This window comes from Desmodus rotundus, chromosome 8 (genome assembly GCF_022682495.2).
Source record: "Desmodus rotundus isolate HL8 chromosome 8, HLdesRot8A.1, whole genome shotgun sequence".
Lineage (NCBI taxonomy): Eukaryota > Metazoa > Chordata > Mammalia > Chiroptera > Phyllostomidae > Desmodus > Desmodus rotundus.
The window spans coordinates 42,611,600-42,755,778 of record NC_071394.1 but is presented as its reverse complement, the minus strand read 5'-3'; the positions used below and the strand labels follow the sequence as shown (position 1 = coordinate 42,755,778).

Genomic DNA, 144,179 nt, shown 5'->3' with positions numbered 1-144,179 from the left:
GATGCCCTTTATTTCTGCTTCTTGTCTGATTGCTATGGCTAGGACTTCTAGTACTATGTTGAATAGGAGTGGTGAAAGTGGACACCCCTGTCTTGCTCCTGATCTTAAGGGAAATGCTTGTAGTTTTTTTCCCATTGAGTATGATGTTGGCTGTGGGTTTATCATATATGGTCTCTATTAGGTTGAGGTATGTTCCCTCAATTTCTACTTTGCTGAGAGGTTTTTTATTTAATCATAAATGGGTGCTGTATTTTATCCAAATGCTTTTTCTTCATCTACTAATATGATTATGTGGTTTTATCCTTCATTTTGTTTATGTGATATATCATGTTCATTGATTTGGGTATATTGTACCAACCTTACATCCCCAGAATAAATCCTACTTGATTATGGCATACGATCTTTTTAATGTATTGCTGGAGCAGGGTCGCTAATATTTTGTTGAGGATTTTAGCCTCTATGTTCATCAGAGCTATTGACCTATAATTTTCTTTCTTTGGGGTGTCTTTATCTGGTGTTGGATTAGAATAATGCTGGTCTTATAAAATGAACTTGTGAGTGTTTCTTCCTCTTGAAATTTTGGAATAGTTTAGGAAGGAGAGGTATTGGCTACTCCTTGAATGTCTGGTAAAATTCACTTGTGGAGTCATCAGGCCCCACACTTTTGTTTGTTGGAAGTTACTGCTTCATTTTCACTAGTTGTAATCTGTCTATTCATATTCTCCAATTCTTTCTGATTCATTTTTAGAAGACTGTATGTTTCTAGGAATTTATCAGTTTTATCCAGATTGTCCAATTTGTTGGCATATAGTTGTTCATAATATTTTCTTACAATCCTTTGTATTTCTTTGGTGTCGGTTGTTACTTATCCTCTTTCATTTCTGATATCATTTGGTGTTAACAAATTCCTTAGCCTTTTCTTGTCTGGGAAGCTCTTTATGTCTCCTTCAATTCTAAATGATAGCCATACTGGGTAAAGTAGTCTTAACTTTAGGTCATTGCTTTTCATCACTTTGAATATTTCATGCCAATCCTTTATTTCCTGAAAAGTTTCTGTTGAGAGATCAGCTGACAGTCTTATGGGAGCTTTCTTATAAGTAATTATCTGCTTTTTTCTTGCTGATTTTAAGATTCTCTCTTTGTCTTTAATATTTGCCATTTTAATTATGATGTGTCTTGGTGTGGGCCTCTTTGGGTTTATGTTGATTCCTGGGTTTATCTTGTGTGTCTTTTTCCTTCACCAAGCTAGGGAAGTTTTTGGTCATTATTTCTTCAAAAAGGTTCTCATTTCTTGTTCTCTCTCCTCCTCCTCCTGCTACTCCTATTTTGCAGATGTTGTTACACTCCATGTTGTCCCAAAGTTCCTTTAAACTATCTATATTACTTTTAATTCTTTTTTCATTTTGCTGCTCTGATTTGGTGGAGGGTTTTTTCTGTCTCATCTTCCAAATTGCTGATTCAATCCTCCCCTTCATCCAACCCACTTTTTATTCTTTCCAATGTATTCTTGATGTCAGATATGGAAATCTTCATTTCCAACTGGTTCTTTCTCATTGTTTCTATGCCCTCTTTCATGCTGTTGTAGTTCCCAGTAAGGTCCTCGAGGCATCCTTATAACAATTACTTTGAACTCAATATGTGACAGATTGCTTACCTCCATTTCATTTAGCACTTTTTCTCAAGAGTCCTCCTGTTCTTTCATTTGGGGCTTGCTTTTTTTGTCTCCTCATTTTGACTGTCTCTTTGTATTTGTTTCCATGTATTAAAAAAAATAGATCTTCTATGATTCCCATTCTTCTTCTTGGGGTGGTCTTATGTAGTAGGTGTCCTATGGGACCCAGTGGCGTAGTCTCTCTGACCTCCTGAGCTGGGTGCTCTAGGAGTGCCCTTTGTGTGGGTTATGTGGGCCCTCCTGTTGTCATTGAGTCTTGATTGCTCTTGGCCTGTTTGTGCAGGGAATAGACCCTCAGGCTGTCTGACTGTGAAACTCAACCCCAACCGTGGTGTGCGAGTTGCTGTGCAGGTATAGTCTCGGCATGGTTTCTGCAGCAAATCCTTGGTTATAAGACCCCTCTTTAGCTAGTCTTTAGTTGGTCATTCATGGTAGCTGTTGCTCAATTTAGGTGTATTTCTAGTTTGGTCCTGGGAGGAGGGAAGTGCAAGATTCACCTATTCCACCATCATCTTGAAAAGTCCCCGTTTTTGCACTTTTACTTGCACATCATGTTGACTCTCTCAAGGTTTGCTGCTAAGCTGCATTAGAAAGGGCCCAAGCAGATTACTCTCAGGCTAATTTTGTGCCAAAAAAAAAAAAAATGGTGTGACCCCTCTGAGAATTCTGTCCAATATCCTATTCAGATTTCTTCACTCTGGCTGCTGAGAATCCTCACATGTCCCCAGTCCCATGAGAGCTCTGGAAATCCTTTGACTCACTATTTTCAAGTAGTTCCTTTCTTGGCTTATGAAGATTCACTCCCAACATGTGCAGATTGGTGTGTAGTTGAAGACTCAAAGGGAACCCCCTGCATCTCTGGAGCTCTCTGATACTCTGCCTAGAAACCGTGACTGCTTTGGTCTCCCCAAATGGCAATCTTTGTCTCAAGTCAGCAAACCACAAGCTTCATTTATTATATGTTCTCCCACTGTGTGCCGCTGCCTGTAAACTGTCTCTAAGCTGTAAACTGGGGCAACTGTAGGGCTATTCTATTGTTTTCCTTCTTTAGTGGGACAGAGGGGTCGCAATTCAGTTTTCTAGGTTATATGGAAGAAAAGCAATTTCCAAAGCATTTAATTCTTCATGAGCAGAAGTAGAATCCCTGCAATAGCTATATTACGCTTCGTTAGTCATTAATAGAACAAACACCATCTACATTTAAACCTATTTGAATAGTACACACCAACTTGTATTTATTTCCAAAATTATAATAATAATCACCAATTATTTTTCCATCCAACAAAGCATCTCTAAAAGAGATATTAACAGAACTCTATTTGTGTAAATGTATTCTTTGCAATGAATACATCTGAATTTCTTTTGAACTATCCTATAAATGGCTTTCCGTGCATTCACCCAACCACAGCTTTTCTAAATAACACTAATTTTATATCTGAAATGTCAATGAGTACATCTGCTACTTGTTGGAGTTTTGAAAGGAAAAAAGCTAGAAAAAAAAAGGAAACTGATGCTTGACAGTGGTGAAATCCGGGGATTTCATATATGTGTAATAATAGCTCACTTTACTGATAGGGACAGAGGGGCACTTGCCCAAACAAGGTCACCAGCTAACGAGAGGCCATTGTGATCCTGACTGCAAGTTCAGGCACCTTCCAAACCATTACTCCTCCACATTGAACGGTCCAGTTTATCACAATGACATTTAGCACTTAAAACATGAGTAGAAAAGTGAAATATTTATTTCTGACACAAATGCTTTATTTTTGAGCCGTGACCCTCATAATCATACAATGGAGAGAGCAGTGAACTTGAAGCAGCTGGCGTACATTCAAATGCCATTGCTACTGGTAAGTTCTATGAGGCCTTACCCAGGATTCTATTTCCTTTTTGTGAACTACATATGAACAGAGTAGTGAAATGTAAAAGTTCTTTGTATGTAAAAATATAGTACCTTGTCTATTTGTGTCTGAGAGTTTTTAATCCAGTCAAATTCTAAGACAAAAACTGTTAGCATCTAAGGTTTCCTTCTCTTCTTCCTTATCCTGTCACTTGAGTCTATTATCCCCTTTAGCTCCTTCAAATATTTGCTTAATCACCTGGTTACCATCATAAAATATTTGGTGATGAGGTCTGGCATATGGAGAAATGACATGCATTGGATCAGTGAGGCTGCCTGCTGCCCTCATTTAGGGAATAACATGGAAATCTTCTCTGTGACAATCTGGGTGGTGAATGGTTAAAGGTTAGCAATGCCTGTTTCAAAAACGACATTACATTACTTGTTACTTCCTGAATCTGAGTCACTCACATTGGCCTGACAGCAGGCATTTTAAAGAAGAGATCTTTCTCTGTTACTTTTTCCATCAGATTTATTTTCCCTGTTTCTGAGGAAAGTACACAGGAAGCACTGTGTATGTACATCCTCTGAGTAACCACACTGAGTAAAGCATTAACAGAATGGGATGCTGATGTCTGAGGACCTGGAGGAGAGTCAGGGTCAGGCGGTAGATGCAATAACCAAGAGGAAGATAAAAGAAATTAAGAAAACCTGGCTAAACAAAAGATGACTGTCGATGCTGGAAAAGTGAAAAGAACTTTAGCATTGATAAGTCTACACCACAGGAGGATTCCTAAGGTTTTAACACTGTATCATAATCTTTCCTGTACTGCAAAATATATAAGTGCTATTTGTTAGAAAGTTCTCATGCAGGTTCAAAGATGGATATTTATGACATCTTTGAATGGAAGTAATCTAAATAACCACCAAGCTCAGAACAAATGAACAAAATACAGACTTAAAATAATACTACAACATGGAGATGCAGTAAAAGCATAATGTAGGGTGAAACAAAGCAAGATACTTAGATAAAAATAAATAAATAAATAAATAAAATATGCAAAAGCAGCATCATGCAGTCACATACATATGCATTTAGATGTACTGGAAAGCTACACACTAATTATCGTGACTGTCTCTGAAAAGTGGGTGAGGGTGGAACTGGTAATAGTGGTTGAAGGACACTTTTGCTTAATGTCATGTTTCATACCTTTAACAACCAGAATACGGAAATATGACAGGTTTTTTACAGTTACCTCTTGGAGGTGAGAAAATAGGTATTTTTTAATTGTTCTATTACAGTTGTCCCAACTTTCCTCCATTGCTCTCCTCTGCCCCACCCATCCCAACTCCCACAGTGAATCCCCACCATGTTTATTTTTATTTCACCTTTCTGTAAATTTTAAATTTACAAATTTATTGTTAACAATAAAAATAAAGTAAAAAGATGCTCAAAGTCCGAGAATTTAGCAACAATTCTCAGTAGCTTGGAGTGGTGACGGACAGAAGACATTGGGATCATGGGTAGACTTGAGCTGAGTAAGTATGACTTCATACGATCTCCTTCTCAAGCTGTGGAGGGAGGAATTTCGGTGTGTTGTGTACCCTAAAGTCTGCAGAGGCCAACCTGTTATACGTCTAGATGTATATACAACAAAACTAGTATACTGAGGTGTGTACTGTGAGAGAGAGGAGAACCATAGCTCAAGAGATAAGAAGCCATTTGCACAGTGAAGGAAATCATCAACAAAATAAAAATACAACCCACAGAATTGGAGAACATATTCACCAATACATCTGATAAGAAATTGATATCCAAAGAATATCAATTGATTATTATAAAGAATTTACAATAATCAACACCAAAAAACAAACAACCCAATTAAAAAATGGGCAGAGGGCCTGAATGGACACTTCTCCAAAGAGGACATATAGATGGACAATGGATATATGAAAGGATGCTTAACATCACTAATCATCAGATAAATGCAAATTAAAACCACTCTGAGATATCACCTCATACCTGTCAGAATGGCCACCATCAATAAATCAGCAAACAACAAGTGCTGGCAAGGATGTGGAGAAATGGGAACACTTTTGAACTGTTGGTGGGAATGCAGACTGGTGCAACCACCGTGGAAAGCAGTATGGAGATACCACAAAAAATTAAAAGTGGATCTGCCTTTTGACCCAGTGATCCCACTTTTGATAATATATCCAAAGGAACCCAAAACACTAATTTGAAAGAACATAAGCACCCCTATGTTCATTGCAGCATTATTTATAATCACCAAGATATGGAAGCAGCCCAAGTGTCCATCAGTGGATGAGTGGATAAAACCACTATGGGACATTTACACAATGGAATACTACTCTGCAATAAAAAAGAAAATTTTACCCTTTTGTGACATAGATGGACCTGGAGAACACTATGCTAAGTGAAATAAGCCAGTCAGAGAAAGACAAGCACCATATGATTTCACTCATGAGTGGAATCTAATTAACAAACTGAATTAAGGAAAATGGGGACAGACTCATAGAGGGAGAGCAGGATGACAGCTGGTTGTGGGGGGCAGGTAGTGGGTGAAGGAATTGATCAAAAAGGAAAAAGGACTCGTGGACATGGACAACTGTGTGGTGATTGCTGGGGGAAGGGGAGTATAAGGGGACAGAATGGTAATAAAAAAATACACTGATTTTTTAAAAATCAGTAGCATAGGATGGAAGTGCTCATACAATTTATATACTTTAGCAGGGCTGTTTGGAAGAAATGCCAAAGGAAGAAGCAATGGCCACCTTTTTTTTTTTTCAGGCTATTTTTATAGTATTAACCAATAGTGGTTGTGGACAAAGAAATTAGTGAACCTTAGTTGGAGAAAAGAAGAAAGATGGGAAGAGAAAGTATGGAACTAGAAGTAGTAAATAGAGGGAAAAAATCTTTTTAAAATAGTCATAACTCTTTAGAAGTTTCCTTTTGAAATTTAAAAATCCAATGTCATATATTATTTATGCAGTTATCATCCACAAATTGAAAAAATTAATTTCAAAAAGCTATTTTGGATTAGGTAATATTTTAAAATATGATTTATTTAATTCTAATTCAAGAATATCTCTACATACTTGCAAAGTAGTAGCATTCAGAAGAGATTAGATAGACAGACAGATAGATGATAGACAGACAGATAAGATAGATACGTAAGTATAGATATATGGCATTATTCATTTGGTTAAAGATAATATATGAAGTATTTCTCATTCTGCATATCTTTTATAATAATTTTACAGGCCCCTCACCCCTTTCCACCCAGCTGTAGCAATGGTAATCTAAAGAGAACATTTGCATTTTTTAATTTTTCAATTACAGCTGACATTCAACATTATTTTATATTAGTTGCATGTGTACAGCATAGTGGTCAGACAGTTATGTACTTTACAAAGTGATTCCCCCAATAATCCTAGTACCCACCTGGCACCATACAGTTATTACAATATTATCTACTACATTCTCTATGTTGTACTTTACATACCTGTGACCATTTTGTAACTACCAATTTATACTCCTGAGTCCCTTCACCTTTAGAGAGTAGTTTTGGCTTTTGGTGGAGGATGATTACAATAAACAGAAAAACAATAACCACAGCATGAGTTCAGTCAAGTCTTCCATGGATTTAGAAGTGGATTAAGAAAGCCTATTTGCCGAATGCTAAGTGACAGAGCAAGGACTCAATTAATCTGTTTGGTTCCAAAGCTTGCGTTTCTTCCACTAAACACAGGACATTGCTCGTTGAACACTGCACCCTGTACACAATTCTAGAATGAGTAAAACACAGTGAAAGCCAAACTCAACACAAGCCCTAAAGTGAAGGATTAAACCTGAGATAAATTGGTGGATGCATTATACTGGTAGAGGGTTACTTTTCATTATTCCAAATGAGATTCTTCCAGGTAGTGTGCGCATGAGTGAATAAACCTGGTACACTGCAGGAGGCAGCCTGGCAGTGTGGGTGGGCCACAGCTGAGTGGGCAGCGCTATAGCTGTCTCACCACCTCTGGCCAGTGGGTATCTCGTTCATGGATCCTGAGACGACCTGCGAATACACCTTGCCGTTTTGCCAATTTTAATGAAAGGAAAATGAGGGCAGACCTGGATCAAACATACGAGTAGGTGAGTGAAGAAAGGAATTAAATAAACTGATGCTCAAACTCCTGGTGTTCCTGACCAGGAACACAAGCAGCTAAGCAATGAAACCAGAATTTTTATTCATATTTTCAGGACCAAAATGCTGGCCCAAATCTCATTTGGAATACGTTTCTGTACAGTCCTGCTTTATACTGAAATGTAAGCACCATGGGGCAGAAGCTGAGTCATCATGCCCTCGCTACTATCTCCCCAGCACCTAGAACGGTGCCTCGTAAGTAGAGGCCCTCATAAATTTTGTTGAATTAATGTATGCTAGTGGCGGTGGGGGTATTTTTTTTCTGTTAGTATAAATTATAAATATAATTCACTTGGAATAATGATACTTTCAAGCAGAAGAGCACGATTCATCTTAAGAACAGATCATCTTCCTGTAATACATGAGAGCTAAGCATAGGGCTCACTGTCTTACCTCCCTTGCCCCAAGGGTAGTGGGGCTGCTTCAAGTCCTTCACCTACGGTCACTGATGCACGCCATGGGTAATGCACACCACAGGTAGTGTATTTCATTCTCACCTGTCGGATGTCATCCAAGCATCACAACAAATCTTTAAAGTGACCAGCATTATTATTCCAATTTTACCAATGAAGAAACCAAATGGTCTTGTCGCATCTCAAACTAAACAAAATGAAACTAATAAAGGTAAAAGAAAAAAAAGTTTGATTCCATATAATTCAAATGTCTACAATTGGACCCAGTTAAGTTCAGGTGCAATGACTCGAAACATATGCTCAGAGCCCTCCTATGAGGATTCTTTCCAGCTCTGTGGGTTGAAATGTATTCTCAGGTAAGCTCCTACCTGGAAACTAAGTTAATATCACTCTTATAGCTTGTGATCCTGGAGAATGGCTGACTTACTCCTCTTTCTAGGAAGCTGCAGCAAAATTTCCAGATTGGCCCAGTTTTGGCCATGTGTCCCCCCCACACTAATCACTGTGGCCATTAGGGCTGAGAGTTTGGACTGCCCAACCGGAGTCATATTAAGGAGGAGGTAAGGTATCCGCAACCCAGTTAGACAGAAAGCAGTAAGTCCTAAAAGAAAATCGCCGAACAGACTATATGTGATACATCTCCAAAATACTAAATCTCATAAAAACTACATTCCATAAACAAAATTCCACACCCACTGAGAGGCTGTGCACTTGAGTGCATAACATAAATATTTACCAACTAAATAAACCTGAGCCTGTGTTCTAACCCCCGACCTATGCCCTTTTCACCACCCTTAGAGCCATCTAGTGAGCCAAATACTGAACTGCCTCGAAATTTGCAAAGGGAATAGGGTTCGCTGTGAGGACTGACATTTGAAACATACAGTGGTAATTCATAGAAGAACATAAAATGGTAATTCATAGAAGAATAACAGTGCATGAGACTTCCCTATTGCCGAAGGCTTTCTATTCCTCGTGGATGTGAGGGTTTGCTAATTGATCTTGCCAATACTTTGAAAATGAAGCATTTTCAGTGCGCTCAGCCCACCAACATCAGAGGTAGTTTAGCTCAATAAGAATGATAGACTACACTCCCTTAGGAGAGGAGGAACAGGACCGTTATGCTGCTACGGTTGCTGCCTGGGCTTTCATCTATTGTGCTTTGTGTCCCCTCTTTTTCTCAGGTTCTATCAGTAAGAATGCTTTATTTGAATTAGTGAGAAAATGAGTGGCCAGGGTCTGTAATGTGTTTTCAAAAGCTGTTTTATCTTTTAAAAATCAAAATGATTTTCATTTTTCCTTCAAAGTGAAAAAGAAACAAATCTGAAAAGTATCAAGCATGAAGGGAAGACATTTGCATTTATGTTCCGACACTGAAGTATTTTTCTGGTGTCAACAAACGGAAAGCTTTATTTTAAAAGTTGCCAGATTCTGCCTAAGCTTCATTATTCCATTGTGTTCCACTACAAAACAAGAAGAACAGATACTCTTTCTTTATAATCTAGGACTCCTGGGGAAAGATTGAGACATCTTGTCTGGCTTTGAGGTAAATGTGTGACTTTCATTAACATTAGCGGCTGTGCTTCGCACTGAAAGAACACTCGGTGTTTTTAAATGCTTGAATGATGATTCACACGAGCTGGAAAAAGCCTTTTTGTCTTACACCCACTGTTGCAGCACTAGGATTACGAATCACGGGAGACTGTCCTTTTAAGACAGTTCATCCATCCACAGTCACTTCAGAATGCTTGAGTAGAGAAAGATGTTATGGCAAAGCGACGTGATGTGCCAGGCCTGGCTCGTCACTCCAGCATTAAGGGAGAAGGCTTTCAGGCAACACTCTTGTGAGGCCATTTAAAAAAGAAAGACTGAGCTAATTGAAAAGACTAAGCTTCTTGGGGCTGTATATTTCCTCTGGTAGGTCTAAAGGAAAAGAAAAATAACAGTGTTGCTCCTGTGTTTGCAAAGGTTGAAGAAAACCCAATGAAATAGGTGAAAACAACAGCTAATGCTATTTTTTCATCCTGCATTTACCACATAAACAGAGTGACACTATTCTTTTTTTATGTTCACTCCTAAGTAAGAAAAATATATAACTTTATAACCTTTTAAGTAAAATAATTATAGACTAGAAAGAGATATGAGTGGTTTTTAAAAGAGCCAATAAATCATAAAAAACTAGTCTTTCCAAGTAATGTTTGTGAGTTGCTGAAGAGATGAAGAGAAGAAGTCACTGAAATTAATTCTAAAGACAAATCCCCATCAAAATGAGAAATAGTGCAGTAGCTCACATTAAATGAAAAATCACTCATGTGGCATAAAGTAGATAGAATAAATCAATCCTTTAAAAGGAATACAAATAATCAAAGGAGTTCTGTTTAAAAACAAAAAGCGTTAGAAGACTGGATCCGACAAGGTAAGGGATGGGCAAGGCCAGAGCACCCCCGTGGGTTTGCCAACTCTCTTGGGCTTGCTCTGAGTCTCCAGAGACTGATCACCTCTCGGCCTGTGGACCTCCCTGAACAAACAGCTGGTACCCTGAGTTCTCCATGGGCAGGCAGAGGAACATCCAGCGCCCAACTTGTCAACTTTGCCTTGTAGATGCCCATCTCCAAAGCCCCTTTAGATGGTCCTACATTGCTCAGGTCTGGAGAAAACAGAGATCTATGAGCTTACAGGATTCTGAGGAAGAGCTGAGGGCCCTGGGTGAGTCACAGCTGGCCCACGCATCCTCTTAAAGAACACTTTCAGAAAATAAAACAAGAGCAAAAGCTAATAGGACAACCACATGTCCGTTAGTTTTTACCAAGAAAACACACCCATCCTGAGTGTATGACCCCACACAAGTGTGTTGTCAACACATCGAAAAGAAAAGGGGTGATACAGCTTTAGGTTAATATTAAAAGGCTAGAGGCTGCTGGGTGCTGTCCAGATGGCAAAGATTTTTACCATGAATGCAGCAATGATTGCTAAGAAAAGATGGGGTAAAATACACACACACACACAGGCTTTATTTTTACATTTCCAAAACGATAACTAAATTAGTAATTAGTTGTTACTGAGGTTTGTTCGTGTTTGCCAGTAAATGCAGAATCTTTGATCTCTTTGGGAAATCTGGCAGGCGTCAAAGGCCTATGGGAGAACGCTATGCTGTGGGAGCCTGTCAAAGAGATTGAAAACACAGTCCTTACCTCTAAGGTGTTCCAATGCTACCTGGGAGGATTGCTCACAAGCACAATAAAGTTTTTTAAGGACAATTTATAAGCAAGACTTTTAAAGAGAGATCACTAGGTAATACTTCTTAGAGGCTAAGGAGCAATGTAAAAAATTTGCAAATGACTCCCCCCAAAAAAGAAAACGGAAGGTCAGCAGCTTAACTTGCATCTGGACTCACCTGTTTGTTAGATGAGTGGCTCATGGAGGGAAGAAGAGCTTGGGATGAGGCAGAGGAGGCAGCCTCAGACACCCGCTCTCAGGCCAGGAGGTAGCCATCCTACCTCGTCTGCGTTTTGGCCCTGGACTCTCTCCACCTGCCGGTACTTCTGGGTGAAAGGCTTATCTCCCTCCATTCTGATCCAGCAGGAATAACGTGGGGGCTAATCTCCAGAAAACATCAGCCCCATGCCTAAAACTCTTCTGGGCCCTGTTGTTGTCTCTGGTTGAGGGAAGAGGCTGCAAGAGTTCCAGGCAAACCAGTGGAGCAGGAACGTGCCTTTCTCCGCCCCTCCAATGACTGCATCAAAATTACAACTAAATTACTGAACGGTCAACCTGGAGAACCATCTGCAGACTAGCTGAACAGAACTCTTATAACTGAGAATGTAAAGAGGGAGCCAGGAGGAGACTGGTAGGAGGGGCCGGTCCCATGCTCACTTGTGGTGGTTCAGAACCACGGAGAGATATCTGGGCTGCAGAGGTAGGAGTCTCAGCCCCACCCTGGGCTCCCCCGCCCACAGCACTAGTGCCAGGAAGAGGAGTCCTCTCAACACCAGGCTGTGAAAAGCAGTGGTGATGCCCTCCAGGGGAAACAGATAGTAGCTGGAAACCCAGGCATCCTCTTAAAGGGTCTGCGCGCAGACTCAGTCACTCACAAATACTCACCCTAAGCGCCAGTGAAGGGACCGCAGCTTGAAAGAGGCCAGAGCCAAAGGAGAGAAACTGCAGTGTGTGGCTCCAGGGCTGGGGCTGGAGGGACAGCCACCGTGTTTCCTGTGTTGAGCCCTTCCCCTATGCAGCCTGCACACACAGGCATTTCCAGGCAGGCGCCCAATCTGACTCTGTATTGACCAGGTGAATGAACACTGCCCGCCCCACCCCGGTGACTCCCTGGGAGAGAAACGGCTGTGTGTTCTTCACCCCTCGATAGACATCTCCATGTCTATGCCAGTGCCTCCTACTTAAGTGCTCAATAATTAACTTGCATAACGGATCCATTCTTTCCTATAAATAAAGGTCGAATTTCGTATTTTAGCTCTCAAAGTACTCCATCCGATTCCTTTGCCCTGCCTTTTATCTTAACATCTCTCCACTGTCTCATACATATTTAAAAACAGGTGGTATCAGACCACCTGTTTCACCCTCCTCACACCTGTCCCCTGCTGGTCTACACAACTGGACGATCCCTCCTCCTCACCTGCCTCTCCAACTTTCCTCTCCAACTTTCAAGTCTTATGCCCACCTTCTCCATGAAGCGTTCCTTGTTCAGCTCAGGATGGTTTTGTTTTTTAATCTTCTCTGACCATATAATTTCTGCCATCCATACAGCTTGTAGAAGATGCTCTGAATTACACTGAGATTTCCTTACCACCAGCACACGAATGGACACAGAGTAAGAACTCAAAAAGTATTTGTTGAATACACAAATGACACACCCTGTCCCCCTCACTGCCAAGGGAGAAATGTCAGACATTAGTAATCATGTTTAATTAGCAGCAATAGAGGAGGGAGAAGAGAAACAAGTCAGAGGCAGGAGCTTCGTTACTGCTCTTGGCCTTGCCCACCTTTCCCAGGCCATCTTCAGACGCCCTCCGCATACCCCTTCTGCTGTCCACCAGCCACCGCATCTGTGGCTACAGATGCCCGCTCCCCAAAACACAGCGCGTGCGTTGTGTGACAGGCCACTGCAGACTATCGGACAAGCATTCCGTAAAATCACCATTTGGGTTTTTGCAACTTCAGCAACACGTGAAGCTGATTTTAATTCTATTTTCTGCTTCAGAGTGAGCCTGGCTGCCTAGGATCCCAGGAGGTATCTCAGTGAGCAGCAGCACCTATCCCCCCAGTTACTTAGGGACCCCTGTCGGCTGGACTGCTCCCCAGAATTCTCCACACCTCTAAAAACAGATAATACGTCAATCAGACACATCCATGGGAACACTTTGCTGCAGGAATAATTTCATAACAATACGGGGGGACATTTGTTAAGCATTTCTGATGAATGGAAGTTGAAACACATGTATAATAACATGTCACTACATAAGATTCACTGGCCCTACTACTATAAAGGACACATGGACAAAACCAAGGGGGAGGGTGGAGGTGGGGGAGGGAGGTGGGTTCACCTGGGGTGGGGTGGAGGGATGGGGAGAAAAGGCATACATCTGTAATTGAATAACAATAAAAAAAAAAAAACAAGATGTCACTAACACACAAGAGCATGCAAGAATACGATTTCCATGAGCCCTTCCATAGAAACCTGTTAAGGAACTAGTTTCAGGCTACCAAGATGGTTGGAGAGATATCAGTATAAGAGCCGATGGTGACCATTAAATATGTATTACTTATAGAGCTAAGATTAAATGAGGATTGAGATGAAAAAAAAAAAACATTCCATGAAACTGGTAAAAATACAGCTGGGGTAGGAATACTTATATTAGACAAAACAGACTTCAAAACAAAGGCCATAACAAGAGACAAGGAAGGGATCAATCCAGCAGATGATACAATCTTGTAAACATACATGCACCCAACAGAGGAGCACTTAAATTTGTAAAGAAAATCTTGGTGGATACTAAGGGAGAGATGAATGGCAACACAGTCATAATAGGGGATTTAAACACCCCACTGTCACCACTGCATATATCTCCAGGCAAAAAATCAACATGGTAACAGAGAAATTAAGCAACACACTGAAAAAAAAAAAAAAAAAAAAAGATTCACTGGCCCTGACTAGAAATTGCGCATGTAAATAAATAAAATGTGTATGTTGAAAAAACTTACCAATGCTCATTCAATAAATAGGAGTTTTGTGATATAAATTTGTAAAGGAATAAAACAAAGTAGTGGTTCAGCTGGGTAGGATTAATTAATGATGTGGGGGGACAGAATTAAAGGGACTACTGTTGACACACACTTTTCCTCTGGGTCACTTCCCACAGTCTGACATCCTGTCCAAGAAGGGACTTGTCCTTTGTGTAAGTGCTGAGAGTTCTAGTCCCAGAGTGGCCCTCAAGCCTGTCAGTCACCTAATTCTGTACTCACTGTGCCGCTGCGAAGAGCCCTGCCCGTTTCCTAACAACGCAATTCAGTAATTCAGTAATTGCTGATTTTTTAGAACCTGGTCTAAAATCCAGTTAAAACAAAGCTATTAAAATTTTAATGTACTAGGTCTAGATCAAATTCAGTAGCTTGTGATTCCTACGAATCAAATGACCATCTAGTTTATCTGCTTCTGAGTAGCTTGCTAGAGTGTTTTCAGGTAGCAACTTTGGAAAGTTCTGTTAGTGCTTTATATATAGTGTTCTGGTGGCTGAAGACCACTGAAAATCTACCTCTGTGTATACACCAAAATAAAGCAAATAGTCCACGTGCTGCATTTGTTTGCCTTTGATGCTCTAACGTTACGAAACAGTCTGCTTTATCAATGGAGATGGGCAATCGAAGAGCTTACTTTCATCTACCCGTCTGGCCCTAAGAGATGCCACGTTAATGTGGGCAATGAACAGTCCACACACGAGGTCCAAATGCTGCCTCTCCATTAGAAGCAAAAGTGATGAGTGTTAAAAAAAGCAAAAAGTGTTGCTATTTAGTGGCCATAGGAAGTTCTCCAGACAGCAACAATTCCATTTACTTTCACAGTGTTTTCAACTCTTTCTTATCTAAGTGACTCTTGAAAACTAAACATTCTTTCAAATTCCATTTGAGGTAAGAAAAGGTCGTAGTGCTTAACCTAATAATTATCTATCACACATAAAGCTGGAAATGAATGGATTAAATAATTACACCCCGTGTTACCCAGATTTCATGTTACTACATAGGGGGCCTGGTATGTTGTGAGGGATTGTGGGAGTTTTTTTCCAGTCATATTACAAGCAAAAAGTGACCTTTTACAACCAGAATGGCGATAAGTGTGACAATATCATTACATTTTGGAGAATGCTGATGTCACTGGAGGGAAAGAAGTTTCTTTAGAGGACACTAATGCAGCCTACAGGACAGAGAAAAGCAGAGAGCTGTGGCTTCATGTGGCCAATTTCATCAACAAGCCAGTGTGGCCGCCATCATTGCACAGAACTCTGGGGAGGGAGGGCAGGCTTCCGAAGGAATCCACTGAAAAAGTGTCAGGACTCCCAGACTGCACTCAGAACAAGTACATCAGCTGAAAACTAAGGATCAGTACTGAGGGGAAAAATTATGAGGAAAAAAGCTTGGCTTGGAAGAGAACAACCAGCAACTCAAGGGAAGGATCCAGAGAGAACCATGTTTGTTCACTTTCCCACAACACATCAGGACTAGTAACACTTAGTGAAGAGGAACTGTGGGTTTGTACCTGAACCCACTGTATCTTCTTTATAGTTTGCTGTGTGTAAGTAATGGGTAAGACTCCTTTTATCAGCTTGGGCATCGAAAATGGTCCCATTGCTCTTATTTTGTCTAATGAAGCACTTGTCCCTCCACATATCCTCATTAGCAGGAAGTCTAAGAACCATCTCGGGGGTGCCTCTCTCCCTGAAGCTGACCAGGCACCTAGCATTTCCAGTGGGGGCCAGTCTAGCCACTGCAGCATTATTGCCCCCAGTGCCCTCGGGGTGCTCATGCTTGGCTGGTGATCTGAAGCTAAGAGGGATAGGGAGATCCTGACAAGATTCCGGCCTCAGCCCCCAGAATGCTGGGACCATTCCTAACCCATAACCCTTAGGCTTTAGCATTCATCGGGTGTCTCAGGATCGGCCTGCCCCTCCACATGTGGTGCACCACATTGGCTGGGTTTTGGGGAGCCCTTCCTAAGCAGTGAACCCACACAGGTTTCCCAAACTTCAAAACTCATTCAAGATTCTTGGCTCCTTCCCTCCAGTTAGGACTCCTATCTCCTTATGGAAACAGCTTCAACTCCCCAGAGCTCTCCTTACCCAGGAGAGATCCCCTTTGTCAAAGTCAAAACTCATCCCTGTGCCCTTCATCCAAGCAAGGAGTGCCTAGTTGCCTATATTTGCATCTCTGAGAGGGAAGTTGTAGCCTAAGTATAGAAGAGTCAGGCATAGTTAACTTTTTAATTATTTGTCTGGACCAACAGGCAATAGCATACAAAATTCCACACGGTTAGCATATTTACTCCTCATTTCAGAGTATGGCTTCACTCATCTTCACAAATCATTTCATCATCTTCCTTCAAGTGTTCTGACATTCAGGCCGTTGAAGTTGTTCCTTCCTAAGGAACACAGCTACTTTTGGTGCCTAGATTGTGGAAAGGAAGAAAGGATGAGAAGCACCTGAGGAGAATTGCCTCGGGGAGTGATACTCCTCTCCCGAAACTTGAGCACGTGCTAAGTTAGTCACATCCTGCAGAGGGAGGTCCGTGGTTGTCTGCACAGAGAGCTTATGGTGGAGCCAATGGCCACAGGAGTGACTGTCTTTGATAAAAGGGAAAAGGGCCTTGGCTGGTGTGGCTCAGTGGATTGAGTGCTGGCCTGCTAACCAAAGGGTCACAGGTCTGATCCCCAGTCAGGGCACATGCCTGCCTGGATTGTGAGCCAGGTGCCCAGTAGGGGGCGCATGAGACACAACCACACACTGATGCTTCTCTCCCTGTTTTTCTCCTTCCCTTCCCCTCTGTCTAAAAATAAATAAATAAAATCTTTAAAAAAAAGAGGGGGGGGAAAGGGAGTGAGAAAGAAGCCAGGTGACTGGGTTGGGCAGTCCCAGAGCTCTTGGCCACTGGCAGTGTAAAGTCCCTCCTTCACTCATCAGCACACAGACCTGCCTGTCATCACGAAGGGAACACAGAACCACAAGGATGGCCTATTCCATTTTAATGACGGAGCTCATCAATCCATGTCACAAGGTGAGGCAATAAAAGCACGAGACTGTTCTAGTTCTTTAGTCTTTATATCTTTCTCAGTGTCGTGAGAGATTTTAATGTTTGCTCTTTCGTCATATTGCTATTAGACTTAGGAAAAACCCACTTCTAGTTCTGAGTGAGGAATCAAAAGCTATGATTGGATGTCATCACTATCAATCTTCTTGGATATGAAATGAGATCTGGGGAGAACAGTGTAACCCTGGGATGCTGGAAGGTGGAACACAGAGGGTGTCCATTGCAACGTCTCCAGGAAGAGTGGAGAATGGATTGGCAAGCGGAGGTCATCAGGCAGCCTACCCACTCACTGCTCATCGACAGCACAAGGGCAGGGATGGCTCCTGCCCCTTCATCACTATTGCTATCCCCCAGCACAGTGCCTGGAACTGTTTAAAGTGCCCAACAAACAGTTGTTGGATGACTGAATGAATACTTTTATGGACTATGAGTATATGGTAAAAGGAACTTTCTAATGATTTAGACATCCCTACCGATGATGGAGTACCAAGAGCACTTATTCGGATGTTCCCATGAGTGCTAAAAGAATGAAAACAAACACCTCAAGATTTAAATATTGAGATTACAGTTGAAGAAACTGAGGCTCGATGAGATTAAATACATTGATCAAGGCCACACATTGCTGGCAGCACTGAGATCCAGGATTCAAATCAAGGAGTCTGGCTTCCATCTACGCCTTGACCCTCTATAATTCCCACCATCTGGCCACATGACATGATGTAAGCACAGAGTCTACTGCCCAGAGTTAATCACACTGATGTTATGAATCATCTCACGAGGGTGTCCAACTTTTCGGCATCTCTGGGACAGGAAGAGGAAGAGTTGTCTTGGGTCACACATTAAATACACTAATGAAAACTAATGAGCAACAAAGAAAAAAGGTTTTAAATAAATTTACGATTTTGTGTTGGGCCACATTCATAGCCATCCTGGGCTGCACGCGGCCTGCAGGCCACAGGTTGGACACGCCTGAAAGGAATTGCCCTGTATCAACTACACTCATTGCTCCACTACAGGTCTGGCGTCATTGAAATTCTCTGCTCCTTTTGCGAAGTCTTCAGGGCTTCTTCCACTTCTGCACTTACAGTTACATTCTCTTATTACTTTCTGCTCGGAGGCGCTTCCGCCCTCCAGGTGGCCGTATGGCTGCTCTTTTTTCACATTGCAGCTGGAGGAGATGCGCCACAGGGTCCCGCTGCTTAGTTTCCGTGACTCATAAGGAGACGATGGAAACTAATACTATTGGGGAAACTGTTTTGATAAGAGTATTGTGCAACCCGTTGAAATATCTTAATGAAATTCAGAATAAAAATAATTCTTGGTTGAATGCATAGGTTTGACCACACATAATACTGGACACATTTTTTCTTTCTGTTCCAAAAAAGGAAAGAAGGTTTCCTTTGGCTGATCAGATGACAGAATTAAGAAATACCAGAAATCAATAATGTCCTCCTAACTGGCCTGTTTTGTAAAGGTAATTTAGAAAAAAAAGAAGGAAGAAGTTTCTTCTGTCTTAAATGCTTAAAATTAATAGAGTGATTTTGATAATTAAAATTTATTTAATACAAATACATGAGATGGTAAAAATATAGGCCAATTGTCAGTAATCCAGAAGTAAGAAAAGGCCTCCGAGGCTGGTACTGACAGAGTATCCTCGTGCCAAAGCTGTGCGAGTTAGCACAACGGATCTCACCAAGGCAAGGCCAGGGCCCAGGGGTCAGAACTGCATTGAGGGATAATGGCCCAGTCAATGCCCATAAAATGTTTCGAGTATGTACTTTTGTGCAAGGACTGACAGTAATAACGGTCCTGAGCTATGTGGGATGGCCTGTCCCCTGGAGTTAACTGCCCACCTGCTACTTGCCTCTTACAACACAGCACCACTCAGGACATTTTCTCACACTTTCATAAATGAGGAAATCACCTCTTTGGTGCTCTAGAAGTATGAATTCCTCTTCCTGGGAAGATCAATTTACCCACAAGAAGAACTGTATTCACGTTTCCTTTCTGTGGATTTAGAAAATAAAGAAAGTATAGAATTATAGGCTTTTCTTAACCTGGTCCCTGTTTTTCCCAAACTGCTTCACATTGCTGGTTACGTGTGAAGGCTTGTGCAGTGGGGAGCTGTGCAGAAGACCAGGGGCCGCTCCCTTTCTGCAAACCCACTGCAAGAGTCTTTACTAGATTTGCCCGTGAATTTTTTTTAATTCAAATACATTTATTGAATATTTGGAACTATTTCGCATAAATATAATTTCTCAATATGAGTAGAAAAAAGGGAAAGGGAACCATGTATGTTATAGGGATTTTTGTATTAAGATTATTTCATTGAAATGAGATTCGCTCAAAAAAATATTTGCAAGGAAATTTATTTAATATGACTGAAAATTGCAAGAGGTCAATTTCCATTCCAGTCTTGTGCTATAATAATACTGTAGATTTCCATTTTGCCATAAAGAAGCATCTTGATGTTATAAAAGATAAAATGTTTTTTGTGCAATGTATAACTTTGATCCGCATTTTATAAAAAAAAAAAAAACCTTTGAGCCAGATTCTAATATAATTTCACAGGAAAATTCCTATTGAGGCTGTCTGATTCCAATATAATTTGAAAGCAATTAAAGTTTAACAAAGGAATTGTGCAGTAGAGTTATTCTGGAAACGAATCAGGCCCAAAGGAAATAAAACAAGCATATTCAGGTCTTTGGAACAGCTCTAAGAAAGTTCTTAAGTTCTAGCGACTCACTAAAACTACAGCGTTCCAGTTGGGGAGTAAAAGCATTACAACAAGGCAGTTGTTGATGCAGTATCGCCTAAGTTTCAGAAATTGAAAAGTTTCTCAATAGCATCATTTCCAAATGGGTATTCCTGTACAGCTCAAAGTATAAAACTTCTAGTATGCCTTATTAAAATGTAATCTAAGTCTGATACGACACACAATTTCCAATTTCAAGTCCTTTCTTCTGTATTGTTTCTATCTTTCTTTAAAAATGCCTGTCGGGTGTCATCACCTCATTATCTCAGTGAGAGCCAGTTAAGAGTTTCATACCAGGAGGAGTGCAGGAAACAACTCTCAACAAAGGAAAGCAACATAGAAAAAAAAAAAAAGGAAAGAATGTTTCCTGTGTGCATATCTTTAAGGGCTGCATTACATCGTCAGTATAGAATGCCTCTTCTTTTTCATTATTCTCTGTGCCATGACCCAAGATAATATTCTGCATTAAATGAATAGAGGTTGCTTTAGTCAATGTTTGCTATCTTAGTATTTTCCAATAGAAGTGGGTAGATGGGAAGGAAAATGAGGTTTTCTGGATGTCTATTTGAGCACTTGCCATCTTGGAGTTAACATAGTTAAGATATGAAAAGCATTAATCAGCACATACTAATTAATTGTTTTCATTAATTGGAGAAATAAAATAATGAAATTGAAGTGCAAAGTAACTCAGTAAGTTAATGACTGACATGTCAACTTCATTTTCATTACAAGAAACTTTCAATTATAAAAAAGCATGAGTCTACCCTTAATTAAAATGTCGATATTTGAAACAAAATTTTGAAAAATGTGCTTATTCAAGTGAAAATTCCAGAAGAGAATTGATAGCCTCAAATTTTGAGTAATGTTCTCCCTAAATGATAAAGTTACATCCAGAATGGCACTGTGAAGAGCCCCACAGACCTGCTGCCCCCAGCAAAACAACCATAACTGGTGAAATAAAAAGAAATATAAAGTGTCTGGAAATTCTCCCAAGGACATACAGCAAGTGGAGAAACAATTACTGAAGAAAATCTCCTGAATCTCAGTAAGAATAGTGTATTTGGATTTTGAGCCTGAAACCCAAACTTCCCTCCCCCTCCCCCAACTTGGCATGATTAAATCTCCCCTCTAGGTGGGTACAGCCAAAAAAATGGGGCTTCTTTTCCCCTGAGCCTCCAATCAAGGAATATTAAAAAGGCTGCAGAGGCTAAATCCTGGGGACGACTAAGAGGCCATGGGCCTCTTCTTCCACCCAGCCCCACTCACAGAGCAGAGGTTCTGCCAAGTGCACGCTCCCAGATAAACCGTATTGTCGGCCATAAAACAAGACTCAACAGATTGAAAAGGATTGAAATCATGCAAAGTATGCCCTCTGACCACAATGCAGGGAAATTCTAAATCAATAATAGAAATCTGGGAATTCATAAATATGTGGAAATTAAGCAACACATGCCTAAAGGACCATTAGGTCAAAGAAAGTATTTTGAGTTGAATGAAAACAAGACTATAACATAACAAAATTTATAGGATGCAGCTAGAGAAAAAATTGTAACAGTAAATGGCTGTATTAAAAATGACCTCAAATCAAAAACCTCTCGCCTTCAGATACTCTAAAAAGGACAAACTAACCCCAAGCAAGCAAAAGGAAGTAAAAAAGGTTAGAGCAGAACTTAATGAAACAGAGAATAGAAACACAATAGAGAAAACAAACAAAACCAGATGTTGGCTCTCTGAAAGGACAAACAATATTGGCAAGCTTTCAGCAAAAAAATAGAAGATAAATTATCTTAACTGACAATGCTTCTGAGAACAATACTTCACACACAATCAGAAACATTAATTACCATGAATCACAGGTGATTTCAGATGTGTAAGGTCTGTGGGAAAGCACCTCCAGTTGTCACTTTTCCTTTGTTGGTGTGGAGAAGCCATGTTTGGAGCATGCGCATTACGATGTGGTCAACACGTGCTTACCTGAAGGGTAACACCGCCTCTCAGAGCATGCGCAGTAGAGCAACATAAACCACATGTGCCTATCAAAGCTCACAAAACAATATTTGTTAATCAGAAGCTGATACGACATTGCATCATACGAGAGTATATAAGCAGAGGACTTCAGACTTGGACGACACATCCAGAGAGCGAATCACCTTGAGACGTCCTGCATGTTCTTCCTCGGGGGAGAGAGCTCTCCGCCAGAGTCCGGTAGCTCTGAGGCTGCCTTTGAAGACGTGGACCACCCAGTTGCTTCCCAAATGAGACCTTATCTGGACTCTCGGGACTCGGGTTTATCTCCCAATTCTCTCCTGTGATATTGTTACTGACTGTTTCTGTTATTGCGTTTGATTGATTGATAGTGATTGAGATTGAACCTGCATCAATAAAAGCTGACTAAATAGCATAGTCACCTTTGTTGACTCATTGTTATTCCTTGGCCTGGTGTTGTCTATAGGGCTGGTGGCCTCACAGGTGGCCGGGCGACTCCAGTCCATGAGGAAAGGCGGGAGGCTGACTTATGGGAAAGACTACAGCACGAATACACATAAGGTTAGAGTATCTCTCACAACAGCTCGGGAAACAAAATCTACCCTAAGTTAAATTTCAAGATCTTTGAAAACCTGGGATAAAGGTATCCTTAGTTGACTCCCACCCACGCCCTGGCGCACACACACGCACACTTCTACTTTAGGAGACTCCTTCCCCCATTTCAGGGTCTGTTCCACACCTCTTACCTTTCTTTCCCAGGCCACCATCAAAACAGAATAGATTTGATATGCTATTTGTACTTTTGCTAATTGACAGGTTACATTTTCAAATTCATTCCTACAAAAGCATCACTACAAACAGCATTCATAGTCTGAGCCTGAGGCACCTATCTGTGGGAAGAAGGGGTTTAGGGGTTTTCCATATGAAAGAATATTAAGCTTCCACAAGATCACACCAATGGATACCAAACACTTAACCAGGTAGTTCATTTCACTCTTTTGACTCAGAAAATATATAGCAAATAAGTGTGATTCCTCAATTTAAAATAAATATATACACATATATACATATTGGAGAGGAAAAAGGAAAATATGGGAAACTCAATATCACCTTGAAAGTCATGTGAATTCATGTTTCTTATGTTTATTTTGTGTTTTTAAGGGAAAGATGGTTGGGGACTACAAGACGCATCAGAAGTCAGGTCCAGGAACAGCCCCTGGCTGCTCAGGAGCAGAGAAGCCGGGCGCCTGTGAGCCGTTTGGGTCCGGGCCTGAACACAGAGTCAGCCCAAGGAGTAGGGCAGCACTGTTTGGCCTCTCCTTCATGGAAAACTTCAGTTTGTCTTTTGATGTGGATGAGGCCACACCCGCAGTTAGTGCTAAATGAGTGGCTTATCAGTTTTGTCTGTAAGATACAAATGTTTACATGCGCCAGTTTTTGTAACCACGTTTTGTCATTTCTTCATGTCTGCATACATACAAGGAACAGTGGAAGGAAGAATGCAGGGCTTGCCTCTGCCTCAGAGCTCTGCCCTGACGTGGTCCAGGCAACCAGGGACCCGGCCCTTCACAAGACTCTGCTTTCCCTCACTCTGCGGCAGCCCTCCCGCTTTCTCTCCCCGCCCCGGGCTCCACCATGAACCTGCCACACTTCCGATTTCAAGGACACTTGGTGTGATTTTTATCTGAATTTAATGTTGTCATTTTTACAACTTCTACCCAGCACCTCTAAAATCTCTCAGTACATGCCTGTTCCACCTTTATTATTTCTATTTGTAACTTAGATATTTTGCATCACACAAATCCCTCCAAATTGGGACTATGTTATTGAAGTTATTAGTTTTACAACAGTAGTTATAACAACAAATATTTATTAAGTACTTGTTTTGCACCAGGCGCTCTACTGTTTTACATAAATTATCTCATTCTGTCACACTTAACTATATATAAGCGTATGCTTGAATTTGTCAGTACCACTTAAAATTAATTAAAATAAAGATATTGTTGGTCATCTTGGAAAGAAACATCTCAATCTTCTGAAAACATGAAATCCACAGAATAAAATATTTTGAAGTTTTACAAAATGTACAATACTAAATTATTACAGGGATACTATTAAATTTATGTTGCTATCGTGTCCTAGAAACCACAGCTTCTAATATATCAAATAAATGATTAGATTCCTATCTTCAAATAAATCCTTTACTAAGAAAGTAATACATAAAGCGAGTATTATGTTTTTGCATTAACTTCCCAACTGTTTTCCATAATAACAAACCAGCCTGGCATCAACTGTGGTATGGGGGCTGAAAAATAACATGAGATATGGTTTTTACTAACCCTTTACATTCCACTTTGCAGCTGTACGCTGTTCTTGATCAAAACTCTTATTTTATTATCAGGAATTACATTATTCTCCAAAGGAGTGGATTTTCTGTTGGAGACAGGAAATGAAGGACTGCTAATGCTAGAAATGTATTTTTCCAGTCTCGACATTACTACATGATATAGATTCATATTAATAACAACTCTGAAAACTAGTTCATTTCCTTTACATGCAAGCAATAAACAGTATGTGCAAAAATATGAATACTACCAGCAGTGATGTGGATATAGAATTCGGAGTTTCTCCTGAATGTACAGCCATTTCTAATATCTCACTGGAGCAGTGTGCAGGCGGCTGCCACAGATGTCCATCGGAGCTGGATTAGATGAAGACAAACAAGGCAGGCTTTCAGGGAAAACCGAAGCTGCAGCTCGAACGTATCCATTTCTCATCCAAGGGCACTATACCACCACTGTCTTCCTCCTCTATGCAAAAAGAATGAGTTGATTATGTTACTGACATTCCTCCACGGCAGACTGAAACGTCTTTTTACAGTTCAATGAGAGAGTAAAAACAAAAACTTCATAAAAAAATGGAGAAATTTCAAAGTATCTTCATGCTCAAGCTTGCCACCTCTGCGATTTTTCTCCAGTCTACCGTAATTTTATTGGTATGGCAGAATCTATTTATGCCAAATTTCATAGCAACAAATATTTGACGCCAAAATAAATAACATATGAACTGTTTTCTAAACAAAAATTTACATACAATGTTTAATAATAAAATAAAGCTTTCAGCTACTGCCATTAATTTTATGTGTAATAATCACTGATAGTAACAACTCGGGCACAAAGTTGTCCCCCTCTTCCTAGTCTCCAAATACCTTTACAATTCTATTAAAGAAATGGATAAATAACAAACGGAGAATAATACATGTAAAAAAGAGTACTTTGTGAGACCATGAGTTTCCCATTGAGGAAAAGGACAGCAGCTTTTGGTTTCATAGCAGCCCCTCCTGTGGCCCGAGATGGGGGTGCTGAAACTGACACCTCCACACAGTGGCTAGAGGCAAACTGCTCCGATCTTTCAAACAACAGAAGACCTATTAAAATTGAGAATGTACATACTTTTGACCTGGAATCATCCTGCCAGGAGCTTATCACACAGATATAACCATGCAATCACACAAGGACTCTGTGTGTGAGGTATTTCCTGCTGCACACGAACTGGAGACAAATGACTTCCTTCCTTAATAAATCATGGTGCATTGGAGTACACTTTAAATTTGTCCATGTATGGTGTGTGTGTGTGTGGATGCGCCTATACATATGTACACACAACATCTACTACACATGTATGCATATGTGCATGTTAATATATATCATTTCTGAAACAATTTATTAGAAAATATTTATAATGCTGGGGTACATATATCCAGATTACATGTCAAAGAAGATAGTGGGTCACGACCAAAGCTTTGAGAGTATGCCTCAAAGATATGATTTCAAAGGGAAAACAGGACATTGTTTACGTATATATTTGACAATGAGAACCCATGTGATGAGAAAACAGCCCTTCTGAGTTGCTGCTTAAGCATTTCACAGCATGAAAACCCTGCCCACTCCTGCTTCTGGACTTTTAGACAAAGACCAAAGCTTAGGATTTCTACCACCAGTTTCTGCCTTGCTTTCCTGGGTCAGCTTGTAAAATGACCACTCAGAGCTGAGCCTGTGAAAAAATTAGTGACTGCCACCCCAACCTCCTTATAAGTAAGAGATGCTTGCTACCCTGTTCTCTCCTGCTCGCAGGGGACCAGGGATGGAGGACTGCCTTTCCCAAGGCTCATTGCACCCCCATTCTGGGACCTATAAATATAAATCTTGTGACTTTGTTTCCTTTGTTTGTGTGTGTATTGAAACTATGCCTTCAATCAAAACAGCCCCCAGGTTTTCACTTCCCCGAAGTGGGAGCTCAGATGCTATGGGCGATACCTGCCCAGCCACGTGGTTTGTGCCTCCTCCTTCAGCAGGTCATAATCTGCAGAGTCGTAACTAAACACAGCCCAACAAATTACAAATCAAAGTGACTGACATGAAACTGACTGACAATCAAAATTAAAGTCGCACCACTGCAGAGCTAAAATGAGCCTAAAGGTCATGATGCACGAATTTTCTGCAAAAGGACTATACCCTTGAGCCCTATTTCCTCAAATGTGTTCCACATAACTCTAGAAGTAATGAATGAATCCATGTTCAGAAAAACTGTGGAAATGCTGATTAAATGTAGTAAAATACGGTTCTTTCATATAAAGCCATCTCAGAGTCTCTAACATGTTAACCTGCATTGTAAACCTCCAAAAGGAGAATATAATATACAGGATTTTTCAAATTTATGTGGACAGTCACCTCTTGACTTAGCATCTTGGTGGCCAAATGCTCTGCAGAACACACTTGGGAAAGGCTAGTCTAGAGGCAAATATTCCAAATTTATAAAAGTAATAACATTTCATCTTAAGAATATACCCAACTATTCTAAAATTAAAGTACCATGGTCCAAAACATCAACTGAGAAAATATAGGGAAGTAAATATACAACCACTCTAATCATACAAGGTCAGGTCTTAACCCAGAGCATTGAGCATTGGACACACTCCATGGGCACCAATGCTCGTGCTTGTGGGTGTTTCATTCATCTCTGAAGCTCTACGGGTTTGATTTAGAGGGTTCTCCACAAATGCCGAATGAATTCCAATTTCCCTGACAGTGGACTCTGCTGGTGAACTTAGGTGCTTACCATGCTAAAATCTCTCTCACAGAAGAAACTAAAGATAATACCCCACGCTTGCTGAGCACCTCCTTCTCTAGAGTTTTCAAACAAAGAAAATGTCACCTCTGCGAATGATCTTGGTATTAGTTCCCCCTGAAGACAGACACTCAATCTTGTTCACTGCAGATACCAGATTACCTGGGAAAATGTTTCAATCTATCACAACCTGGGGAATGGATTTGGAATCGGTAAGACCCGAGTTCAAATCCAAACTGTCACCAACTTGCTGTAAAATTTTAGATAATCTACCTGCTCCTTCTAAGCCCCACCTAACAGTTCCTACCTTGTGGGGATTGTGTGAGAATGTAGTATGACGACAGATACAATGTCACAGCAGTGCCTCCAAGGCATATAACTGAACTCCTAGGGACCATTTCAGTTGACGTATGGGCATCTCACTCACTGAAACCGGAAGTGCACTGCTGGACGGCCTGTTGTGTTCCATAGCAGGTGTTGGAAACTTACTTTCCACCACTCCAGAGAAAGTGTTAATGGGGTGAACACTTGTTCTCACGCGCAGTGTTCCCAAGGCCCAGCACAGGATCTGGCCCACAGCCAACACGCCCCCAAAATGTTTCTGTGCATGTACATGTATGTGTACACACATGTTATAAAGTACCATGATGGTAGCAATTGCTGCTTTTGTATTTATTAACCTCAAAATTATTCTTGCACATAGTTTAAAGTGTTAAGTGACGCTGAAAGTTTTGTTGCTAAAACTATAAGTCCCATCCCATATGCCACCAATTTCCTCCCCTCAACTCTTTTAGCTGATTATTTTATTAACACCATAGAACTAAGTAGTGTAATTGTATCGCTCCTTTTCAATTTTCTGTTTTGGTATCGTCTGCTGACTTTTCCTGTGGAGAATGAAGATGTGACCTGCTTTTCCCCCATCAGCCCCACCCCCACACACATCACCCATACCCACATACACCCTTCCCTTCACCCCATTTCCTCAATATGGTTATATAATAATTTTGGCTAGATCAGTATTCAGCTTTTTTTACTGTGGTGATATAAATATTATTCAGAGCTGAGCTATGTTTATTAATATAGCATTAATTCTCCTTTCCTACACAACTTTTTGTTTTCTCTGAAGTTAATAATTATCTTGGGTTTTTTCCAACTTAGCTTCCTACATACTCAATTCAAAACTACCTACCAACTGCTTGACTCTACTCTCAGGAAGTGAAGACATCATGCAGTCTACCAAGTTCATCTTCCTAAGAAAACTCTTCTACATCCTTCTCATCTGCTCACAGCTGGACTGACACCCTCTCTGCCCACAACCCCCCGTCACCTCCACTCTGGCAATCTCCCTGGTCTGACCTCCTGTTTCCGGAAGCCCCTTCTCCTGGCTTACTCCATTTTGGTGAAGCAAACCTTCCAGCGGTTTCCGGAGAGTAAATTTTCAGTGACTCTGATACCTAAAAGTGACTTTGAGAAGTCATTTCAAATTAGCAAAATTTTGCCTGGGTAAGGAATTCAAAGTGGGTTGTGACACTCCCCAGAATTCTGAAGGCCTTCCTTCGTTGACTTTTAGCTTCCAGTATACTGTTGCGTGCGATGTCTCATACTCGAATTCCAGGTTCTTTGATTTCTAACTTGTTTTTTTCTCACTTTAACTTTCCTTCATTGTCCAAAAATTTCACAACACCAGTGCATGGGTATGTATATTGTGATCTACCGTGCTGGAAATTCACTGAGTCCTTTACAATTTGTAAATTTACATCTATGAGTTCTGAGGAAATTTTTTTAATTTTTTTTATATTTTATTTACTCATTTCTAGAGAGAGGGGAAGGGAGGGAGAACGAGAGGGAGAAAAACATAGATGTGACATCAACTGTTTGCCTCTCCCATGCCCCCTACTGGGTACCTGGCCCACACACCAGGCATGTGACCTGACTGCAATCGAACCAGCGACCTTTGGGTTTGCAGGCCAGCACTCATCCCACTGAGCCACACCAGCCAGGGCGAGAAAATGTTTTCAATAATTTTGCTGGTGGTTCCTCCCTTCCATCTTCTCCATTTTCTCCATTTCCTATTATTTGGATAATGGAGCTCCTAGCTTGGTTTTGCAATTTTCCTGTTCTATTCTCCCCTAATTTTGCTCTACTTTCCAAGAAATTTCTTCAATTCTGCCTTCTGATTCTACTATAAAATTTTTCATTTTTTTATTGATTATACTATTACAGTTGTCCTGATTTTTCCCTCTTTGCCCCCCTCCAACAAGTGCCCCCTACTCCCCCAGGCAATCCCCATTGATTCACATCCATGGGTCATGTGTACAAGTTCTTCGGCTACTCCATTTCCTATACTGTACTTTACATCCCCATGGCTATTCTGTAACCACCCATTCATACTTCTTAATCCCCTCACCTCTTCACCCATTCTCCCCCTCCCCACTCCATCAACCATCTGTTAACTTTTCTCTTGCTGCTTTTAAAAGTTTCTCTTTATCTTTAACTTTGGTCTTTTAATTATTATGTGTCTTGTAGTGAGCCTCTTTGCATCCATCTTGTTTAGGACTCTCTGTGCTTCCTGGACTTGCATATCTATTTCCTTTACCAAAAAAGGAAGTTTTCTGTCACTATTTTTCCAGATAGATTTCCAATTTCTTGCTCTTTCTCTTCTCCTTCTGGCATCCCTATGATGGGAATGTGGGACCTCTTCAAGTTGTTTCACAGGTTGTTTATACTATCTTCATTTGTTTGGATTCCTTTTTCCCCTTGTTTTTCTAATACATTGCTTTTTGCTTCCTTATGCTCCAAATCATTGATTTGATTCTTGGCTTCATCCACTCTAGTTATTTCCCTGTAAATTGTTCTTTATTTCAATTAGTGTATCCTTTGTTTCTGACTGGGTCTTTTTTACGCTGCTGAGGTCCTTGCTAAGTTCCTTGAGCATCCTTAAAACCAGCATTTTGAACTCTGCATCTGATAGATTGCTTATCTCCATTTCACTTAGCTGTTTTTCTGGCGATTTGATCTGTTCTTTCATTTGAGCCATGTTTCGTTGTCTCCTCATGTCTCCCTGTGTCTGTTTCTACATATCAGGTAGAGCTTCTTTGACTCAATGTCTTGGTAGTGTTGCCTAATATAGTAGGTGTCCTGTAGGGTCCAAGCTGGGTACTCAAGGCACACCCTTCATTTGGGCTGAATACACCCTCCTCATATTGTTGAGACTTAATTGCTGTTGGCAGGTCAATGGGAGGAATTTACCCAGGCCAGTCAGCTTCAAGGACTGGCTGGGAACACTGAGAACCAACCTCTGTCCTCTATGGAGGATCAGCTGTGCAGGAGCAGGGTATTGGTGCTCCAGTGTGATCTATAGCTATATACTGGGTGCACAGGCCCTGGGGTTTCCCAGGTGGTTTAGGTCAAGAGTAACCCACACTGGTGTTTTGTCTGGGGCCACCCTGCCTGAGCTATAAAGCAATCTGAGATAGTTGCTACTTGTGCTGGGCTCAGAGATTCCCAGGCCAGGCCCAGCAGTGAATCTAGGCTGGCTACATCTAGGACTCAGTGAAACCAGTTGTTGCTTATTTGATAGGATTTAGGAGCCAAGACCAGCCATTCTTATGGAAAAGCAGCTTGGATGGGCCTGTGAGTTGGGTGGGGCAAAGCCTCTGGGGATCTCCAAGACAAGTCAAACAGTGTTAGCCAGGTTGATGGAGTCTCAGATATGGCACCAGCTTGCCAGCTCTGTGGGGGTAGAGTTTAGCAAAGGGACAATGGCCTCTGCTTGCCCTGATGCCAGACATTTCACTTTCTCCCTGTATACCACTAGTGTCTTTCAAGCTGCTACCCTGGCGCTGGACCTCAGAGGGAGTGAGTCTGAGTAGGTGATTCCGAGTGTGGGTTCTTTAAGAGGAATTGCTTGGGGCTCCAGAAGTTTCTTCCACCAATTCAACACCCACTGGTTTTTGCAACGAGAAGTTTGTGTATTTATCTTCCTGGCACTGAAATCCTGGGTTGAGGGGCCTCAGACTCCTCGCTCCTGAATTTTTATCCACTGCCTGTGGATATGGGACCAGCCCATTCTGTGTCTGCACCCCTCCTACCAGTCTGGATGGATGTGGTTTATTTAATTCTGCAGTCATCAGACTTCCATTCAACTCAGTTTCTGATGGTTCTGAGTAATGGTTGTTCTATGTCTTCGTTGTAATTTGATGTGGTTGTGCAAAGAGGTGAGTTGTCTGCCAACGCCACCATCTTGACCAGAAGTCCTCATCTCTGCTTTCATGTTTTCAGTTTCTTAGTAGCATCCTATTCCTATGCAACGGTTGCAACTTTTTTCCTTACCTCCCTGAAGATCTGAATGCTAACCTTTTTGAACTTTTTCTCTTTCTAGGTATTTGTTTCCTAGACCTTACCTTCTTCTGTTTGTTTTAGACTCTTACATGTGATAGTCCTTCTTCAAACATCCTTAACTGCTCATACCTAAGAAAGAACAACCACTACAAGAAATGAGGTTGGAGGTTCCACACACACAGGGGCCTTATGTTATACCCTCACCACAGGATGAGCTGACTGGTAGATTCCAACAGAGAAGGCCCTGGGTATAATATTCTCCAGAAAGATCCTTCCAGCCACCTGTCTGGGGAGGGGCCTTGCTACCAATACATTGGAGGCCAAGGCAGGGGCGGAGGAGGGGAACACAAGGTACGAGGATGTTACTTAATGCGTGGTACGCTGATCCATTGTGCCTATGACCCCTAACGAGAGCCTCTCTTCACCATCTCCAGAGGGTATCTCCAGGCATCCTCCAAAGACTGGGAGTGGGTGGATCTGGGGATGTATGTGCTTCTTAAACAGCTGCTCACCAATACAGACGATTTGAGCCTCCTTGCACTCCAACTTCTAGAGATGTCTGTTGCCACCAATTCCTAGGACTTTTGAGAAATTCTGTCCTGTAAACAGGCTTGCTCCTCACAGCTGCTAAATCCATTACCACACAACCATCTGCTTCCAGTTTCCAAATACTGTTGCTGTTGGTTCCTCTTTTGTTTTCGCTATCCTTGTAGGTTTGTGCATTTAAAAAAATCTATTTCCTGTTATTTTACTGCAATTTGTGGTGGAAACAAAATTAATTGCCTGTGCTTAATGAATTATCAGTATTTAAAATAAAAGTTCCTTTTTATATATTTGTGTATTTTCTAAAGTTTTCATAAAAACTGTATTCCTTGGTAATCAGAATACAAATTTATTTGGTACATCAATCTAAAGAAATGACACATTGAATATGCAAAGGTAATCTGGCTGACTTTCTCTCCTTTGGGACTTGCTCCAAATACCCATTTATCTATATATAAATAATATGAAAGCTTAACTATGAAAGGGAATTTTCTATTATACAGTGATCACTGCCCATAATGAGGCCTTGAAGTATGGCCATAGCGTAAGAAGTCTTCTAAATTATCAGATATTTCAATATCATGATAACAGATGCTATCTTTCATGTGACTATTTCTGAACCCTAAATTATCTTCTACCAGGATACCCTTGGGAATGAGGGCAAATCAAATCACTATTAGACAATTCCCTGAACAGCTATCAAAAATAAAGAAGTACATGTGCAAACATGTCCTAATTCTCAGAAACCAGTGCAGGTCACAGGTGACCTAAGTTTCAGTGAGTCTGGCTCAGCTCACTGATAACCCACTAAAAGCATCCTTCTTTAAGTAAGATAGTTCAATGTAAAATCTCCAAAATAAGTCATCTAAGAAATAGCTGAATGCTAGAAGTAGGGATTCGATCTTTCAGAATAGTCTCTTTCTCCTGTTCACTAGTAGAACCCTCTCTCCGGGCAGTTTCCACATGCTGCTGTGATCGGAAGTTAGCTGTGTACCTGATTCACTCCCAACAGTGGGCTGCAAACTTCTTCACGGAGAGTCTACGTCTATGTTTCTATTTTCACACAGCCCCTTGAATACTGCCATACACAGAACAGAAGGCTAAAAGTTAATGTCCTTCCATTATAGCACACCCACCAGTAACAAGATGAGGTCATGAGGAGGAAAAATAAATACAGAAAGAAAGAGGTCAAAAGCATCAATGCTTTTGAATATTTAAAGGAAAGAGAGTGGACAATGCCTCTGCATTTGGAAATAAAAACCAAGCGTATCAGAAATAAAAAAGGAGTACTAGACATCATTGTTAACTTATTTAACATTATTCTGAAAGTACTAGATGGTGCAATAAAATAGTAAGTACTAAAATTAGAATGGAGGAGATAGAATTGTCATTTACAGATGTGATCGTGGTCTACTTAGAAAATTCAAAACAATCAGCTGAAGTGTTATTGGAAACTATAGAAAAGATTAGTAAGAAAGCCAAGGACAGACTTAAGCAATTATTTTTCCAATGAAATAATATTAATCAATATATAATTTTAATGGAAAATGACACTAATCAAAATTGCTGATTATAACAATATTTGTAATAGCTCCCATTTGTTGAATGCTATCCCTTTGCAAAGCTCTGCCCTGTGCATTTTACCATATTTCACTGAATCCTCAGAACATCTCTAAGCGGTATGACTCTCAGCGCCTCCACTTCATTTATGAGGAAACTGAGGCTGAAAGAATATCAGTAATTTACCCAAGCTGTGGAGCAGAAAGTGGAGATAATGGTTCCTCATCAAGCTACATACCTCAGGCTGACTCCAGAGCCCAAATGTACATGCCGGAGTAAATTTAGTGAGAAGAGAGAACTATGCAACATATAAAGAACATAAAAACTTAAATAAACATAGACCTGTTTATATTTATTTAACCGAGATTTAATATGGTAAAATATCAATTATCTTCAAATTACTATATATACTGTATTTTTCAGACTATAAGATGCACTTTTTTCCACAAATTTGGAAGGAACATGGGGGTGCATCTTATAGTCCGAATGTAGTTTACATTTACATTGGTGAAATATTATTTATGTTATTAGATATTTTACCACATTTTTTGCTTCAAAACTTTTTTCGCTATTTTCCTCCTCCAAAACGTAGGTGCATCTTATGGTCCAAAAAATACGGTATAGTCAATGCAATCTAAATGAAAATTTCCAGCAAGATTCTTTTTCCTTTCTTTTTCTCTCACTTTTTCTCACCCTCTTTTTCTTTTATTCTTTATTTCAATCTTTGTGATAAAATAATCCTATATTTTCTCTGGGAGAATTAAGCATGTGAAAATAGCCAGGAAAATTCTGCCAAAAAGATTAGTAAGGGATGCTGTCAGGCCAAACTCTAAAACACACACCCTGACACATACATTGCGGTCGGCGCTCATGACCAGGCAGATTAATGGGACAGAACGGGAAATTCAGGAATAAAATCAGGTATTCACAGGAATACTTAATATAATGTAACAGAGTCCCTTTTACCCAGATTGGCAAGAATAAAAAATGAAAATACTCAATGTTGATAAAGGTAAAAAGAAATAAATGTGTAGTTAGACACATGGTTAGTGGAAACATAAACTGATGTAATTCTTGGGGAGAGTCATATGCTAATACAGTATATTACAGTATATATGCATATATACATATATATTACAATTCATTTTCTGATCCAATAATCTTATTACTAAAAAAGTTTAAGGAAATAAATGCATAAATTAACCATCTATTATTGATTAAAGCAAAATACTGGGAATGATCTAAATGTACAATAATAGAAGAATAGCTCAGTAAATTTTGTAACATACTTAAAGGCAACTTATGTACAATCATTTAAAAGTATGCCATCTCTTCAATGGCATGAAAACATATTTCATCAAATAGATAGAAAAACAGCCTGCATAATTTCATTGCATAAGGGACACCATATGTCCACATATCCATGTGAAATACATATGTGCACAAGGAAAGATCAAATGGACAAAACTATGTTGAAGGTCACATTTATTGAACACTTAATTGTGGACCAAAATTAAGCTCTTTGATTACATTATCTCATCATATCTTCACAACCACTTTATGAGGTAGACACTATTATGGCCTTCATTTAAGTGATTGAAAAAAGGAGATTTAGAGATATTAATAACTTTCTCAAGGTCACACAGCTAATTAGTGTGGAGTCAGGATGAACCTGAGCCATCTCTCCCTGTGCTACAGATCCCCCACGCTCACCAGAATGTCCCAGCGCTGGGGACAGCTATCACCGAGGGGAGGGTTTGAGAAATGTTTGCTTCTGTGTTTTTTTAATTTTCTTCCATGAACGTGTATTTGGAAATATGGGAACAAAGAACAAAAAAAGAAATAAATCAAAGGTGAATTTTGCCACAGCCAGTTCAGTAGGTAGATGGAAATCAGCACATTTCAAGAAAGTGAAGAGTAAAAAGATGAGAGAGAAGGTGAAAGTTATACAAAATGACTGGTAAAAATAAATGGCCAAAAACTCCTTCTATAAAATAATCAGTGGTGTAAGCAAAAATCAGCATACCACTCCTTAGAGGGTAATTTAGCAATGTTACCAAAAATGAAAATATGCATGTCCTTTTTCCCCAGAAATCTCCTTCCCAGGAAGTTTTCTGAAAAAAGATAAGGAGGCAAAGACAAAGGACTTCCTAATTCTCTGCCCTTTGTTATGTGAAACGTGGTGTAGTGAGAGAGCTCAGGATTTGCAGGTAAACCTGCCTGGGCTTGAATCCTTGCTTTGCACTTTAATGGCTATGACCTTGAGCAAGTTAATCAACCTCGCTCAGCCTCAGTTTCTTTATCTCTATAATGAAAATAAAAACACATGCCTCACAGAATTGAGGATTAAATTAGATAAAATATAACAGAACATCTGAACTACAAAGAGTATATGTTTTTACTTTCCATCACTCACGAATGTGTATAACTTAGAATGAATGTATAAACTTAATCAAAACTCTAGGATAAAGCATAAAGCGTGGTCATTTCTACATTTCTTTGCATCAAAGTATCATAAAACATTAAACACTATTAGCTTTTAAAGTTACTCAGAAGTAAACCTATGTTATGAAACTTTGACACTTTCTCAATCTCAATTAGTCTAAACTAATGAACAAAACTATTTTATACACTACAGTGCATCATGTTTTTCCTCTTTCTTCCCTAATCCCTGGTGTGTTGTAAGGGTGATTGAGTACCTAATTACTTCTTAATTAAATGCACATATTATACATTTTTCACTAGTTCAAGCTTAATGCTTTTAGTCCAGAAATTAAATTCAATGAAATGAGGTTGAATTGGGATTTGGGCAACTATTATAATGAGAGGTTTGTATTATGTATAATTATAAGTAAATATGGATTTTAGTATTATTTCCTATGGAACTATTTCAGGTACAGGAATGTGCCATAAATGACTAATTTAGATGATGACTAACATTGTTATTCTTATTTACAATCTTTTATATTCCTAATCACAGTGATTTTATTGCTGGGAACCACTAAATATAATCATTCTTTAAAGAAAAGTTATTGGAGATCCATTGGTTGTCCCAATACTAAAACCAGAATGAACATTTCTATCTGTGAAAAATTATGAGTTTCTCTGCAGCATTAAGGTTATAGGACTTCTCACATGCTGCAAAAAGAAGAAAAATATAAATCTTGGGAGACTTGGAATATAACCAGTCACAGTAATCAAAAATATTTATTCATGACAAACTATAAAAATATTGCTATTGAAATGGCATTCCAATTTAGTTAATACTTTACAGACAGTATTTCATGAGGGTTTTTCTTTCTTTTTTGCATTAGGCAGGAGTAAAAACACTCTGAAGTAGGTATTGTCAGACAACAAAGGTTTGGTAGCTTGTTTGTTTCTAAGTAAGGGAAGCAACCACCTAGAATAATGTAGTTGAAGACCTCAGGCAGAAAACTAGATTAAATAATTTTCTGAGATCCAATTCAACTCCATGATTCTAAGCTGTTCCTGAAAATATTTTCTACAGACAAGGCGTAAAGGCCTTTATAAGTTTCTAACCACTGAATTTACAAGAATTCAGAAATTTCTAAGGGATTTAAGCAGCACTGTAATGGAAAACGGAAGCTATATGTAAACATTTTGCTATATATAATCATCAGGACTGTAACTATTACACAATGAAATGAAAATATTAAGTAGAAAGTGAATTAGAGAACTTCATCCTTTCATTATGTTTTTGTACTTCCTTGTAATTGCTAACACAACAACTTACATATTTGTAGATCTAATGCAGATAAATTTTCCAAAGCCCATTTCGAAAGACTGTACCTCACTAGCTGAGGCATTTGAATCAGATGGCAACAATACTACACATCATGTGGATGGCAATAACAAACCACAATACCACCACCAGCCCCTAATGGAAAATGGTGCCAATTAGTTATTTTTCCACTGTGCTCAGGTATGGATTCAGAATCCTACTTTACACGCTTGTATCAATCCCTCAGAATTGACACACACATATGAGTGCCCTATGTCATCCATGTCTGTTATTTTTATAAATCTTTCGTGAACAATCCTACATAGAAGAGGAGGATGCTCTTGCAACAGTCTAGGTGAGAGATGATGCTAATTTTATGGGTTGTGATGATGAAGATAAAGACATCAGGTCTTTCCAGAGAGTATCCAGCCATGTACTGTGAAAAATAGAGGCATTTATTAAAGAAGATACAAGGTACAAGAAACACTGTACATAGGACAATGATGCCTCAGTCCCCATCAAAGTAGGCACCTTGGGACCTCACTCAGTTCTCCCAATTGCCATCAGCTGTGCTGTCATATTTTCCTAAATCTCATTGACAGTCTGAAATCTCTTCCCTTTCAAAGGTGATTTTAGTTTTGGGAAAAGCCAGAAGTTGCAGGGTGCCAAATCTGGGCTGTAGTGGGGCTGAGTCACCTGGCTGATTTGATGTTTCACCAAAAAACTGCACAAGTTGTAATGCATGAGCAGGTGCATTGTCTGATGAAGCTGCCAATCACCAGAATCCCATAGCTGCGGCTTCCTGAATCATTTGAATAGTTTCTGCAGAGGAATGGTCAAGCTTAATGCAAAATTTGATGCAGATTCGTTGCTCTACTTGCTCAGTCATTTTTTAATGTGACAGTCACACAGTACACATGCTCACTCAATGGCTTCTACCACTCCCACTGACTAGTGCAGTGAGGTCATCATTGTTCACACGTGCACATTCCTGTCCACTCTCCTTGGCTGCCAAGTTACTTCGATGTCATGCAAGCCGTTCTTGTTATATTAACATGGTTGGACTTTTTCCGGACAGAACTTGGTACAGATGAATTTGGAGCTGCCAGAAGGAAAATCTGCAGAACTGGATGACAAGTGGAAATGTGAGGTGAGGTGAGGTGAGGAAGAGGAATGTCAGGTATGACTTGGGTTTCTAAGAAAACTTCAAGAGAGCCAAGTCTGTGAAGGAATATCATAAACTCAGTTGTGTGTATGTTGAGTTTGAGATGCCTTTGACACATCCAAAAGAAAAGTCACACTGTCAGTCAGGCGCTTGGTTCTAGAACTTAAAAGAGACATGTGGTCTAGGAATATAAATGAGTGGATCATCGTATTTAGTGGCAACAGAAGCTGTGGGTGTGGGTGAGTCCCCATGGAGAGAGCAGCCCCTCAGGCTGAGCTGTGAGGGCTCCGACAGTGAGTGCCCTAGTTCTACCATGCCTCTGCTTTCCTAAACCTCTGAACTTCATCAGGGGAGAGAGAACTAGAGAGAACACACAACAGATAAAGGAGGAAGAAATTGACATGCATGTCTCTTAAGGTTTTCTTAAGTCTCAAAGTGGAAAAACAAAGCCAAAAATGTGGTTTGAGTAAATGACCAAAAATGAGCACTCATGAGGTAAAAGACATAAGAGAACATATTTAGAGAAGATAATTTGTTCTCGGTGACTTTCTTATGGAAAATAAATCCTTTAGGTTTAAAACCACAAAATCTATTTAAGGTATCAGAATATATTAATGTTCAACATGCATGATTGCAAAATGTTCTCTTTTTTCCTACCCAAACACAATTTTGTATGAATTCATAGGGGTGGAAGAAAACTAAATTATTCAGAAATTTTTATGCACAATAAATGATTAACGTTTCTAAAATATAAAAAGGGTACAAACATGGAAGCCAGGACTACTTTCCTTGTTTACTAATCTTGAAGAAATGCCTATATAGTTTTGATATTTTTTATTCTTGGGTTAATAACAATTTTATAGCACATAATCAAAACACAATAGATAGGATGAGCACCCTTGGTATCAGGGTGTTTTCTTGAAATCATTTTGAAACCCTTTAAGAAAGTCATTCCATTTTCGAGAAATTCTGACACAATAAATTTAAAACAGCTGCATCCATCGAGCTTTCATTCCTCACCCTAATGCTGCACATTATGTTAAATTATCAGACTGAGAAGAGTACAGGTTCTATTGACTAAAATACGGCTCCCGGCTTCCCATTCAGCCAGGGAAGATAATAGCTTTTCCCTCTCAGGGCTGTCCAACCTGTGGTCTGTGGTCCGCATGCGGCCCCGGGGTGGCTGTGAATGCAGTCCAACACAAAATCGTGAATGTACTTAAAACATTATGAGAGTTTTTTGTGATTATGTGTCGCAATGTATTTAATGTGCGGCCCAAGACAACTGCTTTTCTTCCAGTGGGGCCCAGAGACACTGAAAGGTTGGACGTCCCTGATAGCTGGTCATGCCGAGGTGACATTCTCCCTTTCCCCACCCATCCCCTCCTCTCCTGTAATGCCTTATCCTTTTCTAACATGTAACTCTTTTAGGTTATTAAAGAGAACTGATATGGAATTGATGCTAGCTATAGTTCATTAAAGCTCAGAAGACATTGTTCATTCAGAAGTACACATGGGGAGGAGTTCAACACAGTCAAGGGGGACTCCAAAGACCCAGAAAGAAAATGAGGGCAAGTTTCAGAGATGGCTGCTTAATACGTACTCTTTTCTCTTCCACATTTTTGGGGCATTTTTTAAATCTATTTAGGGCATACTTATATTTTCCACTGGTAAGTGGAAAAAAGGAAAACTATTTAACAAGCTTTGTGGCATTGCTTTTTACAGAGAGTAACTAATTATAATTAATTATACTTACCGTAAACATATGTGCAGTTCAACGATACCTGAGTCATGGGGGAAATAGCTAGGCCTAAACAGTCAGAATAGCCTTTTAAAAATGGACTAATACTTAATGAAACAAATAGGCAAATAACCACTTATTAGCACCAATATTATGACACCAACAGCAACAAGTAAACTGGACCTAATGCTTGTTCTTGTTTGTTGTTTGTTGTTGTTAAGATTTGGTTCTCCCACACCATGTAGAAAATTCAACAGGTAAAGGACCATTTAATGTCGACCGACTCCCAGAAACCTGAACTAACACTGCACTTGGGTGAGTTATATGCTAATTCTTTATACAAGTATAGAATCGGAGTTCATGCCTCTGAAACGGTAATGGGCCAAGTCACAGATTATTCACGGGAGTAATGAGTCTGGGTTATCAAATCCCTTCAGATGTCTAGACGTGTCATGCAAAAAAGTGCCATTCTAAGTCCAAAAACTCGAGTTATTTTAGTAAAACATAGCTAAAATAAATCTAAATTATTTTAAACACTTTTTAGAGAACTACTAGGAAAAAAGTTTTTTTTTTCCTTTCAGTTCCAAGAGCTTACATGAAACATTCATGCATTAAATTCAAAGTCTGACTGTCAAATCATTTCACTTTAATAAAAATTTGAATTACCTGCCTTAGGGCATTATTAAATATCAAATAAAAAGCATACATCCATAAGTCTGATTTCCCAATATAATTTTTATGTAAAACTATAACTAGATTTGTATAACACATTTCAAGATAAAATGATCGAAAATGTAATCATAAAAAGATGATGTCAGAATTGGCGTTGCCTTTGAAAGAAGCCTGCATCGCTCTTAGGAATTTCGGGGAAAATGACCTCCTTTAAGTGATCTCAGCCTCCAAGAAATGGACAGAAATCCATCTTCCTTTTAAAATACCTAAATTATCATTGATTTAAGACTTTGATAATTACACATTATCTATCACACTGTGAATATGACGTATCTGAAATATATATAATCTCATTAACATTAAGCTCTCACGCTGTGTGTGCATGTGTAAGAGCGATAAAATAGTGTTGTTTATTTAAATATTTATAGAGAGGTAACTCTGGTCCAGGGACATATGGATCAAAAATTCAAGAGAATCTTATTTCATTAGAAAGTGTCATTCATAATTACTGATATTCACAGATAGTATACTAAACTTAGGCTGGAGAAAATCACAAATTCATGTTCGCCAAACCTCTTCAGACCTCACTGCCTGCCCTGCTCACTGGTCGCTCCTGTAAGCCCACCCTTCCACCCTTCACTCTGCTCCAATCTCCCATTTCCCCTGCTGCTCTTGCCCCTCCTAGCTGCTACACCATTCTTCCTGAAATAATAAAAACAAGTCATACCATCCCAAAGTATATAAATCATCACCTCCTCTTCCTTCCTATTAAAGCTCATAAAGTGTCTACTCCATTAAAAAAATGTCAGTCTCCAAATTTGCTTAGGATTTCATCTCTTTTCAACTTTTCACCCCCTCTGAGAAACAGCATCTTCAGCCCCTCCATCTACTGGCTCATTCCCCTGAAAATACAGAGAATTCTAGTATTTCTTTTGTTTTTTAAAAAAGAAGAAGTCTCATTCTCACCGCAAAAAAGAAATGCTCTATATGTGACATGACAGACATTAGCTAATGCTACCATGGTAATCACATTGCAATACTTAAGTGTATCAAATCAACAAGATGTACGCCTTAAATTTACACAATGCTGTTTGTCAATTTTATGTCAATTAAGGAAAAAAGTCTCCTTCAATCTCATCCCCTCTGTTGCTGCAGCCTCTGCTCGCCTCCCAGCCCAGCATCTCTGCCTTCTCCCTTCATACTCTACATCGTCCTGTCTATGACATCCCTGTGATCAGCTCAAAACATGCATGGGATCGGGCCACTCCCTAAGTAGAAGTCTTTATGAGATCTCAACACATCAACAACGGAATAGAGATGCTTTCACGTGGCTGATAGACCCTCTAAGAATGGGCCCTGCCTAACTTTCCACTTTGGTTTCTATTCCCAGACTCACAAGGTCTTCCTTCAGGTGCCTCAATGTATTAAATTCTCAGCTCCTCCAAAAGGAGAAGCCCCTCGGGACCTCTGCAAAAGATACTCCTTTTATCAGAAATCTCCTTCCCTACATTCTTCGTTCTTCTCAATCATGGACTTTCTTATAATTTATAATTGCATATTTTAAGTCTTTATTTTTCCATGTCAGGCTCCCCACCTCAGACTCTGTTTTATGAGGGTAGGGACCACATCTGTCCTTCTCAACTCTGCATACCCAGAACCAATCACATAGCAGGTGCTCAATAATGATTTTTAATTGAATATATGTTTTTAGCCTCTACTATAAGGCTTGGCTTAAAGCACTCTTGGATTTTCTCCATTGTTACCATATATGAATTACTAAAGGTTTCTTCTCATTCCTACCAAAGACAACTTTGCCTGGCTCTCATCATCTCCAAAATTAGAAGGTGAGAGGAACTGTACTGTCTAACACAGAAACTGAGAATGAATGAGTGACTGGAATATATGACATGCACGGTTCTAGGAAACTTCTGATTTGCCTAGACATTCAAAATACAAAGTGTTATGTGTCGCGATGGATTCAAAGTAAAATAAACATGTTTCAACCCTGAAGAAGCTTGAAATCTAACAAAAAAAATAAGAAATACACAAATAGCTAAATGGAAGAAATAATGTGAAATAAGAGGTACAATTTAAAGGAGAAGCCTAGAACTCATGCTGAGAGCCGTATTTGAGTTGGGCCCACAGGGTGGCTAGGATATCAACAGGCAAGAGGCAGGGTGGGAGGGATTGTGTGAGCAAAGCCCAATCGCAGAAGAAAAAAGACAGTTTGTCTGGAATACTGGGTACACAGAGTATAGTAATAATAGAGGCAAGAACAATGGATTAGGAAACATGGACAAAATGATCACCTTTTAAAATTCCTGTGTCTACTGTCTAGTTCATGAGACTGTGAGCTTCTGGACGCCCAAGACTTCTATTCACCTGTGACTCACCAGTCCATTCACTGTGCCACTCACACAGTACGTGATTATATGCTCCCAATGGCCCGTTAAACAGTCAAAGCTCTGTCCTGCTTACCCAGGAACCTATTTCAACAGATGCTATTCTCTTACAGGAAGCATGGTGTGCCAGCCTGGTGCTAACCTATGAATGCATTCTTAGGCAATTTATAAGGTAAAGAAATAATTCAGCATATAGTCATTTTTGTAGACTTTATCTTCTCCATGTTTGTGATACTTATTTTGTTAGTTCCATAAGGGTAAGGAATACATATATTGAATTCAATCTATTAAAATGTATATGTTATGTTTCTTTAATCAATGAAAAACCCATATTCAGATTATTAATCAGGGCTCCTTGATTATCAAATAACAGCACTTCCATAGGACAAGTATTTTCATTCATGGCAGATCTGCCCTCTCTTACGCCCCAAAACAACACAATCAAACCTGCAGTAGACAGTGAGGGTCAGCTCTGAGGCTCACATACTCTAGTCCCTTCCTTTACGTTCCTCAGTCATCAGGAGGTGACTGTTGAAGTTTCAGGGACTCAACGTAGTAAAGTACCAAAGGGGTGCTTGCACACCCCTGTTTCTCTGTCTCAGGGTGCCTTTCCTTATGAAAGCCCATAGTAAAGCCAAGTTTGACATGAAAGGCTACTCTGGTGACAGATATAAGGATTGCAGATATTTTTTCAACACTACAAAAATTTTATGAAACTATTTCACTTGTAACTTAACGGAGCTTAAAAACGGGTCATAAACTTTATCAAAATAAAATTCATACTGCTGAATTATCCAGATCACCACGAGAGTAACTCTGGTCTGATAGGTTTACACCACTGTGTGTCCATTCATCTGCACATACCGGGTGAAGGCGGGCTCGTCCTGCGCTTTCAGGCTATTGAAATGCAGCTCTGATGACTCTGTCACTAAGTGGCTGCGTGGGTCTAAAATTGTCTCCCAAAATCCCGTCACAGCCCTCCACAAGTTCCGCCCCCTTCACATGTGTCCTCAGCCTTCGGAATTCTTCAATCTGAAAATAAAAGCGGGGGAAAAATGGATCAGTCATCTACTAGACATTAAGAAGATTGGGGTTTCATAAATGACTTAAAATATGCAGAAGTTACCCCAATTAAAAGGGAAAACATTAAAACTAAAGCTCAAAAAGAGGAAAAAAGACTTAATTCTTCCAGACCTAAGACATTAGACCTCATCCTTGCAAGAGAAATGAAAACAGAAGTAGAGATTTCAAGGTCAACCCAATAACCAAGGAAACCTGCTGGGTTAATTAATGCAAAATGATATGACCTCTCTCAAAAATCTTTCACGCCTGCCTATAGGATAATAAGAAAGAGTGAATGCATAGATGTGTTCTTATAGCCTTCCCAAGTATATCATTACTTAATGAGTTCTGATATTACTGTATGTTAACACTGATTACATGTTAGATTTATTAGATGAAGGTTTCCTTCATCAAAAGATTCTCTTGCTGCTCTTCCAGCCCTTTGGGATCACAGGTTCAAAGACTAACTGATTTTCCAAAAGTTTTAGCCCAACTCCCTCTCTTAGCAATACTGATTTTCATGTTCATCCCCCTTTCTCAGGTGGCCTCTCTAGGTCCTGTGGTTTCCCATTACCTGTGAAGAGGCTGTGCCCACAGTCCCCAGGGACCTTTCTGCACCATCAGCTGCACTGCAGTGTCTCTGACCTGCCAGGTCTGCACCCCCTAGCCAGCCAGGCATGACCCTCTGAGAAGTGCTCAAGCAACAAGAAAACACATGAGGAACATCACCAGGCTCATTCCTACCTATTGGTTGATTTACCTACAGAGCTCATTGTCTGTTATTTCTTTTAAATGCCACATAATCACATGACACAGACATTCTGCATTCTTTACACGAAAGGACAAACTGAGACCAAGAAGGGTAAGAAAGTTTCCAAATTAACCAAGCCTGACAATTCCAAGTCCACCTGCTCTTTTCAGAGCTCCACAGCCACCTCTTCAGAAATTCTGGTCCAGTCAATACAGGCTATATCAGGCATTATCCCAGGATGTTGAACAAATGTGATTCAATCGGCATCAATCCACCTGAAGTCCAACATCTGTGTATCAGAAAGTTTTATCTACAAAGGTTCTTCCTACAGCACAGCCATACAATTCTTCCATTCATGAAGTGAAATAAAATGCAAGGAATCAACTAATGATCAACTAATAAAAATAAAAAAAAACCCTATGGACTTTGGAGGGCCCACGAAACCCCTGAATGATATACAAAATTTCACCTGTGCTTTTTTCCCAAAGTAGATGTTCCCTGATTCAAAAAGAATTGAGTCTCGTAAGATGCTAATTCAACCCATGCATATACATGTTGGGGAAAAAATTAAATGGGTTGTTAGATTAGAACCCAGGTTGGAAGTCTGACTTCTAATGTTTCATTTTTCCACGTCTCCAATACTGTTTGATGTTCTAAATCTGAGCCAACTACAACTGTCCTTTTTTAAAAAATAGTATCAGTATTTATGTAGAAGTGCCAGTCAGATAAGTAATTAGCTGTTTAATCTACATGATGGTTTGTCACTAGACCTTCTTAGTCTTAGAGTGGGAATATGAGTAACACTTAGGCCGTGCTACACCTGGAAAGGGTCTAGAGCCAAGGCTGCATGAGAATCCCTGGGACTTATTTGTGGAATGTATTTTTTACTCAGTTTTCCCTAAGTGTGGAGTAGAAAGGAATCTGGAGGATCCTATGCTTTTTCATAAAAGAAGAATATGAAGGTGAAGGCAGTGGGCTTGGCATCAAAAGGCCGGTTCTCACCCTGGCTCTGCCACACAGGACCCAAAGCACCAAAGGACTTCACCTCTTTCAGCCTGTTTCCACAGGCGTACAATGGAGAGGAAATAACAGTATTCACAAAGGTGGTATTAGAAGCAGAAGGATTCCTGAAAATTATTCAGCGTAGTTCCAAGCACATACAAGTATTTGATAACTACTAGCCAACTTCTTTTGAAGTGAAACCTTTAGCATTGTGGATAAATATTTAACAAAAAAGTAGATTGGAAATAATAAACCAGTGGACTGAGAAAATGGAAAGTCACCTCTCCTCACATTCCCTTTACATGTAATCCTATGTTTCGATGAGCAGTGTGGGCTAGAAACTTGACTACTTCAACATATTTTTTTTAAATACTCCATTTTTATTGACTTTGAAGTTCATTTTAAAGCTAGGTTAATTTATATTTACGTATTCTGCACTGACGACCACTCTTTCGAGCTCCAGGCCTCAGCTGGCAGCCCCTTCAGTAAAAGCAGCTTCTAGACGAGAGGATCTGAACCAACAGTGAGCCTGTCTCAAGTCACTGCATTCGTACAGAGAACTATTTCACAAGAAATGCTGTTCTCTGATCAGAGCAGCGCTTTGAAGACTTCAAACATCAGCAGAGATCGAGGGGAAAACACGTCTTTCTGAAATGCCAATTTTTTCTGAAGTAACCACCCCTCAAACCCTTTAGTCACTTCAGATGGTGTCGAGTGCCTACTGCGTTATCCCACACTGAAGTGAGAGACAGTGAGCCGTGAACAGAAAGTACCACGGGATAAAAGTCTTCAACAAAACTCAAATGTCAGGGCAGTACAGGGGCAATCATTATCATATATATCAGTACGTATGGCTTCGTCAATTTTTAATGCTACTCTACTTAAACATGGTATTTGTTTTTAACCAACTTAAAAGAGAGAGAGACAACAGAGATCCAACACTTCAGAGACAAACGCTCCTTCTTCTGAAGGCAGCAGAGTTGAACAGCCACTGTTCTCTGAACTCGGGTTGCGCTCCCATTGGTCTAAGCAAGACGTTTATTCCAACCTTCACTGACTCGTGACCAGGTTTTTGAAAGCTCAGCTTTAACGCTGCTTTCTTTATGAGTGCATTTAAAGGGCTAACGTCACTCATTATTTTGAAGTTTGAGGTTTGACACTCATTATTTTTAGGAGTCCCCAAGACCCTATGTACATCTGCTAATTGACTTATTGTAACTTACATCTCACGTGTCATCATGTTAAAAGAGGAAAAAACACATAAAAGGTGGTGTTCTCGTCTTATTTTCTTTTATCATCAGACTATGATGATGCATGAATTACAGTAATACAATTCTTTATGGCAGCAATCAAAAGAGTCAAAAGCAAACTGTACCTGAGCAGTCTGCATATATAAGTGTACACGGTGAGACTTCATATACTATGCACCTTCCGTGTACCACAGCCTGGTTTTTGTTTGTTTCATTTTCTTCAGTGTCTTTCACAAAACACTGCTTCCCCTTTCTTACTGAACTCTCATTCACAAACCAACCCTCATTCTATCACTTACTCCTTAATCTGATCTTTTTTTTAATTTCTGAGGAGGAGCTCAGAGAGCATTTTTTTCCCCAGAACATAGAGGTAAACTTTCCTCTTATTCCAGTCCCCAGGCTGGTCTCTGCCACTGTCCCTCCATGATCCCTGTAGGACCATTACTGACGAGCCACACATACTGAAACCGACTCAAGATTTCCCGATTGCAGAATATGTGACCACAGGGGATGTCCTCTCTATCACGAAATACACTGAAGAAAGAGACACCAAATTTCCCACAAATACCTAAAAAATAGTGCATTTTAAGAAAGGAAAGAAGGAGTCTTCAAGGAAAGAGCAAATCTTAAAATTGCACTGTCTGACACAGCAGCCACCGGTCCTAGGGGGCCACCGAGCACTTGAAATGCAGCTAATCCGAGCTGACAGGTGCTGAATACACACTGGAAGCCACTGTGGGAAAAGAATGTTAAAAAAAACACTCACTGATGTGATTGCATCTATGTTAAAATGATACTTTGAATATATTGTGTTAAAATAGACTACTTGAGTTAATTTCACCTTTTATTTTGACTTCTTTGCTGTGGCTATGACAAATTTTCACCTTCATAGTTAGCTCGCATCATGTTTCTGTAGGAGAGGGCTGGGTTGCTGCCGCCCTTCAGAAACAGCGTTCTGGTGTTGGAGTGGAAATTACACATGGAGATAAATGCCAGCAGATGAAAAACAGCAGTTCTCAAAGTGTGTTTCACGGAATAAGTTCCTGCCCCAGACCTACCAAATCAGCAACTGTGGGGTGAGGCCCAGCAATCTGAGTTTTGACAAGCACTCCAGGGAATTGTTTGAGAATCACGGATACAGAAAAAAAAAAAGTTTACAACAATTGTTCCAAAGCACTTGAAATCATTTTCAAACATGACCATGCTCTGGTCCTACAGCAACTTGTTTGAGGGTTAACAGCCCCCCAAACCCCATGTGGAACACAAAGACAAGAAAGGCCTGCTGAGGACTCCTGGACATAATCAGACACCCTAGATGTCCAGGCCCCGATGTGCTCCCAGATCCCACAGGCCACGCACACACTGCGCGTTAACTCGGGTGTCGGGAGCTAAGATGAGTCCCACGTCTCAATCCACAGGAAAATGGGACGGGGAAAGACGAAGAGGAGGTAAGACTGAAAAGAGACAAAATTGACATGGTTTTCCAAATTCTGACACATATCCACACTGTGAAAAATAATTAACACATTCCATATTGTTTTGTTTCATTGGTGTTACTTGATATTGAAAGAACAGGAAATGACAAAGATAGACACATCTAATTTGAGAAAGCAGGGAAGTTAAGAAATAGAAATAGCCCTGGCTAGTGTGGCTCATTGGATTGAGTGCTGGCCTGTGAACTGAAAGGTTGCCAGTTCAATTCCCAGTCAGGGCACATGCCTGGGTTGCGGGCTGGGTCCCCAGTTTGGGTCATGCAAGAGGCAACTGATCTGTGTATCCCTTGCACATCGATGTTTCTCTCCCTGTCTTTCTCCCTCCCTTCCCCTTTCTCTAAAAATAAATAAATAAAATCTTTAAAAAAAAAGAAATAGATTAATAAGGGGAAGATGCTGAAAAGGGGGAGAAAAAAGCAGAAAAGAGAGAATAAAACTTAATTTTCAATCCATGTGTGTATTCACGTGTATGCACAAATATTTGCATATATGCAATTATATTGAAATACCAAATTTTATAAATTCTGAGTATTGTTCATATTTTAATGGCTCTGTGAAGTCAGAATATGTTTTACAATTTCTGTTGTCAGATCTGATGAAATTATTATCTTCATGGAATCTCATCTCTAAACATAACAATATAGCTGAAAAAAATTTTTACTTTGGCTTCCTAATGCTTAGAACACTGTTTATCTTAAAGTAATTCAATGGTTATTGATCATAAAAAAAAGAAAATTACACTCATTCAAATTCATCCAATTGTGTGTTTTTCCCTGGCATATGGTATTGCTTGCTAACCAAGCACAATATAAAAAATTCAACTAAGCAGGCGCTTCCAATTCCATATTCTAGAATTCTTTGTCCTCGAGAAGATGTAAATGTTCCATGCCACGTTTGTCAACCACACACTTCAGCAGAAAACTCCTCCTTGAATCAAGCTGCTGTGTACTTCATAGGAAAGCGTTATGACTGAGAGCCTTTTTTTAATGTTGCTAGTGCAGACATTATTATCCATGGCAGACGATGTGTTCGACATAGCAAATGCTTCCACCATAATGCCCAGCAGCTTAATCACATATGTTAACCCTGTAAGATGAAACATTCTTTTCTTCAATACAAAGTTTTACACTTCTCAATATCATCAGCTATAGAGATGCTCCACCTGCTATTCACTATTCCTTCTATTGTATATATCACTTCTCACTCTCTCTTTATCTCTTTTTCTGTTCTTCTTAAGTACAATAATATGAGACCTCAGTTTTTCATTTAGATTCTCAGTTTTACTATCCTCTCTAGACATGTTTCTATTTTTGCTCTGCTTCCTCTGAAAGGATAGGAGCAGCGACAGTGCAACCTTCAGGTCTGTTAAGGACAGACTGACTTATACTCGCTTAAGATTATATCCAATCACTTTTTCTAACGCACTCTGAATTGCGTTTTAGTATGCATGCGTGTGTCTGAGTGTGTGTGTGCTTTTTAACATTGCTGCCTGCTTTAACATCTGCCCTCCAAACAGATGCTAGTGGGAGCTTTGTGCTAATTGCATCTAAATCTTTTCTCTTGAAAAGCTATAGCTAATTGCAAAGTCATCTATTTTCTAAAGCAATTGAGATTATTACTTCCAATACGCATTCCTTTGGCAGAGTCTCCCTTTTAGGAAGATATGGCCAATTATCGAGGAGCATTTACAGCATCTATGCAGAGCCCAAGGTGGGAGGTAGGTGACCAAACGTGGGGCTACAGAACAATCCAGAATTTTCCAGGGTATTCTTTCTAACTCCCTCACCTTTCTTCACCCAGATTTGTTCTTCTGCTAGCCTAGGAAGAACTAGCTCCAGGCCCACCTGTGACCTACAGAAGAAACCAGCATTGTCACTGACTTCCAAGACCTTCTTCCTCTCCCTACCTGGGAAACCCACACACAGGACTGACTAGACTTATCAAAGTTTGACTATTTCAGTGACTTCTATTTACTTCATAAAAACTGGCTTTTAAAACACAGATCATAAAGGATAACTGGGTTTTGTTCATCCCTGACCTTTCAATTGCTTTCCCAAGCTCGAGACATTTAACTTTCATCCACAGAGATGTGACTGATCTAAAGAGTCTCCACACAGAAAACAGACATTTCCCTTTCACAGAAACAACGTTTAACCTTTCACTCAGAACTTCATTCTAAGAGATTTAAGGTACCACACTCACCTGCAGCTGGGATATAGTTAAAGGGTATCGGAATAATATCCAGGTCACGCCTTCGCTGCAAGGCGGGATGGTGAGAGAGCCTTCGTACACCCAGTAGTCCCGCAGCAGAGGGTCTGCGCCGCCACGCGGACATGGCACAAAAAGGCGAGTTAGTTAATCGTAATTTTGAAGACTCTAACAATAATTTTCAAAATTACAAATTTCCTAAAAATACTTCTCATACTAATGTCATTTTTAAACTAAAGTCTTACATGTATTCTTAAACTAATCATCATAAAGAAAATAATTGATGGAAAACACTATGAGTCCTCTATTATTTATAGAGATTTCTATCAACAGTTTACTATGCGTATCCAAATATGGTTGTGTAAACTTGATGTATAAACTCAATATATATAAACTTGATAAAACTTGGTACATACCTATATCAAGATATACAGGTACATATCAAGTTTAGTCACTTTGGCCGAAATGTATCCATGGTATGTTTGGTTTTTTTACTTTGTTGAAGGATTTATTTAATTATACATAATATTTACTGAAAGCTTGATATATGTAAGGTTCTATTCTACATTAACTCATTTAATCCCTACAACAAATCAGTAAGATAAGTCCTATTATTAGCCCCATTTTTCAGATGGAGAAACCAAATCACAAAGGGTTACATAATTTGCCCAGGGTTACTGGGCTAGTAACTGGCAGAGCCAGGATTCGAACCAAAGCAGGCTGGCTTCAGTGGTGTTTCTAACCATTCAGTTCTAGCTACTTCTATCTATACTGCTTCTTCAATATTAGGATAGGCTAAAAGTTATTCTTATGAAATCTTTTAGCTCTGCATCAGAGGAACTCATGATTAAATATGATGGACAAATGTTCGTTTTCTTGTAAAGCAATTACACGTAGAAAGTGGAAGATACAATGCATCAACCTATTTGGTTTTGTTTGAAATACTAAGAAATTTGGCCCTGACTGGTGTGGCTCGGTGGCCTGAGTGCCAGCCTGCTGACTAAAGGGTCGCCGATTCCATTGCCAGTCAGGGCACATGCCTGGGTTGCAGGACAGGTCCCCAACTGGGGGTGTGTGAGAGGCAACCAGTCCATGTTTCTCTCCTCTCTTTCTCCCTCCCTTCCCATCTCTCTAAACATCCACAGCACATCCACAGCGGAGACTTGGGCCTCGGAGGTAAATGCCTGAACCCTGGTGCAATCATTTTGACTTGACTTTCCTTCTGGTACTTTGATCTTGGCACGACAACCTGCCACCCAAATTCTTATTTTGTCCCATAAAATCTTTTTAAAAATATTTTTTAAAAAAGAAATTTCACATAATTTAGGCAAAGATTTGCGAGGACCAAAATTTTGTACAAATCAACCTTTAACTACAAATTATATTCTGATTATTTTATACACAATTCTTACCCGTTTGGGCATACCTAAATAATCATTGCAAAGAGGTTAAAATTCGATGTAAAGTTTATTTCACTCTAGAGGTTAATAAAAGCTTCGATGTAAAGTTTATTTCACTCTAGAGGTTAATAAAAGCTTCACTGATCAATTTTAGAAGCGTACCAAGCTTATCTTATTATGCTGATGCAATTTTTACAAAAAGGAAGCCTTTCATGGACTCATGGAACTAGTGGTAAAGTAATTTTATTTCAAAAGGTTTACCTACTACAGAGAATATATATATAGTAAAGAAACTATACTGCCTAATAATGTATATAGTTATATATTCTGAGGGAAGCCATGTACTCATATCCACAGTCTAAATTCAGCTTATGCAATCAGATGCACACTTACCTGGCAATAAAGTGTTAGGATTAAAGCAGGGTATTATTTTGGACTTCCCCTAAAAAAAGAAAAAAAGTTACCCCATGTTAACAAACCTTCTTAATTTTACAATAAAAGAGTCACTAGCACTAAAAACCCGAGTTGAAGTTTTCTCTGAATGACATCATCGGACCCCACAGATATGTGGCTCATTCTGTCTTCTCACTGGAGCAACAGAGCCTGCTTTCAACAAGACCCCTGCTCTGAGTCCGCTATTTTCCACCGCAGTCCCGTTCTCCTGGCAATTCCCGCTGTGAAACTCACACCTGTCAATCTAGTGCCTGTCCTACTTCCCCTGCTCCCAGCACATCCACAGCGGAGACTTGGGCCTCGGAGGTAAATGCCTGAACCCTGGTGCAATCATTTTGACTTGACTTTCCTTCTGGTACTTTGATCTTGGCACAACAACCTGCCACCCAAATTCTTATTTTGTCCCATTTGGATTTGGTAATCCATCTCTAGGCCCTCTTCCGCATGCTCTCCTCCTCCAGACAGGGAGATGTGACATGCGAATGAAAACATTCACCTTCAGTCAACCTTTATCAAAGCCAGATTTAATTTTCAACAAAAACATGTGTGCCTTACTCAGTAATTCATATCAATGATGACTATTTTAAATAGTGCTGTTTATTTTTTTTTGAAGTCCTTTGTATGCCTTTATTTTATTTTTTGTGATCTGGTGACTGAGATTTTATTTTATTTTTTTAACATCAAAATTACAAGTTAATTTATTTTATTGTATTTTTTATTGTGTTTTTCCCCATTTAAATTGCTCAGGCCTTTGAGGCAGACAGACTTGTCATGGCACATGGACATCTCTTACAAATCTGCTCTGTGAATGCAGACATAACGGGGAACATTACTGTTACAACCTCTACGTCTCTTCCTTACTTTTAGAGACTATTTGACATGTCCGAATCCAGCTTACTTGCCTCCCACCACCCTCCTGAATTCTGTAATGACTTATGTCATATTAGCCAAAGAAAAAAAGGAAAATTTCACCACCTATTTTTATCAGATAAATGTCAGTCAAAATGTGTCCTCTTTTACCAGTTTCTTTGACTCTCAGCACTTCCCCGTGGTCCCTGGATTCATTCTGAGCCTGCTCTGGAGATCTTTGGTAGAGGTTCTTTACCTGGTTCAACATTCCCTGGGCTAGGGCTAATCAGACTTCATTCCCAAATGGGTTTTAGGATTGCCTTTGGGTTTTTGGATCTGTGGGCTGTGCCTCGAGCATCCATACAGGATTAAACTACTCCCTCCAAGGCCACTCAGATTCTACTGACGGTAACGTAACCATACAAGGTACTGTTTACAACAGAACTTGGCTTCCCAGCCGTGCTGGGCTTACTCACTGCAGGGTCACATCAGTCTCCATCACCTTCTCTGGGGCAGACTATCTTACGGCTTACGTGCACTTGTCTTTTTTATATATAAATACTGTGAAGTACGCCTGCCACGACTTTCATTTGTTTCATTTACACAACTTTCCTGTAACCAGTGGGCGGAAAAGGTTAACTCAACAGGCCTGGGTTGCTCGAATCCTCACATTTCAAAAATGGCCTGTCTTTAAGACTGACCCGTGTTAATATATTGTATTGTCAACTGTAATTTAAAAATAAAACAAATTTTTTTCAAAAAATGTTTTAAAAAAATAAGAAATGGCTGTTTAAAAACTCCTGTGTCATAATCTCTGAGCCCCTGGGGTATTCTGCCTTATAGAGTGTTTTGTGTGCCTGAGGCCTTGGCCCATGCTGTACCAATTTGATGAGGTAAGGTGATCCTCAGAATACGACGTATGGTGAATGTCTAGTTTGGCTGAGGGTCGGGGTGGGAAGGCTGGGGTCTGAGTGGCTGAGGTCAGTCCCACACGCAATGCACGACCCCTAAAAAAATCCCTAGACACCACAGCTCAAGAAGCTTCCCTGGTTGGCAACACCTCACACGTGTTATGACACATCACTGCTGGAAGAATGAGGTGCATCCCCACACTACACCACTGGGAGGGGACACCTGAAAGCTGGGCCTGGCTTCTCCTGGACTGCTCCATGAGCCTTTCACTGCACTGGTTCCTCATTCGCGTCTTTCTGCTGTAGTAAAGCACAGCCACAGAACAGCAGCTTTTCTGTGAGTCCCTTTAGTGAATCATCACGCCTGAAGGTGGCCTTAGGGACCTCTTGTACAACCAGGGTTTTTATTTCCTTTACAATAATGCCTTACCTTGTATTGAATATCCTGAAGGATTTCAGTCACAGCCTTTAGGCCTACGTGTTCTTTTCCTATCTGAAACATATAAAGCACACACCATGACCACAAAGGTATTAAATACTTCGCTTTTACTCAAAATAACTGATTACGGAAGTGAGGATCGAGTCCACCTGAATTTCCTTCTTGGGGAATAATTAAATGACCTTCTCATTAATAATCAGGTCAATGTTTACTGAAGGTAATTAAAGTTGTAACAGAAGCTAGCACAACCAAATATTAGATATGCTCTTGGATGTTTCCAGGAATCCATTCTAAATTCATCATGCTATGTGTACGGCACTGTGCTGCAAATGAATCAAATCATATAATACAGCGATATAAACATTCCAAAGATATTTCTAAATCAAAATTGCCCTTCACATTCCAAAGCCTTTCATTTTCTCCTCTGGCATTTCTAGATCATTATTATAAAAATTTTGTCAATGTTGAAAAATTGTATTAACTCAGAAAAGTGGGTATGTAATTTTATACACTAATGCCACCGATACCAGGACAACTTGATTACAACCGGACGTAATTTCTATAACCACCTTTGTAGCCTCAAATAATAATATGCTGTTCATGACTTTCTACTTTAAAAGATCATATATCATTACCTCTTTGTCATGTATAAAATGTTCCAATGAACTTGAGACTTTAAAAAAATCTTACATTACGTAATCTGAACTTTACTTTTAAAAATTTTCAGTGCAATCTGATTTCCACTTTTCAACCCAGTTTGAATAGCCTATGATAATGGAGCGCAGTAACAGCAGAGATAATTTATAACCTCAGATAATCATTGTTATCACTCGTGTTTTCTCTTCCACACACGTTTTTAGAGAATGACTGATACGGAGCTAGAATAGCTGTCAAAATGTTTATATTCTGTTCCTCTCTATGTGACCAACTGTGAAACATGCTGGGTGAAAGGGCATCAAAGAGACAGGAAAAGAAAAAAGAAATCTGCATAACCTAAAATACGCCCATCAGTTCAAAATAATCAAGGCTGTATTTTCCAAGTGTTTGAAATTCCTAACAAAGGCTCTAAAAACAGAAATTAAATTCTCTAAGTTAAAAAAAAAAAGAAAAGAAAACCTGCGGTAAATGTATTCATGAGTGAGTGCCATGCCTGGACCTTTGAACAGAAGGCATCGCCAGATCTCCATGAGAAACGGGCCCGTCTCTGTTTTTCGGTTTAACCGCGAGGTAGCATTTGGTGTCTGCGCCTAGAGCTGAGGGCCCTGCATCTCTGTCAGATCATAACTATGAAGGGTCCACACCTGAATGTTGAAGGCCACATCAAGTGGTGGTTCAGGATCAAGAACACTCACCTTGGATGCCTGGGTTCTAATTCTGACTCACTTTCTGGCCTTGAGCAAGTTTACCAAACCTCTGGGCCTCACTCTACAGGGTTGAAGAGGAAGACTAAATGGAAGACCTCAGAACAGGGCATGGTGCATTATAATTCAATCACTGTCACCCATATTGTTCTTACTCAGAATGTGATAGAGTATCAAATAACTTTTTACATTTAGTAGCCATTATTCACTATTACTGGCTCCTTTTACCTATAAAGATTATTTTATGGGCAAAGCTTTATATCTAGTCACAAACTCAATCTATCAAGGCTATACATCTCTTCCCTTTCCTCCTCTGCCAAGTTGTGGTCTGCAGAGGTGACAGCCACCAAAAAGCAAGTACAGATGATACTCTGCACACCCCGACCCCTAAAATCCTACAGAAGTCAGGTGACAACGCACCTGGTGCCACGAGTCCACCAGCAGCCATGAGACCATTACCTTCTCACCTCTCACCTTTGCCATCTTTCCCCACCACCCAAAATGCAAACACTCTGTCAGTTTCCTCTCCTAGAATCTCAGCCCTGCTTGGCCTGGTGTTTTTCAACGTCCCCTCATTTCCCTCTGTGTCCTCTGGAGCAGCATGACTCCGCGTCTTGGACAAGCTCTCCTACCACCTCCTGGTCTGTGTGAACCCCCTAGGGTCTACCCAAGGTCACAGCTCTCCCTGGCCTTTCAAGTGGACACCATGCAGCCTCCCTCACATGAGACTGAAAGCTGTGGTCAGTGCCCTGCTGTTACCTGCAAATCGGTGCTCAGACCCACACGTGTAAGGCTGTCCTCTCAGTGGCCCATCGGCCACTGATGCTGTCACGTTCTAATTGTCATTTACTGACCCACTGTTCACTCCCTTGCAGCCATCACCCCCTGCCATCACGCTGGAGGACTTCAACATCCATGTTAGTGACCCGTCCCCTCAGTTCATGGCTTGCAGCCCCATTCCACCTCTGCAAACCAATCCTGAGAACACGCCCTGGCTTTGTTTTCACTCTGAAAACTTCTTGCCTATCCAGCTCTCTCCCTCCTTTCTCTCTCTTTCCACTAACGGAGCACAGGGAGCCAAGACTCTTGGGAGACTCTTGGCTTTGTCTCTTTCCCTTCCTGCTTTCACTGAATGACATCTCTTCAAACACTCTCAATTCTCTAACCCTTCTGTCCTCCTAAATCATCGGCTATGCAATGGACCAATGCAACAATTTGCTAGAATTTTCTACTCCTATACCTGGACAGAGAACAATCCACAGTTCATTGTCCAGTACAATCTGGGTTATCCAATCTGAAGTGGGTACACCCACTGTTAAGTCTATTATCATTCTTCTCCTGGGCTATTTAAAACCCCAAGCCCAAACTCACATTTCCTTTCTCTATAAATAATTTTGCTTTGTATCTCGGAGATAATGAGAGTCATCAGCATGAACTCCCCTGATTTCCTGCTTTTTTTGCCTACAAATTAATCCCATTTCTATCCACCTTTTCCTCCTGGCTCTCTATTTTGAAGGAAGGGTGGGTCCCCTCCTGTCCAAGCTCAGTCCACACACACAGGCTCTCCACCCCATGCCCTCCTGCCCTCTGCAGGAATTCCCATGTCCATTATCCCCTTTCTTGCTGGTATTTTTAAACCCTATATCTGAACTAGCTCTTTTGGCTCAGAATAAAAACACAGGCGAATCTCAGATCTCGAAATGAAACAAACAGGCCTTCCCCACTGCATGACCCCCTTTGTCTTTCTTTTCTCCAGTCAAGCTTCTTGAAAGGCAAGGCTGTAGTCACTGCCTCCGAGTCTCTCCCCTCCTATTTTCTTACCTAAGTGCAAGACCCACGTGGAACTTCAGGCCCTCTCCTCTCTGCTTCAGCTGACAATCCTGATCAGCCCTTCTTTCCTTCATGAAATTTTGCTCCCATGGTTTGTGTAATTTTCCTCTCTTCTGAAAGGCATTTTCACATAGATAACCTGACTTTCCCTCATAGCAAACGTATGGCAAGTTAGAAGCAGTGCTCCTGCTCTCGAACGCCCCCTTGCCTCCAGCACTGAGCTTGGTCCAGGGAAACTCAAACGTCTCGGCTCTCCAACCCCTGCTCTAATAAATAGTCCCTGCTCTTCTCTGTGTGACTGTTTGGTTAGTGGTATTCTTGTTTTTATTTTACTGTATTTTTTTTTTAAAGCATGAGACATTGCCTTCTATTTCTGGGACTGCAGAGTGGAAGAATGGTTTCTGGTCCTGATCGGTGACAGCAAATCACTGTGTGACTATAAACAATGACTTGACCTCTCTGGCCCTTGGTCTCTCTTCTGTAAGACACATCTTTTATCACATGTAGTATAAAATGAGACAAATTTAAAAAGATTCACCCTAGGAACTAGATTGAATTTTTGCTTTTTAAAGCAGATGGTCCACCTTTGTACATTCACTAAATTTGTATAATCTCCTTTGTGCACCACAGAGGTCAAATCTAAACTTTATATTGACTATGTCTACCCAAGTCTTTGCCAGGCCTATTTTATCAATGCTTTCTATAAGGCACTTCAAATGATCTTGGGAGTAAAAATTATTAATAACAAAGAACAAAAGGAATCTATGACATGATTACATTATTGATTTTTCTTAGATTTTGCAGTCAGCCAAAATCCAAAAACATTTCAAATTCTTTTTCATTGATCAAACGAACTCTGTTTTCAGAAGGCATTTTCTAAATCACTTTGCCAAAGCCCCTGAATGGCACTCTGAAGAAAATTTCTCATAAGTGAATGAACCAGTTGCTACCAATGAATACAGCTGCTCTTTCATGATCCGCAAAGATCGAGTTTTGTATTATTAAATTATCAGTGGTCTCTGTATATGTGGGTTTTTTTATTTTTATTTATTGACTTGAGAGAGAGAGGAAGGGGGGGGAGAGAGAAACATCGACTTATTGTCCCACCTATTTCTGCGTGTATTCGTTGATTCTTGTACCCCCATGCGCCCTGACTGGGGATGGGGCCTGCAACCTTGGCCTATCAGGACAATGCTCCAGCCCACAGCCAGGCTGCTTATATGTGTTTAATGTCGCCACCATGTCATTAAAATTGAGGGAGGCCCCAAAATATTCTGGGTTCCCATTCAACATGGCAGTATAGGAAAATGCTGGGTTCCCTCTGAAGGGGACCTGGACACGGAATCAACAGAGCCTCCACAACAAGGGGCAGCGCCGAGAAGGGTAGGAGAGGTAGAAATGCAGTCGACTCGGGAGAAAAACCACACCCCGGCAGAGGGGTTTCACAGTTGGGAGGGAGCTTGAGGATATGGAACTTTTCCCAGAAGAGCCAGAGATTCCAGCTATGCATCAGGCACAGGACCCTGCACAGGAGAGAGGAGCCCCCGAAACAGCCAGCTTTCAAAATCAATGGAGAATACATTCAGGAAAACTCTAAAACTGCAGAAAAAAGAAAAACCTGCCCTTAAAGGGCTCACGCACGGTCTCACTTGACTCAGAAACCCGTGAAAAACCAACAGATAGAAAAGCACATAGGCTGTAGGTTAAAAGTTCAACTTGCCAATCTTGGAGTGCATGCTGGAGAGGTAGGAAGCAGCTGGGAGTTTCTCTGGGGACTGAGACACTGGCGAAAGTCATTTTTGTGATCTTGTTCTCCTGTGCTGAGCCCAGTTTTAGTGGGTGGCATTTTACAATCTTCCTACCAGCCTGCTAGAGCCACTGGGCACACCCCTGGGAGAGCCCTGCCCACGCCTCTGCCTCAGCCAGCTCCGCGGTCCACCAGGATGCCTGCAGCGCTCACAGCCCCGCCACATTAGAATGACGCATGAAGCACCCGGCACCTGGCTTTGGTGCCCGAGTGGCATTGCACCACCGGGCCCCACAGGGTGTCCTCCACATAAGGTCACATCTTTAAGCCCAGGAAACATAGCTCATCTACCTAATGCACAGAAACAAACACAGAGAATTAGGCATAACGAGGAGACAGAGAAATAGGTTCCAAACAAGATTGGAAAACCAAACATCAGAGAAAAAACTAAATAAAGGAGTTAAGCAATCTACTTGATAAAGAATTCAAAGTAATAATCATAAAGAGGCTCGCTGAACTCGGGAGAAGAATGGATGAACACAGTGAGGACTTCAACAAAGAGACAGAAAATGATCGAAGTACCAATCTGAGCTGAAGAATATGATAATTGAAATGAAAGCTACACTGGAGGGAATCAACAGCACTTACACAATACAGAAGAATGAATCAGCAACAGAGTACTCGAAATCACCGAAGCTGAACAACAAATGGAAAAAAAGAATTTTTAAAAATGAGCACAGTTAAGGGAACTCTGGGACTACATCAAGCACACTAGCACAGCCTTATAGGGGTCCCAGAAGGAGAAGAGGGAGAGCAAGGGGCAGAAACTTAGGTGAAGGAAACTTCCCTAACATGGGGAAGGAAACAAACATCCAGGTCCAAGAAGCACAAGGAGTCCCAAACGAGATGACCCCAAAGAGGTCCGCATGAAGACACATCACAATTAAAGTGTCAAATACTGCAGATAAGGAGAGAATCTTAAGCGCAGCAGGAGAAAAGCAACTAGTTATATACAAGGGAACCCCCATAAGACTATAAGCTAATTTTTTTTCACAAACTCTGCAGGCCAAAAGGGAGTGATACGATATATTCAAAGCATTAAAAGAAAAAACTTCTGAGGTTATCATTCAGAATTAAAGAAGAGATAAAGAGTTTCCCAGACAAGCAAAAGCTAAAGGAATTCATCAATACTAAACCAGCCTTACAAGAAATGTTAGGAAGACTTCTGTAAGTGAAAAAGAAAAGGATATAACTAGAAATAAAAATATATTTTTTAAAAAATCTCACTGATAAAGACAAACACATAGTAAAGATAGTGGGTCAACCACTTAAAAAATAGTATAAAGGTTAAAAGACAAAAGTCGTAAAATTACCTAATTGTACAGTAATTAAAAATTATACAAAATATGAAGATGCAAAATATGATGTCAAAACCACAGAACACAGGGTGGGGATAAAAATGTAGTGCTTTTAGGACGCAATCGAACTTAAGTGACCACCAACTGAACACACTGCTATATGCACAGGTCGTTAAATATAAACCTCTTGGTAACCAAAAACTGAAAACCTACACCAGATACAAAAATAGAAATAAGGAGAAATAAACCTAAACATATCACTAAATGAAGTTATCAAATTGCATGGAAAGAGAGCACAGGAAAAAGGAACAGAGAACTACAGAACAGAAACAAGTGCATACCTATCAATTATTAATGTAAATGAGCTAAATCCTCCAATCAGAAGACACAGGGAGCTAAATGATTTTTTTAAAGACCCACATACATGCTGCCTACAAGAGATTATGTCTCATCTAAAGACACACACAGACTGAAAGTGAAGGGATGCAAAAAGATATTCCATCCAAATGGAAACAAAAAGAAAGCTAAGGTAGCAATACTTAGACAAAAAAAAAAAAAAAATTAAAACCAAGATGGTGACATGGGAGAAAGAAGGACATTAAATAATGAAAAAGGGATCAATCCAACGAAAGGATATAACACTTATAAATATCTATTCACCCAACATATCAATAGAAGCACCTAAATACATAAAGGAAATATTAACAGACATAAACTTACAGTATTACAATAATAGTAGGGAACTTTAACACCCAAATTATATTGATGGACAGATCAACAAACAAAAAATCAGCAAGAAAACAATGGGTATAAATGATACATTGGACCAGATGAGATTAATATAAGTACACAGAACATTTCATCCCAAAACAAAAGCATACTCTCCAGAACTGATCACGTGAGGCCACAAAACAAGTCTCAATAAATTTAAGAAGACTATAGGCATATCGAGCATCTTTTCCAACCACAAAGGTATGAAATTAGAAATTAATTACAAGAAGAACCTGGAAAAATACAAACACATGGAAACTAAACAACATGCTACTAAACAACCAGTGGGTCAACAAAAAGATGGAATAAGAAATTCACAAATACCTTCGTACAAATGAAAATGGAAACGCAATCTTCCAAAATATGTGGGACACACAAAAAGCAGTTCTAAGTGGGAAAATTTTTACCGATACAGACCTACCTAAAGAAACAAGAAAAATCCCCCCCCAAAAAAATCTCACCCTACATCAAAAGGTACTAGCAAGAAGAAACAAAGCTCAAAATTAGAAGGAAAGAAATAATAAACATCAGAGTAGAAATAAATAAAATAGTGGCAAAAAAAACAATAGAAAAGATCAATGAAACTAAGAACTGGTTCTTTGAAAAGATAAGCAAACTGAAAAACCTTTAGCCAGACTCATCAAGAACAAAAAGAGAAACCAAATAAATAAAATAAAAAATGAAATATGAGTTACAACCAACACCAGAGAAATACAAAGGATCATAAAAGAATACCACAACAATTATACACCAAAAAAGGGTCAACTTAGAAAAAAATGAATAAATTACTAGAAACATACAATCTTTCAAGACTGAATCAGAAAGACTACTGTACAGGCTGATTACTATAGTGAAATTGAATAATTAATCAAAAGAAACCCCAATAAAAGAAGTCCAGAACTAGATGCTTCACAGGCGAATGAATTCTACCAAACATTTAAAGAAGTTAATACATATTCTTATGAAACTATTCCAAAAAGATGAAGAGGAAAAAATACGTTCAAACTCATTCTACAAGACCAATATTATCCTGACACCAAACCAACGACAAAAAAAAGAAAAAAGAGAGAGAATATTGCAGGCCAGTATCCATGGTAAAACATAGATACAAAAATCCTTAACAAAATATTAGCAAACCCAATACAACAATATCTTAAAAGGACCATACACCACGATCAAGTGTGATTTATTCCTGGGATGCAAGAATGGGTCTATATCCATAAATCAATTGATACAATACACCATATTAACACAACAAAAGATAAAAATTATATGCTTATCTCAATAGATGCAGAAAAAGCATTTCACAAAATTCCGCATCCATTTATAATTAAAAACTATCAACAAAATGGATATGGAAGGAACAAAGATCATCAGCACAATTAAGGCCATATATGACAAACCCACAGCTAACACAATATTCAATGGTAAAAAGCTAGAAGCTTTTCCTCTAAGATCAGGAACATAACAAGGATGGCCACTCTTGCCACTTCTGTTCAATGTAGTATTGGAAGTCTTAGCCACAGCAATCAGATAATGAAAGGAAATAAACAGCTTCCTAATTGGAGAGAAGAAGTAAAACTGTCACTATTTGAAGGTGACATGCTGTTACATGTAGAAAACATTGGACTCCTCCAAAAGAACCTACTAAAACTAAGAAATGAATTCAGTGAAGTTGCAGGGTGCAAACTCAATATACAGAAGCCTGTTGCATTTCCATACACTATGACAAACTATCAAAAAGAGAATTAAAGAAAACAATCCCAATTACAATTGCAACAAAAAATAAAATACCTAGCAATAAATTTAGCCAAGGAGGGGAAAGGCCTGTACTTAGAAAACTATAAAATATTGATGAAAGAAATTGAAGATGATACAAACAAGTAAAAAAGATATAAAGTGTTCATAAAGTGGAAGAAGTAATATTGTTAAAACGTCCATACTACCCAAAGCACTCTACAGATTCAATATAATCACTATCAAAATATCAATAGCATTTTTCACAGAATTAGAACAAATAATCCTAAAATTTGTTTGGATCCACAAAAGACCCCAAATAACCATGGCAATCTGGAAAAAGTAGAACAAAGCTATAAATGCCATGCTTCCTGATTTCAAACTATACCACAAAACTACAGTAATCAAAATAGTATGGTACTCATAACAAAACAGACTTATGATCAAAGGAACAGAATACTGAGCCCAGAAATAAATCCACTTATATGGTCAATTAATCTATGATAAAGGAGACAAGAATATACAATGAGGAAAAGACAGTGTCTTCAATAAACACTGTTGAGAAAATTGGACAACTACCTGCAAAGGAAAGAAACTAGACCACTTTATTATACCATATACAAAAATAAACTGAAAATGGATTAAAGACTTAAAAGTAATGCATGAAACCATAAAACTCTTAGAAGAATACATAGGCAAGAAATTCTTTGACATCAGTCCTAGCAATCAATTTTTGTTGCCTCTTCAAGCAAGGGCAACAAAAGCAAAAAATAAACAAATGGGACTACAGCAAACTAAAAAGTTTTTACAGAGTGAAGGAAAGCATCAACAAAACAGAAAAACAGCCTACTGAATGGAGTAGATATTGGCAAACACATCCAATAAGGGGTTAATGTCTAAAACATATAAAGAACTTATACAACTCAATATTTTGAAAATCTGTTTTAAAAATGGACAGATAATCTAAATAAACATTTTTCCAAAGACAACATGTGGGTGGCCAACCAGCAAATGAAAAGATGCTCCACATCACTAATCATCAGGGAAACGCAAATCAAAACCACAATGGACATCCCTTACACCTGCAGAATGGCTATCATCAAAAAGACAACAAATAACAAGCACTAGTGAGGATGCGGAGAAAAGGGAACCCTCGTGCACTATTGGTAGGATTGTAAATTAGTGCAGCCACTATGGAAAACAGTAGAGGAGTTCTTTAAAAAATTAAAAATAGAATACCATATGATCCAGCGATTCTACTTCTGGGTATATATCCAAAGAAAATAAAAACACCAATTAGAAAACATACGCACCCCTAATTTTATTGTAGCACTGCTTACAATATTCGTGATATGGAAGCAAACAATGTGGCTATTTACAGATGAATGGATAAAGAAGATTTAATATATATTACACACACACACACAGGAATATTACTCAGCCATAAAAAATAATGAGATATTGCCATTGAGGACAACAAGGATAGCCCTAGAAGGTATTATGCTTTATAAAATAAGTCAGACAAAGATAAGTACTATACGATTTTACTTGTATGTGGAGTCTAAAGCAAATACATAAAAGAGAAACACACTTGGATTCAGAAAACAAAATGATGGCTGTCAGCGACAAGGGGGCTGGGGATGTGGGCAGTATAGGTGAAGGGGATTAAGAAGTACATTACTGCACTCATAAAATAAATAAGCCATAAAAATGTAATGCATAGCATGGGGATATAGTCAATAACACTGTAAAATGTTTGTATGGTGAGAGAAGGTCACTAGAGACTTACCATGGTGGTATCTCATAAGCATACAAATATCAAATCCTTATGTTGTACTCCTGAAACTAATATAACATATGTCAACTCTACTTCAATAAAAATATATATTGCTTTCAAATATAATATATATATATACACACTGCAAAATTAATTGGAAACAAGCATTGGAACACTATCACAATCATAGGTTAACCGTTTACCTGAACAAACAAAGCAATGATGGCAATTCCATGTGGTTTCCCCACAGCCTCATCAATACTGCCAAACAGGGTGGAGTTCCAGTGGATCAGATGCAACTGGGGGAGCAAAAATAGACAGGTCACCTCGTTACTTAATGTACTTCCATTCAGAAAAGCAAAGACATATCAACTTTCCTTAACTATATATATATATATATGGTATCGCATGCAACACGAATATCCCAAAAGACTACTGCTTTAATACAGGTTCTCTGTAGGAATGTCTTCCTTCTTATTTCTGATCAGAAGTGATGCTCAGTGGACTGCTGCCTCTCCAGTCCTGCTTTAGTGCTAATCAGGACCACATCGAAGGAGACTGGCAGATTTCACATTGATTTGGTTGCCTTTCTTTGTCATACCCTCTGGATCTCAATGGAACAAAACTCTGGGTCAGGGCAGAAACACTAGAACTCATGCACAGGGTAAGCACCTGCAGTATTTCCATCGAGAGTAAGATAAAGCCAGTCTCAAATTCTGACAAATTATTTCAGCCCTCTAAGAACATCCAGAGATAGGATCCTATAAAAAATCCTGCATCTTTTTAAAGCTACGCTAAAATAATGAAAGCTGATAAGGAGCACTAAAAGGAGGCCCTTCCCTGTACTGAGATAAAGTTTTCTCCGTGAAGGAAAGACAGACAATGCTCTAGAGGACTCCTGGTCTCATAAAGCTTTGTAGCTTTCAAGTTTATCTAGGAAATGCACTTGCTCCTACAGCCCTGATAAAACCCTTGCAAGAAGCCAAATTCAATTTCCTGGCTAAAATTAAATGGCCACGGAGGTTCTTAGTATAACAGAAGGTAGGTAAGCCTCCACCTGGAATACCATCTTCGTCGCTACAGCTTTTAATCAAGTTATAATTACTCACTACCTTAAAACACTGTCTTATCTAAAAATTAGTTCTAATCCAAAAGACATAGTTAAAATTCAATCACCATGCCATTTTAGAATCCATATTAAAATATTATTGAAAACTATCATGAGGATACCCACAAATTTGTTTTGGGGGGCGAAATTTGTCCAAGAATCTGAAATTCTGAAACTGACCACTAGAGGGAGGTAATGAAGTCTTCTGCCCAAATGTAATAGGAATGGTAGCCAAGGAAAAAGACTATGCCCAAGACCAGGGTCGGGTCAGGTTATGAAAAAAGCCACATGGACTATGACTGCCCAATAAATGTAACTGTCAAGGCTCTGTCATTAAGAAAACAATGTTTTATAACCTTTCAGTTAATAATCAAAAACCAACCAATTTTAATTTTTCCCTGTCTGGCTACAGCAGCACAGGTGGCCCAGTGGAACAAACGAGTGTACATTGCTGCAGATAAGAACTGATTGCCCTTAATTAAATCGAGAAAGAACGCCCAAGGTTGAGATCTAATTTTATTTGACAAATTACAAAGTTCAAATCAACATTTTCCTTACTTCTCACAGCCACATTATGGGGTACTTTTTCTGATACAAAAAAAGTAAACCAAACAGCATCGTCTTTTTTTTTTAACCACCCTCGCAATTCAGCAACATTGTCACTCACACCGGCTCTTCAAAATCTGCTTCACATTTTTTGTGTTTAAAAAATTTAAGGGCACCCACTCCTTAAGTGTGCACTGCACGTGGTGACGTCATTTCCAAGAGCGTAGTACAGAAAAGTAACTTCACAATAGAGAAATCGGACAAACGCTACCTGAGCCAGGTGATCAAGGTCAAATTCAGCAGTTACCAGTCATGTTGATAGTACGGATGGCTAATTCAAGTACCAAGCAAATTTCCAACACCTTCTGGAGATCTGTTATAACCTAGTACATACTTAATTTTATGTAGTAGTAACCTTGATACACAATCCACAAACATAACACTCTACAGTTTATTGCCTCTTAGCTTTAGCTCACTCTGTGCTCCCAAAACGCTCCTCACTCCACCTGTATTCGTCTTCTAGGGCTACCATGACAAAGAACCACAGATTGAATGGTGCAAACAATAAAGATTTATTTATTTCTCACAGTTCTGGAGGCTGGAGTCCAAGATCAAGGTGTCAGCAGGTTTGGTTGCTTCTGAGGCCTCTCTCCTTGACTTGCAGATGCCTGCCTTCTCCCTGTGCCCTCACATCATCTTTTCTCTGGGCAGGTCTGTGTCCCAGTTTCCTCTTCTCGTAAGGATACCTGTCACACCGGATTGGGCCCTGCCCCAACAACCGCATTTTAGTCTAATCACCTCTGCAAAGATCCTGTCTCCAAGTATGGTCACGTTCTGACGTACCAGGAGTTAAGACTTCAAAATATGAATGGGGGGGTGCACAATTCAGCCTGTAACACCATCTATCTCACCTTTCCCTCACCTTAATGACGTTTATTCAGATCGCAAAAGCCTGAATTTTTCACATCAACTTCTGTTCTCCCATCATCTTGTATTTCCCCTTATATTAGAGTTGCTCTGTTCCAAAAAGCAGAGCCACATGGATACCGGAAAATTATCAGTGCCTTTGAAGAACTAAGCGTACCTGTGGGTAACTAAAAGGTACATACATCTGGCAGGGATGGGAAAGAAGAGGCTAGGAAGTTAGAGGGGTTCAGATTGCACAGAGCTTTGAATTTTATCATAATTGTGTTTTGGGAATCACTAAAGCAATACTGCAGTGAATATTATTATTACTTACATTGCTTAAACTCGTACAAACTGCCCCATACCAATGGGTTTCCTTCAAAGGTCCTTTTGGCAGTATGGGGTGAATTGGAAGTGTTAGGCATGGGAGATAAGCTAGGATGCGACCACAAAAGTTCCAGCTGAAAAATGATGATAAACATGTGGGATGGTTAATCTGATGTGCCAACGTGGCCAGGCTATGGTGCCCAGTTTTTTGGTCAAACACTAGCCCAGATATCGCTATGAAGGTAGTTTTTCAGATTTGATAACCGCTAAATCAGTAGACTTTGAGTAAAGCAGACTACCCTCTATAACATAGGTGGACCTCCTCTGTTAGTTGAAAACCTTGAAAGCAAAGAGTGGGGTCCCCTGAAGGAGAAGCAATCTGCCTCCACACAGTAGCATAAAAATTTCACCTGAGTTTCCAATCTTTGTCCTGTCCTGGAGATTTCTAAATTGCCAGTTTCCACAATCACATGAGCCATTTCCTTAAAATGAATCTTAATTCATCTTTCAGTAGACAGACAGACAGACAGACAGAGACAGAGACACAGACGCAGACATAGACATGGATCTGTTTAGATACACAAGGTCTGTCCGGAAAAAGTCCATCCATCATTAACATAATGAGAACGGCTTGTGAAACGTCAATGTGACCTAGCAGCCAAGGAGAGTGGACTGGAATGCACGTGTGTGAACAATGACAACTCCACTGTACTAGTCAGTGGGGGTGGTAGACGCTGTTGAGTGAGCACGTGTACTGTGTGGCCATTGCATTCAAAATGACTGAGCGAGTACAGCAATGAAACTGCAACAGATTTTGTGTTAAGCTTGAACAGTCCTCGTGGAAACTATTCAGATGTTCAGAAGGCCGCAGCTATGGGCAACTGGTGATTGGCAGCTTCATCAAGACAACGCTCCTGCTCATGCATTGCATCTTATGCAAAGTTTTTTGGCAAAATATTAAATCACCCAGGTGACTCAGCCCCACTACAACTCAGATTCGGCACCCTGTGACTCCTGGTTTTTCCCCAAAACTAAAATCGCTTTGAAAGGTAAAAGATTTCAGACCATCAATGAGATTCAGGAAAATATGATGGGGCAGCTAATGGTGATTGGGAGAACTGTGTGAGGTTCCAAGGTGCCTACTTTGAAGGGGACTAGGGCATCACTGTCCTATGTACAATGTTTCTTGCATCTTGAATCTCCTTCAGTAAATGTCTCTATTTTTCAGAGCACGTGGCTGGATACCTTCTGGACAGATCTTGTATACTTGTTTCTCTGGAGACCCCTAACTGATACAAGTTGTATAAACAAGTGAAAAAAAAGCATAAAGACGAATGGAGGTTTAAATCCGAACAAGGCTAGCAGGAATAAAGACAGGGCTCTAACAATTAAAATGGCAATATTTTGAATTTATCTTCCTAACATTAAACATGGTTCCTTTGGGGAAGGGAAATGGGGGACACAACAGACCCCGTGATTATCAGAAAGAACAAATTAGAACTTCTGCTCATATTTATCCAGTGTCTTTTTAATTTTGATTCTCGTATTCCTCACAAAATAGATCTGATAGATAGGTAAATAGATAGGTAGGAAGAAAGGAAGAGAGAAAGAGAGGAAGGGAGGAAGGCAAGAAGGCAGGAAGGGAGGAAGGGAAAAAGAGGGAGGAAGGGTATATTAGTACATGAATGTAATTTATTAATAAATATGGACATATTAAGGATACGTGCTCCAAATTTCTTTTAGAAACAAATGGTTTTGAATGGAAAGGCATGCGATACTAAGGATATGGTCTAGCAAATGAAGAAGCGGCCCACCGTGTCTAAGGGAGGCTCAGCAGAGGTCAAGCAGACAGTTATCATCAGGCCAGGGAGCTGAAAGATGAACATCAAAGCCTGAGTGAGACGGGCTCTGGGGCGTGTGTGGTCTACGGCAGAGTGCGGAACGCAGAGGCAGAAACACAGCACACCACGGCAACTCTGCTGATCGATTCTTAGAGGCAACACGCTTTCACAAAAGACCTCTGCGCTAGGAATCACAAGCTTTAGATTCTTGTTTCAGTTCCACAACTCTTCAGTTCTGTGAACTTCACAAGGCACTAACTCCTTCGGGCGTCAGACTAACATAAGGAGTGCTATATCTTAAAAGCGTTGCTTCTTCATACCTTTCCCTGACCTCCCATAGTACTCTTTCTGTTCCTGCATTATCACATTTTGCTGTAGGCGTAGCTAGCAAAGGCAGAGAAAAACACTGATGAATTTTGAGGATGGAGAGCAGCTTCACAATTTGTAGTGAAGACCAAGTATAGAGATGTCTCTTGCCATTTTTAAGGAGTATAAGGGTTAAATCTTATTATTGCTACATCTGCTGCCCAGACTCAGACGGTCCCACTCTTCCTGGTCACTGCACTCCTGGAGGGCCCACTGGACTTTAGTGATGACCCCAGGCAGCACTCAGCCTCACGAAGGCCTTCCGGAACCTTGTGAACACCTTGTGAACAGTCCAGCAGGTGGCACAGGGGCTGCTTCTTAAAGTTTGAACCCAAACTCCAGCTGCAGCCAACAGAAATAATTGGGGAAAAAAAGGAAAAAGAATTCTTCCTCACCTGAAACAATGGGCAGTTCTCCACTCTCCCTTCACTGATTCTCCCTCAAAAGACAAAAAATGTTGGCTTCCTCCCAGCTCAGGTGTGTCAGAGTGGAGGAACACAGTTCTCTATGACAAATAAAACTGGGCCTTTCCTCAGTTCTTCTGTTCCCGCCCCCCACTCCCCAACCATACACACCTCAATGTATGTGGACACACGAGTCCTTGTGTTGCTAACAATGTACATACTACAAAGAAATAAGCAAGTGAAGATACTACATGATCACTCCACCAGCATCGTGACCATCACTCCTTCCTATTCAAAAAAATCTGACCATGGGATAACAACCGTAAACGTTCTCTTCTTGGTTTTAGAGAAAACCTTTGACTAAGCTTTTCCCACAGGGCTCACAAATTCAAACCGCCTGCAGTCGGTTATCCTGCTGTGCCATTAGTACCTGTGAAACGTTCATCTTAATGTACTTAACTCACAGCAATAAATTTGTCCAAAGTTATGAAACTGTGACAAGCCGTAGCCTTATAATCATTTATTTGTCACTGAGAAAGTAAGTTTGAAGATCTCATGGCAGCCTACCAGAAAGCTATCTTCAAGATAAATGAGGTTTATTATTAACGTAAATAACACAACAGCATTAAAGTACAAAAGAATGAATCATGAGAAATGGAAAAAGCAGTAAAAACTTCAAAGGCAATTATGACACGAATTTCCTTCCCTGGCCCAGGGTGCTCACACAAGCTCTGTGAAGTTTCTCATCCTTGGATGCTTAATGGACATTTCCTTTTGAATGGCTTCATGTCAACTGAGCTAAATATTTCTAGAACTGACATCAATTTCCTATAAAAAAAAAAAAAAGGTACCCTCCCAGTCTCTTGACAGAGCCCCCAGTCTCCCGGGCTTGAGACCTTAAACCTCCTCCAACCTTTTTCGCCAACTCGCCAAGGCCTTGCCCGGCCCTTAACTGTTTACTTTATACAGCCCAACAAATCTCTCTTTAATACAGGTTTCACCACATTTTCTCTGCTCAAAAATGTCCAATTTCTTTATTTTACCCATATCAGGCTGAAATTTCTCTAACCCCATTCTAACTATCCCTAAGATACTCAAATCAAGTATATCTCCTGACCTCTCACAGCAACTTGCCCCCATTCTATTCACGTTCCACTCACTGGAAATGCTGTTCCCTGCTTCTCCCAATCCTACCCCGCCTCCTAGGCCTTGGCAGGCCTTTGATAGGCAGACAGATTGGAGATGGAGATGACAGATAGGGGACAGAAATATAACTTGAACCAACTTATATGAAAAAAGGGGGATAACTGAGCTTCTACCCTAAACCACTTGCCAAAAGCAAGGTGAGCTCAGTTTTAGGTGAGTTGAAAGTTACATCAGAACAGTTCAATTGGTATCCCACAAGTAGGAGATGCAGAACAAGAACGGCTAACGGTACGGAATGCAGCTGTTTCTGATACCTACACGTAGCCTCACAGAGTCAGGTCACCCAGGGTCAGGCCACGAAGGACAGTGACAACAGGGCAAGGACTTAAGCTTCGGGAAATGGTGCCATGAGGAAAAGGAGGAAGCCCAGAAAATTCCCAAGTCCTGTCAGGACAAAGGAGAAAGACTCTCTAGAAAAAAGGGTGGTCCACAGTGTCAAGGCTACAACAGCTACAGAGAAACAAACAAACAAAAAAAAATGAGGATAAAAGGAGATTTGGGATATATTTTTTTAAGATCATGGGGAAGGAAGTTGCGCTATAGCACAAGGAACAGTGGCAGAGGTGAAGGCCTTTGGGTAAACTGAGTGGGGCTGGGTGGGCAGGTCAGAACACATCAAAGGGTAGTGATTTCTTTTTAATGGGGAGAATCAGTATGCTTGAGTTGAAGAGAAATTCGCCTTTCATTTTTAGTATTCCTTAGTCCTATAATGGGGAAAAGTAAAACTTGAAAAAATCACAGACTGCTATAAATGTTTATGTCAGAAGTACTCAGTGCACTTACAAACAGATGTAAATGATCCTGAAAGACATTTTTCTGCCAAACTCTAGTCGTCAAGAACTTTCCACCGAGCCCGGCCACTACCTGGTACAGATTCATAGAGGAAAATGAGTTGTCGGGAGCACAGCCTGGCTCCTAGGCCCTGACTTTGCTTGTTTTCCTCAGTCACAAAGAAATTCAGCTACAGAGAGATGTAAGAAATCCAGCTAGCTTTTGAGTTTTGGGAGCCAAGTCTCTCACGTCAACCATGTTCTCACTCCTAAAATATCCATTCTCAGAGCGTTCGGAAAGAGCTATAAAATTAGAAAATGGAAAAAAAGTTACTGTCTCAACTACATTAATGACACTAGGAGTTGAAGGAAAGAAGGTATTAAATACTGAAAACTTAAAAAAGGTGGGGAGGAGGAACTGGTGAAATGTTTGAAAACGAAATGGGAGCACTAACTAACTGAAAACAGCAGAGAAAGCCCCCTCTCTCCAGACTCACTCTTAGCTACCCGAGGCAGCCATTCATCTGCACAGGAAGTGAGATTTAGTGTATCATTTTCAGGCGCTCCCGCACTTTAAGACGTCATCGTCGACGTACTATGCGGCTATTTTTCAGAGAAGGACATTCAAGCTATAGACAGGTATAATAACGACAAAGCGCTGTAAAGCATGGAATGGAAAAGAAATTATCTGAAACTCTATCTCTGTCACCTCCTTGTTATGTTTGCCTAAACTTAATTATGGATCTTCTTATCCAGGTAAAAGGAACAGGAGGATCTACGGGAGCATCTCAGAGCACCTTCATCCATGGACACATTAATATCAGAAGGTATTTATAGTGTTCTTAGTGTTCCAATCCTCATTTAAAAAGGCACTAGTCCTATGTAATTTACAAAAAGACTTTTTCAAAGCAAAATGATTTCCTCTTTGAATGCTGATTTCCTTTTGTTTACTTTGCTATTGTTGCCCTCTTAGGAACAGGGCATAGTAATACTGTTAGAGCTCTTCTCCGAAAAGTGGAGCTTCCTTTATGAAGGGCGTTCACTTTGAAAGGTTGGAAAGGGCTGTCCGGAGCCGTCGCGGGGATAAAGAAACAAAACAGTGCACCACTTTGAAAGATGTTGTTTAGCGTAAGATGAGAAGCAGCTAAAAGTGAATCTTTGACACTGGTTTCTTGGTTTTCCAAGAAATACCCACTCTCTTATCTTCTAAAAGGAAAATATCTCAATTGTGGGTTATGGCTGCCACTAAATTGCTGTTAACTTAAATTCTCTATATTTCATTTGTTATCCCATAAAATAAAGAAGGTAGAGAGCCTGTCAAAGTGTCTTGGTGTTACAGGATGTAAGACACATACAGATTGTATCTGTTCACCTTGTACGGCGAATCAGTGCCTACTGCCTGTAATCCTTCCCCTCCTACCCCCAAGTAAGAACTACAACTGACGGATGTGTTCAGGAGTAATGTCAGCATCCATGAAAACATTCACTGAGGGCCGATTATGTCTAAGGTTGTAGCGTTCACTGCTTTCAACGTTGTAAATACAAAGACCTCAAGTCTTTTAAAAAAAAAATTCAGGGTGTGAATAAATAAAAATATAAAATTGATAGTTTGGGTATTAGTATTTATTTCATGAGCTCTGAGGTCACAGTCTCCTCCAGGCACTGTTCTTTGCAAACATTACCTCGCTCGGTCCTCACTAATTCTATGGCTGTCCCCAACACGGCACCTTAACAAGAAGAAAAGGGAAACTTAAGGTGAAGATGCCTGCCCTGTGCTGCACAGCTAACAAGAGCCAGGACGTGGACTAGGCAGTTTGGGCCCCCCACCTCTAAGCCAGCTCTTTCCTCCAAACAGGGAGGGTAGAACACTGATCGGGGTAGAATTCACAGTGTGAATGTTCACACAACGTGTGGAGGAATGACAAACATCATTCCCTCCAGAGACAAGAAAAACTAGGGGAAAGAAATGGAGGGTGTGCAACCCAAGAAATGGCTCGTAATCCAGTCAGGCTGTGCCCAACGCCAAGAGCACACAGTACCAAGTTGCACACCTGGTGTAAATGAGCAATCTTACTACAGACTCCTGGGAAAATTACCTGAGCTCTCGGAATCCCAGCTGTAAATGAGAGATCACACTATCTAACATGTAAGGCCACGCAAGGGCAAGAGGTATTATCTGGAAAGCTCCTGGTAAATGTCAAGTAGATGCTGAGTGCAGCCAGTTAGAGTGGGGAGGAAAAGGAGGAGATGCAGCAGGAAGGTAGGCATGGTTGTATTTAAATACCACGATCTTGCGTGAAATAAGTTGGACAGAGAAAGATAAAACACCATATGATTTCACTTATATGTGGAGCCTAAAAAACAAAACAGATGAACAAACAAAATGAAACAGAAATGAACTCATTGCTACAGAGCACAAACTGATGTTTGCCAGAGGGGAAGGGGATTAAGAAACACAAACTTCCAGTTATAAAAATTAGTAATGGGGATGTAATGTACAGCATATGGATGTAGTCAGTAGTATCCTTCCAACTATATATGATGACAAATGGCTACTAGACTTATTGTGGTTATCATTTTGTAAGGTACACAAATGTTGAATCACTATGTTGTATACCTAATACAATATTGTTTGTCAACTATAATTTTTTTAATGAATGGAAGAAAAAGAAAATAAAGAGCATGGTCTTTGAAAATAAAATGCTCATCTCCATTCAGTTTTAGTTATGTTCTCATTATCCTGCCTGAACTCAACTGTTTATTTTCTTAAGGTTCAAAGATAATTAAGAATGCTTTCCACTCTAGAAAGCCAGGTCACTTCCATCAGAGCCACAAACTCAAAGGCGTCCAGGGGCTTGGCTGATAAATGAGGCGAAGAACGCAATGACGCAGGGAGGGGGAGAGCTGTGAAAACCAGAAAATCGGCACCTCGCCCAAAGGTGCTTAAATACCAAAATTTAAAAAGCACAGTGCCAGCTGGATCCATCCCTAAATCCAACTCGAAGGTCACCAGTTTGCAACCTCCAATGTACATCATTAATATTCTAACCAAACCTCTTGCCGGGAAGAGCAAGTAAAACCATCTGAGCTGTTTCTGCTTCCTGCCAGCACATCCTGCTGTCCTTTCCTCCTTCTTCCCGACTTGACGTTGAGTTTTCATCCCTCTTGTCTAGGAGTCAACCTGTGCCTCCGCTCTCTGCTCCATTCTTCACTCTCCCCAGCCTTGACCTGATACCTCCCTATTAGCTGCTCATCATCTTATAAATCTGTGCAAATTTTCCTCATCTTAAAAAAAAAATCCCTTCCCTGACCTCACATACCCTCCTAGTACTTTCCATTGGCAGCAGACTTTTTCACAGCCTTATCTGCACTCCCCATCACCACTTCCTCCCAGCCCTTTTCCTTCACAGGCCACTGAAAGTCGTCTCTCATCCCCACCTCTTTGGTGAAACTGCTCTCCCAATTCACCAGGAACCTTCTTCTGCTCACACCTTCTTCAATCACACCTTTTGTCTGTCTTGACTGCTCTACAGCATAGGAGACTCCTGCCTGTTCTTCTCGAACCACTCCCTTCTCATGGGCGCCCTGGCAGCAGGCTCCCCAGGGCTGTCCTCCTCAACAGCCATTCACCTCGGGCTCCTTTACTCACTTCCTGCCCCTGCCCCTGCCCCTGCCCCCTCCCGGACGGTGGTTCTGGCAGGGCTCCACCCTCTCACCTATTCTCTTCCCAATCAGCACATTCCTGTTGGGCGATCTTATCTACCCCCGTGTCTTCAATCATCATATAGAGACCTATAATTCCAAAATCAACATCTTTAGCCAAAAACTTTGTCCTGAGTCTAGATCCCTTTACTGTACTACCTATTGAAATATTTTAAAGTTAGCATTTCATAACTGAAGTCCCCCCACCACCTCCCAGACCTACGTCTTCCTCTTTGCTCCTAGCTGTGTTAATGGACTCAAGCCAGAAATCTCTTCCATTGCCCCCCTTCCCTTACAAACAACCAAGATCAAGGTCCTGCCCTTTTCTACCTCCTTAAAATCTCACAAATCCACCCAATCTGCTTACTCTCATGAGCAATTCCTTAGTGTAGACATCAATAACCCATTACTAGAATTACAGCTCAGGTCTTTTAACCCATCTCCATGCCTCCAAAGTCGGCTTTCCAAACTTATCCTCCATCCAACAGTTATGACACTGCAAACCTAGTCTTGTCACCCTACCGGGAAAGTTTGTCTGGGGCTTCTTACTGTTCATAGGGTATAATTCAAATTCCTTAATAGAAAATGCACTTAAAAAATGTCTTTGTATAATTTCTAAAAGTATGATAATTTTGGTTTATTATATATTAACTGTTTCAGGTAAGCTGGTGATAACAATTACAGTAATAAGTTCTTTTTAGTAATAAGAATGCATATAAAGCTATTTTAATTGGATTTAAAATTCAGTGCTGTTTCATTTTGCTATGAAATAACAGTCAATTTTCACATTCCCAACCGTATACACTGAATACATTACCCAATAAACTAATTTTCAGGAAAAGTATTTTAAAAATTCAATTACAATATTCGAAATGTTACAAATTACAATAAAATGCACGTATCTGAAAATGTTAATGGAAAACCATTTTAATCCTCACTGGTAGCACAGAATACTCATAGGCTTGCTTTTTTCTCTCTTTTTTTTCACTTATCCAGAGTAAAAATCAGAATTATTTTATTAGAAATAAGAGAAGGCACATATTGTAAAGAGAAGAGAATGGTAGCTGGTCCGAGTCTCAGCCATTACCCAGGGCACCTTAGGCAACTTAACATCCCTTGACCAAATTACTGAGCTGAAAATAGACATTCCCCTGACCAGTATGGCCAGCTGGCTGGGCACCATCCTGTAAAACAAAAGGTCTCTGGTCCAATTCCTGGTCAGGGCACATGCCTGGGTTGTGGGTTCGGTCCCTGGTTGGGGCACATCAATCTTTCTCTCCCACTCTTTCTCCCTCCCTTCCCCTCTCTCTAAAAATAAATAAATAACATCTTTAAATTGCCTTTTTTTTAATGGACATAACATCTAACTCTAAGGGATATTTTAATAATTACATAAGAGATGGCACGCCCCAGCCCATAGGTGTTTTTCAGAAGTGTTAACTGTCCCCACAAGTCCCTGAGGACTGCAGTAAAATGAATCTTGCATTAACTCCATGGCCATGAGATAATGCAAAGGACATAAAACTTTGCAACAATATAAATATTGTATCTTCAAAATATTGTGACAAGAGTTAACTTTGACAGGCTAAACAAGTAAATGTATACATAGAGACATATGTAACCAAATTTCACCGAAAACATTCCCCATGGAATGGAGGCATTTCCCCCTGTCTACAGTTAAATGACTACACAGGAGGGCTGTCCAAATCTTACAGACAGAAAGCATAGGTGTAAAACTCTATGCCTATGCTTTGACCACAAAGTACTTCCGTATATATATGTTTGTAATGTACTTCAACATGGTAACAAACTAATCCAACTCACTGACTGTTCAAGAGAGGTGCACGCAGGATGATTCTTTGGCAAACTCACCATAAACCACATCATTTCTAGGGCTACTTAAAGAGGACCACGCTCCCCTCAGATTTCTGTAAGACCTTCCTGCTAACATATAGTGCTGTGCTATAGGTAACCAAATATGAACCAACTCATTTTAAAGAACATTTTAGAAAACTGGATTGAAACCTACTGCTGACCTAAAACACAGTGCCCAAGTTTTTTTCAATGTTGTCACAAGGTAAAGTATCACTTTTGTTCACTGAGGTGGAACGTGTACCAAAACAGCTTGGGTAAAAAAAGGTCAACTAAGAACAGGAAAGGCATCAATGGGTGTGAACCAGAGAAAGTACAATTCAGATAGGAAACTAAACTTACGTTTATATGACAAGGCACTTCAACTTTGTACAGCTCATAATGACACGGGGGAAAACATTTCTAAAACAAGATGATTACATTTCACACATAATCCAAAATGTATAATCGTCAATGGTGAAGGCGCTTTAAATGTTCAGGAGGCAGATAGGCGACACCAGTGAGAAAACAAGGACTTCACTTACACCCAACCTTGCCCCCCACTGGGCCTGCCCCTCCAGAGCTGGCTGGACTTGGGCTTCCCAGCCCTCTCCTTTGCCTGGTCCCAGCAGTGACAGCTGTGTAACCAGCACAGCTTATTATTTTAGCCACCCGAACCGTTTCCCAAAAACCTAAGTAAATTCAAGGGATAGAAACAAAATTATTGTTTTCTACAAGTTTTTATTACAGATAGCAATTTGTTTTATACAAATAAAATATATCAATGAACAAAACTGTATTTTTATGTGTATACGTACTCATCGAGATGGGCCCCTTAACAAAGCAAAGCCTTCCTTGCTTTAAAAGACCATAACTCAGAAGATAATTTTGCTATCTAAAATGATTTTAGAGATATACAATTGTTTTATTATCTTTGATTTTATGTAATATAGTATTAGATGTTTTTAATTAGTTTGCTCTTAGGCCTTTAACAGGAATGAAAGTATAATAAAAACATGTTTCTGTGGGAAAATGGTAACACTATGTAATCAGGGGTGTCAAACTCATTTTCACCAGGGGCCACATCAGCCTCACCATTGCCTTCAAAGGGCCGAATGTAACTTTAGGACTGTATAAATGTAACTACTCCTTAACAGTTAAGTGAGAGGTCAGCACTGCCACCGGTTAGAAACAAGGTCCCGGGCCAGATAAAACAAGGTGGAGGGCCGGATTCGCCCACGGGCCTTGTGTTTGCCTCCTGTGAGTAAGTGAACACTTCACAGCACATTTCCTTTTTTTGGTTTTTTAAAGTATATTTTATTGATTATGCTATTACAGTTGTCCCAATTTCTCCCCCCCCCATTCCCCCTCCACCCTGCACCCGCCAACCCTCCAGCATTCCCCCCCTTGGTTCATGTCCATGAGTTGTACATAATAGTTCTTTGACTTCTCTGTTTCCTATACCATTCTTAACCTCACCCCGTCTATTTTATACAGCACATTTTCAATAGGCATTGTAATAAAGTTAAAAGTGAGGACTAACAATACTATACAAAGGTGGACGTTTAGTCTATAATGGCAGGCCCAATGAAAATATGATGTTATTTTAAAATATAATATTTTAAAATGAGAAAATATAATCACTATTAGAAAATATTTATTGAGCACTTACTTACTACATTAAGTTGTCCCAAAACTGAAAGACCTGGTAAATTGTCAGAATAATTGCAGAAGAGATATCTAATGGGGTGAACAGCCCACTTTTTCAGATAGGCATGTAATTGATTTAACCGAATGTTCCCTTTTTCAGCAGCTGACTTCACTCACCATACATTTCCCTCCCCTCTCCTCCATGGAACTGAACCCCCACTGCATCTACGTATCAGAAGGTCAACAGTTTACAAGCATGCTAGGCCCCTCCTCAACCGCAGAGGGCGACTCTTGGTTAAGCTACGACAATGACAGCCTTGTCATTTCTCTTGGAATGGCTGTTTCAGGAAACTGTATGTACAGATATTCTAACCGGAGATACATGAGGGGAATTCTTCTGGAGGGAAGGAGGGAGAAAGACTTCTGGAAAAATGTTTCCTAGTTCTTTGGAAAGATTCAAAAAGTGGTAAGAGAAGGGATTAGTGCAACCATGGCAGTATCCACTAGAGCTGAACTAAGCCTATCCTATAACCCAGACTACACTTTTAAGTATACAGTATGTTCACCAAAAGACTAGAATATTCACAGAAGCTCTATTCTGGCGGAGCAGATCTGAATGCCATCCAAATGTCTAAAAACAGTAGAAAAAAATATACTGTGGAAAATTCACATAGTGAAATACTATACATGACAACAAGCCAATGAAAAGCCATACCACAAAAAAAGAAAAAAGAAAAGTACATACCAGAGAGTATTACGCTAAGCGAAATAAGCCAGGAGGTGAAAGGCAAATACCATATGATCTCACCTATAAGTGGAACCTAATCAGCAAAACAAACGAGTGAGCAAAACAGAACCAGAGACATGGAAATAAAGAACAAACTGACAGTGACCAGAGGGGAGGGCAGAGGGGTAATGGGGGAAAATAGGGGCACGGTCATCAGGGAACATGTATAAAGGACACATGGACAAGGCCAACAGGAGGGAAGATTGAATGGGGTGGGGTGGGCAGGGGAGGCGAGAGCAATGGGGGAAAATGGTGACAACTGTAACTAAACAACAAAAAAATAAAAAAATTTTTCAATGGAAACAAAAAGTACAGACCAGAGTGTAGATGAGCCTATAAACATAATGCTGAGTAAAAAACACCTGGCCATATTGTATGATTCAATCTATATAAAAATCTCAAAATGGACAAAACGCATCTGTAACATTAGAAGTCAAGGTCAAGGTTAATCTTGGAGAAGGCATGAAAAAAGCTTCTGGGATATAGGCTATGTTCTGTTTATTAATTCTGGCTTCATAGGTATTTTCACATTATGAAAATGCAATGAATTGTACACTGTGATTTGAGCACTTTTCTGTGTTATTTATTTAAAAATTCACTTAAAAAAAAAGATGGCAGTGGCATCAAAACCACAACCAACAAGATAAAAGGAGTGATAAACTAGACTTCACCCAAATCAAAAACTTTTGGGTATCAAGTAACACCATCAAGAAAGTGAAAAGACAGCCCACAGAATAAAAGAAAATATTTGCAAATCATATGTCTGATAAAATACTTGTGTCTGTAATAGATAAAGAGCTCATACAACTCAGTACGACAAATAACCCAATTTTTTAAACTAGCAAAATACTGAATAGAAAGATATAGGAATGGCCAAATAAATACATGAAAAGTTGCTCAGTATGATTACTCACTAGAGAAATGCAAGTCAAAACCACAGCGAGATACCACTTCATACCCACTAAAAGGGCTATAATCAAAAAGACCAGCAACAACAAGTATTCACCAGAATGTGCCAACTTTGCAACTGCTGGTGGGATTGTAAAATGATACCGCCACTTAGCAAAACAAATTAACAATTCCTAAAATGTTAAACAAAGGATTACCATATGACTCAGCATTTCCACCTAGGTATATAACCGAGACAAATGGAAACATACGTACAAAACTTATACTATACAAATGTTCATAGCCACATTACTCATAATTGCCAAAAATTGCCCATCACCGAACACCCACCGATGAACGTGTAAACAAAATGTAGCATATCCATGCAACAGAATTCTCTCCAACAATAAAAAGTAATGAAGTGCTGATACATATTTAAAACTTCATGCTAAGTGAAAGAAGGCTATCGGAACATGCCATACATTGCACGATTGCATTTATATTAAATGTCTAGAATAGGAAAATCCAGAGAGACGAAGAGCAGATTAGCTGTTGCCTAGAGTTCAGAGTATAGGACATGGGGTATGACTGTTTCTTTTGGGGGTAACAAATGTGTTCTAAAATTAGAATATGGTGATGGTTACAAAGTGTTGTAAATATTCTAAAGCCAGTGACATGTACACTATAAATGGGTGAATGTTATGGTATATAAATTATCTCAATAAATCTATCTTAACACAAGATAATAAAGTGTCTCCTCTTACAACCTATAACCATGAATTTTGTGAGGATTTGATGCTGGAGGTGATACAGCCATCTTACAACCCTGAGTGAAAAAATCAAAAAGAGAAAGCAAAATTCTGAAATGGCTTACAAAAAAACAGACAGTAACTAGCCTTTGGAAATACGAGTATGCCTCGAGAAGCTGAATTCACCAACCCTGTACTGCCCTTTGGGGCTGCTTGTGATGTGAGAGGAAAACTTTCTTATTATTTTAGTTGGGTCTCCCATTACTCCCCTGAAACCAAAGCGCGCTCCTATAAAAGAAAGGTGGGATGCTAAGCAAAAGCAGTCCGTTAGTTACTTGCATCAAGTATTTCAGATGTGTATATAGCATAAACAACCTAACAAATAAAATAAAAGTTTATTACAATCCAAATTTTGGGCTCTGATAGACAAAACTCAGTATTTCTTGAAAATGAAGTTATATCTAAGAGTAGACAAAAGGTGGATTGAGCTTTTTGCTTGATATCGAGCTTTTCACCAAAATAGTCTAAGTGGCATTCTCTATATTGTCATTTAAAAAGTAAAACCATGAAGAATGTAAACCTGTTATCAATGAGCATAAAATGTGTCATCAGCTAAGGCAATTTTAGAAATGTAAATCTAATCTTAAATCTCTTATGTTCACATTAGTATTTCTTAATAATGAACAGTAGATTGCATTACTGGCTTATTATTGAGTGAGCAACTTACTCAGTTTCAAGAATGGATTAATTACTGACGTAGATAAGGACAACAGATGCTGCCATTGGAGCCACACCCACAGTGTGTAAAGTTAGGGCACAGGATAGCCATTCCCTAGGCTCAGGAATACAGTTTCCGCTAGTAAAGTACCACGGGATCGGATTTACTCAGGAACACTCCTGTGACCCACAGCAGTAGTGATAGGGTGCCAAATTAAAATTGCAGCTGATATCCCATGACACTGGATGAAGACGACACTCTGTGCTTTTATGTTAACTCATTTACCTAGAGCTACATTTAAGTGGTACACAAGGAAATATCAGCTGCTGCAATGAATCCTGGTCTGGAACGTCTCTTCTGACTTACACATCTGCATTTCTGTCCCCTTCCTGGGCATCTCCACTTGGATGAATGGCAACTGTCAAATCCAAAACACATCAAAGTGGACACCACAATTTTCCACCGAAAGACGCGTAGACCTCCTTTCTGGCATCCCTCAGGAGCTCCACTATTCTTCCAGTTACTGAGACTCAAATCTTAGAGGCATCAGACTCCTCATCTCCCCTCATCTACAAACTCTCAAAGCTCTCAGTAAGCTCTGAATGTTCATTCCCCACATCATTTCGAACACTCTTTTCTCCTTGTCAAAAGCATCAGCCCAGTTGACATCATCTGAACATCATGCCTGTTTTTGTAAATGATTTCCTAAAGGGTGTCACCTCTTCTGATCAATGAAGTTGATTACATTTCAGTAGAGGAAATATTTTAGATGGGAAATGATTTTTGCATGTTTTGTCAATGGTGTTCCCAGTACCTAAACTTGCACAGTAGGTGCTCTATAAATAAGTATTTGGTGAATAAGTAAAGATTTCATAACCATGAAACATAGAACAATGATCCCATGCTCTTTGTAAAATACTATGTATAGACCATACATAGTTCCCAATGGAAACTTGACATTCTGGAGCTTCCATTACTTGTCCCCAACCTGCCATTCTATCTCTTGCTACTTAATTTATAGTTCCTCTAAATTCCATCTAGATTATCATAAAATAGCTGTATTTGTGTGTTTATAGATATATACAGTATATATTTTTATATAGCTATGTATTTATATATTATTAAATTACTATGGAATGCTATGGAGAAAAACAAACTAGAAAAGGGAGACATGGACTACGAGCTGGTTAAAGAAAGTGAAGGTTAATTTCAGCGAACATGTGACATTTGAATAGAGACCCAAGGGTGCTGAAGGAGTAAGCCACGTGACTGACTATCTGAAGGAGGAGTATTCCAGCCAGGAGATAGCAAGAGCAAAGTCCCCAAGATGGGGAAGAACATCTCCCTCCTATTTACATCCTCATCACCTAGCACTATGTCTAGAACTTCCCCATCTATTTTTTCAGCCAGGTGTTTATATTATTTAAAGCCACTACATGCCAGGTACTTAAATTCTATTAGAAGTCAAATCAAACTTCCAAATATATAACTTCCTAGAATATATCTTTCAGTTTAATTCTTAAAAAATCCCAACCAATCTCAAAGACAAAATGACTACGTTTGACCTTAACATACTTCCTACAATTCCCTCTCTCCTGGCATCCCCACATCATTGAACAACACAGAGGTCTCCCAAGACCCCTGCTCAAAACTACATTCATTTTTCACCAGCATAACACTGTGTACATGCTTACTGAATCTTGCTCCAAAAATATTATAGTAGTTGGTCAGTCCAATTATCTTCCCCCCAGAAAAGTGCTGGGGAGAGAGAGGCAAAGTCATCTGCCATTCTCTCAAATCTCCGTCTCCCCAGGATTCACTATTTGTTCAGTAACAGATGTGACTTACATGTTTCTGACACTAAACTCAACCCAGGATAATTCTTACTGTAAAGGGCCCTCAAATTTAACTAGATCAAGAAGCAAAAAGCCTAGCTCTCCAGAGGCTTTTAGCTCACCCAGATCAGTAATGCCAATGAACAAATTCTAATAATCTGAAATAAAATTCGGTGTTACTGGCAAAAATATGGTTTTCACACCAAAGTCAAAATAAAGCTCTACTAAAACTTACACATATGTAAATGTAAATACCCAGGTCATTTGATAAGCATCTTCATTTGTTCCTTTCACAGTCAGTATCTTTTTGATTACTCCCACTTTCTTTAATTTTTAAAATACAGAAATTTGTGGGAGTCAGCAGGTGCACTGACTGGAGAGGGCGTGTCTGTTGGAAAGTCACACGGGCCATGGGAAGGGTATGACAGAGGAAGAGAGACCCTGGGAACAGCAATGACAACAGCAGGCTGTGGCAATCCCAAGAGGCGAAGATATCAAGAAAAGTCCCCTCAAAAAACACCCAACAAAAGAGGTGCTGCTGGGCATTGCCTTGGAAACCCAGGCAGAAATGCACATTCTCCTGTGAAGATCAATAAATTAAGACCATTACACTAAACATAGAGAATATAAATTCCAAAGCTAGAAAATTCTCTCCTTAAGAACACAAATCAACTCCAGTTAACAAAAAAACCCCTAAAAATCTAGTAATCTTCAGTTTAATTCATTCTGCCATCGTGTGGAGAAAGATTAGGCCTAATTACAACTCAAATTACAGCAGGCTTACTGCATCCTCTGTTCATCCTGCCTACAGCGAGGAGCATTTTACAGCTCTGCAAGTAACTGTAATGCCGACTGACGTTGTTCTTCACCTAATTTGAGAGTGTTCATGGATTAAAAGCAATACTGACAGTAACAGGAAAAAGCGACTTTTATTCATAGTATCACTTAACTCAATTTCATCAGCTTCTCTGTGCCATGGTACCTCACTCTCTGACTCCCTTTGTTTTCTGTAATTATTCCATCACTATTCCATCACTCACGTTCCATTTCTTAGCATGATATTGGCCTTTTCGAATCACTCACCCTCTCCTTCTGCCCTCTACTGCATCTTTCACATCCACCTCTTCTATTTCCGTACATGTCATTTTTATCCAGCAAACTCCTAGTCGATCGTTAAGGCTCAGCTCCAATATTCCTTCCTTTCCACAGCTTTCTCTGAGCCTGGCAGATATTCCGTGATGTGTGTATCCTTTTATATTTCATCCTCTAAAGCTACTGTCACATAATCTATCACCTGGTGGGGAATGTAGATTTCTTCTAGACCTTGATTATTTCTCATTTATTGTTATACATCAGCACCAACTGTAGCAGCAAATATACAATAGTTGCTTCCTAAGTGTGTTTTGAATTGTTTTACATTGTCATTTCACCCTTCAATTGCTTTCTTTTCATGTCTTTTTTGTTTTATTTTTAAGTATATTTTATTGATTATGCTATTACAGTTGTCCCAATTTTTTCTTCCCTTTATCCCCCTCTGCCCTGCACCCCCCACCATCCTGCATTTCCTCCCCAATTAGCTCATGTCCATGGGGTGTACATATAAATTCTTTGGCTTCTCCATTTCGCATACTATTCTTAACCTCCCCCTGTCCATTTCGTGCCTACCATTTATGCTTCTTATTCCCTGTACCTTTTCCTCCATTCTCCTCCCTGCCCCACTGATAACCCTCCATGTATCTCCATTTCTGTGATTCTGTTCCTGTTCTACTTGTTTGCTTAGTTTTTCTTTTTGTTTTTCAGGTTCAGTTGTTGATAGTTGTGAGTTTGTTGTCATTTTACTGTTCATATTTTTTATTTTCTTTTTCTTAGATAAGTCCCTTTAACATTTCATATAATAATGGCTTGGTGATGATGAACTCCTTTCACTTGACCTTATCTGGGAAGCACTTTATCTGCCCTTCCATTCTAAATGCCAGCTTTGCTGGATAGAGTAATCTTCTTAATTCCACCTCTTCCAAACAGACTACACAATCATTAAAACTATAAAGTGTTTTTTCACACTTTATATTTCTCTTGGGCTTTGCTTTTAAATAAAGACACTTAACAAACGTTTGTTAGCTGAACCACTTCACCATCTTGCCTTCCTGAAAGCCTCCAAATTCGGTATCTTTCTGGTCACCTGCTCCTGGAGAAGAGAGCGTCTAGAGCTCCAGTGGGTTGTCTGGAAGCAGTGCCCCTGCCGCTGGGCTGAGGACAGCTGGCCCAGTCACTGACGGTGCAGACTTTCCCCACCTGTGGCCCAAGCCGTTGACGAGCACAGTCCAGCTCTTTAACACAGCCAGGCTCTAGGTCAGCTAGAAACTGGCAAGGCTGGGAGCACAGTTAAAGCATGGCAGGGCTGATAAGTTAATCAGGAACAATGCCTGCTGATAAAAATCTGTAATATTTGTTCTCCATAACAAGGTGAATAAGTGACATTTGTTTTAAAAAATTATTGAGAATTATTTTCAACCCTATACAATCCAAACTTGGAATAGGATTAATGACTTAAGCCCTGGACCCGAGTCACAATTTTTGAAAAATGAAACATCCATAAACCACCCTTAAGTTATGTCTTTGGTTTAAATAATGATTCGACCAAGCTGCGATGGTGACTTGGGCAAAAATCCACCCAAGTAAACCAGAAAAAAAATTAAATCCTACACATGCTTCGAAATCCTTGCTCACTCCACCCACCAACTCTGTCCGGAATGTGGGAAACGGTATGACTATTCTAGGTTCAATGAACAGCAAGCAAAAAGGGTCCCAGATGCTTAAAATGAACAAACCTGCAATGAAAGGAAATAGGAATTCCTTCACTGATTCCCAGATGTGGCTGGTCTCTCGCTACTGTCTAGTGCCACAGAATTTTAAACTGGGGGATTTGGGAAGTTCTCCTTGTTAACAGGAAATGCCTCCTCCCTGTTCTCGGTTCCTATATAGAGGGATTTTCCCTAAATAAGGCTGACCTTCAACTCACTCCTCCCTGTTTTTTTCCCTCTTTTGAAATTTGAGCTTCCCTTAGAGAGCAGTCTAATAAATCCTACCTAGAAGGACACTCATCCCCCACCCACCCCGCCTCTCCCTGGCCATCACCTGGTGAGCAGAACCTTTCCTTGCTCTTACACTAAGCTATGTCTCCAACGTTGTTCTAATCAGAATAGAGGTAATATTTTGTTAGCCATCTCATGACCCTAATAATGTCTCATTTTGTAATTTTTTCACAACTCGGGCTGGGGAGACAGGATCTCTTTATAGGAGCTCCTTAGAGAACTCCCCAATTTATAGAACTCACCAAGGAATATTCACGGGAAACACATTAACTCGGAAAACAAATACACTGGTTCCACTGAATAAACTCTCTCATCCAGAGCTCTAAGTGATTCATTAAACTAGTTCAGAGAATGTACTTGCCTCAGGGTCCCCAAGTGAAAATATTAACTGATGAAAAAAGATCCATCTTTAATTTGTCAGGTCTTACAAGCAGAAATGCCTTCCTTCTACACTTAACATTTATATTCAACAGTTTAAAATCTGCATTTCTTTTTTCCTATCATTTTAGGGCTTCTAAAAAAACCCAAAACAGCTATATTGTCCTAGGTTACAACACTTACATCCAATATAGCTAATGATGCCCTTAAAATGTTTTAGAAAGCACTTTAAGAGAATATCAGATTGTGTTCAATAACAATATTTCCTACCACTCCCTGAGATATCCAAAGTATGGTGCCTCCAATACACCATTAATTTTTACAGCCTCTCCCTAAGTTTCCTAAGGGTGGGCACAATTGTATTAACCTTTTGTACCGTGAAGGAAATGAGGTTAAACAGCTACACAGACGTCCAATAGCCAACACGATGGGGAACTGGACTCAGAGTATAGCTCTCCCTAACTAATCATTTTTATCACCAGAGCAGGCTGCCTCCTAGGGAACAAGGACACCAAAAAGTCCAGTTTCCCCTAGGATTCATGGTACATTGGTCTAGGGTTCCATGGTGAGATTCTGTTGTGTGTAGCCTTAAAAAGATAGAAGAAAAATGCATTCAAGCACAGCAAAGCAGTGAGCAGGGCACAACTGTCTTAGTAACATCACTGTACCATTTTAAGCTGCCATTCATAAATATTTTTAAAAAACAGAGAAATATATATAGTTACTATACTGGATAAGATCTTACAGAGTTAAAATTTTTTTAACATCTTTCCATTCAAGAGGTTTTAGCATACTGTTACCGATCTATCTTACACAGAAAACACTGACTTAATGTTTGCTACAAAGGAAGCTGATAAGGTACATTCTACTGCATGTGCATGCATAGTAATCATAAAAAGACATGTCAGGAAAAATGTCATACTGACTAGACTTATAGAAAATTATATTTAACTAATGTGGGGAGTAGGGGTTTTAAAGAAAGAAGATTTCAACAATTCTTCTCCATTCATATTTTCTGCATTTCTTATTTGTATTAACAAAAAAGATTTTGGTTCCCCCTCAGGATATCTCACTAGATTTTTGTCATTACTACTCCAACCCTCCCTTCGTTTCCCTCCCCCCACCCCCATCCCTTCCTAATAAAGGGAAATACATACTGAAGGGTTTACTCTCCGGCAACTTCTGGGCTGGTTTGAAGTCCTGCCTATAGACAGGAACACTGAGATTGGAAGAGACTTACTAGTGTGCCCCAGGTTGCAGAGCTTGGATTTAAATCCCGATTTTTCTGACATCTGATCGTAGATTCTTACCAAGTACGCCATTCTGGCTCCCTCCCACCTGCCTCCACTGTCAGTGGAGACGGCAGCACCGCCGCCTTACTCTTGAGCAGCTTTTCGGAGCCTAGATCCTTCTACGCGTTTCTCCACCATCAGACCTTTCCCACCCTGTGTCTCACTGATTCTGGTTTTATGAAGTTATGGTAGTTAATCCAGCCCACAACTACCGATAACAAGGTTATACCTAGCACAGGGCCTTTCACATACTAGTTAATAAATATTCGTTTGGTTGACAACTGTTTACATCTCAAATAGCAAATTTTTTTCTAGTAAGTATCTTCAAAAATCTTCCTATAATTAGCTTCTAATGGCTGGAATTTGCATACTACATGGAGAGGATACAGGGAATGAGGCCTTTTGAATGTCACAGATACTTTTTTTTAAGATTTTATTTATTTTTAGACAGAGGGGAAGGGAGGGAGAAAGAGAGGGAGAGAAACATCCATGTGTAGTTGCCTCTCACGCACCCCCTACTGGGGACCTGGCCCACAACCCAGGTATGTGCCCTGACTGGGAATGGAGCTCACTACCCTGTGATTTGCAGGCTGGCGCTCAATCCACTGAGCCACACCAGCCGGGGCTTAAATGTCACAGATACTTTTCAAGATATCGGGAAAGTAGGTGGATCTTGCACTCACCTCCTACCCACACCAAACTGAAAGTACAGCAAAATTGGGAAATAATCACCCTAAATAACCAGCTAAAGACTTAGCTGAATAGGAGTCTATAACCAAGGATTTGTAGAAGCCACGTGGAGACTGGCAGGAATGGCGGAGACTGAAAAGGGCTGGTCCCACTCCCACAGGCATTGGCTGAGGTGCTGAAGGGACATCTCAGCTTTAGGAGGTTCCCCCGGAGAGGCATGCAGCCTAAACCCCAGGCCAGGCTCCCCAGCCTGGAGCACCTGAGCTGGAAAGAGACACCCACATAACATTCAGCTGTGAAAAGCGGCAGAGTTTCTGTCCACTACAGAGAGGTGGAGTCTGCTAGAAACAAAGGCCCACTCTTATAGGGCCAAAGTGCGGAGTTTTCTTCACAGCCACTCACCATGGGCTCTGACAGAGGGATGGTGGTGCGAACTAGAGTCACCTGAGGAGAGTCTGAGGTTTGTGGCTCTGAGGAGAGACGTGTAGGGGCAGCCACCAAAATCACTGCACTGAGTCATTCTCAGACACCACAGTAGCCTCTTGGGCACAGCAATCCCCTCCTGCCTCAGCCTGGAGGAGAACAATTACTCCACCCACTAGAATCCCTCTCACCCCAACCAGCAGATCTTGAGCCCAGCTCAGGAGTCAGCAGCATAGGCTGAGGCATGGAAGTCTGGGCCAATTCAGGAGGTGTAAGTGACTGGCTTTCAGGGGGAGCCATTCCACACCCTTTCTGTGAACCTGACCAGCACTTCTGCTTATGGGATATCTGATGGAAACACATTCCCCACTACTGGTAGACCCAACCTCTGGGCTCCAGAGGCCCCACACGCCTGACGACTACAGGCTTTGTCCTGCTAAGGTTAGGGCAAAATCTGGGAAAGATGCAGTCGTGGAGGCCCTGGGGCAGGGCATCACAACCCCCACCTTCCCAGAAGTCTGAAGGACACCTTCCTCTCACAGGAAGATTCACTAGCCCCATCCTGCCAATTCCACAGAGGCTCTTTCAGTGACTGAGCCTGGAAGGCAACTGGAGGGTGGAGGCAAGTGACAGTGAATCTTGGGGTGCCTTGGGACATTTGATGGCCAACTACCAGTCCCAGTGCTGGTAAAAGCCAGCCCTGGAGTGCAGCTTGGTCCTTCCCATGTGCAGTCAGGCCCAGCAGAGGCAGCCACAAACCATAGATAACTTGTAGCTTCAAACAGAGTGCCAAGGGCCAGGCATGGGTAGTGTCTAACATTGGCATATGCTAAAGTCCCTCCCAAGGGGCCCAGAAACAACATGCCAAGTGGCCAGCTTCAGACAACATTGGAGCAGGACCCAAAAAACTTGACAAACAGCATATCCAAAGGAAGAACGCAGCAGTACCTGCAAAGCAGCTCACACAGTATGGTCAGGGTTGAGCCTCACACTCAAGTAGCCTGAGGGTAGATCCCAGGAATGAATGAGACAACAGTAATCAAGACTCAAATACAACAGGAGGGCCCACATAACCCACACAAGAGACAATCCTAAAGTACCCAGCTCAGGAGATCAGAGAGACCACAGTACTTGGCTCCCCAGGACACCTACTACATAAGACCACTGCAGGAAGACTGGGAGTCATAGCAGATCTATCTAACACATAGAAACAAATATAAAAACACAGCCACAATGGGAAGGCAAAGAAACAGGCACCAAATGAAAGAACAGGAGGAATCTCCAAGAAAAGAGCTAAATGAAATGATTAGCTATCTATCATAAATAGAGTTCAAAGTAACAGTTACAAAGATGCTCAAGGAACTTAGTAAGAACTACAATAACATGAAAAAGGACATATAAACCATGAAAAAAAAAACCAATAGGAAATGAAGAATAGCATATATGACATCAAGAATACACTGGAAGGAATAAAGAGTAGATTAGATGAAACACAGGATCAAATCAGAGATTTGGAAGACAAGGTAGGAAAAAACACATAAGCAGAACAACAAAAAGAAAAGAAATAATTAAAATGAATGAGCACAGTTTAAGGGAATTTTGAGACAACGTGAAGCGTAACAACTTCAACATCATATGGACACCAGAAAGAGAAGAGAGAGAGCAAGGAATAAAGAAACTGTTTGAAGAAATAATGACCAAAAATTTCTCTAGCCTGGCTAAGAAAAAAGACACACAAGTCTGGGAAGCACAGAGAATTCCTAAAGTGGCCACCCAAACACACATCATAATTAAAATGTCAAAGGTTAAAAACAAAGAGAGAATCTTAAAAGCAGGAAGAGAAAAGCAGTTAGTTACCTACAAGGGAATTCCCATAAGACTGTCAGCTGATCTCTCACCAGAAACATTATCAGGCCAGAAGGAATTGGCATGAAATAGTCAAAGTGAAGAAGAGCTAGAACCTACAACCAAAACTACTTTATTCAGCAAGGCTATCTTTCAAATTGAAGGGGAATATAGAGCTTCCCAGACAAGAAAAAGCTGGACAAATTTGTTACCACCAAACCAGTATTACAAGATGTGTTAAAGGACCTGGTTTAGGAATTATGAGAAGGAAAACAAACAAACAAAAACCAGAGTTAAAATGGCAATAAATACATACCTATCAATAATCACTTTAAATGTAAATGGATTAAATGCTCCATTCAAAAGATATAGGGTAGCTGAATGGATAAGAAAATATACACATGCTGTCTACAAGACACCCACCTCAGAACGAAAGATACACACAGACCAAAGGGAAAGGGATGGAAAAATATATTTCATGCAAATGAAAACAAAAAAAGGCGTGGGTGATAATCCTTATATCTGACAAAATAGACTTTAAAACAGAAACTATAGTAAGAGGCAAAGAAGGACAATACATAATGATAAAAGGAACAATCCAGTAAGAGGATATAACCCTAGTAAACATTATGCACTCAACATAGGAGCACCTACATATGTAAAGCAAAACTTGACGGACATAAAGGGAGAGACTGACAGTAATACAGTCATGGTAGGGGATTTTACCAGTGATAGATCTACCAGACAGAAAAACAACAAGAAAACAGCAGCCTTAAATTACAGATGGATTTAATTAATATCTTCAGACCACTTCACCCCAAACAGCAAAATATACATTCTTTTTGAGTGCACATGGAACATTTTCCATGACAGACTACATGTTAGGTAACAAAAAAGTCTCAATAAATTTAAGAAGACTAAAATCATATCAAGCATCTTCTCTGACCACAATGGTATGAACCACAATGGTACATGAATCAACCACAGGAGAAAAACTGAGAAACACACAAAAACATGAAGGCTAAATAATATGTCACTAAACAATGAATGGGTTAACAATGAGATCAAGGAAGAAATCAATCATACCTTGAAACAAGTGAAAATGAGGACACAAAAACCCAAAACCTATGAGACAAAGTGAAAGCAGTCATAAGACAGAAATTCATAGCATTACATGCCTACCTCAAGAAACAAGGAAAAACTCAAATAAATGACGTGATTTTACACTTAAAGGAACTGTAAAAAAAAAACAAAAACAAAAAAAACCCCAGCAAGCAAAGCCCAAAGTGAGTAGAAGGAAGGAAATAAAGACCAGAGCACAAATAAACAAGAGTCTAAAAAATCAATACAAAAGATCAATGAAAACAAGAGCTGGTTCTTCAAAAAGATAAATAAGATTCACAAATCTTTAACCACACTCATGAAAAAAAAGAGATATAACCCAAATAAATACAATCAGAAATAAAAGAGAAGTAACACCTGATATCAAGGAAGTACAAAAAATTGTAACAAAATATTACAAACAACTTATGCCAACAAATTGCACAATCTGGAAGAAATGAATAAATTCCTAGAAACCTACAATATTCCAAAACTGAACCAGAAAAAATCAGAGAATCTGAATAGACAGATCACAATTAGTGAAACTGAAGCAGTAATTTAAAAACTCTCAAAAAATAAAAGTGCTGGACTGGATGGCTTCACAGGTGAATTTTCCAAATATTAAAAAAAACTAACACCCATCCTTCTTAAACTAGTCCAAAAAATTCAAGAGAAGAGAAAACTCCAAGCTCATTTTATGAAGCCAGCATTATCTTAATTCCAACTAAAAACACTACAAAGAAAGAAAATTATAGGCCAAAAACCCTGATAACTTAGATGGATGCTAAAATCCTCAAAAAAATATTAGCTAACTAGATCCAGCAATACATTATAAAGACCATACACTATGATCAAGCGGGAATTATTCTGGGGACACAAGTGGGTACAATGTCTGCAAATCAATAAACCTGAAACACCAAAAAAGAAAATGAGAAATAAAAACCACATGATCCTATCAATAGATGCAGATAAAAGCATGTGATAAAATCCAGCAGCTACTTATGATAAAAAAAAAAAAAACCTCTCAGCAAAGTGGCAATAGAGGGAATATACCTCAACATAACAAAGGCCATATATGATACACCCACAGCCAATGTCATCCTCAATGACCTAAAACTAAAAGCATTTCCCTTAAGATCAGGAACAGGACAGGGATGTCCGCTTTCACCCCTCTTATTCAACATAGTACTGGAAGCCCTAGCCACAGCAATCAGACAAGATGAAATAAAAGGCATCCAAAGGAAGAAGTAAAACTGCCATTGTCACAAAATATCCTAATATTGAACATAGAAGACCCTAAAGATTACATTAAAAAGCTACTAGAGGTAACAAATGAATTCAGTAAAGCAGCAGATACAAAATTAATAGTCAGAAATCAGCAGCATTTCTGTTCACCAGTAATTATCAGAAAGAGAAACTAAGAAAACAATTACATTTACTACTACACCAAAAAAAATAAGGTACATAGGAATAAATTTACCCAAGGAATAAAAAGACCTGTACTAGGAAAACTACAGGACTTTGAAGAAGGAAATTAAGGAAGATACAAATAAGTGGAAGCATACACTGTGTTCATGGATTGGAAAAATTAACATCATTAAAATATCCATACTACCTAAAGCAACCCATAAATCCAACACAATTACTATTAAAAATACCAATGGCATATTTCACAGAGCTAGAACAAATATTCCAAAAATTTATATGGAATCACAAAAGACCCCAAACGGCCTCAGAAATTTTGAGAAAGAAGAACAAAGTTGGAGGGAATCACTATACCTGATATCAAACTATACTATAATACAAGGCCATTGTAATCGAAACAGCCTGATACAGCATAAGAACAGACACACAGATCAATGGAATAGAATAGAGGGCTCAGAAATCAACCCATGCTTATGTGGTTAATTAACATTTGACAAAGGAGGCAAGAGCGTACAATGGAGTATAGACAGTCTCTTCAATAAATGGTGCTGGAAAAATTGGAAAGGTACATGCAAAGAAATGAAACTACACTACCGACTTACAACATACATAACAATAAACTCAAAATCAATAACAGACTTAAATATAAGTCATGAAACCATAAAAATCCTAGAAGAAAACATAGGCACCAAAATCTCAGACATCTCTTGTAGCAATATTTTGCCAATATGTCTCCTAGGGCAAGGGAAATAAAGGAAAAACAAACAAATGGGACTGCTTCTAAAAGCTTCTGCACAGCAAAAGAAACCGTCAACAAAAGGAACCCACTGTGCAGGAGAACGTATTCACCAGTGATATAGCTGATAAGGGGTTAATTTCCAAAATACATAAAGAACTTATAGAACTCAACGCCAGGAGGACAAAAAAGCCAATTAAAAAACAGGCAAAGGACCTGAATAGACACTTCTCTATAGTGGACCTACAGATGGCCAATGGACATAAGAAAAAATGTGCAATGTCACTACTCATCAGAAAAATGCAAACTAAAACCACAATGAATAATCAGCTTGCACCTGCCAGAACGGCTATCATCACTACATCAACAAACAAGTGCTGGCAAGGATGTGGAGAAAGGGGAACCCTGGTGCACTGTTTGGAATGCAGACTGGTGCAGCCACTGTGGAAAACAGTATAGAGTTTACTCAAAACATTAAATGAAACTGTTTTTGACCCAGTGATCCCACTGCTGGGAATATATCCTAAGAATCCTGAAACACCAATTCTAATGAATATAGGCACCCCTATGATCATAGCAGCAAACTTACAATAGCCAAGGTCTGGAAACAGCCCAAGTGCCCATCAGTAGATGTGTGGATAAAAAAGCTGTGGTACCTTTACACAACGGAATACTATGCAGCCATATAAAAGAAGTAATATTTCCTTTTGCCACAGCATGGATGGGCCTAGAGAATATTATGCTAAGTGAAGTAAGCCAGTCAGAGAAAGACAAACATGATATGTTCTCACTTACATGAGGAATATAATGAACAAAATAAAACGATGAACAAAATAGAGACAGAGGCATGGACACATGGCACAGACTGACAGTTGTCAAAGGGGAGGCGGGGGAGGAGACTGGATGAAAGGTGAAACGATTAGCCAAAGAACAGATGTGCATCACCCATAGACACAGGCAACAGTGGTGTGACGGCCAGAGGAAAGGGGGCCGGGGATGGGTGGAGGCAGGTAGAGTGAGGGAAAATGGGGACATCTGTAATACTTCAACAATAATAAGTAAACAAAAAAACATTTTTTCCAATCTGGAAATAATTCAAAAATGTATACATAAATACCATAGATACACACTCAATTATATCCTCAGTAAACCGTCATCATGTTCAGAGAAAGGGATGGAGACAAACCACATACACTGAATTTGGACTCCTCCGATATAATAAACACCCACTGGTTGTTTAATGCACTCATTGCAGTATCCCTATCCCTTAGCTCAGGTGCTAAGCAGTAGGTCCCCAAAAAATACTTGTTGTTCGGACAGATGGAGAAGTGGATGGGTGGGTGGGTGGATGGATGGATGGATGGATAGATGGATGGATGGATGGATGGAAAGTTGGATGGGTAAACAGACAGACCTTAACTGGATGAATGAATGGAAATGAGTTACTTTAAAGTTGGCAACTTGGCTATATACTATATATTTAAATCAAAACATTTTTTATCTGAAAACATATTAAGAGACATATTTTACTGTAAAACATAGATCTGTTAGAACCCAATTTAATTTTTTTACCTGCAGCATGTCTATAACTACCTATAAATTAATTACATATCCTATTCACTTATAGAAACTAACTTGTCATTCTCTACAAATTTGCCTTACATCATAAACTGAGCTCCAATATAAATGTGTCTTTCAAATTTACTTTGCTAAGAAACCTTTTACGCAACTTCAAACAATGACAAAGAATAATCTGCTAAAAGAAACATTTACAAATATGAAATCAAAGGTAGGCTCAAAGTGACCCCTCAAAGGTCAAGCTGTCCTCATACACTTCGTTTTCTAAGTGGCAACAGCAGATTGCCACATCATGCGGTACAGCTAAAAGAACATTTCTGTTTGCTCAACATTATAATTTATTTTCTGCTCAGTAAACTGTGAGGTTTCTGCACTAAATGCATTTTAATAAATGAAGACAATTAACATGCTAATTCAAAACAGGAACCGTGATTTTGAAGCAGTAAAAATGCAAGTCTTCATTAGAATTCAGGAAACATAAAATTTGTTTTTACTTTTTTTTTTTTACTAAGATGTGAGAAGGAGTTTCACAATTATGACCACTGAAGGAGCCACAGCACAAGGTTCTAATTTCCCTCATCTGTTTATACACAAGGCTCGGTCTGCTAGCCCTGTGGAAGATTCCAGAATACCAAGTAATAATCATTATAGTCATTATATTTAGAGACGAGATGTTCCATTTTCTAGTCAAAATAATAAAACTTTTCAGAAAAGCTGAACATTCGAATTTCAAATATTCCTTTAGTATCCGTCTTAACTCCGCTTCATGGCAAGCTGTCCTTTTTGCCCATCAAGCAACGTCCATCCAAAGCATTAACAATCGTTGCAGATGAAATCTCAAACTAGAATGGATCTTCCTGGTAAGAATAGGCTTTGGAATGTGACAGAAAACACTCCTTGGAGCAGAAATCAGTTCACAGGACTCACATGCCTCCTACCATTTCCTAGGTGTGCAACTCAGTCACCTTGGTCTCTGACCTCAGACGTGCATTCAGCAAAGTGGGTGGGACTACGTGGTCCATTAAACCCAGCCCATTTCTCATGGGGCAGCAAGGGTTCCACCTTCACAATACCACACTCCCATACCTTCACAAGCTACTCTGGTTTTTGTCCTCACAGCCTGCAAGGCCAAAGCATGATGCCACAGCTTCACGACAATGGCCCTATGCAAGGCTAAAATATACCAGTCTCAGAATGGGGGGCATTGGGGGGCGGGGAGGATGCATGCAGACATAAAAGCTCCTCACAGGGATGAAAACTGTTGTGCTGTCTCCTTCCATCTCAGCCATCAGCATAAAGACAAATAGTAAAGGATAATTCTCTCTTAAATTAAATATTTAATTAACCAAAATAGACTCCTCTTCACCCAGGCCATACATTATGGTTTCCTCTAAGTTGCCCCATGACCCTTAACTGTTTGGAGCCTCAGATCTTTCCTATGTTATTGGACAAGGTGATATCTAAAGATCCTTTTAAAAATAAATTCTTTAATTACATATCATATCTGTCTAATTCTCCCATGCCCTGTGTCACTACAGTCACCCTCTCATATTTCTTTGGAAAGTCGATGGAAGTCTCTATTTTGGAGGAGATTCACAACCATGAAGCTCCACTTACGATATCTATGGAAGTGAAGTAACTTGGAAAGATCATCATTTTGATACTAAAAAAGCAAACTCTTCCCAGAGCAGTAAAATAAATGTGAGTACACAAATGACTTGGGAGGCAGCAACTCAAAAGGCCAGGTCGCTTTGACTAAAAGAACATGTAAGTGGCAGACACTGTTTTTGTCTGAAAAGAAAAGAAGAAATATAAGCTATCTGGAGAACTGGGGAGGGAGGAGAAATATTGAGGGCTGGCACAATATTATGAGACAAATTCTTCATGCTTTGTTGGCCTATTTTGCAACCAAGACCTGGACTCGTCACATTTAAAGAATCCTGCTCTCCACCATGAAACTCCCTTTTTTTCTTTCTATTTTCCTAATGCAATCAGTTTTCTATAAACAGCTGGTATGTGGCTGGCTCAATTACCACAGCCTTTTCAGAGTACACAAAGCAATAGCTGCTCTTTAAATACAATATAAATTAAGATAAGCATTTGACCTACAATATGCTGTGTCTCTTTCTTGGTAATTCACTCTCAAATCATAAATTTTTATTAGGTCCAAAGGAGAAGAAAGTCAGACCCACCATCCATTATCTCCTGCTGGTTTGTGGGAGGGATCACTGCCCAACCCAACCAAACTATAGTTCATCTGTAGTGAAATGAGGCAAACAGAAATAATGTAGTGAGTTCTTTATAAGTTAAAGCTATTCAATTTATAGGTCCATATTTATTATTCTCAGACCATATCGTTCCCACATTAAGCTATTAAAATAAAGACACTCTCTTTGTAGAATGATGGGGAGAAGGGAGAATTAGTAATTTTTTTCAATTTAAAAACCATTTTTATTTTTCAATTATAGTTGACATACATTATTACATCAGTTCCTGGTAATTAGGCATTACATAACTTACTAAGTGATCATCCTGATAAAGCTTGCACCCCTGGCCCCATACATAGTTATTAAACTATTATTGACTATATTCCCTATGCGGTACTTTATGTCCCCATGCCTATTCCATAACAACCAATCTGTACTTCTTAATCCCTTCACATTTCCCACCCATCCCTCCAACCCTCCTCCCCTCCAGTAACCATCAAAAAGTTCTCTATATCTATGAGCTTGGTTTTGTTCTGATTCTTTACTTACTTTCTTTTTTACATTCAACTGCTGATAGATATATTATTTGACATTTTATTTTTCATATTTTTTATCTTGTTTTTCTTAGTCTTCATAGAGAAGACCTTTTATAATACTGGTTGGTGGTGATGAACTCCTTTCATTTTTTTCTTGTCTGGGAAGCTCTTTATCTGTCCTTCAATACTAAATGATAGCTTTGCTGGGTAGAGTAATCTTGCTTTCTTGCTTTTTATCACTTCGAATATTTCTTGCCAATCCTCTCCAGCCTCCAAACTTTCTGTTGAGAGATCAGCTGACAGTCTTATGGACGCTCCTTTGTAAGTAACCAACTGCTTTTCTCTTGCTGCTTTTAAGATTCTATCTTTAAACTTTGGCATTTTAATTATGATGTGTCTTGGTGTGGGCCTCTTTGGGCTAATGTTGTTTGGGACTCTGCATTTCCTGGATTTGTATGTCTATTTCTTTCACCAGGTTAGGGAAGTTTTCCATCATTGTTTTTTCAAACAATTTTCAATTTCTTGCCCTCTCTCTTCTCCTTCTGGCAACCCCATAATGCAAATGTTGGCATTCTTGAAGTTGTCCTTAAACTATCTTGAAGAGCCTCCATACACTATCCCCTTTTTTCTGATTCTTTTTCTTTTTTAATATATTTTATTGATTATGCTATTACAGTTGTCTCATTTTTTTCTCCCGTTTTTTCCCCTCCATCCTGTACCTTCCCTCCTACCATCATTCCCCCATCTTAGTTCATGTCCATGGGTCATACATATAAGTTCTTTGGCTTCCCCATTTCCCATACTATTCTTAACCTCCCCGTCTATTTTGTGCCTACCATTTATGTTTCTTATTCCCTGTACCTTTTCCCCCATTCTCCCCCCAATCCCTCCCTGCTGATAACCCTCCTTGTGATCTTTATTTCTGTGAATCTTTTTCTATTCTAATCGTTTGCTTAGTTCGTTTCTGGGGTTTTTTTTTTTTAGATTCAGTTGTTGATAGTTTTGAGTTTGTTGCCATTTTACTGTTTGTACTTCTGATCTTCTTTTTCTTAGATAAATCCCTTTAACGTTTCATATAATAAGGGTTGGTGATGATGAACTCCTTTAACTTGACCTTATCTGGGAAGCACTTTATCTGCCCTTCCATTCTAAATGATAGCTTGGCTGGATAGAGTAATCTTGGATGTGGGTCCTTGCCTTTCATGACTTCAAATACTTCTTTCCAGCCCCTTGGTGCCTGCAAGGTTTCTTTTGAGAAATCAGCTGATAATCTTATGGGAACTCCTTTGAAGGTAACTGTCTCCTTTTCTCTTGCTGCTTTTAAGATTCTCTCCTTCTGTGTAATCTTGGCTAATGTAATTATGATGTGCCTTGGTGTGTGCCTACTTGGGTCCAACTTCTTTGGGACTCTCTGAAGCTTCCTGGACTTCCTGGAAGTCTATTTCCTTTGCCAAATTAAGAAGTTCTCCATTATTTGTTCAAGTAAGTTTTTAATTCCTTGCTCTTCCTCTTCTCCTTCTGGCACCTCTATGATTCTGATGTTGGAATGTTTAAAGTTGTCCTGGAGGTTCCTAAGCCTCTCATTTTTTTGGATTGTTGTTTCTTTATTCTGTTCTGGTTGAATGTTTATTTCTTCCTTCTGCTCCAAACCGTTGATTTGAGTCCCAGTTTCCTTCCATTCACTATTGATTCCCTGTACATTTTCCTTTATTTCACTTTTTGTGGCCTTCACTTTTTCCTCTATTTTGCAACCATATTCAACCATTTCTGTGAGCATCCTGATTACCAGTGTTTTGAACTCTGCATCTGATAGTCTGGCTATTTCTTCGTCACTTAGTTGTATTTTTTCTGGAGCTTTGATCTGTTCATTTATTTGGGCCATATTTTTTTGTTTGGATGTGCCTGTTATGTAGTATGGGGTGGAGCCTTAGGTATTCACCAGGGTAGGACAACCCAGGTTACTGCGTTGTGGCACTTGTTTGTGAGGGAAGGTTCTGAGAAGGAACAATACCGCTGGCTCAGCTCTCATCCAGCTTTCAATCACTTCCCCCACTATCCACAAGCAAATTGGGCCCTTCTGGTGCTGATTCCAGTGGGTGGGTTTGTGTATATTCTAGGATCTTGTGGGTCTCTCCAATGAACTCTCCTGTGAGGCTGGGAGTTTCTCCCACAGCCTCAACCCCCACAGGTTTTTTCAGTCAGAGGTTTTGGGGCTTTATTTCCCCATGCTGGAATCCTGGGTTGCATGATCTGTCTTGCTCCCCAGTTATTCTTCCCGGTTTATCCACATGCAAATTTGGGACTGCCTGTTCCACCAGCCGCCACCTTGCCTGGTCCACCAGCTACCACCTCACCCACTTGTGGAGGTGGTTGGGTGGTGATGCTTCAATGTGGTCTGAAGCTGTCCACTGGATGCACTGGCTCAGTGTTCTTCCAGGTGATGCAGGCCAAGGTCAGCTGATGCCTGAGTTCTGCCAAGGGCTACTTGGCATAAACTACAAAGCATTCTGTGGATGGCTACTATTTGTGTTAGGCTTTGAGGTACCCAATAGAGCCCAAGTTGCTAACCAAGGCGAGCTGTTGCTAGTGTTGGGCCTGGGGCCTCTTAGCAAGAGGTACGAGGCATGCTGAGGGCAGATGCTGCTTGTTTGAGAGATTTTAGGAAATATTAACATGAGCCAAGACAGGCCATTCCTATAAAAAGTCACTGAAAACAGCTTGGGTGGGCCTGAAAGTTAGGTGGGGCAGAGCCTCAGGCAGTCACCAGGCTGGGGCAAACAGTGTGAGCCAGTTTGATGGAGTCTCAGATAAGGAGCTGGCTCTGTGGGGAGAGGGCTCATCAAAAGAACAACGGCCTCTACCAGCACTTCTGTCTAGGAGAAAGCTACGCCCCCAGCACTCACCCTAATGGTCACAACTTTCAGTTCCTCCACATATGTCTCTAGTGCTTTTCAAGCTCCTGCCCCAGTGCTGGAGCTCAGGGGGAGTGAGTCCAACACAGTCTGTGCATAGGCCCTTTCAGAGGAACTGCCTGGGACTCCAGAAACCTCCCATCTCACTTAGTCACAATCCCACCTCATTTTTAGAGCCAGAAGTTATGGGGACTTCTCCTCCTGGCACTACAACCCTCAGCTGGGGGAATGGTGTAGGGCTGGGACCCCTCGCTCTTCATGGGGGACCTCTGTAGCTGAGATATCCCTCCCTATTTTTATCCTCGTGAGTGTGGGTCAGCCTGTTGTGTATCTTGCCCCTCCTCCCCCACTCGATGTGGTTTCTTCTTCAACTCCCTAGTTGTTTATGACTTCCATTCAGCTCTATTTCAGGCAGTACCAAATGATGATCGTTCTGTACCTGAGTTGTAATTTTGATGTGCTTATGGAAGCATGCGAGTACTTCATTTACCTATGCCATCATCTTGACTGGAAGTCCCACGTAATGCTTTTATTTGGAAAAATAAAACTTGGCCATGCTGTTGATCTCCTAATCCGCTCTTCTCCCTTTTTTTTACATTTTACTGATCCAGGTCTGGGTAAAAAAGTTGAAGGAATTCATAAATACAGATTGGTAGTTAAAAAATAGTCATGGGGGTGCAAACTACAACATAAGGAATATAGTCAATAGTATTGTAATAACTACGTATGGTACCAGGTAGGTACTAGACTTATCAGGGGATCATTCATAAATTACATAAATGTCTAACCACTATGTTGTACACAGTAAATGAGTATAAAATAATACTGAATGCCAACTGTAGTGGAAAAATTATAAAAATTAAAATTTTACTAATCCAGCATAAAACCTAAATGCTTGGGAAGTATTCTCCCATTGAAGTATGAAAGTAGCTATTCATGTATAAAAATTAATCATAATTTAGCAAGAGTTATACAGACCACAGACTTAGGCTACCTTGAAGTAGCAAAGAAGGTGACTGCCTCCAAAGACAAATGATGAAAATAAAATTTATAGTCTGGAAGTTTAACGTGACTCTATATACCTAGCAGTTTTTCCATCAGTTAGATTTGTAACAAAAATTAATAAGAATGGAATAATTCTAGTGGGATGGTGGATGCACAGATCATACCTGTGTTAGCAAAAGAGCTGCATTCATACTCATAGAAAATTGACAACTGGACTTCAAGAGCAAACAGGTCTAATGACGTCAAAGAAAATAATGAAGCGTCCACAGCCACCAGGACAAACATACAGAAATTGACTTGATGAGAACTCAAGCTTGTCTTCAATCAACAACTCATGTGGCTGTCTCGATTAAATAACACAATGCAAAATACCCACACATTAAATAAAGTTATGTTTTCAGGTAACAGAAAGAAAGATGCAGCACAGTTTTTTTTCTTGTTAAGGCACTGTCATTAAGCATAAACCTGAAGTAGTCATAACAGAGTTTGGGTTTTACAAGATGAAAGCATGGTGAGAAGTGTGTGTTTCTGAAAACTAAAAATCTTAAGAAGGAACAAAAATGGCATGCTTTATCCATCTTGCTTAACCAAAGACTTTGAGCTGAAATTGTTTGAAGTGACAAATTGGATTACTTTTTGAAACGATGTGGGTGCTGGCTTCTAGCAGGATCAAAACACATTCAGGATCTGTATTTATAATTTTTAAAAGCCAAGAAGGGAGGTCGATGAATTTCTGATAAAAGCCATTCTTGTGTTACATGTAACAGACATAATAAATATTTGTTTACAATGTTTAATAAGCCAACCATTAAAGTTTAAGTGAAATCAACAAAAAGGAAATAGGTATTGATGTGATTTAAAAACTAAAGTTAGTCCTAAAATGTAAATAAAATATGGGAAAGTGTCTTAAAATTTTTTTTAATCATGTACCAAAACGGGTACCTGGTCCCCACACACAGCTGTCCGGCTGGCTACACCCTGTGTTCGAGGCGGCCCTAGATGGCAGCTCAGGACCAGGGCACAAGTGACAAGTTATGCACCCGCCTCCACATCAGCCATCTCATTCCCTCCTGGACTGTTCTACGCAGAGCCCCTCTCTCCTCTTCAGCACACCACTGTGCCCTCTCCTTCTCAACGCCCAGCTCAGTGTTCACAGCCTCCATTAAAACAAACAAACAAACAGCCCACTTGGAGCCATCCCCCTCTAGTGCTGCACCCCCGCAGCGTTCATGCACACGGTAGGATATAGCACTAAACAAACACCAGAGACCGATACAAGCATTTTCTCTTATATCGGATGAGGGACAATCTGGGATAACCAAGAACATAAATATTATCCATGACGTATTTTGGAAAAATTAGAGTCAGTAATTCCATGATGCTAAAGATAAATACTTCTGCAGAAACAAAGCCTCACTACCAGAATTTAATTTTCACTCCGAACAAACCATTACCTGTGATTAATGGGCCGGAGCAGGTACACCACCACTGAGGAGCAGGACCAGTCAGAACATTTGGTCCGGAAATTCTACTCAGCTGCAGAGCAGAGAGCACACACCACTGACTCACCTAATCTAATTAACTTCTCCAAGGCTAAACACTGTGAGTCACAGGCAAAGCCACTGAATCCCCATCCAGAAGTTTTTGCCTACCCAGTTGTTTCTATCTCTCCCTAAATGTTTTATTATTTGAGTATATCTTTGAGGACTGGTAGAGACCAGATGATTAAGTAGCCTTTCAAACTCAAAGAATCGAGCAGAGCTGAGGCCTGGCAGCCCTCACTTTGCTCTCCACTCCCCAGTAGGTTTAATTGTTCTGGATTGTCGTGTGCCCTCCTTCCTCTCTGAGGCATTCTGGTGGGAACTTTTCCTCCTCACGTCGAGTGAGGGCAGAGCAGCGGCCAGAGGTGACACAGAGGCTGGGCAGAGTTGCTGTAAGGCATCTGAATTGAGAGGACATCTGTAGGCTTTGAGAACGAAGCCCCTACAAAGGTGACACTGAAGACCCAACCTTCCCCATCAAACCCTTCAGTAAGCTGTTACTGTCCTCACTATCACAAGAGTGTGTATACACATATACACACACATATATACATATACACACACACATATATCTATCACATATTCCCTTCAACATACTGTAGTTGTTTTCCCCTCCTATCCTCAAGACATCAAATATTTTAGCCTTGAGATTTGAGATTTTTTAAAATATTTTACTTATTTATTTTTAGAGAGAGGGCAAGGGAGGGAGAAAGAGAGGAAGAGAACTATGGATCAGTTGCCTCTCTTACGAGCCCAGTCCAGGGACCGAACCCGCAACCCAGGCACGCACCCTGAAAGAGAATTGAACCAGCAACCTTTCGCTTTGCGAGGCAACACCCAACCAACTGAGCCACACCAGTCAGGGCAAGTTGTTTTTTTTTTTTTAATGAAAGGGATCTTCTGAGCTTCCACAGGGAGTTTTTTCATTATAATTAATATTGAGAAATACTTCCTCTACTTCATGTTTTGAGGTACATTTATACAAATTATAAAGTAGTGATTTCCAGCCACTGAGGCAGAACTGGACATGTGTACCTGACCATGAGCAGTGCCATATAAAACTAAGTACATGCACAGCTGGGAACAACGGAGAAGGAAGACCGGCATTCCAGCGTCCCCCCAGATACAGTGCTACCTGCCACTGAAGGGCTACATCCTGGACAGAACCGCGCATCCTTATAAAAGAAATATAAACGAGGCCGGGACCAACAGAGACATCTCCTCAATTTCACCACCATGGATTGTCTCTTGATGTTCCCAGCACTGGACTAAAGGATGCAAATAAAAAGGAGAAGGAAGGGGAGGCTTTTTCTTCCGGAGCTGTCTCAGCTAAGGCTGTGTAACGAATTACCAGACTGGAGGCTTAAACAAGAAGCATTTATTTCTCCCTTCTGTAGGCTGGGAAGTCCAAGATCAGGTGCCAGCACATCTAGGGTCCAGTGAGGGTCCACTTCCTGGTTTGTAGATGGCTCTCTTCTCACCCTGTCCTCACAAGGCAGAGAGTAGAGAAGCAAGCTCTCTGGACTCTTAGAAGGGCACTAATTCCATTCAAAGGCTCCACCCTCACGACATCAACATCACCTTCCCCACCTCCTAATACCGTAACATTGGGGTGGGAGAGAGTTTCAATATACGAATGAGGAGGTGGGGGCACACAAACATTCAGTCCACAAAAGAAGCCCACAATCAGTGAGAAAGACACTTTAGACACTAACGGTAACAATCCACGAGATCAGTGCCACCGCAGCAATCTACCAAGTCCACTGGGGGCAAAGGACAGGGAGAAGGTAACTGTGCTTAGAGGAGGAACTAAGTCCCGAGGATGAAATGACACTTCAACTAGAGTTGAACTAGGCTCGTGACTGGTGTTGAGCTTTCTCCAAAAGTTATTTGTTTTCAGCTTATCATTGATTCAGAGCATCTACAAGTGACCAACTGAATTTGCAGAGGCAGCAGAATTTTTAGAAGAGTAATAATAGGATGCAACTTAACAGCTTTACTTAATAGATCACCTTTATGGCCAGTAGCCCATGTGCATTCTTCCAGCCACGAAAGTCCCTGGGAACCGTCATTTGCTGCTCCCAGCTTACATTTCATTACTTACATACATACTTTTTAATTTTAATGTAACTTCGTGAAAATTCAAAAGCTATGCATCTACTTTTAAACTAAGCCACTTTCAATAATCACTGAATACTGTCCACAAACAATAAGAATTTTACATGATTTGTTACTCTTACCTCCATGGGAAAAGCTTTGAAATTAACGGTGTGCTCAGAACCACGCTGGTTTTCTCTTCCCCAGTGAAATCTAACTTCATACAGTTCAAATTCATGCCCTTGAGGCAACGGACCTCCCGACAGAACTAAAAAAAAAAAATAAAATAAATTCTATTTAATTATATCTCAAATATATTCATCAGCACAGCAATATAACCACTGGGGACACATTTTGCCAAAAAACTCTCATGAGCTCTACAGATTAAATGCATATAGCCAAAATGAGAACCACCTCACAACTGTGAGACGAAGTCACACTCTGTGGGCTGGGCTGAAATTCTTATCATGGCCAACCAGATACAGTAGAAATTCAAAAACTCTGCAATACTTGGTATGACATGTATATCATTTCATTTCAACTTTGTTAGCTTTAGACCAAAAATTATGCACTAGCTATACTCCCTGAGATATAAAGTTAGCACTGGTCAGGAGACAAAACTACGGTTTGGACCAATGACTTGCTCTAGCTGTATCGGTAAACCAAGCCTTGCTCACACATGATCCACTCATAGCAGTTGTCTTTCAATTTAGAGAATAGGTATAAGCTAATAAAATTATCTCTGAAGAGAATTATTATTAAGCCAATCTGATTTTTCAGTGTCACATACAGTGCAAACAAAATAAAATTATGATAAAATATTAATAGTACTTGAAATATGAACATTGGTTCTATAAAGCCCTGTCTATATTTCTCATTTCTGAATATGACCCAGAACTTTGTCTCAAATATGGACACTGTAAAAGATAATAAAAATAGATTTGTACAGGAACCTGTCTTGAAGTGGTAAAATACTTTCTTAGTTAAACACTCCCTGATTATCGTATGGAAAAACCTGAAATAAGTTTATTAGAAATGGCCAATTGCAATACAAATAAAGGTTGTTTGTATTTTTCTTGTAAAAACTCTTCATTCTAAACGGTACCAGCTTGCCCTGGCTTGTGTGGCTCAGTGGATTGAGCACTGGACTATGAACCAAAGGGTTGCTGGTTTGATTCCCAGTCAGGGCACGTGCCTGGGTTGCAGGCCAGGTCGCCAGTAGGGGGCTCTCGAGAGGCAACCATATATTGATATTTCCCCCTCCCTTCTCCTCTCTAAAATAAATAAATAGAATATTTAAATGGTATCAGCTAAGAATTACAGGTTATTTTTCAGTCAAGGACCTGACAAAATCTACCCCATTCCCCCAGAAGTGGTCTGTCCCAGAGAGACTGGCACTGACAGTCAGGTTGCCCTTGTGGGAAAAGTGGCTGCATCCAAACCACTCTCCCAAGGCACAGTTGGTTATCCAGCCTTACTCTAAAACTTAAAGGAGAAGAAAGCAAATTGGTGCAACAGTATTTACTTGTTTGGTTGATTCTTCATCCCATAATTTGTTCCACAAAGAATTTAAAGCTGCTTATATCAAGGTACATATACAATAGCCAGAAAGCATAAATCAGAAAAAAGAGCAAAGGTTAAATACAGAGGCAGAAAATGGATGGAGAGATGAGGCTATTGCACAAACAAATATCATGAAGTCCTTGCAAAAAGTGCCCGAAAAATTTGCATCTAAGCTTTCTACCAGCTCAAAACAGAAAAAGAGCTACAGTACAAACAGCAATTTTAATTTTTCAAGTGCACAAACCTCACAACAAGGGGGGAGGGGGTGAAATGCATGGCCTTTGGGATACTATCTTTCACAAGTTTAATGTTCTTCCTCATATCTGGTCTTACTTAAGTCTCACAACAAATCAGAGAGGTCGGCGTTGTCATCCGCATGGACAGGTGAGAAAAATATGACTGAGAGGAGCTAAGTGTGACCTGCCCTGGTCACCCAGCTAGCGAGCTCCAGGAGCCTGGAACTCGAATCTTCTGACCCATATCTCAGGGTGAGACAAGGATGGAGAAAACCACATCGCAGTATCTGCAAGCGTGAGCTGAAAAACAATGAGTTCTTGAAGTCTAGATTTCTAAACTGCAATCCTATTTCCCAGGACAATAAAAAATGTAAATACACGGATCACAAAGGGTTGCAAACATCCAGAAGTGCATTGCGGGCTCACTGAATACCTTCAAAAATCATCCAAGCTGCGGATGGGGGAAGGTATGAAATGTTTCTAGTTCAACCAGGGGGCCAGTTTGTGAATACCCAGGAAGGAGGCCTTGAGTCTACCCACAGTGTACCCACTTCCCAAACCAAAAAGAGGTTGGAAAGCTTAGAAGACTCACTGTACCCCAGCCTCATCATCAGAACTAGAGAGCACACCCCTCGCTGTGTGCAAGCACCACCTGACCCGAGGCTTCAGAGGGCTGTATTCTGTAACACTCTGCTTTTAAAAGAAGGTGAAAAATCATCTCCAAGGAGGCTTAGCTCCACACTAAGGAAAAAAGAAAGAGGAGTATTGTGAAATAAAGTTCGTGTGAAATGGGAAAGAAGATTAAAAAAATTTCCCAAAACCCTCCTATTGCATACACCCAGCACATGTCACACACAGGCAGCATTTCTAAAACTGCTACAGGGCAGTCTACTGGTTTCTTATAAAAATGGATGCTATGACTGATCTTCACAGTGATTTCGGGAGGCCAAAAAAAGATCCATTCTCCAAAAATAGAACCCCCCACCTGAACAATGCCCGATATTTCTTTAACAAGAATGAAATGCTTCATTTAAAACTTGGGGAGAGAGCTTACATTTTTAAACGCCCAGGAAATTTAAACTCCACAAATCTATGTCTTGATAGGGAGGTTCCAGGCCCACTGGAGTCCACTGTTCACCTACATTGTACCAGACACCGTGTTAAGTGTTTAAGATACACTGGTTTTGACAAAACAGACGAAATTCCATGGTCTTGTGGATCTTCCATTCTATTGGGTTGACAATGTACACAAAGAAACATTTTGCCTGGCCTGGTCCCCAGGGCGAAGTGACAAGAGGCGGCTTCCAGCCGGGAATCAGGTGCTGGGGCCCTTTAGCTTTTGCTGCAGATGAAAAATCCGAAGTTAAACCCCACTGAAACCATGCGCTGTACAAAGCCACAAAAAATGACAACCACTGAAACTGGAATTTTACAAGGTGCCTGGTAAATATTACCTGTTCATCTCCTAAGAGTGATGGTATTTATAGACGAAAAATAAATAGTAGCTCTGTTTTACCCATTTGGCAACATCCTCTTAAGGCATTTTTCTGCCTTTTTATTGCTTTTTTAGAATCAGGAAGCCAGTCATACCAAAAGGTGTACACTCTTTCCAAATTTATGATTATCAAGTTTTGCGGAGTGATACTTCGTCACGACCTGGCAGGTTTATTACTTGTGATGCCATTAGGCTCAATAAAATTTTTTACAATGAAACAACATAACACTCATACTGATAACATGCTGCATTTCCTTAGAATAACAAACTGGTGGAAAATATAAAATAAACTGAAGTCACTGCTGCTGCATCCATTTTCATTATACCCTGTAAAAGTCATGCCCGTCAGGCTTATGAGATATAAAAAGAGGTCCTTCTCCAAAACTTGAGGAACAAAATATGGTTCTGTCCAGAAAAAGCCCAGCTATCGTTAATATAACGAGAGCAGTGTGTGCAACATTGAGTGGGCTGGAATGCATGTGCGTGAACAATGATGACTTCACAGTACCAGTCAGTGGGGGTGGCAAATGCTGTTGAGTGCGCATGTGTACTGTGTGGCTGATGCATTCAAAATGACTGACTGAGTAGAGCATCGAATCTGCATCAAATTCTGTGTTAGGCTTAAACATCCCTCCTCAGAAACTATTTGAATGATTCAGAAGGCTTTCGGGGATGATGCAATGAGTACAGCACAAATAAAAGTGTGGCACAAATGCTTCAAAGATGGTCAAGAATCTGTTCAAAGTGACCTGTGTTCTAGAAGGCCTGCAACAAGCAGAACACCTGAGAATGCTGAACATATACAGGCTGCTATGAACAAAGACCAGCCACTGACAGTGCGAGAACTAGAAGCTGATCTGGGGATTCCAAACACTACTGTGTCCCATTTGATGCAGGGTCTTGGCATGAAAGAAGTCGTGGCAAAATTTGTCCCACAGCTTCTGCTACCAGAGCAGAAGGAACATCATACTGCAGTTGTTAATAACTTGATTCAAACCGCTACCAAAGAACCAGATTTCCTCAAGGTCATAACCACAGACAAATCCTGGGTCTATGGCTATGATCTGAAACAAAGGCCCAGTCGTCCCAATGGAAGTCACCTGGTTCTCCATGCCCGAAGAAGGCACTTCAAAGTTGCAGCAAAATCAAGACCCTGTTAACTGCGTTTTTTAATTGGGAAGGTGTTGTCCATCATGAACACACCCCTCCAGGCCAAAAAATTAATAGGGAGCACTACCTCAATATTCTTCCTTGGTTGAGAGATGCAATGTGACAAAAACAGCCACAGCTATGGGCAACTGGTGATTCGCAGCTTCATCACAACGACATGCCCACTCATCTATCACATCTCATGCAGTTTTTGGCAACACATCTAATCACCCAAGTGACTCAGCCCCGCTACAGCCCAGATTTCGTACCCTACAACTTCTGGCTTTTCCCAAAACTAAAATCACCTTTGAAAGGGAAGAGATTTCACACCATAGATGAGATTCAGGAAAATACAATGGAGCAGCTGATGCCAATTCCAACAAAGGATGTTGCAGTTTTGAAAAGTGGAACAGATGCTGGGAGAACTGTGTGAGGTCCCAAGGTACCTACATTTAAGGGAACTGAGGTGTCATTGTCCTATGTACAATGTTTCTTGTATCTTCTTCAATAAATGTCTATTTTCATAGCGTGTGGCTGGATACTTTCTGGACAGAACACACATGCGCACACTCTCTCTCTCTTACCTAAATCTATTTAAGCTTCTATATCCTTTGTTGAAAACAAATTTGCCAGATACTTTAAAGGCTGATGTTGATCAAAGCTTAGCTCCCTCATTTCATTTGAGTTCCACACACATTTTCAGATGAATTCCATGCCCTGTGTCGGGCACCAAGTTCACAAAAAGAAGGATGTAGTCGTAGAGTTGCCAAGGCATTGCATTAAAAGAGTGAGGCCAAGGGCACCAGGCACTAAGAGAACATCCAGCACAGGCCAAGCCAAACCTAAGGGATCAGAATGTCAGGGAACTTTCCACAGGAGATGAAAGCTAAGCAGAGCCTTGAAAAAGAAGCTATTAGAAGTGAGAGCGTACACTGCAGCAGAGAGAAGAGGCTGAGAAGGGCTCAGAGGTATGAAGTAGCTTGAATGTGTTCCCAGAGAATAAAGGTAGAGGTTACCAGGGGCCCAAGGCAGGCCTGCAGACGTGTGAGCATCGGGAAGAGACCTGCAGCCCATGTCAGGAGCTGGAGTTTAACATGGAGGGAATCATCAATGGCTCTTATATGGGAACTAATGTTTTAAAATGCAAAAATATTACTCCATGTCTGCACGGTTGGTGGACCAGCAAAGGGCAAGCCTAAGTGATTAGCAAGCTGCTGTCATAGATCAGGCAAACTTGGTGAGGCCAGGAAAGAGAGACACATCCCCAACAGGGAGGGACACCAACACCATGGTCCCCAAAAGGATCCCCAAAGGATCCAAAGGCCCAAGTTCATTCTTGGTAGGTTTAAAGATTTCAGAACCTCAGTTTAACTTTTAAGAAATCCCAAATGTATTCATAAAACATTCTAAAAAATAGTATTAATTACTTTTTTAACATTTGAAGTCTTGAAAGAAAAAAATCAATATTTTTATTGTCTTTAGTTTTGTAGGTTAGCTTTTAACTAACCTGTAATATTATTTCTTTTTTGAAGTTTTTTTTAATACTCATCCAAGGACATTTTTTCATTACTCTTAGATGGAAAAGAAGAGAGGGAGGAGGGAGGGAGGGAGGGAGGGAAGGAGGGAGGCAGAGAGAAAGAGAGAAACATTATGGTTGCCTTCTCATATGTGCTCAACCAGGGATCGATTCCACAACCCAGGCATGTGCCCGGATAGGGAATTGAACCCAAAACCTTTTGGTGTATAAGATGACGCTCCAACCAACTGAGCCACACCAGCCAGGGCAGCTTTATATCATTTTAAAGAATAAATATCATCAGCTCTTAAAGGAAGAGATAACATCGACAATACAGAGAGGAGGCTGTTATGCTGGATCTGCACACGCAAAATGAAGGCAACTGTTCAGGTAATTCAAACCCCCCAAAGGTAGCTAATAATAAATAAAATCATAAAGAAATTGAACCTTGACATTTTATATAAATAAACAGTATACAGTCTCTTCTTAAGTGAAAATATTTTTAAGATATTTTTGAAAACTTCATCTTTAAATCAGTAAAGTTGCTACGAAGCACTATAAAAAGTTGTCATTTCTTAAAAAGTATGATTCATAATAAGATAATAATCTAGCCTAAAATTAACTTTGAGAATTATAGAAGACCCAGAAGTAAAATTTTCTAATTAAGGTTTCTATAATAAGTTACAGTGAAGGGCACAAGTGACCGATCTTGATTAGCAATTCCTCCCACACTGATGGCCCTTTAAAATGTCATTATCCCTAACACACTGCGTGTCGTCAGATGGAATGACATTCTTACTGCACAAGCTTGGGCAGTCTCACGCTTCCTCACAACTTCGGTATCAAACCACTCAGGTGAGAATCTATAATAATTTTATTTTTACACTTTAGCTACTTTTTATATCACTGGATGTTCTATTTTAATCTGTCTGTGGACACTAAGTTGTTCAGATTCCTGCAGCTCAGTGATTCGCTTGCCCCACACACGTAATATATGTGGTGGCTTAGATAAAATTCTCCACAGTCTGATCAGGTCCGCCTGGAATGGGAACCCTGGCTCAACCCCAGGTTTGGAGACACTCATTGAAATATGCTCAGAGCAGAGGGAGAGAATGGTGACAGGATCCAAAACGTGGTCCAGCCACAGGGGCTCTACACGGCCCACCCCGCCTCTCTCCTGGTCCACATAACCAATCACTGAAGCTCATAGGTGGCGTCTCCGAAATCCCTCTTTCGTCATGCCTTCCTTCCCGTTGCCACTGCCCACACAGTAGCCACAGCCTTGGTGAACTGAGTCTCATGCAATAACCTGCAACCTGACCCCTAATTTCTCCCAGATCCCATCCTACTCGTTGCTACAAGGTTAATTTTCCTAAAGCAACACGATTATGACTGTATCCTTCAGAAAATAAACAATGTTTATACTTGGTAAACTTGGTTCAAGGTCCCTCATGAATTTGCTCCAACATACCCTCTCCATTATATTTTCTATTAACCTCATTTACTATGAATAAAACTTTACTTCCAGATTATTTAAGGATGCACCTTTCCCTTCACGATCTCTAGCCCTTCCCATATCCACGTCTGTTTGCCTACTACTCTCTCTCCCCACACATCCCAATCTCCCAGATCCCAATGCTATTCACCCTCGAAGGGTCACTGCAAATGCTACTCCCTCCCCAAATCCTTCCCTAACAATTTCAAGCAAAAATAATCTCTCCCTGTACACCTATTTTTCACACCTACCCCTATAAGCTTCTTGAGGGCAGGCACCAGGTGTGATTTACGTTTACCTTACCCAAAGCATGGAGCACCCTGCATAAGGTAAGACAAAGATTGCCCACTGCTCCTTACAGGTGGATGAACCAACCCAGTGATTGCGTTTGGTTCACAGGCCCACGTCTGCAGCTTTTCTGGGCGCGTCAAACATCTGGCAAACTAGGTATGCTTCCTGCAGCTTGCTGGTTCCCACAGTCCCAACCAGTCCCACTGCCGCCCAACACCGCACGTAAAGCAGAGGGCCAGTAGCTATTTACAAGTTTTGCTCTCCTGGCTGTTCTCATTTGTGGTACCTGCCTGGCTCTTGGAGATACATTTGTAATTCCTACAGTGAATGACCAATAAGTAAGTATTAGTGAATGAAAGACTATCTATGAGGAAAGTTGAAGGAACTAGTAATACTCTGAAAGGAAAAAGGGCAATTTCATAATAGGATGATGGTAGTCAGTATTTTAAAGGATGCTATGGGAAAATATAATTACGTTTGTCCTGTATAGGTCCAATCCCTAAATGGACACAAGGAGGGCAATCGTGGAACTTTTTGATCTTTGAAATTACTCAAAAAGCAAAATGGGCTTGCTCAGTAAGGAATGCTGTTCAAACTGAGGACGCCCAGCCACTTGCCAGAGGAGCTGAGCCAGGAGGCTGGGCAGGCTGCCCTCCAGGAGGTTCCACTCAGGGAATCCATGACTCAGCCCTGTCCTGAACTCATGTGCTGTCTTACTGGAAAACGGAACTCTGAACCAAGCAGCATGCAGTCTGTGTGAACACACCACTCATGGAGTGCATGTTGTGCAAGAGAAGAGGGCTGAGGAGGAGACCTTGAGACACCCATTATATAAGGGACTGGAGAACAAAGGACCGGCAGAGAACAGACAGTCAAAATTAAGAAGAAACACCAGGAGGTGATGTGTCACAGAGACCAACCCGAGAGAGTTTCCAAAAACTCCATCGCAAATGCAGCAGAATTAAAGTATTTCAAGAATTTTAAAGCATTCGTGTGGTTGTGAGATGAGAAGCTCATCAATGACTCTGGTTTGGGATCTCCGGCAGGGGTTAGGAGTGGAGGTCAAGCCCAGGGCGTGCCTCAGTTTAAGTTCAGGCAGCGTGTCCAGATGGGCTTATGTAGCAGTGCTATGTCATTAGGATTCCATTACAAAGCTTTAACTTACTAAATGCCTGCATTTAAATTATGCTACAATTCTTGTGAATCCTTTTGGCAATCCCTTTTTATTGTTTAATGTAAACAAAGCAGCAGCAGCGGCAACAACAACAAAAGAAAGAACAAACAAAGTAGCCCAGGCCACTGACAGCCACCGTGAGGTCAGACATTTCGGTGGATCAGTGTGTATGAAGTTTAATTTCTTAAAAAAAAATTGTGCTTGTTATTTGAAAATATGAGCCTTATGAGCTTTTTATTTAAAAAGACAACATCCAACAAATATATATTATTAAGTAAAAGAAGCCAAACTGAAAAGGCTACATAATGTATAATTCCAACTATATGACATTCTGGAGAAGGTAAAATTATGGAGACGGTAAACAGATCTGCGGTTGCCAGCGGGTGGGGAGAGGGAGGGAGGAACGGGCAGAGCACAGAGGGTCTTAGGGCAGTGGGACTGGTCTGTATCACAGCACAGTGATGGAAACACGGCATACACAACATCTGTTCAGACCACAGAGTGTGCAGCACCGAGGTGCACCCTAAGGTAAACTACGGACTGGAGCTGACGAGGATGCGTCAGTGCAGGTTCACCCACCGTAACAAATGTACCACTCTGGTTCCCCCCTCTCACCTGCGGTCAGAAAACAGATGCTGACGGCCAGCTACCAGCCACACAAGGCCTCCCCTGACCAAACCTACAAAGCCTCCTCCAACAACAGGGCCAGCCCTTACCTAATCACCTAACTGTGACACCCACCGGACCATGTTCCTGCCCGGGTGCACAGAGCTTCCAATCCACTTTTTAGACTCATTCCTAAATATGAACAATGAACCGGACATCACTGGACATTTGAGGAAAACCTCCAATAATAAAAGAGAGCAAAACAAATAGAAGGAACCCAGAATAAACAGACACATGAAGAGAAAAGAAAAAAGCCATACAGAAAAGAATGGAGACATTCTGCATTCATGAAATAAATGCTGGATGTTAGAAAGTAAAACAATGTATAGAATAAGCACGACTTTTCAGAAATTAAAAACAGCTAGCATTAGTTAAAAATTCAGTAGAAAATCGGGAAGATATTAGTTGAGGATATCTAAAGAAAGTAGAAAAAACAAAGAAAAATAAGAGTTACTGAAAGAAGATACAAAGGAAAAACAGAAAATTTTTCAATGAAATAACATAAGAAAATTTCTGAGACATTTCTAAGAAACCCTGACTGTAACGGCCCACCTAGTACCCAACACAGAGAATGAAAAAGAACCACACCAAAGCACATGGCTGTAAAATGTCAAAGCAATAGCAGTAAAGAGATTGGAAAAGCTCCCAGAGAGAGAAAGAGGTCACACGGAAGGGCTGACAGGCAGGATGGCACTAAACCTTTCCACCTTGACACTGGAGCATGGGAGGCAAAGCAGCTCTGGCGTCAAATACCAGAGCGAGCTCTTCTGGCCTGGGCTGCTTTGCCAGGCCCACCCCAGTCACGGGAGACACACGCAAACTTGCAAGGTAACCCAGCTTTACCCCCACATGCCCTTTCTCAGGAGGTTATGAGCAGATGAATTGTAGAAGGGGACAGACCTAGAAAGTCCCTGAAATGAGCCAACAACCCCACAAGAGAATGTCACAGCATCCAGAAAACATGGGATCGCACACGGGAGACAGGGAAAGGGACTTTCTGGGCTTGCGTCCCGGGGAGCTGCAGGAACGGCTGCACGGCAGGCCTGGAGAGCCAGTGGACCAGACCAGGGCAGGAATACAGGGAAGGGAGGCCGCCAGGGGCAGGAGGAAGAATGGGTGAAAGGGAGGGAAGGGTAATTTAATATGTTTCAATGTCCTGGAAGAAGATCTGCCATACGTCAGAGAGTTTGAAAATAAAATCGTGAAAGATAAACTTAAAAATCACTAAAAAAAACTTAAAAAAAAACAAAAATATATTAAGTCTAGGGGAAGAAAAACATATTCAATAAGGGAAATAAATATAACCTCAGCCAGAAATAGTAGTTACATAACCATCATAATAAGAACGCTATTAATTTAAATAAAAATTATAATTTAAGTATAGGAACAAAGGGGAGCAAAATCACAGAGTGGAAGGGTAATAAGAGAATTAGCTTCATCTTCCAGAGCAGGGAGTTCGTAGGTATCTTAAATATCAAAGCAGGACGGTGTACACATTTTATCAAGAAGTACGGCAGCAGGAGAAACAGCTAAGTGCTGGAAGCGACTGTCACCACGACAGAACATTTTAAGTGGGAGGCAAGGGTTATAATCTAGAGGGAGAGAGAAATACAGTACTAGTCAACTATTTAAATTATATTTACATTCTATTTTGATAAAGATAAAACTTGAATTAAATAAATGAATGTCAAGGTGTTCAGGGCTTGTAGACTATTCCTTTGAGAAGCTTAAATAGCCTAGAAAATAAATAAATAAACTGGTCCAGACGTGGAAATTTTAAGTCTGAAGAAACACTGAAGAAAGGATTATATATAGTGGCCGAAAGGAGATGGGGCATCTGAAGGAATAAGTTCTCTCTGAGAAGATCAGAGTAAGGGGTCTGGAGCCCATGTGTCCAAAATAGACCTAGACAGACAGACAGACAGACAGACAGCTCTTTCTCAGTGATGAGGGGTAGAGGGTGGAGGAGAACCAACTGGCAAATGGAGGTACATGAGGAAGAAACATACTTGTGGTTAAAGGACAATAACAGTGCTTCACAGTCTCTTTCGGGGGCGAGGAGGCGGCCAAGGAAAGTGTTTGAGAAGTTACCCGGAGAAAATGTTCATTTCACTGAGATCAAGTAAATCGGATCTTACAGCAGGACGGACACACGCTGTCTTGACTGATGGTATTTGTACTCAGTCATCCTTCTGTGTTCCCATAAAGCTTTCTGGCACTTGCCATCATCACGCCAACAGTAAGACTTGAAAGGATGTGCTTCTACTAGACTATGACTCCTCGAGAACCATCTTGTCCATTTGTATACACCCACCAGGGAGTTGCGATCACGCGTGTCGTCATGTAGGTATAGAAACATTTTATTCCCGAAAGTACAGAAGCATGTCAACACACACACACAGTACCTTACAATGTTTTTATAGGCCAGAAGTCAGCATTCAGTTATTTTACTACATACTTTTTAAATAATACATACTGTCCCATCGTAGATTAACCCGTCCACCTCGAATAGTCCGATTTAAATTCAAATTCACTCCTGAAGCTGTCTCTCTGAGTACGTATCCAGCAGTCTGTCTCGGGTGGTGCCCATACTGTGACCTCAGAACAGCAGGGGAGACTACATGAACCTATGACTGTCTCACGGATTCTGAATTAAAGCTTGGGGACATTCACAATGGATAAAAAAAATCCATAAGTGGCCATTAATATCTGTCCAGCCTAATAATTAACCCGATTTTATGTTTTAAAATATCAAATTTACTGATCCAGAATTAATTTGAGCACAGTTGGTCTCCATTAAGCACGTCCTATTATTTAAACATATTTAATTTTACAGTTTTCCTCAGAGGGAAATAATAGTCTTTATTCACCATGAATAGCATAATATTAATGCTAATTTTTAGAATTCTGCTGTCTTCTCCACTACATTTAAGCTGAAAACCAATTTCCTTGGTAACTGCTCAACACCTTTTCCATAAAACATTTCAGACCCATCTCAAATAGGTTCAGATGGGGAGCAAGGGGGTTTAAAAAATAAATAAGAAGGAAGAGCTTTGTTTGCTACTCAAATCTTTTGCTGAGTTTAAAGGATATTTTTTACTGCTATTGGTGAAAATTCTCTCTATTAGTTAGAGGACTAATAGAGGATTGCTGTTTAAATCATTCATTAGTTGTCATTAACGTAGTGGAAATATGAATTTGAAAAAGTCTCTCTGGAATGCCAGATAATGTCAATAAATCCTAATTTCTAGTTTTACAATACAGTCAAACAAAGAATTATCATTATGTAAATGATGTAAGCTAATCAACAATTTAGGACAAAATTCACATTTCTACACCTGCATACACCTTTCCACAAGTTCCGCAGGGTGTACGTTGACCACCTAAGGTTGTTAGAGTAACGCCAGACTCACATCTTCATTATTTCATCCCTTCACTCTTCCAAAAATGTTTCAGAAAACAATTCCTAAAAATGCACTGTACAATACATAAAGGTACTTGACCATGGAGCTATGGTAGTTCCACCTTTAAGGTCATCCAAGCTAAACGAGTGTTTAATAGCTCCAAAAATACCTCAAGTTTACAAGAGCAGGCAAAGCATCTTCTAAAATACCTGATTTTGACTTCAGGATAACCTGGATGGTATGTCCATCATTGGTGACCTCACAGTCCCGACAGACTACATAATTTGGCGAGAGGCGGACATCCAGCAGTGACGGGTCATATCTGGCTTCTCTGGAATTCAGGTTAATGGGAGACTGGTATTCCCCATTCGCATCAGGGAACACCAAGCCCCATTCCACACCTAAGGACAAAATGAAGCACACTTATAGTGGTTTAAGAAAGAGTTACAGTGAAATCTAACATGTTAAAACTAGTGTGAACAGTTTATAATACTTGACATTAAGTGGGTTATGACTACCATCTCTATAGGGTGAAATGTGGTAAATGTGTGTGAATCTTTGGGTTTATATTTCGAATGACATAATATCAAATACCACATGCAAAACCTTGAGCTCACATAACATTCTGTTTGTATTTGTCCACAGAAATGTAAAAATGTATGACTAAGAAATTTAGGTCATCTTTAAGTGACTAGAAAAAATAGTGCCACACAAATTTCTTCTGCTCATCAGTTCAAGTCCAGTACTCGGGAAATACCTGCAAGTCTCAACACGCTTAGTGAGAGCCCAAAACCATAAATCTGATGCTAGTGAATAAACCTCTTATCAGAAATGCAAATACAGTATTTTGAAGTGTACCTATATACAGTACAGGTACACATGCCTACCTGCATACTCATACATATATACTCTTTCCATGTTTTTATAATTCAAATGATAAATTCTACATTTTTTTCATAGATGTAGTCAACATCAGCACGAGTGGTTGGCTATTTTAACAGACCTACATTTTCAGGGATAAATTTAGGAACCTAAACTTTTTTAAAAAGTCAACCCCTTCTCACCAAGCCCACTGATTCAGCCTGAAATTTAGGACATGTCTGGAAAGAATTAGCCATGTTAATGTCCTTCAGGAACACAGTAGAAGCAGAATACTTTTCCTTGCACCAGGGTCCACATAGCAAGCAAGAAACGAATAGTTTCACTAACACTGTATTCTCAAGGTGTTGAGTAATGGGTAAGGCTGCTCCTCTTAGCTACTCAGGAGGCAAGGCATGGCACAGCTGCAGCTTTAAGGCTTGCCCTCCGGATGAAGGCAGGTGCCAACAGCTGCCGGGCAGGAAGGCCAGGCTCCCCAACCCGAATGCAGGAGGCAGGCCCGCCCGCTCTCCCTGCTGAGCCTTCTGCCCCGAGACAGGCCGCGGGAATGGGAAAGTGACAGGGACCCACGTGGGAAAGAGGGGACGCGGAGGTGCTCGGAGCGCCAGGGAGCAGAAGTGTGCAGAGCCCAGCGCTGGGCAAAACACACGCGACGCGCAGCCCCGCACGCGCCGTCCCGGGACCCCAGCCACCTCAAAATGCGGCGGGTTACCTTCTTCGTAGCCCCACTCCACGCCCTCTTCTTCCTCCTCCTCATCCTCCTCCTTCTCGGGGAAGGCGACGGAATCTTCGATGAAGCTCAGATCAGCCATGGAGAAGCTGTGTGTCCTCTCGGCGCTGTCGCCGACTGTGCCCGCGCCCCTGCAGAGTAAGCGGGCCTGAGCGGGGGTGTGAGCGTGTGAGTGTGAGAGGGTGAAAGTGCGCTTGTGAGTGCACGAGGGAGTGTGAGAGAGTGTGCGAGTGTGAGCGCGCGGTGAAAGGCAATGTAGGTGTAGCTGCGCGTGTGTGAGTGTGAGCGCGAGTGCGAGCGGCGTGCGCTCGGTCCCGAGTTCTAGCGCGGCCGGCGCGGGAGGCGCGTCCCAAGTCCCCGCGGAGCGCGGGAGAAGGAGAAGCGGCGGCTCGCCTAGTGAGAGGGCGAATTATAAACCCGGCCGGGGCGTGTCTGGCACGTGAGGACCCGCCCCCTTGGCTGCGTGGCCCGAGGACCCGGGGAAGGACCGCAGGAGAAAGCCCTGGGGCTACCGCGCAGAGCCCGCGGAAACCGCGGGGTCCGCCCCGGACCGGCTCTCGCGGCCCTTGCCCGGGCCCCGCGCCTGCGGTCCAGAACCTGGTGAGTCACCCAGGGTCTGTGCTCGGACCTCGGTGTGCGGAGCCTAGGCCGGGGCCTTTCTAGTCTCGCTCCTGTTCACCCTAACTCCAGGAAATGACCAAAAACCAAGAAAGAGGGCCGGGGAGGAGGAAGGTGGATTGCCTAAGGTAGGGGAAATGAGAGGGCTGGGAGACCCCGTAAGAAACTAAAGGTCGTTCCCCACTCCGAATCTTCATTTCTCAGTATTTACTTTTTAATCCTCCCTGGCAACACAGTGGAAACAAGTAGGGAAAAACTTCCAAGAAACTTGTAGTTCCTAAAAACATTTAAGAAAAAAAATACTTTAATCAAGAGAGGTAAATATAATTTAGGGACATTTTTCCATTAAACAAATATTTCAAAGGCAAGAGGAGTGAAAGGTAATAAAGAGCGTTTGTTGTCGGTTTCCGACCCCGGGGTGCTGCTGCCGAGGCAGCGAGCTGTGTGCACAGCTCCTGGTCGCCTAATGAAGTCGTGTAAATAATGAAATGCACACATTGCGCAAGGAGCAGGAACTTCCCTGATCCAAAGAGGTGGCATGGTTACCTCTTAAATATGCTTCCCAGTCCGGTGTTAATGACTTTGGCCCTCGTTCCAACGCCTTTGAACGCTTTAATCAATAAACCCCGAGCAGATTAACGCCACGTTTTTAGAATGTGCTGTTACAAGGTATCTGTGTGTAATCAGCTCAGATTTGGACCTTCAGTAAATTTGTTTTTATATGCTCTGTGCGCTCACTAAAGTGTCTGCTAGCAGTTCGAATAGTGGTCTCCTAAATCATACCACCCTTATGAGTGTTTAATTCCTCATGTAAGGACGAAGATGCTCAGTTTGGGGATTTGGGGTTTCTGTTGTCCACTGCCCGCTTGGCCCCCCTTTTTTAAAAAGCCACTTTATGGGCTATTAGAAATTTCTCCAGAAAATGGATTGGGACTAAAAGGGGGGAAATTCAATCAATCTGCCACTTTCTAGAATGTTTAGCAAAATACGTGAAAGCTATTGGTCAGCTTTACCTTTGAGGATAACCTGTGGATTTCATGTAATTCGAATAATTTCTTTGTCCTTAACACAACACCAGACAGTCCACCATTCAGTGTGAGAGAAACTAAATTCATTCTTTACTCACTGCCTTGTGGATGTTCTTTTGTGAATAGTCTCTGCTCTGCACATTGGTGAGCCTGAGTTTGACAGAAGCGAAAGTCTATCCTAAGGCTATAGCTATTAAAAACAAGAAACACTACACCAAATGTAAGTCCTTTCCTCTGAAGTTCTTCTAAAAAGGAATATCTCATTTCTTTCTCATTTCATGAAAACTTCTTCAGAATCTGGGAAGTTTTATAAACTTTCTTTTAAAAATATGTTCACGCATTGATCGTGTGCCGCAGCTAATGGACCCTCTGGAGAGGTCCACAATAAAATCGTGTTGCCAGGGGAGCCCATCAGCAGCGTTGGTTTCTCTCTGCTCCCAAACGGACACAGATGCTGCATGGTAGCCGTTGTGTGACCACCAGTTGCATTTAAACTATCGCGTGAATTATAAGGATGTTTACTAAACCAGAGGACAGCAAAATCACCACGGCAAAGAAACTCCACTTGCCATGGGTAAATGGTGTGCCATATTTACAGCAGATAGGCTGAAAGACCAAATTGTTAATAGTCCATTTTTCACCTAACAGATAATTTTCCATATAGCCAACAATGAATCCCTGGTCGTACATGCAGTTTACTACTAGACAAACATGTTTATCCATATTCTTTCTGAATTTTTCAACATCATGTGTATAATGTCACTCCTCTCAAGCCTAGGGTGCCCTGTCCAGAAACATATGAGCCATTCCACAGTGCATCCAAATACTCAATTAACAGCCTTAATTGCTTTGAGACTGTGTGCTTCAGATTTCTGCTAATTAACAGCACCTTAAGACCTTCTCTTCTCTGGTCCCTGTACTATATTATCACTAAAGATGGAATTTCTATTTCTAGTTATTATAAGGTATCTGCCACCATAAAACCTAAACACACAGATAAAGATATAGGGCAATTCTTTGATTTACAAAATAGAACAAGAACACCTAAATCTAATATCTAAGAATCTAAAAATATTCATGATCTATATTTGAACATAAGTACTCCACATATCCTTCTATATAATTTTAATGCATCTCAACCTAATACCATATTTGATTCTTTAAATTAACTTTACATTATTCATTGTTATTATTTGCATAACTGAGGTCAAACAACATAGTAGCACAGCTCATTATAACTAAGACCTATATAGCTAATTACCATTTGATAGTATAAATAGAAATACCTAAAGGAGACAAGCCTACCTGGATGTCAAAGGAACAAAGAGTTAAGATTGCATCCAGCACCCAGTACCTACACAACCCTCTCCTCCCAATCTTTTCTCACCCGTTTGCTGTCTTTCCAAGCTTTCTGATTATAGTGGTGAGGTTTGGCCCTAGAACTGTCTTAAACAACCATTTCCTCCTTGTGTGCACCTAATGCTCTGGAGAAAACTCGAGGATAGAGCTAACATGTGCATGTCAAATCCTTTCCAACCAGGCTATGGACTTCAGCAGCAATGAATGATGTCCCTTCCTATGCACTGCTCCGCAGTAGGCACTCTTAAGAGACGCCAGTATGAATCAAACCTTTTTTCTGCCTTCAAGGAATGCACAGTTCTCTTGGAGGCAGGGGGAGGACGTTAAATAATTAATGATAATAAAGGCAATATATTAAATAGAAATGTAAGTACCATTACATCTAAGGGAGACGCAACTCATATACATGGAAACAATCCAGGAAGGTGTCCTGAAAGAATGTCATTTGAGACAAACCAAAAACGATAAATGCATGGGACTCGGGGGACAGTGAGTGAGTGAACAGCACTGCAAGCATGAGCCATGGTGCCAACTACTGGCAATGCCCCGTGAAGAGCAGTTCCCTCCTCTGAGTACCTTCTGTGGCCTGCCAAGACCAGTCCTCACAAACTGAGGGCTTCCCGGGGCTCCGGGCTGAGGTAGAACACTTCTCCAGTTGTTGCGTTTGTTCGTCTGGCGTTTGCTGCTTCAGTACTGACATAAAAGTTTTCCTCATTTTATACACTTTGAATTCTAAAGGTTTCAATCTTTTTTTTTTTACAAGGCAAGAAACTCGGATTCTTTCACATTTATTTCTTCCACTGACTAATCTCATTATTTTGCCTACTTCAAGTTATGTTATAAGGCTACTCTTCTTAGCCTTTGGTCTTCAGAACCATCAGCTTTTAGCCTTAGGGTTCAGTGTGGCTGAGGCAAATCGCGTTCTTTCTGTCATCGCAGCCCCTCTCTGTGAGATTACACCTCACTGCTTTGACGAATGAAATACGGCGGCAGTGCAGGCACCACTTTCTCAGAGAAGCTTTAGTAGTTACCGTGTGGCTCCACATCCGTGTTGTCCCTCTGCCCCCCAATTACCCAGTTCAAGAAAGGCACTGTTCCCTCCATCTGGACCCTAGAATGAAGAAAACCCACCCATAGATCAGAGCGCAGGCAAGCGGAAGTCAACATGGAATGTGGGAAATAAACCTTTGTTTTATAAGCCACTGACATCTGGGAGTCATTTGTTACAGCCGCATAACCTACCAAAAGTTGACTGTTAAAGGAAACCACCAGGTAAACGTGAGTCCAAGGGCAATTTTTATTTGTTCAAATACTTTTTTGCATGTCTTTTTCTTCAAAGTAGAAGTACCTCTCTGGCCTGCAAGGAAACTAAACAGTCTAAAACAGGACTCTTATCAACACCTTGCAAATTTCTCAGAAGCCCTGGCTCTAACTAGGACCCTCCCAACCTCACCACTCAGTGAGAAAACCCTTACCCATGGAAAATCCCTGTCGCCTCTCAGTAGCCAGGGGCCGTAGCTCTCCTCCCATCTCTGAGGTCACACCAGTTACGCCTGAAGCCCTACACCTACTTCAGCACCCGAATGACAGCAGGTGAAGTTCTGATGTTGAAGATCACTGTATTGATGATGCCGTCATCTACCTTCTCTGGGGTGCCCTCCTAGCACATACAAATCCGCTGCTCACGTGGTTTCATGTGCTTCCCTAATACCCTGTACAGACAGATCTCTAGCCCTGAAATTAGCATTGTGTTTTAAGGGTGTAATTTATAACCACCTTCTCCAATAAACAATGAGCTCCCAGGAGCACAGGGTTCATCTTACTCCTCTCTGTGTCCCCCAGGCAGCACACGGAAGGCACTTAGCAATTCCGTTCCCTGTGCCACCAGCCGTACGGTGACCGACCAGCCTTTAGGACTATCAGTGCAGTAGAGTCCCGACCACCGAGGCAGAGGCTTTCGGGGTGCACCGGGGCCGTGAAGAAGGGAGTAGCAGAGCACACTTGGCGGCAGGTGTGCCAATAGGGGCTTTAAAGGCGAAGCTGGGTCTTACAAGATAAATAAGTGTTCTTTTGCCCACAGAAGGAAGGAGGTAAGAAAATGCCAGTTAAAAGGAAAAACAAGCAACAAAAACTCAAATATAGAAGCCAGTGTGGGTTCACTTTTTGATCAAGATTATTTTCTTTTTGATGGTGTGAATAGTTTTTCCATGGTGTCAATAAAGTGCAAAGTGATGCATTTAAATAGTACGTCTATGTGTGTTTTAGAGATTTTTTAAAACATGATTCAGAATAATCTCATGACACAAAATACAAGGTAAATGATATGCTTAGATGAGAACACACTGTTGACAGAACAATTCTAAAAACATATTAGGGCCTCTTTAATATTAAGAGAGGATGCAGTGGCCAAATTAGAATGGCCTTTTGGCCACACCAATACTTCAGTTCCCAAGCATCTGGGACACCTCACTCTGCCTGCAGCACGCTGCTGGCTGTCAGAGACGCAGGAAGGCCTGTTGTGCAGGGTGGCAAACCAATTCATGAGACAGTAACAGTCTGAACACTGATTTTCTGCAAAGACAGCTGCTGTCATCCCTCCCCTCCAGTGGGCACATGCTGCTCTTCCTGTTGAGGGGGCGGCTGTTTCTCCTCCACTTCACCACGTCTGGTTTTGTGACTTGCTTTGTCTCATAGACTGTGCTGGAGTGACCCTGTGCCAGTTCGGGGCATCGTTTTTAAGAGGGCTGGCCCACTCCTCTTTTGCTCTTGGAAACCAGTTCTCATGTGAAAACCCCTACTACCCCGAGCCCGCCATGCTGTGAGGAAGCCCAAGCTGTCTACAAGGTGATACAAGGAGGGACACAGAGGCACAGATGTGTGGGGAACGCCCTCCACTACCTTCCAGCCCAGCTTAGTCGCCAGCTGAATGTAGCCAAGTGAGCGACCCCAGCTGACAGCAGGAAAATGGCCCACAGTCCTGCCTGAATTCCTGGCCCCGAGAATCATGAGAAATCATAATTCATTGTTTTAAGCCACTGAGGTTTGGAATGGTTTATTATAAAGCATAGATGACAGAAACACGCACTTATGCACCAGATCCTCTGCAAGCACTTCCCATAGATTATTTCCTTTAATTCTCATAACAGCCTCAGTAACATCATCCCATCTTCAGAAGAGAACAGGCAGGCTCGGACTCCTCCGTGGCCACAGAGGTGGTGAGTGCCCTGAGGTCTGCTCTCTGCAGAACCTGTGCTCGGAGCCGCCAGACTTTCTGCCTTCAGCGTTGGGGGAGTAGGCAAATGTGCTCCATCTCTATCACCGGAACGTGGGTGGTAGGAACACTGTCGGGAACCAAACACCAACTCAAAAGCACACTCCAGCCCTACCGCATCCTGCCTCTGGGCAAACTGGGAGACATACTGGACTGGCCTTGGCAGCTGGGGTCAGAGGGTCAAAAAGAGAAGGGTAAAGGCATCAAAGTTGGAAAAAGAGACATGCAATAACTGAAACTCCTTTTTAATTAATAGACTTTTCAGAGTTTTTGGTTGCAGAAAAATTGAGCAGAAAGAACAAACAGTTGCCATGTAACCTCCCCTCACCTCAGCTTCCCCTGTTAACATCTTGCATCAGTATAGTACACTTGTTGCAATTGATGAGCCAATAATAATGATACATTATTATTAACTAAAGTCCATAGTTTACTTTAGGGTTCACTCTTTGTGTTGTACATTGTGTATAATTTTAAGACTCTGCTTACATATAGAAAAGAGAATACCATGTTGTTGGAATTTTCTCCTAAACCAACCCTACTTTGCAGCCAGGCCTTAATCTGTTCTGTTTTCTCCAGGTCTGACCTCCCCGCTCTAGGTCCTTCTGGGTGGTTTGTTCCATCCTATTCTCTAGCTTGGATGCCACTCCCAGTCCACAGCTTAACCTTCAACCTCAGACTTGCCCAGGTCAGACTAACAAGCCAAGATCAGTGTAGGGTTGTGCTGGCCGTGGCTCTTCCAACACCCGTAATGGAAGGCTGGCGGGAGGGCCCTGACCAGAAGGAATGTGTACTGCTTTGGAAATGGATTGTAATTCCCTCCTGATCTCCTTTCAGGAGCAGCTTCTTGTCCTGTGACTGCTTCTTTCTGCACGTACACACTGAGATCCTGTAGTTTAGATTCACACTCAAAACATGTGCCCCCCTTGCCTTGGACCCTGAAAAACAAGTCTTGGACTCAGGGAGGTGTGGTCCCACTTCACCGATCTGCCGCCATCGCTGCTCCCAGTAATGTGGGTAATAAAGGCTGTGTCTGCTCCTTGCAGTCCTCCTTGTGGGTTTTTCAGCTAATCTGAATGAGCAGCGGAGATCCCCCGGACTCGACCTCCTGCATTATGATTTAATATCTTGATGGATTACAGAGTCTTCTGTCACTGGCTGGTGATTTACTAACCATCTATTATGTGTAATGTGTGTGATGTGATTTAGCTCAATTCACAATAATTTGACAAAAGGTGTAGTTTTGTAGATGAAGCAACCAAAACTTAGAGAATTAAGTGCTTTGCCCACGATCTCACAGCTGAAAATGGGGAAGTTAAGGTTAGAACCAGGTCTAAACAGCTCTACTGCCAACATTCATCCTGTAACCGTTCCTCACCTCCCAGTCAGGTTTGAGCCGCCATTCTACCAAAAAGTCCATTAGTGATTCATCCATTAACATTTGCAAGCACCTCTCAATGGGATAGGAATTAAGTGCCTACTTAGCAGTCTGAGATGCTACTCCTCGATAACAGAAAGCACGCAAGATGTTCTATATTAAATGTTTCTATTTCATAAAGAGTCTGTGTAATGAGGAGGAACCAGGGACACTAATGAAATACACAAAGCCATCAACATCTTTAACACTAATGGAGAACAGCGTGTTTGCATTATGATCGGAACCCCATTGATTAGGTCTCACTAAATATTACTTTTCGCGTCATTGCCAGTGATGGAAGAGAAAGTCTGGCTTGGGGCTAAGTAACACTAAGCAATAAACAAGACGAACTGCACTTGTTTCAACTGGGCCTTAAATATTTAAAATGTAGTAACGTTCAACATTATAGCTTGATATTTCCCATCTCAACAAAAGAGATAATAGAGAAATAGACGACAACTCCAACGGGAGAGAGAGAGATGAGACAATGATTATCAGATATTTATTTAAAGTAGTCTTCTCCAAAAGTCTGATGGAAAAACTAATTAAATGCATTATCAATAGGATAATATGCTATGTTGAAAGAAAATATAGCATAATGGTTTTGTTGTTTAATTTTGATGCTGATCACGTTACTGAACCTCATTTCCCATCAATAAAATGAGAACAATAATGGTACCAAACCAAAAGGAGCGTGGGAAGATTAAATAAGTTAATACAGACAATGCACTTAAACCAGAAAGCCAGTTCTACTAGAAGGCTTGTTTTGGAAATGCAGATCTGTCCCCACTCAGCTGATGCATTAGGGAACAACCTGAGCACAAACTTGCCTGTCTGCTTCTGCCACTCGAGTCTTCGAGAAACTCGACATGCACCCAGAAAACTGCGCCCATTTCAAATGTCTTTCATGGCTTTTCCAGACTGAAGAGATCCTGAAGATCCATTAATTTTACTTTATTTTTTAAAAGATTTTATTTAATTTTTTTTAGAGAAAGGGGAAGGAGGGAGAAAGAGAGAGAGAGAGAAGCATCGATGTGCGAGAGATACATTGATTGGTTGCCTCTTGCACACCCCCAGCCGAGAATCTGGCTGGCAATCCAGGCACGTGCCCTGACTGGGAGTCGAACCAGCGACCTTTCAGTTTGCAGGCCAGCATTCAATCCACTGAGCCACACCAGCCAGGGCAGATCCCTTCATTTGAAAGGCAAAGTCCAGAAAGGCCATGTGATTCCCCAAGTTTACACCTCCAGTTCAGGGAAAGCAACACTGGGACGAAGTTTCACATCTCTTTTTGATGCTTGACATTCTTTTCACTCCTCACTGACTTTCAGCATTTCTCTTCATCTAGAAATGTCCAACCCTGAACTCTCACAACTTCTCTTTTCTAACTGATGCTCTCTGGGTTTCCAAGTTTCTCTCTGACAACACACTTTCTTCCTGGAGTTTTTTAGCAGGGGCTCCCTAACAGTTCCCTTGTAAGCTGGAGCTATGCTAGACATCCCTAACGCAATGAGAATACCCAACCCTTCCAACAGTTACTCTATTCGTTTCAGTGCCTGTTTTTCTACCAGCCTGGTGTTTTACTAACGTGTACAGAGTGAGTCTTGTCCTGCTGTAAAGAAAAGTCTTCTGATCTAGACTAACTCTTACAATTATCCCAAGTGAACAAAATTTAATAATGTCAGTATATCGTGTCTGCGAGAAATAAAAAATCCTAGCTCATTTTGTGACCCAGAAAAGGAATCTCTCACAATGAAAGGAAAAAGAACGAAAGGTACTGGGGACAGTCATCTGATAATTCTAACTGACCAACGTGATTCTGAGAGAGCAGCCTTGTGGGCCGTAAGGATTTCAGAAAGCAACGACTACACACCGGTGAAAAACTAAAATAATGGTCCCGAGTCAACTTGACCTTCAGAAGAATTATTTTAAACGACTCAACAACAGTGGTTCTAAGCTGTGGGAGAGAGTGAGAGCCAAGAATCATAATTTTAAAAATTCTGTAAGAAGCTTGATGGGAGCCTGGTGTTGCCGACTAGCAAGCACATCCTAGCCCACTTATATTTGGAATTGATGGAAACCTTGTGCGTTTGGGACGGCTGGGGGAAAATGGCCCCCACTGTATTCCAGAACTTCCTGAGCAGGAAAGAAACATTTGTTTCTTGGTTACATGAAAATAAAGATCTGTGTTTCTTTGTATCTGCTGAGAAGAAACTTTTGTCTTCCTGGCCTCCAAGAATATCTAAACCAGTCTCCCTTTCCAATACACCGAAACGTAATTCTTCCTCCCCGCCCCTCCTGCCCCTTTTTCTTTTCATAACTGCTTTGGTACTAACCAAAGTACTTGTGCAGGAAATGTGGGTTTTGATAGCATATGTTGAAAAAAGGAATTTCTTAGGGATATAGATAGTATAGCCAATGGATAAGCACCAGTGGGTAAGACCCAGAGGAAAGTTTCCAAAGAGACATCTAAACACACGCTAATTAGGAAGTAGTGTGATGTCAGTAAGTTAGGTCCAGATGTGTTTGCTAAATTCTGGAATCATAAAATTAAGATAGCTCCTCTTAGAGATGAAAAGATATAATTTTAGGAAAAATAAAAAGGCCTACTTTATACTATTAATAAGCTTCAAAAATTATGATAGTTTGAAAAATTCAACTTCAAGAAATTTAGATAAATTTATGAATTCAGTAGCCATAGGATATATTACAAAAAAAACCCATAAAAAAGTGTATGCCTCTGAGGTGTAACACATTGGGAAATCACACCCCATCACTGAATGCCCCTCATACTACAACAACCTGAAACTCCACCTTTTACTTTCTCTTATGTTAATGTTTGTATACTCTCAGGGAAACTTGTAAAAATGCCTCTGTTGAAAGTCAAACATAAAACATTTCCTAATGAAGAATGAGACGATGTAATAGAGGAAATTTTCAATAAAGACTGAGAAAGGCACAATCGTTTGGAGTCAACACAGAAAGTCTCGATTTCACTAAACAAAAACATCATCTCACAAAAATAAGAGACAAATATCCCAAATCTATACTCATTGTCAGAAGCATTTATTGGCTTATGTGAAAAGATCTTAGGTTTGCCTGAACCACTGGTTTTAAAGTGTGCCCTAAAACCGCAGTATCAGCTTCACCTGGGAAACCATTAGTAATGCTAATCCCTGAGCTCCGGTCCAGCCTCGCTGAATCAGACACCTGAGGGACAGAGCCCAGCAATCACGTTTTAACACGTCCTTCACGCCAAAGTCTGAGAGCCAGCGGTCTAGACCTGTGTTGGCCGAGAAGATAATTACCAGTGTGGATGAAAAATGGGCCACACATTAAACCTGACAAGCTCAGGGGAAGCCAGCACGGTGGGTCCTACAAACTCAAATAACCACATAGGATGGTCTGCAATTAAAACGTCCTAACTAAAAGCAAGTCTCAGTGGGCAGTCATGTCCTAGCCAACATCTTCCTCACAAATGTGGGTCCCTACCTTAACTGAGCCTGTCCATTGTCTTTTTGCATCTATGACAGCATGCCTGTGGAATGTCACAGTAATGCCCTTTTTCCAGACCCCTCAGGGCACAATCATCCACCAGAGCACAGGACCACAGAACCCCTGATTGTCGTCTTGTTCTCCCGCCTAGCACCTCTGTGTGCTGTAATGTTCATTGTTAACTCTCCTGTACCCACCGAGGTAAGACGGAATGTGTCTCTCCGTTCTCCTTTTTCTCCAGCCCCAGAGATTTCTCCAGCTGTGCTTTCTTCCTCCTCCCTAATCTGTCAGCAGAGAATGCTGGAACCCCCTTGTGTCTTGCCCTTTGACTCCGATGTGTAAGTGGTAAAACTACCTTCTCCAGAGTATTTTCTCAATCCATTGAGATTCTGCCTCCTAGCAATTGTCGTCAGGTTGGCCCAAATAAAATTACAAATGTTCTCACAGATTTAGACATTTCTTATGTCGACACCAGCTACATGCTGCTATTGAGCATTTGAAATGTAGCTAATCCAAACTGAGACCTGTTGGAAGGTGTAAAATACACATTGGATTTCAGAAACTTAGGACAGAAAAATAAATAAAAGATTTCATTAATGTTTTTCTATTGATAACATGTTGAAATAATAATGATTTTGGTATATGAGATTAAATAAAGTATATTATTAAAATCAATTTAACCAGATTCTTTGTTGATCTGGCTACAAGAAAATTTAAAATTACATGAGTTGCATTATATTTCGGTAGGATACCACTGTCTAGAGCAAGCTTCTGAAAAATATAAAAACTCACTCCACAAAATTCCTGTAGAAAATTCTGTAACTTCTTCCTGAATATTTTCAATGGCAAGGAACCCACAAATCAGCATTTTCATTTCTGAACAGGTTTTTCATATATTAAATTAAGATCTGCTTTGCTGTAACTTCCTGTTTTGCTTTTGTTTCTTCCTTTATCCTGATTCTGAGCTCTGGAACTACACAAAATGAGGATAACCCTTTGCTTGATGACAATGCTTCAGTGTTTTAGAACTTGAACCACTCTCAACCATGTGTCTTGTCTTTGTGAGTCTGAAGACATCCCCAGTACCACTGTTTGTGCATATACGGCATGATTTCGAGAGCTTTTGCTCTCAGGGTTACTCTCCACTGAACGTTCTCCGTGGTAATCTTCCTCACGTAGGAGAAATGGTCCGGGTATTGGAAATGGGCCAACGTGATTTCCGCTGCCTTTTCACAATGTGCTCAGCACATTGTCAGCAGGCCCTCTGGGGTTATCCAACTGTATAGGGTGTACTTCCGATCGCACTGGGTAGGCTAGGCTATCTAACTAATCTGTAGGGACAAGTTTAAGATGCAGAAAATGGGTAACAGTGCCAATGTTGAACAACCACAGGAAGGCAAATGATGCCTGTTCATAGAAATGCAAATGAATCTTGTCTGACAAAGAATAAAAATCACTGTAAATCAAAAATCTCACTTTAAGTGGATTTTAATTAATGAGTGAAATAAAATATTTGACATAGATTCATTCTATTTTTGCGATTTTGCCTTTATTACGCCTCAGCACCTTGAAACAGGCTTCCCAGAACACAGTACGGCGCACCAGCTGTGGCCTGAGTGTTACAGAGCAAGGGGGGGATAAATTATTACAGAAAGGATTCCCCCTTTCTGTCTCTGGAGGTTCCTTCCCCCACGCCCACCTGCTAGGTTCTCAATGCCCGCCGCCAGAGGAAAGACGTCTCTCAAAGCCAGAGACTGGCGAAAAGGAAAGGAATTGTTTATTTAAAAGTTACACAAACTTAGAGTAATGACTTAATGTCTTCATTAAGATACTAAAGTTCTCTAGAATACCCACAGATGCACAGTCCTTCCCTCTCCCTGTGCCCAGTCCGGGGTACCGTGTCTCAGGAAAAGAAGTAGAAGTCCGTGATTCAGGCTCCCAGCACCATCAGCTGTGTGGCTGCTGCAATCTCCAGTTAATCCAAAGCCACGTGGCACCTTCTCATGGCCCACCAGCAAGAGTCCTTCCTCCCCTTTTCTTCCCGGCAAAGTCTCTCCTGCTGCCTAAGCCGCGTGGCAAAAAGAAGCACTCCAAAACCTCGTGGTCCTCTTCCTTTCCCTTCAGAACCGCATGGTCCTCTCTTTACTTCACCAAAGCTGCCTGATCCTGGCCCTCTTTCTTTCCCCTCAGAACCTCGTGGTACTCTCCTCTTTTACTTCAGAACCACATGGACCTCTATCTATCTACTTGCTTCAGAACCTCGTGGTTCTCCCATTTACTTCAGAGCCACGTGGTCTACTCCTTTCTCACCCAAAACCTTGTGGTCCTCCCCCCTGTATGGCTGCCGTGCCTAGGTTTAAATCCCAGCACCCATCTTCCTTTGCAGCCTCATTTCCGACTCCTCCTACAGTCAGTTATACCTGCCAGCATCCCTGTATTCTTCCAGCTTTACTGAGCTGCCATAGTAAGTCTGGGCAGGTGTGGCCCCATGGCATGGAGCCAATCATCTCCAAGCTCTCACACAGGCCCTGTAACCAGGGGGAGTTGCTTCCCAGTCCCACCTTGGGTGGAAGTCACTCCCATCTCCCTGGCTCAAAGCAGGGCCACAGCTATTTAACCATCCATGAAACCAGTTAAAGGTTATAGATACGCCTTTAAATGACTGCCAGGGGTTAGCTGCAAAGCTCTTGCTACCCAAAACAGCTCTGAATAGCCCTGTTCCATGTGTCCCATCCCCGCTGGCTCAGGCTTGTGGGGGTGAGGACATCCTACATACATTCTTCTAATATTTCCTGGACACCCCGAGCTCTGGACCCCATTACAAATCCCTTCCTGGGGCCCTCCTCTTGGCTGCGCCCTGCTTCATGAGCACAGAGGGGCCATGCGTTTGCCTGGCTCTCCCACCTCTCACAGCTCTCGGGCGACCTAACAGCCTCATCAGCACTGCTGCCACCAGAGTTCACGGGAAACAAAGCACTTCATTCCTCACAGATGGGACTCTCGCTAAACTTCCCCTGTCCTGTTGCGGATCCCGGCCGTGGGGATCCGTGTGCTGTGGCTACATTGGACAAGTTCACACGGACTACCAAGTCCTGTGGAGGAAAAGGGACATCGCAGCCACTCTCTCAAGAGGAGAGCACCCCACCCTTCCCCTGACAGGCTTTTATGGCTTTTCTGGGCACTTTACATTGAGGATGGTCCTCATTTACTATGCACAGGTTTGCTTTGGGTGGTTATCTTTTACCAAAAACAAAGGAGAGGGTGTTGCTAACTACATCCAAAAGGAAGGATATTTGCAAATGTAAAGGGAAAAGTGGTTGAACTGGTTACACTTGTTCTTGGGAGGTTTAGCACAGATTTTAGGAAGTTACTTTAAAGATACAACCTTTGCTGCCTCAATTCAGGGTGGGGAAGTTTTAGCAAAAGCAAGCCTCTTAGCGGCCTAGGTACGATGCAGGCCTGATTCCCCATGGGAGAACCTATCTGTGGGCATGGGTCCTGTGTGCCAGACCCCGCTCCCCACTGGCTTTTCCGAGTGGACGCACAACAGTCTCCTATACTATCCTATACCTTTTCCTTTATAACTCAAGTGCTAGATTTTTTCTTACATTTACGCCTCTGAAATTCAATGTAGAGAGTTTGAACACAGTATTTCAGCCTGAGGAAACCACTGTCACATTGTTTATGTCTTTATCAAAGTGCAAACCAAAAGCCAGAACCACTGAGAACTCGGGGAGGCTTGTGGTAAACAGGCCCTGCTTCCAAGGTTGGGTCGGGAGAGAGGAAGTGGGGAAAGCCTTTCTCTCTAGAAGCCAGGTCAAGCCAGGCCTTGTGGAACTGGAAACTTAGTCGATTGGAAGGTGGAGCTCCTTTTCAAGAAGAATAATGCAGAATTGTCCACTCTCCTTACATAATGTCATACTTCAATAAAATTACTCTCCTCAAAGAAATATAAAATTGCTAGAGCCTCTCCAAGGCCTCACAAGGGAGCCAGTGAGAGTGAAGGACCCTGAATCCAAGCTTCCTTGGCTTCCCCATGACTCAGCTACGCAGTCAACCAACTTGCTGGCACAGATAAAGTTCTCCATACCTGGAAGTCCTGGTTTTACACACGTGTCACCATTTCTATGTCATTCCTTTCTGTGACTCCCTACTCTATGGAAGATGCGTACAGTCGGACCTCACTTCTGTATGCTTCACTCCCACAGGTTCAAAGCAGATCAAAAATAGGAGGTTGCTGACTTGTACTATGCAGTTAGGCCTACGATGGTTGGATCTGTACTGAAGATGTACAGGCAAACACAGTAGAAAAACTACTTACATAGCACTTATATTGTATTCGGTATTGTAAGTAATCCAGAGATGCTTTACAGTATACAGGAGGATGTGTGTAAATTATATGCACATCCTCCACCATTTTATACAAGGGACTTGAGCATCCTTGGATTTTAATATTCCAGCGGGTTCTGGAATGAATCTCCCAAGGATATCAAGGGACGACTGTATAAAACTCCACACACCTATTTTTGAGAATCATTTAAAAATTATTCTGAGCTTATTCTGTCTTCCCTTTTAGATGTCTCATAGAGAACGCTTTTCAAGTGCCTGACGTTTACTTGGGTTTTTCGCAGAGTAAAACAATGGGGCAATTGCTCTGAAATCAACTGGTGGGTGAAATTGAGGATCAGATTTATAAAAACAAGATGACTGACTTTTGTAATTAAAAAACACTAATAGTGCAGTGATTGTGGTGGGAGGGGTGGAGGAGGTGGGAGAGGATATGGGGGGATGAATGGTGATGGACAAAAGGAAAAAACACTAATAGGAACTTTCCAAAGAAACCAATTCAAGCCCTGGTGGGGAGATAAGGAGGGGACCATAATAAAGTCCTAGGTCCCTTGGAGGTCACAATCCCACAGAATATTTACTGGTGGTGATGAGCCCAGCAAATTTAGATTTCTCACCCTGGTCTTGTTTTCTGCTTCTAATCCAGTATTTTTAAACACGTTTAAATAATGTCTAAGAACCCAAGTAAAGACAGGTCACAAAAGGGGGGCTAGAGAGAGTCAATTTCCCCTTTGCCTCAGTGGAAGAAGAGAACAAGTATCAAGTGTCTTGTAGTAACACAAGGAAAAACCTCCTCCCACAGTCCCTCTCTACCTGCTATAGCCCCTTCCCTTCGTCACAAATCCTCACTCTCCATGAGCTACATCGTTCTGTGAGAGGTAGAATGTAACACTCCAAATCCGTCTGCGTTGTCTCCCCAGGAGCTGAAGGCAGGTAATGGTCTTTCTGGTGTGTTGTGTGTGTGCATGTTGATGATCATTTGGGAGAGAAATTGTTATCGTTGCTGTCACGCAAATGAAAAGGAGCATGAGCTCGCTGTGCCTGAACCCTTGATTCAGCTCAGCCCACTTCTGGACTGTTTTATGACTTAGGCGAGCCCCTCTTGCAGGTCTAGCCCCCTCACTTCATACCGAAGGAAACGGCCTATATAAGTCCACAGAACTGTATTGGCATAACTATCAAATAATCAAGCATGTGTTCAGTAAGAGTGAAATCTGGAAGGTTCCTCCCCTTTGTTCTCACTGTACATTGTCACCTGGTAGTATTTAGGACAAAATGCCAGCTCTACCACTTGCCAGCTGTGTAACCTTGGCAGATTACATAAGCTTCCTGAGCCTCAGCTCCCCCTTCTGTGAAATGCTATAAAATAGAATAGCAACATTTACCTTACATGTGATTATGGAGATAATGCATTTAAAGAGTTTTGTGTGCTCACTTCGGCAGCACATGCATTGAAGAGTGTGTTCGCTGCCAGCACACCCTCAGCGCTTAAAGGAAGATTAGCTGCTTTATTAACATTTGTCATTTGTCATTTGGTATCGTAATGACTTTTTAACAGTTATTTTGAAATCTAATTTACATACCATAAAGTTTAGCTGTTGGAAGTGTACAGTTGAATGGTTTTTATAGCATATTTTCAGAGTTGCGCAGCCATCACTGTGACCTAAGTTGAGAACGTTTTTATCATCTCGAAAGGAAGCCTTGCCTCCAACAGCAGTCACTCCATTCCCCTGCCCGGGAGACCCTCCAGTCTGATGTTGAATAGAAGCGGACAGTGGATGAGAGCCTTGCCTTGCTCCCACCCTTAAGGGGAAAACATTCAGTCTTTCGCCATTTAGCATGATCTTTGTTGATAATTTTTTGCAGATTTCCTTTATCACTTTGAGGAAGTTCCCTTCTATGCCTGGTTTGTTGAGTGTTTTTATCATGAAGGGGAGGTAGATCTTGTTGAATATTTTTCTGTGCTTATTGAGATAATCATGAAGTTTTTGTCTTTTATTATTTTATTATTGTTCTGACATGCATTCTGGAGGAAATCCTACTTTCTTGTGGTATATAGCCATGTTTATACATCGCTGAGTTTGGTTTTGGTAGTATGGTGTAGAGTGATCACAGATAGGATCGAATGCCTTAATTAGGTCCGAACAGCTGGGTGCATAGCACCTGCTGTAATGTGAGTCCAAAGGGGCTAAAAGCGGGATGAGTCACACCCTGCTGTTCGTGAAGGATACATGACCAAACTGACTTAGAGAAGAAATTCTCCAGAAATATCCTCATAAATATCAACTGGTGGTTTTTAAATAACATAAAGAGAATAATGCATGAGAAAATCAGGAGTGCCTGGGCCTTGAGAAAGATTAGGAAGTAGTGATCAATCAAACATCTATTCATTCATTTTAAAAGCATGCGTTGATCACCTTCCTGTGCCGGGCTCTAGAGATCGCCAAAAAGACTAAGACACAGTCCTTGTTTCTAAGAGCTCACAGCCAAAATCACAGCAATGAACAAACAATTACATTTCATAGTAAAAAGCACAGAGTAGAAATAGTAGAAAAGCACATAGTAGAAAAGCACAGAGCACAGAGCAAGGCTCGGCAGCAGCCCAGTGTAGGGAGTAAGGAAATAGGTGGAAATGTGAAGAACTTGAGATCTTGGGAATCACTCCACAAACTGACCACCTAAACAAGTTCTAGAATTTTTTTTGTATTACACTGAACTTTAGAAAAATATATTTAACCAATGCTTATGTGGCATTTAATCATTATGTGCCAATCACTGTTCTAAGCATTCTCCAATGGTTAATTCAATTACAATCCAGTGGGGGTAGTTTTGTTATCATTCTCACTTTATAGATGAGAACACTGAGTCTGTGAGGTTAAGAGAGTTGTGTGGTTCAGACTGTGGGGATGGAGACAGGATTTGGACCTAGGCATTCTAGCTTGGGGCTCTGCGCATTTGTTGCTGTGCCACACTGCTGCAAGAACTTAAGTTTCCACCTAATGTGTCTCAGGAAGTGCTTCTAAAACTTCAGCGTACAGACACGTCCCAGGCATCCTGTTGAAAAGCTGGTTCGGATTTTGTAGGTCTAGTCTGGGGTCTGATAGTCTGCCTCTGTAACAAGCTCCCAGGCAACACCAGTGTGGGTGGTTCAGGGACCACACATTGAGTTTCAAGGGTCTAGAGTCTGTTTTAGTCTGGGGGGGGGGATTTCATATGGTATACTCATTCATACATTTTTTTCATGTTTACTCCCGTGCGCATGGGAAAATTATGTGCAGACTTTGCATTTTCATCACCACCTTAAGTGCTGGGACTCCAGCCAGTGCCCTGGCACCGGCACATCCAGTATTAAGCATGTGAATGGAGCAGGGAAGTCTGCTGAGGGAAAGATTAAAGAGAATCAGGGAACACAGCTGGTCGGAAGTCAAGAGAGTGAAGCCGAATCAGGGAAGCAAGAAGAAAGAAGTCTGAACACAGATGCACCCAGGCCTCTTTGAAAGTTGCGGTGTGTGTATGTGTGTGTGTGTGCATACATCCGCTTCTGGGTTTTGATTCCAAAACAGATTTCCAGGCTCTATAAACAAAGTATTGTATCCATACATGTTCCCTAGGCTGCTGGCAACCGCTGCTGTTAACACCACCTATGAGAGAAGGTCATTGCGAGTGTCTGCATAAGCACTGAGTGCAAATCCATCTCCTCTATGTGGAATACGGAAACTGAGATCACAGCCTCCTTCACTAACAGAACCGGCTTCTCTGTAATGTCTCATTTAGTTTACAAATACAGTTCTGTGAAAGTTCCATAAACAATTCTGTAGAATCCTCATCTTATTGTACCTATTAAATAGGCAATTTCTCTTTTCTTGGTATAATTCAATACTTATCCCCACTCTTGGAATACAAATGACTTCTTAAGTCTTTACAGAAAGAGGTCTTACCTCTTTTGAGGAATCTAAGTCATGGACCGCTCTCGGAGAATCCAGTATATGCCAGTGGGTTATTTCACAATCCATGGCAAATTCCAAAAACTTAAAGTCATCTCAGCTCAAGGAAGCAGTTTGAATTAAAATGTGATTGCTTATATTCATGCCAAGTGACAACGTGACATGGAAGCTGAGGGTCACAGAGTGCTCGCCTGCAGCCAGGCACTGCCGTTTGCGCACACGATGCCCGAGCACCCTGTGGGATGGGACTGTCCACCACGTGCTCCTGACTGGAGGGCATTCAGAGACAGCTGACCATTTCTGGTCCTTACCAATAAAGGATACATGTTCATCGGTGCCCAGTAACAGTTATTATTACCCAATTTTTGTTTCAGTAAACAGATGCACAGAGAGGTGAAGCAAATTGCCCAAGGCCACACAGCCAAAACCATGAGAGCCAGAACCTGCAGGCAGAAGTCAAGATCTAGAGCCAAGCTCAGAACCACCAGGTTCTGTTGCCTCTCAAGAGTGAATGAAACTGGACAAGGGCCCTTATCAAAAAGAGAATGGTGGTTCAATTTATATGTAAGCTGTGCTTTGGAACCAACAAAGAAAGACATGCATTGAGTCAGTTTTATTAGTCAGCTGCAGGAAATGGACCCCGGGTTTTCTAACACAGAGCAAGAACACCACATGCCTCGGCCTCTGCCTCTGCCACATGGGACAGGGACCAGAGGGCTGGGGCCTCCCGTGGAGAAAGCAGATGAGTTCCAACCGCTAATGAGTGGCTCCATCAGAAATGGAAGTGGGTGCATTTGAGGGGTCTTGGTGGCTGGGGTCTCCATACAGACAACATGAGCTATTAGAGCTGGAGATTTTAGTGAGTAAGGCAAAGTCTGCCCTGGATCATTTCACCAGGACAAAACCTCCCCTGCCTATAAGTCCTCTCACTGTGTTCATTTCCCATGTAAAGTTTTGATTTTCTGCCCTCCTACTAAAACAGGCATTCAACTAACGTTGTGCAATGGTAGCCAGGTGGCGGACTGTGCTTTAATCGGGTTCCGTCAGTGAGAGATGGGAAAGCCAATCCATGAACCCTGCAAGGGAACACAAGTGGTGCTTGTCTTGGTTATCTATTGCTGCATAATAACTTACTCCAAAATTTAGAGGCTTAAAGAAACATTTATCATCATAGTTTCCGTGGGTCAGGAATCTGGGCTCCGCTTAGAGGCTCTCCTCTGGCTCTCCCAAGGCTGCAGTGCAGTTTGGGGCTGGGGCTGCTATCATCTCAACACTCCACTGGGGAAGGCTCTCCTTCCCAGCCCACTCACAGGCTATTGGCAGCCTCGGCACTTGCTAACGGCCGGCCAGAGACATCAGTTCCACAGGGCAACTCACAGTATGGCTGCCAGCTTCAAAGGGAGAGAGAGAGAACCAAGAGGAATGACTGAATCTTGGAAGAAGCATCCTCTCACCTCGGCTCCCCCTATTTGCTGGAGGGGAGCCACAGGACCCAGCCTACCCTCAAGGGGAGGGGATAATACAAGGGCAGGGACACACTTCGAGGCCATCTTAGAGGCAAAAGGAAGACAGTGACAGAGACTTGATGAGGGAAAAGTTTCATCCAACCTTAAGGTTATAATTTTGGATACAAAAACATTTCTCTACATCTCTAAGCTGCAAGACGTCTATCAATAAAAGTATACAAATATATAAGAAAAATGCA

The 144,179-nt window shown here is 40.9% G+C and overlaps 1 protein-coding gene across 1 annotated transcript; it reads right to left on the bottom strand.

Annotated features, from left to right (window-relative positions):
- Positions 1-24,049: 24,049 nt before the first annotated feature.
- On the bottom strand, positions 24,050-123,578 carry CA8 (carbonic anhydrase 8). The gene is made up of 9 exons (XM_024572197.4): positions 122,981-123,578; positions 121,599-121,790; positions 108,544-108,668; positions 66,092-66,187; positions 55,299-55,361; positions 53,049-53,097; positions 51,250-51,362; positions 44,354-44,521; positions 24,050-25,006 (listed from the first exon to the last, which is right to left on the bottom strand). The coding sequence occupies exons 1-8, from the start codon at positions 123,078-123,080 to the stop codon at positions 44,387-44,389; spliced, it is 873 nt and encodes a 290-aa protein (XP_024427965.1). The 5' UTR covers positions 123,081-123,578; the 3' UTR covers positions 24,050-25,006; positions 44,354-44,386.
- Between the last annotated feature and the right edge of the window lie 20,601 nt (positions 123,579-144,179).

What these genes read in the sequence shown, in the direction of transcription:
- CA8 (XM_024572197.4), bottom strand. Translation starts at nt 123,080, where the DNA reads ATGGCTGATCTGAGCTTCATCGAAGATTCCGTCGCCTTCCCCGAGAAG. An exon ending in GGAGTGGGGCTACGAAGAAG is followed by an intron (nt 121,791 to 122,980) that starts GTAACCCGCCGC and finishes TTTTGTCCTTAG; the next exon opens with GTGTGGAATGGGGCTTGGTG. An exon ending in TTCAGGATATTCAATACAAG is followed by an intron (nt 53,098 to 55,298) that starts GTAAGGCATTAT and finishes TTCTTTTTTTAG; the next exon opens with GGGAAGTCCAAAATAATACC.